The sequence below is a fragment of the Amblyomma maculatum genome, chromosome 4, assembly GCF_055883805.1.
Source record: "Amblyomma maculatum isolate TAMU_Amacu chromosome 4, ASM5588380v1, whole genome shotgun sequence".
NCBI lineage: Eukaryota > Metazoa > Arthropoda > Arachnida > Ixodida > Ixodidae > Amblyomma > Amblyomma maculatum.
In genome coordinates, this window is record NC_139347.1 from 61,058,616 (window position 1) to 61,202,794 (window position 144,179).

The following is a 144,179-nucleotide window of genomic DNA, read 5'->3' on the forward strand; positions in this document are numbered from 1 at the left end:
GCAAAAGCGGCACACACTTTGTCCACGACAGTATGAGCCATTAAAGGCTTTCGCCTTAAAATTAGAGGGCCTCTGAAAGCGTACCCTTTTTCCTATCCTATAATTTGCCTCATATCGTTACTCTTGTCGGCATTCGTTGCAGTGCTACATATAATTATAATTGGTTTAGAGGAAAGGAAAGCGTAGTATCTATCACACTTTCTCCAAGTGCGAGTTCGTACATTATCGCTCCTGTCGGGCGGCGTTCCTTGGCACGCGTTCAAGTGTGGCATTGCAGATGGCAGAGACGCATCCCGCCTCGGCTAACCAAAACGCCGCAAAAGCAGGACACACTTTGTCCACGACAGCATGAGCCATTAAAAGCTTTCGCCTTAAAACAGAGTCGCGACAACAGCACCTGCTGCTGCGACCACATTTTGGAAAATTAAAAAGCGAAACTTCAATATGCACGCAGTACAACGCTCGTATAAGAGGCCCAGGCGCTGAAACTTAATACAAAATTAAGCACTCAACCATGGTGCGCTTTGTATTCCGCATGCAAAGCCCTAAAATATAAATATTAACGCATTATTTTTTTTTTCCTGCACGTAGCGAATGCGGAACACTGCCCACCGCTCAGTGTGTGGGCGGGCGGTAGAGAAATGGCCGAAAGGAGCCCGGCGCAGCGCTCAAAGTTGGAGGTGCGATAAGTGCGACGCTACCGGCAGAAAAGTGCGCCACCCCGGTAACGTCCGCCGTTGGAAGGGCGGAGCAGCGCGGGGCTGGCAGAGCGGCGCGCGAACTCCGAGAGGTTGGGCTGTCGCCGGCGTAGCGCGTCTGCACCGCAGTCGGCACTCGCGTGCGTGAGGCGTGCGCGTCAGGGCGCGTCATGCACCACGGGAGACGACGTCCTTCTCCTCTTCTCTCTGAATGGCACTGCTCCGGTCCTGTTGCTGCTGGCTCTCCCTGCGTAAGGGGAGCTTCGCTAGCGGAGTCTACACACTCGTGAGTAGAACCCCCTATGTTGCTTCGGCGTGAGAACTCCCTGTGCTCTTTCGGCGTGTGCTGCAACAGCTAAGAACTGCCCCGTGATGCAAGAGCCTGAGCATTGTCGACGTTGATGGGATAATAGCATATCCGTCGGTCTCTCTTTCATATTTTTTTTTACTTTCTCACTACATGTGTAGTCTGCGTCTTGTTCTATTTGCAGCATACTGATTATGTTCCTGTAAAACACCTGCAGAACCTTAGTATCATCTTGACACGGCATTATAACCGAGAAACACATCATGATTAAAGCAGCGCCAATTTCCGAGCCATTCTTAGCGCTGGCAGGAGGAAGCCTTATCTGTGCCAAGCATTTTTACAACTTTTGACAGAAAAAAACAAATGGGGGCTGAAAGCTGTCTTCACTTCGAAAAGTTCGGTTTTGCTAGGGTGGGAGGGGTCGCCTGCTGCTCGCCGGCCTCTCACCCTTTAGGTTCTCTTCGCTCTTTATCCTAGTGGCCTCTCTCCAATGATAATTTTATAAGCACCTCGTCTTAATTCAACGTGGCCTGACACACACTCGCCGACGTTAATCATCAAAGAAAATACGGCGGCAGAAAAATCCAGGAAAATATCTGACAGTCGCTAAGATGGAGTCACCAAATTTCTTTAGCTAACGCCAATCAGGTTTCTTTCATGGCAGATGAAGATAGGCAGCTGCTAAAGTGAGTAAATTAACTTATGTGAAGAAGTCGGCGCTCCATTAACTTAAGAAGCTTTTTGCGAGTAAAATGAGGCGAGCAGGCACGATCTTGCGTTGCTGACACTTGCTTTAAGGGAATATACTGAGAGTGCATGGAGTCTTTACCCGGTGGACATTAATCATACTTTCACACCAGAATTGGCTTCACCGAAGCGATACTGACAAGACCTTAATCTAGCCTGTTTAGGTTCAGGTTGTATTGGGCTACAGGGGGAACTAGTCTCGTTAAATCTGCCGGCATTCGCTCAACCATGGCGACCACAATAACGAAAATGAAATAAAGCTTGTGGTGGTTTGTGGGGTTTAACGTTCCAAAGCAACTCAGAATATGAGAGACGCCGTAGTGGAGGACTCCGGTAATTTCGACCACCTGGGGTTCTTTAACGTGCACTGACATCGTGCATCACAAGGGCGCCTTGATTTTCGCCTCCATGGAAAAGCTGCCGCCGAGGCCGGGATTCGATCCCGCGTCCTTGGGAACAGTAGTCGAGCGCCGTGGCACAGTCCTGAACTATACTTGTCACTCGAACAGTTTCACTGTTGTGGATCATCAGTTCGATCACCTACCATTATGTCTTCACTTAAGCTAACAAAGAACAACGTGTGCCCAGAGCTCGTACTGTAATTCGTCGTGCAATATGAACCGAACTGAAGACGAAGTCTTACGCTGCCTGAAATAGACGAATGTTGTAGTTATGACTTCCGCTAAATTGTTTTATCGCAAGCGACTGAAAGTTAACAAGGGATCAGTGTTCGTCCTCGTCTCCTTTCTTTGCTGTGTTTGGATGGCGCGTGTCGCGTCTTATGGGCGGTAGTAATTAAGTAATACTTCGCCTAAAAAAATACAACATTGCAAGGTTGAGTGAGAGAAAATTGTTCCGAGTGAAAGAAACGTGGGGAATATTGAAGCTGAACGTTGCGGAATCGATACCTTCAGCTATATAATTCATCGTCGCCAAAATAATGAAGGGAATTATTTGATTGGTTGGCCTTCTACTGCTACTAGTTGTATACAACTACTAGTCGTATTAACTACAAGTCTAATGAAGAAGTCTAGAACTGAAAATGTGTGATCTTTATGATTTACGGCGTTAACAGGCCACATGAATGAAATCCCCCCGCATTTTTGTGAGCTTCGGAGGCTTTTATCAAAATTGCCGAGTGTGATAATGGTGACTAGAACATAAGCGCGTCTTTCTATAAAGAATATCGTGTAACCTTATTTTTTAAAGCTTTAATAAGCTACGTATCGTAAGAAACAGTTTTAGGTGTTTATGTGAAGGGAATTTACATAGCGAAAAGGACCAGATTTTGCATATACCTCACCAGACACGATGTTTTCATTACGCATAAAAAGTGTCCTTCTTAACTCTACTATCGGCCAGAAAAGCTTACGGGATACGTGTTTTTGAAAGAAAGTCCCTTTATTAGTGCCCCGCGACACCGCCGCAAGTCTGTGAGGTACGCACGTTGCCACATATCTTCGGACATGTCGGGCGACTGAATTGATACGCGCGTGCATATGAGTGTGTGGTAATGTACGTATTTTTTTTTTTTGGAGGGGGGGGGGTGAGGAGGGGGTCGTCGCATGTACGTGGCGGGGGAGGGGGGGGGGGGTCGGGTCGCACGTGCCCATCCCGTAAATTTTCTGTGAAAGGGCGCGCATCATAATTTTTTTGCTTTCACAACCCTTTTGCTAGTCCTTCTAGATATTGCGTGCCTGTGTTAAAGGTGCGCTCGTAATCTATGCACAAATGTGACATCTATTAAATGGAGTAAAGATGAAGTACTTATATAAGTGAGTAAATCAGAGAGGTAATAACTCTAAAGAACGCCTTTAGCGTCAAATTAACTGTCTCATACTGATGTGAATTTGAAAGGAGAAGTTAAAGTTAGCAGGAAATAAACCGACAAAGATAATAGTGGTTGATAAATGGTTACTGCAACTCAGTCGCAATGAGAAACTGCCAAAATACGAAATTGATAAGGTGTCTGCTATACTACGAGTAGTAACTTTCCCAAAAAATGTCCTACGGCAGTAGTCCATTAAATTTACTGTACGTTGTGCGCAGATTAAGATAATAGGAAATGCGCTAATAAGAGTCGCACTAAACTGGTGTCCAGCATACAGCTGTAGTACATTTGTGAAAACGGACCAGGTGTGAGGGGTACTACTTTAAAAGGAACCGAGCTAATTTGCTATCCAAGGTATGGAGCAGTGCTGGAAGTACTTTTTTAAATATTTCAAATATGTTTAATTCTTTTTTTACACACCGATGGTCAAATGCGGATGACAGTGAAACAAATTGCAACTTATATCTTCGTACATAATCATACGCAAACGAAATTCGATCATTACCGCGCTTTCCTCATCCTTCTCGGCTCGATAATAGTTCAGTCTGGCGTTGTTGCTGTGGTTTCTGTATTTGGTGCCATCAACGATCGCTGGTGGCCACAAAAATGGCGGCGATTTGGATGGCCGGAAGATAGAAGGAATTTAGTAAAATAAATTGGTCGGCATTGGTGTTTGCATCTAGGCCCTCTGCGTGCCTGGCGGGAGCGCAACAGTTAGACCACGAAAGAGAACTTGTTTCAAGCGCATTATAAGGACACCTAGCGAATGCATTGTGGTACGTATAACTTAGTAACGAGTATTTGAAATGAGTACTGAGGCTACAGTAATAATAGCCATCGAATGCAACCACGGAGCGCGGTGGATGAGCCTACACAGTGATTGATGATGACAGGTCTCGACTCACTGACACAAACCCAGATGAAGCCTCAAATGCACTTCGGCACCTGGCTGTGCAAACTCGGAAAATTAAAAATTCACGAAGATCCGAATACCGCCAGTGCGCTGGACAACAAACACGTAAGCACATTATAAGAAATAACTTTTGTGAATTTTGAAGCATCTGCAGCGAAACTGCGGGACCACAAAGAGTGATGCTTTGCTATTATCATATTCTCACACGTAAGCTGTCTCAAGTGTCGCTATCAAAATTTTAAAGAGGTTTGCTATCTGGGAGCTTTAATAAATGCTGCCCACGTGTGCGTACGGGTGCTGTTGTTTCCAAGCATGTCGAACCAACTAGGCTGTAGGCACTTATTACCGGTACTCATGTGCGGAGCAGAAATGAGGAGACTAACAAACAGGGCACTTTTTAAGTTGAGAACAACCAACAGAGATATGGAACGGAAAATGGTTGGTGTAAAGTTAAGAGATAGGAAGCTTGCAGAATGGGTAAAAAAAAATAACTCGAGTTACTGACATTCTAGTGGAAACCAAAAAGAAGAATTAGACATGGGAAGGACATGTAGTGCGAAGCGAACGGAGGATAACCGATGGTCGCTAAGGGTAACAAATTGAATTCCAAGAGAAGGAAAGCGTAGCAGGAGACAGCAGGAAATTAGGTGGGAGGATGAGATTAGGATGCTTGCTAAGAATATGGGATGCAGCTAGCACAGTACCAGGTGAATTGGAAGGCTATGGGAGAGAAATTTGCCTGCTCTGTATGGATGGTTAAATGTGATCATGATTGCGTATAAGAATGTTATACAAATACTTCTAGATCATGAAATATATAAAATATGTAGCTGCTTTTTCCCAAGTTTTTACCATTGAAAATTTTGCTGCATTTCGCGTACACATAGCTACAGATATCATCGAGCCGTTACTCATACTTACGCTCACGGCAACGTTCGTGGCGACGTTCGAGGTGATGCCCTTGGCGGCGTTCACGATGTTCTCCCGAGCAACTCTGTGGGCGGCCCTCCTTTGCCACGGCGGCAAGTGATTGAACAACAGTGTACTCACGAGCCGTGGCCCACAAGTTGTGAGCTATGCGCGATGTTGTGATGTCAGACTGAGTCGCTAACCACTGCGAAACCGGCCCATTACAAACTACACACTTCATGCTGTAAAGTTGCAGCTGTTAACATAAACTCAGGCAAAAAGGAATATGGTTAAAATTGTTTAGTCTATGGCCCCCTAATGTATAGAATGTTCAAAATGAATTGGACTTGACTTGTCTTTCGTCTTCACAACAATTACAGTTTTCTTCAGACATCACATTATAGGATGGACCATCCAACATGGGTTATAAAGTCCCACTTTAACCAAACCTTACGAACAGCATTGTGTGTCATAGGAGTAGCACGCAGGGGTCTCGGGATCCAAGGGTCTAGAAGGTTCAATTCTTATCTAAATTTCGCATCTCAAATGAGCTCGCGAGTTAGCACCTCCGGCCAACAAGTTCCCAGCCATGTCACCTGCCAAGTACCACCTGCCCAGTACCAGCTGCAGAAAAGCATACACGTGATTTTTCTCTCACAACGTCGACGACTGCGCTGATGCCGGATTTTATACAGAACAAAGCCCTTAACACTGCCGCATTAAAGATATATTTCTTGCGTTACAGCTCAGAAGTTGATGTGTATAAGCTGTAACAAGTTATGACCCTTTTACGCACATGTTGCACACAACGCTACAATCTCTGTTTCATTTTACGCTCAGCGTCAGGCCATAAAATTTTAAGCCAGGCCATAAGACAGGAAAATGTGGTATTCTTAAAGATGAACACTGTTGCAAAAATTGTCCTTCAAACTGCAGTCATTTGTCCAAGCTATCAACCACTAGACAAGGTGGCACTATTGCACGATGTCATCATCGAGTCGCTTCACAGAATGGCATCTGCCAGTGCAACCTCACAAGCCGGTAAATCCACTTACATGACATTGGGTTCTGTAGTATGCAACATGTTAGATCTATTCTCTGATGAGGAGCATCTTACAGCAATAGAACTAGAGCTCCCTTCATTTCTCTCCTTTCTGCTCGATAGTGACATTCGCTCTTAAAAAAGCAAACTACTTTATGAGACGCATTCATTGATTTCACTTTACAAAGTTTTCTGTCCTAATGGGAATTAGATCCGAATGAGATATCATTTAAATCTGCCTTAGTATAGAGGAATGTGCAATCTGTGGTGTTCGCTGATCCGATTCGCAATGCTAAATAGCAGTCTCGAGTATCATTAGCTGGCTCGTAAATCTTTCTTTTTGGGTTGAGCGCAGCAATTTTTCTGCCAGCGATCGGAGACTATCTTCTCCATGCAGAATAGGAGAAAAGAGGGATGACGTGAAAATAGAATGAAGAAACGATAGAAATATAAACGTACTGTTACGTACTGAGTCATGTCGCTGAAGAGATGTTTTGTTTTACTTGCGTATAGCATCGAAGCTGCAAACGTTTCCTTTTTTTGGTCTTCATTCTATTATTGTTGGCAATACGCGTAAGAAGGAATCGGGGGCAAACGGAGAAATTGATCTGCGTCTCTCGACTGTCGTGTGCCAAGGCGTCGCTGGGTAGGAGACAGAGAATGGCCCAAGTCTTTGTAACGACCGCCAGTTTAGGGTCTCGAATGGCGCTGTTTCGCAACAGGCCAGCGCTATATATAACGATGAGGCCATATATTACGTGAGCTTATCAGCCTTTCTTCTATATTATGCCTGTAATGAAAAAAAAAAAGAAGAAAACGAGAACCAAGTTTTTTCAAGGCCAGTCAGCAATGTCATCACTACTCCATGTGCTGCGAAAATAGCTGCGATCTTTGCACTTGACGCTCTGCGATAATTGGCAGAAAATCCAAACAATAATTGCAGCAGATACATCAGAGGTGACAACGGAATAAAATAACATCAGTTTGAAACGCGATGTACTTTACATTTGTTCCCTTTTTATGTTTTTGTTGCGATTTCGTCACCACCTTGCCTCGTTGGCACATGTGGCTTATGTCACGTTTAATTAAGATTTCTGCTCCGATACTCTTTCGCAAAAAACATTTTGCTTCGATTTTTTTTTTAAAGGAGACTTGTGACATGTTATACTTAATTTAGAAATATTTTTCTATGTAACGTATCAAAGAATGTCTCGTCGGTGGAGGTGTGGAAGCGTTTTTGAAGGTTAGCCCCGCTGTTGGCTAGAGGTGGTTTGCGCTGATTTTTTTTTTTTTTTTTTTTAGTGGTAGCCACAGAATCCCTATAAAGCAATGACAGCCCACAGTAATCTTTGGGTCTGCGTCAGGAAGGGTGCCTTCGACATCAGTGGTGACCACGGTTGCCAGGTCATACCCCCGACTATCCCATTTTATTTTACCGACATTTGACCGTCCTCTTTCTGCAGAATATAAAATATATATACGCGCAAAAATTTCACATAGATCCAATCTAAATCTATATATAATGAAACAAGAACTTTATGTAACTTATGCGCAAAAATTTCAGTTCTTCTGCCGGCTGTGAAGACCTCGCGAAACACTTAAAGACCTCCTTCTTCAGAACCAGTCATTGATGCAGCAAGTAGAACAAATCTGAGTTCATTTCACCAACCACAAATCTTCCTACATCGCAGTCAAGGACTCGGAAGGGATTGTAATTTGAAGAACAAATATTTGTAGGAAATAAAATGCGCTCCAACTTTACATATGTACATGACATATCTACAACTCTGATAGCTCCTTTGTTATGAGAGCTGGTGAGACTGAAATCCATCGTAGGAGCTGTGGATCCAGAGTACGTACTGTTTGGTTAAAGCGGATATTTATAATTCATGTCGGTCGCACTTGCACGCAGTGTGGTTGCTTCGATTGTATGCTTATAAGTATATGTGAGGTAATTAAGCTTTTTCATAAGGGTATGACACGACAACATTGACGGCTTCCATCAGCGGCTTCACTTGCAAATGCTTGTTAGCGTATAGATACGCTTTGCGGCTCGCTTAATCAGTAATCCCTTAATCGGTGGCTCTGTTACTTCGCGCGTTATCATTTACGCACAGATCTAAGCAACCACATTATGTGAACGACCACCCCTAGATGAAATGCCCTGCTTTAATCAAGATGTAAAAACTTGCCTGCGTGACGTAGAGTGGACGTGTCTTACTCAGTATCCAGGGATCGGGTTTGATTCTCTACTTAGAGAGGCGACACAAGTTGACAGCCCCTGCCCCCTCATCAGCGTCACACGGCCTTGTGACGTCTCACAACTCGCTTACCAATTTGTGCCTGGTCAAGTGACCTTCCTATGCACCTAAAGAAGTCATGCTAGTGATTTTTCGAGGAAGCTCGTAGACTGGTGATGATGACATAATTTTATTTCGGTAGAGAGAATTTCGCCCCGCCGTCCAAGTTAGATATGCACAGCATGACTCGATACTCATTGGGCGGGGTGGTGTCTGGGACAGAGGGGACTGCCGAGTTCAGCGGCACCACACCTATAGCTTGTGTTGTATAAGGAGGGGATTTGTTGCATTGGGGGTACAACAGTCTGGAGCCTAATTTGTAAAGGATGCTCAAATGAGTATAGATGTACCAGTTTGTAGCTGTCGCCTGGAAGCGGCCTACTATCACGTGAGTCGTTTGTGTGGGGATGCACAAGGCGTTGATGCTGGAGCAGACTTGCGTACTGGCTTAGTACTGACTATGCGTGGAGGGACCGCCGCCCACGACGATTCTTGGTGCGCGGCTGGTGCTTGCTTGGGTGAGAGCTTGTGCATGCTGGTTCCCGGGAAGAGACTCATGGCCGAGGGTTCATACCACTGTGACATTGTACGAGAAGCTAGTGCAAGGTCTGAGGATTCTTGCCGCGTACGGTTATGTGATGAACTTGTGGTAGTTCAGGCGTGCTGCTTGTGAGTATGTGATCCTATGTGGTGTTAATTGGGAGGGGAGGGGGGTAATATGATGGCCAAGCTCTGTATAATTATATGGCTGCTTCCTCTACTTCCAATTTGGTGGTGACTGCGAGGGATCTCGCTGTGACCGCATCTAACGCTTGAGCGATTACGCCGGTAGTGGCATAGTTCTGGGCCCGGTATATTAGCTGCGTCAGCGTGGTGCACTTGCATGAATTTGCTGTAGATGCGACCACTTCTCTTGGATAGCGCTTTCGTTGCTTCACTGTGGCAGATGAAGGAGGAGGAGAAAAGGCAGGGAGGTTAACCCGTTAAAGAAACCGGTTTGCTACCCTGCACTGGGGGAAAGGGGTGAATGGATATAAAAGTTGTGAGAGGGATAGTTGAAGTTAGTACAGTCACATCACAGACATGTCACATCACGTCTCAGTCATATCACGTAACATAACAGCAAAATCAGTCTTTCGATTAGGCCTGCGCTTTTCATAAAGCGGAGCAGTGCCTGGGATGCCTTCACCGCAGACGATCGCCGTGGCCAGGGACCTAAAATCTTAATTTCAGTCAATGGGCTTCCATCTAGATGCTCCAGCGCACGGCATAGACACTGTCTTTCCTCACTGTATATTGGGCACTCACAAAGAATGTGGACTATGAGTTTCATATTTCTTGTATTAGGTGCAATGTAGGACTTGACGACTGGTAAGTGCTATCAAAGGGTGCGGTGGCCTTTATTCAGTGGATATTCGAGGTCGTACATAAGGTGACGTCCGGAGGGGCTGAGAGTCAGACACTTAATTTGGCTTGCAAGGTGAGCGTCCCCTGGCCATGCATTGTATGCTAGGGTGAGGACATTCTTGATAGATGTGAGTAGAGCAAAGACTGAATGCATGCTTATAGGCTTTGCGAATCAGAATTTAAACATAGACTAGGTCTCCATTTTGAGGTTTTGATGTAGTGTAGAGTATGTGATACGGTTGATGGCGAGCGCCTAAATGACCCAAGCGATGTAAGCCTTATTCATTCTCTTAAGTCTTTTAGGCACCCTTTTAATCAACCGGAGTATCTGTGCTGTACCCTGTCTGAGACGTTAAGAGTGACTAGCCCTGCTATCTTGCTGTATGTGGAGACCAAGCATGCGTAGGTATGACACCTCTGGGATAGCAGGGCTATCCAGGGTTAGAGGCTCTTTCTGTATGCGTACTCCTGTGGCAAAGATCGACCGCCATTTGTAGGACATTTTATATGACACCGTCACAGCCTGACGCGGCCCAGATGGCAACATCACTGGCATAAAGAGCATTCTTGACGCCTGGGTTCGCTTCGAGTTTGGCGTGAAGCTTGCGCATGGCAAAGTTGAATATAGAGTTTACGAGAGGACGGACCGTTGTGGAATCCCTCATTTGAGCATGGATGCGAAATGTTTGGGTGCCATTAAAGCTTTCGTGTCATACCCTTAAAAGCAGAGCTCCATTCTCCCCCAGGTTTCTTCCTTTTTCTTTTTTTTTTTGTAAATTTGAAAAAAGGCGTCGGACATCAGCATTCCCTTTGTGTACATGCATGAAATGTTCATTTTATGTTTCGATCGTTGGCGGTAAAACACCAAGGATTCGTGAAATCAAACTTTGTTCAACACCCCGTAAAATAAAGAATAAAAGAAAAACTTGATAAACAAAGGGGCACTTGCTACCGAATCGAGGAAGAAAGACCTCCAGCGCGTGTGTCTGCCGCGCAGTCAGTCAAACCGAACGACGTATTCCTTATTCCGGGACACATAGGACTTGGAGCGTGTCCATAAACTCTATTTAGGCGCCCGCATCCCCTGGTTTCCCTGCGCCCTAGGGACGGTGGCGGGAGATGCCGCGCCCGAAACTGCCCCCCGGTCTCGAGGCACAAATCGCGTTTCCATCGCTGTCGGACGGCCCAGTTTTTATGCCTCATCTGAGGGCGGTATAAGTGTCGGCGTTCTCCTCGCTTTCGCCTCTGGCTCTAGAAAACCGTTGCCCGGGCAACCAACCCCATGAATCGCCGATCCAGCGTTACTGCATTTAGAAAAGTATGCAATGCACAAAGGGGGGTGGCCACGGCCACGGTGACCGAGGCCGACAGGCTCATATTGGCCATGAGTTGCGAGACATGCTGGCGGTACCCTTTATGCGGTGATCCTTAGAGAGCTTGTGTGTATAAACATCTGGTTGCCTACCGCTTATTCTAACAAGGAGAGGCCTCCCTTAATACTGATGGCTGCCTACGATGGTAAACATTCCGGCCGAGGAATGCTCAGATTAGTCTCAGTTGTCAAATTGGGACAAAAACGAAGCAAAATGACATAGCCGGGAAGTTTCGAGTTCTGAGTTGAAGTAAGCTCCTTCAATGAAAAAATTTGCACCACGCTAATGTATAAACCATAATAATTGTAGTTACTTTATTAGGTCATGTGCTGGAACAAATACTTTTCAGTTATCGTTGTTCGGCAAATTCTGCATAAAAAAAAAATTCAAATCCAACTTGCTTCGGTGTCGCTTTTGTTTATTAGAATGATATTTGATATTTGCCTCATGAATAGAAATGACACCGACTTCTATACATGAGGTAATTATTTCATATTTACCTCGTGTGTAGAATAAAACATTTTGGCAACTGTGAACCTCGCGTATGGCAGTGCCACTTGTCGCCACATCGCATGTCGTGAAATTTTAAGTGACGCCATGTTTAAGGGGGAAATCCTTATTTTACCTTTTTACTAAAAAAAAAAAAAAAAAGACATCTCTATTAAAGCTGCAGGTCTGTTGACTTTTTATAACCATGTGGTTGTTTTTGCACCTAGAGATATATTTTTAGAGTTATGACAGACATTCGTATGTTTCTTTGTGCCACATTTTGTGTAAAAATAAAAATGCCTGCTATTTCTCTCGGTTCGTGTTTTTCTGAGTAAATGTCAACTTGACATCAAAGTTGCCGAGACCGTAAAAAAAAGCTGTATATACGCTCGGATGCCAAGTAAAAAGTAGGCAATTCATTACTTTTTCTTTTATTTTCCCTTACATGTGATATCTGTTATACTTCATCGATCGTCGATCAGTCGTATTTTGAGAGTGTGTGCTGAAATTTTTACGCCTGTCTTCGCGTCGTCCTGTCCACCCCCACCCTCTTCATTATGTAATAGCCTCGCAAGAGAGCCCTTAGGGAGATTCTGAATGTATACTCTAAAACACAAACAAGTAATACAAAGAAACCTGCGCGTCTATTATTAGCCGTGACTGTGGGCCATCTTAATGAAATCTATCTGGGCCGATAAATGATTGTCATTCTCTATAATGTCTAGCCTCCTTTCCATCACACTCTTCATCCCGGCTAGAGGATAAGCAGAGTGACGTCTTTTCTTCTACCAAACGGCAAATTTTCAAACCTTTTATTATTCTCGTCAGTCTCCCCTGGTCTTAATGGGTGAGTATATATACCTCGATGTTTATCTGAGTATGTCTCGGCCTTGTACCAGTGCCAAGAGATGATGACAGGCTCTTTTCGTGTCTTGGAAAACAGAGCACTTAGAGCGAAGCGCGCTTGCTGCCTAAGGATTATCGCCAATCCCGGAGAAGTCCCGGAACACTCGAGAAAGTTTTCTAGGCGTTTCCTCCTTAACGAGCTCCCGGAAGTCAAATATCATGTGCTCCTCCTTCAAAGGAAACGCTCTCATCCGCCACAGTGAGCACCTCGAATCAGGAGGGCTCTGTTGACGCCCACGTTTGTCGCTTTACGATTTTCCATTCACCTTTTTTTTTTTTTTAGTACTTGCGCGCCGACAGAGCCGACAGAGTGAAACTCTTACTTGGTGATGAGGACGCGAGTGTACAGGTCACAGGGAAAACAGTTTCAGTTTCCCGATGCGTTATTTGTAAAGCGCGTAAACAAGTTTCTTTTAATGGTCGTCGACACTCGGTGAGGACACGGAGCAGCTTCAGTTGTTGCACGTGAGAACGGGAGTGTTTGGTACGAGCTCCAACCGGGGTGCTTTTCGGAAAATGGAAGCTCTCAAAATGTACATACATGAAAGTACCTTCCACCGTCCGTCGTTTATGACGACGTTATCAACAATTTAATAGTAGTCCGGAGCACTGTGGAATGTCTCAAGACTTTTCGATGAACTTCGAAAGCTCAAGAGAAAATGAAATTAAAGTAATTGCTAAGAAAGATTAAATAGCTAGGCATTGAGAGAGATAATAATAATTGGTTCACAGGAAAGGAAAGGCGCAGTATCTATCACACTTGTTTCTGTGGACGCCTGAACCGCGATATCTCTCAAGCATCCTCAAGCTAGCTAACCAGCTACGTAAACCACAGACGGCTCGTCACTTTTGTCTCTGCATTACCCTAAACCTTTGAAGGAATATTCGCCGATCATTCCGCAATTAGTCAATTAACTAAGAAAAGGTATGTCGCCACGCGGACCAGCTGTGCTGAGGAAGCTTGCTTTTCAGGCAGTGCCTCTCGAGTCCCACCTTTAAAGGTAAGTGCACTTGGTGTAAGCGGACACTAAGCGGCGACTGGTCGCCGGCTATGTACGCTTATAATTTGAAGTATGCCATAATATATGGTGAAAAGGGCTCGCAAGGTTTCATCAAGAAGCTTCATCAGGAACGCTGCAGAGGTTCTCCGTTTGTATTCAGCCAAACTTCACAAATTTTCTGCGCGTGTTACGAAAGTTAGAACAAAAACGCCCCGATGGCAGCAGACTGATTCAATTGTCTTCGAAATCTGTAAAACTATATCGCTTTTGTCTAATTGTTCTTGAATTTTTTTAAGATGGCATCCGCGATTAGCTTTTAAAACTAACCGTGTTTTAATTAATTTTTAGTCATATTTTACGACCTCAGCGAATGCGACTTGGAACTTACATGTTAAAAAAAAAAAAAAAAAAAGGACTGTTTTTCGGCTTTGGGTGCATTTGAAATTTCGCAATAGACTCGCATACCAGGCTCAAAAACACTGAAAAATGCTGAAAAATAAAACGTAAGCAGCACATTATGCTTCTCGCCTCACCGAAAGGAGCTAAGACCATTCCGAATGCTTGTATCAAGGCTTCGTCTTCACTGGAAAGCAATACGAAGCGATCATGAGAAGCCTAGATGTTTACCTAGATTTGCTTTATGCGCATGATGATACGGGAGCATCGGAGTAGGCTTTAATCAGTATAAAGTAAAACCTTGCCAATTCGAAGGAGGTTCTCGGTCATATTAGCAATTCTAGTCTGTGATCCTGTTCTATGCGGCCCGTAAATAAATGCAAATGTATTACAGGATACCTCACATAGTAATGGTATTTTATTGAGTGCCGCCATTTATTAATGTGTTTCGCTGTTCACATGTCTGTACTTCGTCCTTAGCCCTGTTTGCCGGCAAAAAGCGTAAATTTTCACCCAAAGGACGTATCAGCTTTCTGAATGCAAGTGTTCCTATACTGATTCATTTCGCTTTAAAAACAAACATAAGTGCCTTAGAAAAGGTGCAGTATATTTTCCCCATCCATAGGATGCGTAAAATACTACTTCAATGTCTATAAGGCTTAGCGTCCATAGACAGAAAGCGCGTTGCAGTCATAGCGTAAAACAAGCAAGGCGGCCTCGGTGCACGATTTGCACGTTAACAACGTGAAAGGCTTATGAAGGGAAGACGTGGCTGGCGACGCCTAGCACTTTTGTTTATTTTTCCTTCTTCCTTTTATTTCCTTCTTCCTTTTATTTTCATCTCACCCTCACTCTCCCTCTCTTTTATCGTTAATACATGATGCACACGTCTGGTTCACGCCCCTTCTATTTTTTGCTGTTCGTGTTCAGGCGCTAAAAAGCGAGTTAGGAATAAAAACAGCAGGCATTTCTGTGAACCGTGTTTGTCCGACCGCTCAAGCATCACGACCGCCGCGGTGTTTTGGACTTAATGTAATTCCAAAAAAAAAAAAAAAGAGTTGGCTAACAGGAGGGGAGGTAGCAGAGCCTTCCAGAATGTGTTATTTTTGTTTGTATTTTGAAATGCGGCGCCTTTAATCCGAGCTTCCGCCGTCGTCTTCGCTGCCGTGATCGATAAGTTTTCGACGCAACTTCATGCCTTGCAGATCAGCCCGAGGGCTCGGAACGAGGAAACAACTAGAGAACCTCACAACACCTGTGCAAACGCGCGGTTATTCTTGTATGTATAACACATTTTCAAGCTTCAGGTATACGACCGTCATTTCCAGTACCACGTCTCGTGGTGGGGTTGGAACAGAATACAGGCGAAAAACAGAGCGAGTCTCGATGCACTGGCCTTAAATGCATTGTTCCTACTCAGCTCAGCGAAGTAGCTGGGCTTTGTTGGCTTTGCGTGTTGCAAAAAAATAATCCGCATATCTTTGCCCAGCGACGACGATTCTCTCTTATGCGCGGCGCCCTGTTTACGAACGTTGTTTACGTGTCTGTAGGCACTCTTCACAGTCTCTTGAGAACAGCTCTGTACAAATTTCGCTGTTGAAGCAAAAACAGATGCAAGAATCATGTTGGGTAGCCGATGCCTGTACTGCCACGAAAGAGACATTTCTGATTGGGAAAATTAGGAATGATTGGTGACCTAAACAGGAAACGTATTAAGGTAGGATTGAAAATCAATATGCAGAAGACTAAAGTAATGTTCAACAGCCTCGGCAAGGAACAGCAGTTTACGTTAGGTAGCGAAGCACTGGAAGTAGTAGGCGAATATGTCTACTTAGGACAGGTAGTAACCGCAGATACGGACCATGAAAGGGAAATAACCAGAAGAATAAGATTGGGATGGAGCGCATCTGGCAAGCACTCCCAGATTATGACTAGCAGCTTACCGGTATCGCTCAAGAGGAAAGTATACAACAGTTGCATCTTACCTGTACTTACCCATGGGGCTGAAACGTGGAGGCTAACCAAGAGGGTTCTACTTAAGTTGGGGACAATGCAGAGGGCTATAGAACGAACAACGAAAAATGGTAGGGGTAACGTACATTAAGAGGTAGGAAGCGTGCAGATTGGGTCAGAGAAATAACTCAAGTTACTGACATTCTAGTGGAAATCAAGAAGAAGAAATGGGCATGGGCAGGACATGTAGTGCGAAGAGAGGATAACCGATGGTCACTTAGGGTAACAAACTGGATTCCAAGGGAAGGAAAGCGTAGCAGGGGGCGGCGGAAAGTTAGGTGTGCGGATGAGTTTAAGAAGTGCGCAGGGGTCAAGTGGACACAGCTATCACAGAACCGAGTTAATTGGAGAAATATGAGAGAGGCCTTCGCCCTGCAGTGGGCATAGTCAGGCTGATGATGATGATGGTGGTGGTGACGATGATGATGGTGATGATGAAAGCTAAAGCTTTTAACGCAATAGCGGCAAATGTTCCGTCACTCAGAAAGCTCAGAGTGGACCCGGGCTTTAAATGTCAGGTGGTTGCCTACGCTATTATTGTCATGATATTAAACGCACCGCTTTAGTGTCCCCATAACTTTTTATTGCTGCTCAATTCAAACTAGTGACATGTACATCGAAAATGATTTCTTGATCACTATACAAACCAATGGCGGATCAGCGTAGTCTCTAAAGTGCGCGTGAAAAGAATTTGTGTCGCCACATCGTAACCTGCCTGGGAAATTTACTAATTATGACGACATCCGTACTTCAGTTGCCGTCTTTTGTAGCTTTAAAAGCCTTGCTTTCTGCTACACTTTTTCACCCTTTCTAAACGCAGTTCGGCGCTGTATGAATATAAACTAAAGTTATTTTGTCCTCAATACTCCTGTAAGGTAACCTCTTATTCTTAAATTACCTTTCACGCTCCTTCTCTTCCGCTTAATAGGGATAGTTAGGTCAGACAGGCTTTCCAGTGTTAATGGCAAGAGCAGCGGGAAACACAATGTCGTCTCGAGAACGTGACGTCACCGTCCTGAGTGGTGCAGAGGAGTCTTTTATAACACGTGTGCACCATGACATCGTTAACATTTAACCTCTTTTTCCCGAAGACGAGTTTTAGCTACAGAAGCTGCGTGGTGGTGTTTCTTTCTTTCTCTCTCTCTTTCTCTTTTCTGTGAGCGCACTGTCTCAGGTTCGCCACTTTTCTCGCCGCATTTCATTGGAAGCAAAGTCCAGAATTCATCGGGACCTCGGGAAGTCTGAAGTAACACCGGGTACTCGGTTATTAGCTCCATAATTGCACTGGTGTCCCTTACGGTACAAAGTATGCAAATATGGTTTGATTAGTCTTGTGTTCGCAAAAAAAAAATTATCAAATTCTCTCTACATTCAAACGACCTGTTTCTAAATGTACTTCTAGAAGCAAAATCAATGTTCCAATGTTATACATGCACGAGACGTGCTTCAAGGTTCCTTCGGGTTGACTTTCACACCATTCCGATGTAAGAAAAAAAAAACGAAATTTCAGCAGCTGTTTTCAATACATCGGCTTGTAACGCAACAAAATTGAATTATACTGTTTTCACATTCCTCTATACTTTCTTGCCTGTTCTCCTTCCTCCACGTAGGGCAACAACCTGAGCACCACCCAGTAAACCTCCATGTCCCCCTTTCTTCTATTTCAATTACCTTTTTACTGAATGCCTGGGCATATGCGCCCGCAGCTTTGACGTATTTGACAATTAAGCAACTTTGCTAAATAGCTAAGAGTATGTACGACATAATATCTTAATGGAAATTCTGCCGTGTTCTACCTTTTGTACTGCTGGTGGGAGTAAAGACGAAATTCTGATAATTCCTAACACCTATTGTTCATTTCTATTGGCTGGGAATTACCGGGTTAAGCCTGAGTCTTTCATTGCTGCTTCCATCACAAGTCATAGTACGATTTTGTGCTATAAAAATATTAACACGAAACTAAGCTGATATGAACATAAATAAGAGAAATAAGATTAGTTTGCGACCATCGTTCAGTTTCGACAGCGAAATGAGCATAAGCATTGTCGAAGCATTGGTCGACGGACTGCGAATTTATATTTTTTTTTCTAGTCCAAATTAGTGCTCAAGAATTTCGTCTCCATGCTCTGTTCTAGAATGAACAAACTACTTTAACAACTGCCTTCACTGCGTCATTGAGCTGAACTTTTCAGCTCCGCGGGTGAAAATAAAGTGTCTCATTTGGCGGCCGCCGCTTTCTATGCAGGAAGACAGAACGATACAGTTCCGTGCTCTCCCGTTGTTTTCGCCTTTACTAAACTCGCATGCTGAAAATGAGGATTCTTGGTGCAAATGCGTGCCGACAAGCCCGGCTTCTCAGAATATTGCTACTTCTACGTATGCCCCTGAATGGAGCGTGTATACATGCCCTGAAATGTATCATACTAACTACAACCATACCTGCCGGAAGCCAGTAGTGATCACCACACAGCTTACGGAGATATTTTTGCCTACACTTGTAAGAAAACTGTAGTGCGCGGTGAGCTGTTCTGTGCATATCGACAGTAATGGCTTTCTATTCCTATGCGCTACAAAATATGACTTCTAAAATGGCATCTGTGCTCGCATCGACTAAATATGAAGGCAACAGTTCGATGCGTTGTATACGCAACACTTGAATTTTCACGATAATTTGATATGTTCCCACCTCGCTGCAGCTTGCGGCCGCCTAATAAATTAAATGTGGTTGTCCACGTTTTCTGGAAATCAGGCGTCTTCAAGTCCCACTCCATCGCATGCAGGTTACGGGATGATGGTCGTGCGGGCAGACAGGCGAAAAAATTAGCGCACATACTTGATGCACTGTTGGTCGAGTACTTAGAATTTCTGCGGCCCATATACGCGCAGCTTTGTCCACGTAGCCAGCAGCGCCTGAAATGTTAATGAGCTTCCAGGGACGCGGCGCGCGGCCGTTGTGATGGATGCGGTCGTTACCGTCGCCAGAAGTGGAAAGCCGTGAAGCGCGTCGACGAAGTGACCGAATGCGTGCGCCTGAGGCTGGAGCTAGACTGGCGGCCGGTAGAGCAACACCTGGTGATGCGTTGTATCCTCGCAAAGAGAGTTTCGAAAGCCAGAGCATCAATCACGCCTGCCACTGGTAACTATTTGGGTAACGACAAGAACTTGTTTAGCACCTGAAGCGCATGAAACTTGCTTAACGCGTTCGCTGAGGCCTCGCTTGGCTGCACGTATATTCTTCACTTGTCCTACATCTCGGAATCTAGTTAGGTGAGTGATTAAGGTAGCAAAACGGTTCAAACACTAAGGCTGGTGTGTATCTGAACGTGAAGCAGAATAAATTAAGAGGTTTCCACTTTTTAACACCTTTCCAAAATTTTGAGGGATGCTATATTTCATGATTTCAAGATTAATTTAACTATATCACTAGGGTTTGGCAAGATACAGCAAGATCTTAGCTTACGATGTATAGTAGATGCCTTCATCAAAATTTAGCCATCGCTGCGAAGTCAAGCATACGACATCCAGTTCAGCTCAAGACCACGAAGGGCTTAATACGCAGTGGCTGGCTTGTTGGTTCATCGTACCGAGAACTACAGCGCAGTAGCTACACGGGTAAGAACAAGAGAGATGAACTCAAACACGGGCGCTGACTAACAGCATCGTTTATTGCCTTCAACTGGCTTATTTGCCCTTGTGTCGTCATATAAGCCAGTTCAAGACAATAAATGATACTGTTATTCAATGCCCGTGTTTGTGTCCGTCTCTTTTGTTCTTCTCCGTGTTGTTACTGCGCCTAGTCCTCAGTACCACGAAAGGCTTCACAAATAAAAATCCAAAGATTGGTTCCTTCAGTTAGAAAAAATTGGTACACAAGTTGGTTTAAATCTTACCATGGAGCCAGAACACATCCATGGATTATATACCATGGGGCCAGAACACATCCATGGATTATATACCATGGGGCCAGAACACACTCTAGCGACTAAATGTTTATGTCAGTAGACGAGCCTAGGTCGACTGAGCTGTACGACTTTGAAAAAAACTTATTGTGAAGAATTAGTCGCCTTTTAAACTGCTTTCTCGGTCACTCAGCCTCACTTTGCAGTGTATTTTTTGTCTGCCTAGAAATAGCTGACCTCATAAAACTTCACTCGAATTAATCCCGTATTTCATGTAAGAAGAACCAAATATCACGTTAATATACTACCACACCAAATAGTTGCGTGCTGCTACGCAACAGAATGTCGCATTTTGTCCCAATCTTCCTGATATTATATTATGGTGACCTTGAATGGTTAGTAAAACAGCAGCACCACATAAATCCGGCATTTCCCTGCCATGTATTGTGTCAAAAAAAAAAAAAAAACATCGTCCGCATAGCAACAGATGAGCTCTTTAACGTTACAGCGTCCATTAATCAGCGCGAAAATTACATGCTGAAAAGTATTTAACGCGTTACTCAGGTCTAAGTATTTTCAGTCGTCGTGTTTGTGGGGCTCAAAATAAATGATTTACCCTTGCTGCTTTTTTGTCTTTTTATCACCTCCCCATGGACTGAACATGGCCTCATGAGCAGCACAAACAGATGAGACTTATACTTCAAATAAACCTAGTCAAGTTTATCTCTTTATTGATGTGGACATAGGCAAAGGAGATGTTGGTTCATGACAGTGCGACTAGCTACTACTTTTCGTATAAAAAAAGAAACCAGAATGGAACTCGCAGCATAAAGCTCAACTAACTGCACGCAATACATATGCATTTAATATACACTGCACACATTTATTTCACTGAATCAAAAGCAGTTGTAGACATCATTTGCGCAGTTTCAGTGTGTGTTCGCTTATTCATTTGCGTCATGCTGACGTCGCGAACTCCTTTCTCTTCGAGTATGTGAGCCTGTTTGCTGTGAGCTGTGATATGCTGTCCCTAACTAGAGTAGCAGGCGAGATAAAATGCCTAGCCTGTGCTTCAGTGTTGGAGCATATGTCAGAAGCGACCGGGAGGAGACGGGGAGAAGGGAAGGGGGGGGGGGGGGCTGAACCATTGCTGCGAAGTCTCCGACAGACTGTGGTATCTCTTTGGGATGCGCGAAAAAAAAAAACATTTTCTTTTTTTTTTTTTTAGCTGGCTGTGTGGCCCACAAATCATGACGCTTATGGAAGGCCAAATCTGATAGGCTTGTATGATCGCTTTGTCATTGTGTTCATCGCGCAGAATAGCCGAAAGGTGTCGCGTTTGACGTCAGATACCCGGAACCGAGTGTGGCCTTTTGTTCTCCGCACACAAAAGGGAGTGTGACGTGTTTTCACTCGGGACGTACCTTTAGGGCTTCACTGGCGCAGCTGCCGCGACACATTTATGCACTCACCCGTGTTAACTTACGCACGATTGATTGATTGATTGATTGATTGATTGATTGATTGATTGATTGATTGATTGGTTGATTGATTGATTGATTGATTGGCTGACTGATTGACTGATTTAGTTATTGTTTGTTTGGTTGATTTATTTATTGACTGATTGCTTGCTTGATTGATTAACCATTATTGATGTCGTGGAAATTCAGTGTAATAGACTTTACGAAAATAAAGTAAATGCTCCTTTGGAACATTGTAAAATATAACTTTTTTTTTTTTTGTTTCCCATCTCAGCATAAATTCTAGCAGTACACTTTTGCCTGCGCCAACTAGGGCGAGCTGTTGGTTCAGTTTGCGACTCCCATCAATATATAGAATCATGAAAATTATTGAATATGCAAATGTTTCCAACTGTGCCGGTAATTTAGGTCTCGTAAACGTTTTCTGCTGCTCCGTGTTAGTCTTTACATTTATCTATACGCTGCTATTGATCAGTGCAAGCGACTCTAGCTTGTCATGCGATACGAATGAATACCATACGTTGGTTCTCAACTGATCACGAATATAATCCCTTCACATGTTGCAGATTTTCTATACCATGCTGGTTGCAACAGGCGTATGCCACGTCAACTCAGCGCTCCACTCGCCGGGTAAGTGTGTAGCGCGTCTCTTTCATGTTTGTAACCTCAATGCTGGTCGCGCGAACACTTGAGTCTTTCACGTTGCGCATGTAATACTTGTTAACGCCGAATAATTAGATTTTTTTTTTAATTTTGCACAGTTAAGTCGTGATAGACGACTGACTTAAAGAAGAAAACAGGTCTGTGATTACTTAAGTAAAATATGCAGTTATGTGCAGTATATGCAAGCCAAAAAGAAAATCGGCACAGTTTGCCCTTCAAATACTGTTATTTGACGGTTTTCGTTTTTGAGTTAGTACACTTGCACTAGAGGCTCTATTCATTGGCTTTGTCAATGTCTGTGATTGCACGCAGTCAGAACCCGCATTCTCAGATTTCGCTGATGGCGGAGCAGTCATCGGCCTCTGGAACGTGATAGTTGGTAGGCAGATAGTATTCGGGCTAAAATTAACTAAAATAAAATACTTCATGGCCGCCGGTGGGTTTCTAATATGTGACGGCGCGAACAGATCAGATTCGATGGACACATAATTAGACCACGGCGCCTTCGCCCAATTTTACCAGGATATTTTAACAGGAGGAGAATTCTACCGTCGACGTTGTAAGCGAGAAATCACGGACATGCCTCTATCAGGTGGTAGTTGGCAGGTTAAATAGCCGTCGACCGGATTTTGTGACATATCACGAGATCAATGTCATGGGCGTGTTGCCAGAAGCTGCAAACCAGGGCTTCGCATTTGAGTGTACTCTTGTTTGGTATTTGCGTCGCACTGTGTTTGTGTTTTCTGCAGCATGTAAAAAAAAAGTGTCGCATATAGCCTTAAACTCGTGTTTTTTTTACTCCTTGATCGATCAGTTTTCGTTCCACCTTACTGTCATGAAACGATCCCAGAAATGTACCTTCAACCTGAAGATATCCGCGTAACTCAAAATACGCTTGACCGGATGAACGCTTCAATTCGTGTTCGCTTTTGCGGCAAAAGGTGTCCACTGATTTGTGATTAGCGGTCTCATTCCAGTCTGGAACAAAAAATGTCACAGCTAGCTATTGAGCGTGACTGTGGGATGGAGGCGGCGAGGCATTTGTCGACACGACTGAATTCTGTTTCGTGAGATGTAGGTAGGTTCACGGCTGAAGCGCTAGATGTAAGAACAAGCATTGTAAGTGTCATGAATTTTTTAGGCAAGCCAAGGAGAAGCAATGAGCGTGGACAATGCTGTGTATTTACTCCGGTACAGTCTTGACAGTTGATAAAGAATGAGGGAGAAAACATTTCCTTTATGGTAGCTTTCATAGTAAATGCAGAGGTAAGTGCAGAGGCGCCGTAGAAGTCGATAAACTATGTTGCCTCGTTTTGAGAGAGCGAGTCCCAAAAAAACATTTAATGCATAAATAGAATACCTAACATTTAATACTCTGATGGGACTCTCTTTAGGGAGACTAAAATGAGACAAGAATGTATATTTTTCCTCTCAAGTCTATCACAAAATTCTTTTTACTTTTCTTGCCTGCGATCAGATATTTGCTAGCGTAGTGACAGAGGAGCAAATGGGACCGAATAGACATCTGGAGTGACGGCACTTAGGACATGGTAACGACAGGAGACGTTCTCAAACCGTGCAAAATTCGCAAGTTTCGAATGAACGAGGCATGTACAGCGACGCAGGAAGGAGAGGGCACCGAAAGTGTATGGTTAGATTCATATAACGCCTAAGTGACAGGAGATGAGCTAGAATCAGCAGCGAAAACGAGAAAGTAGATCCGTTGTGCCAGAAAGAAGGGGCGGGTAATAAAAGCTTCGGAAAGCAGTGCAGAATCTGCACTAGAGAAATGCGAAAGCCTGAGCGTTGCTGCTGCATGCGGTAGGTCGCGCGCCCCTTGTACAACTTTTGCTAGCAAAGCCAGGGCTCGTGCCGCACAGTGGAAATTTCGTTTTCTTGGAAGTCTTTCGTTGCAGTGCTCCTGCAAGTGTGCGATTGTACATTACACCGTTGCTCCTGTCACGTGGAGCTCCTTGGCGCGAGTTTGTTTCAATGCTCCTGCAAGTGTGGGACTGGTGGTATGGCGTCGCTCGTCATCGCGCCCCCTACGATTGCCATGGAGACACCACGAACGCTAGACAAGGAGAACACATCTCGCGGAATTTCGCGAACAGATCTCGCGCACGAGAGATTGAGCCAAGAAAGGCTTTCGCCTAAAAATAAAATAGTAAGAACGTAGATGCCAATAGCTCGTCATAATTAAGCGAGGACACTGAGGAAGAGAAAGAGAAGAAGGACATCGTCTAGGTCCTGTGCGAGCATAGCGCACAAAAAATTATTTTATTAATTCAAAAGGATTAAAACCTAGCCAGCATTAGCATTTCTTTTGGTTAGCTCACAACTTGCATCACCTATATACAAACATAAGTTGGCATTATGTGTCTGTATTCCTGGCGAGCGCAGCCTCAATGCAGTCCCTGCTGTCAATGCGAGGTAGCCCTTAATCAGCATCTTTTGCAAAGAAGCTTTTGGTCCGGTTGCTGAATGAGCCCTTGAATTTCGCTTCATTCATCCGGCATCCCGTTTTGAAAGCGATAAGAAACTAGGAGTTACAAAATACCTTTCTTTGAACTAGCCACTTTGAATTTTGCGCATATTATTGAAATGTGCGAATCGACAGGGCATTTGTTAAATTCTGTTGCGACAGTGGTTCTGGCCAAAATGATATTTCGCTCAGCCATTCCCAAGCTAGAATGGTATTTCTATAAGAACGATTTATACGTACAGAGAAAGAAAGAATTTCAGCAAGCACATGACACGACAAGACTCTGCAAGTGAGTTAACCTTGAAATCTTCTTGAACTGCTCCGATGTCGTGGGTTTTGTTAGTGCCGCGGGTGTCCCTGTATTTTCATCTTTATTAAATATTTGCCACATAGCTTACTCTACCGAGTTTAGCGCGAGCTTCATGACTGAACGCAATACTACTGCTTATAAGTTCTTGCCATAGACTAGTTTACTTTAAATATGATGAGACCCCGAAATGAGCGCAGTATTATATATTTCAGTTGGGTTCACTCTGATTCTCCTGCTTCTGTCCTTCTCCGGGCTGTGCGTCATCTTCTCCGTAGTTCTGCTCCTGGGTTTGTTTTTCGTAAGTATCGCCTTTTTGCTAGGGATCCACCTCCCTCTTCTACGTCTCTCCTCACGCAGTTTTAGGCTGTTGGGGTTTGATAATTATTGTACGCAAACCTCTAGTTTTTACCATGGCAGTGATCTCTACTGAGTCATAATAAGCCATATTAATGCTCATAAATATTCTTTGTTTCCATCAGCTATATCTAATTGGAACAAACTACCCGCGGCTGCTGTAAACTGCAACTCAGTTGAATCATTCATAGAACATGTCAATAGCACTGATTCATTAGTAATGCAACCGCGATAAAACTATCATGCTGGCTTTCATTTTGTATTTCTTGTAACTATACTTGTTTCCGTGCTGAACCCGCTATTTTCTTTTTCCTGAATTTCCATCATTACCACCACGATGCAGCAAAGATGATGAATTCTTATTTTGCATTATATATGTACCCAACTTGTTCCCCTGTATTGTCTCATTTGTATCCACTCCTGCATGGGCCCGAGAAGGGCCTGCAATATTTGTGAATAAATAAATAAATAAATAAATAAATAAATAAATAAATAAATAAATAAATAAATAAATAAATAAATAAATAAATAAATAAATAAATAAATAAATAAATAAATAAATAAATAAATAAATAAATAAATAAATAAATAAATAAATAAATAAATAAATAAATAAATAAATAAATAAAAAAATAAATAAATAAAAATACATAATACTGAACTCCCGCTTCTTGCGATCACTAGTACACCCCGTTTGCAGCCAAATATGAACTTGGAGGAGTAGCCTTGTTATCAGCGCAAGCCTTCCGGTGGAAGAAAATCCGAGGACACCGTGTTTAATTAGTTTCATTAGCATAGTTGCGTGCGAAAACCCTGCCGTGTACTTTTCAAACTGATTGATCCCAGTTCGTAGCAGGTAACTGCTTATAGGGTTTATATGCCCCCACAATTGTGGGCACTTTACTCTCACATTCCTATCTGCATTTCCTGGCATTTCGTCGTTCTGTCTCGCTTCTACTATTACAGGGAAGCTAACCTCGCATCATACATCCTTGGCTAGATAGACTCCATGCCTATCTCTTTTTCTTTCTCTCCACAGAACGTCCTCTTCCTCCTCCACAGAACTTTATCGCATTCTAAAAAAAAAAAAAAACAAAACAAAACAAAACAAGACTGGTAGAACCCGCAGACAATGGAAACTTTCCTCTGTAACTTAATAATGTCCGACCCTGGTCAGCACCCGCATATTTTCGTTAGGAACGCGTTGCGTAAGTCTCGAGCGCAGTAGTCATCATTTACACGGCTCTGGGCCGCAGCGAAACGACCCCTCCTGAATCCAGAGAGCCGAGGTTCACCCCCTGTGTACCAACTTCCAGAGAGCGCAAAGGCCCTCATTACCACTTTAGAGAGTGCGCAGCTAAGAGATTTTTTTTTTTTTTTTTTTCACATTTCATTGCACCGACTTCCTAAGCTTCCTTTCTGGCGGACTCGTGTGAGCGTGGCCTGTTCGTAGTTTAATAGCAGGCTTAGATATGAGAGCTCGAGCAATCCAGCCAGTAGCAAGCACTTTGGTAATGATATTTCGCGACAAGTTTCAAAGACCGCTGCTCAAATCACGCCTATAACGAACGCTTTTAATGCCACGATATGGTAGAGTTAGAGCTCTCCCCTCTGCCACATGGGCAAAAGAGAAAAAAAATGCGCTGCGTTGAAGAGCCCCTAACCAATTTTTGAACACTTTGAATGCTTTGAGCACGAGAACAGTCGAGCATGAGAGAGAGAGAGAGAGAGAGAGAGAGAGAGAGAGAGAGAGAGAGAGAGAGGGAAAGAAAGAAAGAAAGAAAGAAAGAAAGAAAGAAAGAAAGAAAGAAAGAAAGAAAGAAAGAAAGAAAGAAAGAAAGAAAGAAAGAAAGAAAGAAAGAAAGAAAGAAAGAAAGAAAGAAAGAAAGAAAGAAAGAAAGAAAGAAAGAAAGAAACTTTACAACTAAAAAAATCATTATAGAGCACGAGGACAATCCAGGTATACCGAGCCACTCCAGCGAGTCGAAATGCGATCGCAACGCATGTGGGCCATGTCGTCAATGGATGAGAGTTGCTAAACAGCGTCTTCTCACATTCCTTTGCCTGTTCTCTTTTGCAGTAAATCATCTTAGCTAGAACTTTCGTTGTTCTTTTTTTTTACTCGTCCTTTATATGTTCCTTTATTTCAGATGTTATTTTCGAAATGTCGAGCACGCTAAACCCGCTCGGCGCATTTGGTTTTCCACATATACGCATAACACATTTTTTTTATTACGTATGTGCGAAATATTCCTTCTCACCCATAAACTAAATTTGACAAGTTTGAGGTAGGCTAGAGCAAGATGAAATTAAACGGAGACCATAATATGTCTCCGAAAAGCAGAAGCCGAGCGCAGCATATGGCAACACGCGTATTCAGTGTAGCAAAAACTAATCCTAGCAAACTCGATGAATCAGGGCTTGCACATGAGCGCAGATTTCACCACCAGTTCTGCATATGCAGGCGCCGTAACGACAAGCAGACAGTAAAGTTTCCCCGAGTGGATAATATTAAACGCAATGCTTCGTTATTAGGTTCGTTGCAAACTAACTCAAAAGAAGGAAACTCTGCTGACTAGCAGTAACCAGAAGCGCTACACGGCGACAGGTAGCTACATGTAAAGTTATTGAGGAGTTTTATTTTTCTTATTTTACTTCTCCTTCTGATTAATAATGTCATTTTCTGTATTTTTATTCCTTTGGGATGGCGCAATTTTGTCTGCGCTTAATAATCGTCGGGAAGTGTTCGCAGTTGTCAAAAGCGGTCTCGTCGGAAACAAAGCCTAGAGCTCGTACACTATTTTTTGTCAGTTTGACCCCCCCCCCCCCCCCTCACACACACACATACACACACACACACACTAAAATAGAACATCGCGCATACAGAGTGCCACAGGCAAAAGAAATTAGCCATGATCGTGAGAGAATGACGACTTGGCGACACCATTATACGCCTGAACTTTGAACGCTTTCTTCTCCGCAGAACAACCGACTCCTGCTCATACCGTGGCTGGCCATGGTATCCATGACAACATTGCTCGACATAGCTCTCTCGTTCTACTTCATCACTGATCTTGTGAGTGACTTGTCCTTCCCCGCTGTCACGTACGTCTGGTAGCATCTCGCTGAAAACTCTTTTGAATTATGTGCCACTTTTTTCTATCCCAAGGCACCGTTACGCCTTGTACTAATCCATTTATGTGCGCCCTTCCGGCGTCTGCGGTTCACAGATGGCTGCTGTTTAGCATTTCGGCTTCTCTTTCAAGGCAAGGCGCCTCTAAAAAGAGGCGCTGAGACGTTTCTTTTCCTATTTTCATTCGAAAGGGATCGAGAACTAAGTTGAACCGCAGAAAAAGAAAAAAAAATCGAGTTTTTGCTCAATACTTTCAGGAGGCTAATAAGAAAATACTTTGATGACATTGCGAGAATGCCTGCTTCAATTTTAGGCAATAACCATAATCTGAATCTTTTAATGTCCCTTTAATATGTTTCAAACATTTACTTTCTTCGCATACGGCTGTTTTTTTATGCGCATTTTTCTTGTCGGCTATACACAGCCGAGTGTAGCCCGACAGCTTAACTTTTAACCTCCACATCTCTTTTCAGAAAGTCGATGGTTTCGTCATCGCCATGTACGTGGTCGACTACACTTTGTGTTCGGTGAACGTAAGTACCCATGGCAACAGCTGCCATTTCCTTGTCATACACTTGCTGCATCTTGTCTGGCGACGTTGGGCGTGCATGTTATGCATACACCATTTCATGAGCGAAGCGTGTGCTAACTTCCACCCTGACTATCTCCTGCAGTTCGAAACTAGTACCGTTGCTTTGGTACGAACACTTGCTTGCTTTTGAAGTCTATGAAAAACTATTTCAAGTTCTGAAAGAGTTTATTAAGGACAAAGCATTACTCGGCTAGCTGTGTCCGCAAAGCTTGTTATCAAAATGTTTTCGGATGTGATGTCATGTCGAGTCAATGGTCATTATTAGTAGTGAATAATGATAATAAAGCTTTAACTACAAAAATGATAATTATACTAATTATAGTAATTAATAATAAAGATTATTTGTGAAATGTAGTTAGGGTAAAATAACTAGTGATAACATATTTGGTAAAGCTAGTTAGTTGGAACATGAATAATATATATTCATTATAATATAATTAGTGATACCTAAATAGTGGTAAGATAATTATATGTAGCTAATAATTAGTCGCTAGTAAAAGCGTTATGGCAGCGCTGATGCTTCCGAATTCTCTCAGTGCAGTTTCTCGTCTGACCTCTAAGTATTAAAACATTGTCTTGCAGCACTGGGCAACAGTGACCTACATTCAAAACTGCAACAGCAACCCTGATTGCTTCATTACAGCTGTAGAGTGTCTGAAGACAGTATTTGCAGCGCAATGCATTCTGAAATATTTTAAAGCGACAATATTAAGGCGTTTTAGTGGGAAAACCCGGGGTCCTGTCGCAGGAATTCCGAGTGAATGAGGGCTCAATGGCGTCACAGACAGGTGACCTCGCGCGGAAATTTCACACCTGACATTGCTTGCGCAAAATGTGGTGTTAGGAGTCGAACAAATAAAATAAAAGCATGGTATTCATGCGAATTGATGGTAATCGTATGGCTGAAGTGCCTTTGGTTTGGCTTAAGAGGTTTTTAACGTCCCAAAGCGACTCGCGCTACGAGGGGCGCCGTAGTGGAGGACTGAAAGTTTCGACGACCCGGGGTTCTTTAATGTGGACTGACATCGAACACTACACTGGCGCCTATTTTTGCACCTCAGTCAAAAAGCGGCCGCGGCCGCCACCGGGAATCAAACCCGCATTCTCGGGTTCAGCCGTAGAGTTCCCTAACCATAGAGCCCCCACTGCAGTTCACATGTCTCAAATGTTAATTTGTTGATGGTTTATACTAAGCAAGAATTTTATTTTTAATGCCGGATTCGATCCCCCGGCCTTTTAGTATGCGAGCCAGACACTATAGGGCTTACTCCACGCAAGTAAGGCTTGCACGCCTTATAAGCAAATAGATATTTGCATGTATGCCGTGTGGTCTCTCCCGTAAAATGGAATCTTACGACTGTATGCTCATGAGTACGTCTTGTAACGCTAAGGCTAGAACCCGGTCTTCACTTTGTAGCAGGTTGAGTTTTCTTATTGAGGAAGGATTGAAGCTTAAAAATTGAGAAAATTAAAAGGATCTAGCTCCGTTTAAGTTTTTGTTTAGATTGTAAAATGCTCGAAGAACAAAACGACCGAAGTTAAGAGTTCATTGGAGCAGCGTCTAGGTGAGCTTTTTTCCATGACTCAGAACATCAGTTCCCAATAAACATCGTCCTTAAAACTCTTGAAACCCAGCCCGTCTCTGATGACGCTAGCCATCTAAGCAGAGGGCACATCCTTCAAGATCGACAGTCAGTCGAACTCATCCCTGCACTGATGGATGCACGGGTCGGCACCGTTTTATTCTATTGGGCGGGGTCACTCGTTGCTTTCTCTCAGACCGGGGCAACGGCACTGGGGCCAAAGAGCTCCGCTTCTTCTGTAAAGCAGCTGCGGCTGTTCAGGCGGGCTTAGAAGCACATGCGCCATGTGCAGCACTGCGAGGGCTGGCTCCCAACAATGACGGGTTTTTCACTGTTTCTTACGGCTCCTATCGGGTGCATGTAATTGCTTTTATCGCCTGGGCCCGTATTCCTAGTTTGCGTCGTTATCGAAGTGTCGCTATCTCACGTGACCTCGAGTCATCTGATTGGTCGAAACGCCGGAACCGGGTGTTGCCACTACAGAACAGGAAGTAGTGGTAACATCATGTTCCGGCGTTTCCATCAATCAGATGACTCGAGGTTGGGGAGATAGCGACACTTTCGATAACGACGCAAACTCAGAATACGGGCCCTGGTCTCTTTACTCCCGAACGCTCTCTGCTCATTTCGACAGACCGCAGCTGTCAATGAGTGCCCCTTTCCAGAAAGGATTACCCGTCGAGCGAAGCATGGGAAGACGACCATTTCTTAACGCAGGACGAAGCTTTTCTCAAAAGCTTAGGCGGTCAGGCGCGCCGCGCACCTGCCAGCTGTGTAATTACAGAGGACCGCAGGCCACTGTCGCTTCCATACTCCTAAGGCGAAGATTAATTGTCCTCCTAACTTTTTCTAATGTTTACCTAATTGCATGACAGCATGCATTTCACACTTCATGTCACGAAGTTGTACCTCATTTGACCTCAAGTTAAAGCACATAGTTAATCGGTGATCGCAGGTTCATGTGTACTTGCTGTCAAGGATTTCTTTTTTAGTCGCAATCAAGACACCCCTGTGGTTATGGTCGGCACTCTGTAGTTCTGACGAACTGCCTTTGTCAATAACGTTGCTAAAACATTAACTGAAAAATTACTTTTTTATTTTGTTGGCAGAACAGCACGAACCCTGAGAAATATGAATGAAAATGACAGTTTCGGATTGTTCGTCTGTCGGTGTTATGTGATGCCCTGTCACTGTGGAACCACGTCCTAAATATTAGATTTGTTATATTTCAGACATATTATCCTGGTCTGATTATTTAAATTTTTATTGAAGTTTACTTTTTTCACCAACTTGCTCCTTGCTTGCTTACGACTCATAATTTAGTAAATTTCTTACCTCCGCTGTCTTCAGTGTTACCCATGTAAGTAACTGAGCTTAAATTACTTCCACACTCGAGCTATGCTTGCCGAATGCGACATAAAATTAGAAAGACAGACCCCAAAGAGAATTCCCAAAACTATTTTTTTGACAACGCTATTGTCAAAATCTCAATGAAACATTCGTCGTTAATAATGAGGAAGGAAGAGCTGCGTTCAAAAAGTAAAAGTGGTAGAGGTTTGCTTGCAAAAGCACCTTATACTTTCTTCTGCTAGGCGAAGTGTGTGGCGATTTTCGTAATTCTTTACAACCTTCGCAATTTCAAAAACAAGCGCTTCAGGTTTCCACGCTCCGGTACGCACTTCGCTTCCGTGCTGTACCAATTTGAAGACTTGGAAAACGTCGACTGCGCTTGCAAAAAATTCCTACATTGCTTCATTGTAAAAAGAGCAAAATGAAAAGGTTTTTACGCTCTTTATACATTCAGATCCTTCTTTCGGATTCTGTGTCCCTCTGAATCCGATATCGCGAAAACGAATCGCGCGAGAGCGAAGTAAATGTCAAGTAGACGAAAGCTGTGCGTCGGTCACCGTAGATGGCGATCCTCTTTCAACACAGGAAAAATTCTGATCAAATCTTTCTTCCGTATACTCCGCAGCGTTCCGGGTTCAATATTCCTCTGAGCCCGGCATCGCAAATAGGAATCGCAGCCCGAAGGCAGCAAAAGCTGCGTTTAGTAGGTGGCGCTCTTTTTTGTTAGTTATTTTTTATGCACAGCTCCACGGCTGTAAGAGTCAAGTGTCAGTATTTTTGTTAGAAATGCCATTTGTGCCACCGGACACGAGTGCATTAAATGAAAACCTTGGACTCGTTGCCTAATCTGGCCTGGCCACATTTCTCCCCCTCCCCCCCTTTTTTTTTTGTTTTTACGAGGGCAATCAAACGGAGCCAGCCTAATCTGGTCGAAAGAGCAAGAAGCTTCTGGCTAGGTACTGATAATGTAGATATCGGTGGATTCCGAGTAACCAACCATGAAAAGCCTTCTCGAAAGTAGGTTCTCGTTATCCGCATAATATTTTGTTTGCATTTCTTCCGAGCTTAATGAGAACACGTTTTCGCTAGCACTTACGTCTCGTTGACGCAGATCGCAGTCGACGCACAACAAAGCCGGATGCCTCAATTTATTGATGGGAGATTCGCAATTGTCAGCACCGAACCAAGCTCCTAATATACTGGCCTATATGAAGCAAATATGTTTCCTTCGTTTGCTCTCTTCCTGCCTAGATGCCGTTTCCTTTCATTTAGGCAGTCATCCATTGCTTTATACAGGAAGCAAAGAAGCGATGAAAACTTTATAAGTTTAAACCAACAAGATATTTTGAAAGTATAGGAAAAATAAAACAAAGTATAAATAAATAGTAAATTTAAGTAATGCGAGAACGTTTGTCGATAAATATTTATACGATCGAACATTTCTCCAGCCTGTCCTGCTCTCAGTGAAGGTTATTAGATTGTGTGGTCAGCCTTAAACCCAGTGTATTTAGCTTGCTGTGATACACTGAGGAGCATCAATGAATGGCTGTTTACAGATACAAACGAGGAGCGCAGTTAATAGGTTCAGAATAATTAAAACAACATGACACAAGTGAACGCACACAGCACTGATTTTTAGCGCTGTCTCTCAAAAGTCTTATCTAGGAGAACAGTTTGGTAACATTGTTTGCAGATGTCCTGCCTCCATTTATAAGACCAAAGCTCACGTTATGTTAATGTAGCGTCACATAAAAAACTTGATGGTGCAGCTATTTTCTGGGATCGGTTGCAGTGTTAAACGTTCCGGCTTACAAAATTTTGCACTGTAAGTGCAGTTAAAGCCTTATCTATAATATAAACCAACTCAATCGCCAATTTCGTCATGTAGAACTTTTTCAGGGAGCTAAGTTTCTAACAAGCATATTTACCGTCTAAGAAGTCAGCTTATTAAAAAAAATTATTTGTGATTTAATGATTAAACCTAGTTGAATTGCGATAGCAATGGCGGAAGCTTCTTTTTCCTGCTACATTATTCCCCTATCGCGCCCTATCAGTGTAAGGTACTACATTACTGGGGACACCTAAGATAATCCTGTTTCCATTAAAATATCTCTCTCTCTAAACTAATCGTTTAAGAGTATGACGCGAGAGCGTAAGCTACCAGCCCACATATAAATGAGAAGGGTTCAATGCCGCTGAACCGAATGTGGAGCGAAAATATTAGCTGCTTTAATACCCTCATCCCTGTTCTCCAGTGTAGGCTAGCCAACCGGAAGCCTTTCTGGTTAACATCCATGCCTTCCCTACTCCGCCTTCTACCTGCTGGCGAAACGAAACGTAAAACGAAAATACCAAGAGATATGGATTGCCAACGTCACCGTAGCATCCAAAACATAAACACAGCCCCGTTAAGAGCTCAGGGAATGTGTACATCGCTAGAATGGTCTGCAAGAGAGTAATTCATGCGTCCACCAACACGTAATTAAGTTTCATCTGTTTGCTTGAGTGACTACGACAGTGTCGCCCTTGATCTTTCCTCCCTTGTTTACTGTCCGACTACGGACATGGCATGAATGCCAGAACCCCTCTCTTATTGAAAGCGAAGTACAGCACTCCGAAGATTGCCTCTCTGACACGACTCGAAAGGGACAAGCAAACAAAAATGGCGTAAAAGGGAACAAAAGAAGTGTGTGGTCAATTGAGGGCAGTGTCTTTCGTCGCGAACACTGAACACACTGGAATTAAAGCGACTGCGCGGAAACATACCTTCATTTTTTCTTTGCGTATGCTTGCCGAACAAAAGCAACCGGAATATCTCGAGAGCTCGGGTACCAGCGAATAGAGCCGATGCACACAGCATTGTGTTTGCCGTTTTCAAGCAGCTAGGCGCCGGCTGCTGTTACATCCTTCTGGTGCCAAAAAGAAATATCGGATAGAGGTGACGATATCCGAACGCAGAATGCTTTGCTGTTGCGTCAAGCAGTGCTGCATGTTTGCATAGATTGCGTAGGAGTTAGGAAATCCAAGATTTCATCGATTTTAAATTTGTTTTATTTCCGCGGGCACTGTTCCCGCCCAGAACGTTCCGAGGGCCGTTCAGCCTGTAAAGCTGGCTTTTTTGCAAGATTACTATAAGTAAGAAAAAGCACCCTTCACAAGATGCGCGCTGTGTCGCTCCCGATAAGCGCCATGGCGAGTTATTTTAGGCCAGTGAAAAAAAAAAAAAAAAAAAGAGAAGAAGAAGAGAGAAAGCCAATAACGCACTTGTTCTGATACCTAATTTTTTTCTTGATCTGTTGTAACTATTTCTCTGCGAAACAGCTCACCCGCTACCGGCAGTAATCCATGCCTTTCCGTTAAGTACGTAGTTAGTCGTTTTGTTTTGTTTGTTTGTTTGTTTGTTCTGTGGTCCTCTGGCCAGGAAAGAGAACATAGCCACTTCATTTAAAACATTCGTCAACTAGTTCGTATCATACCATTGCTTGACACAGAAACGTGTGATCGCCGTTGCTTTAATTGCCACTAGAAATGCATCGAGTTTTTGTTCAAGTTATTTTTCTAATTCGCTTATTCTCTCGCGTTCAATAATTTCTATTTTAAACGTTATAATACTTTTGTTTTTGTCCCTCTTGCTTTTTTCAGCTTTAAGCCCATGTCGGTTGTATTTCACCTTCTGCCCCACATTTAACTTTAGCTCTGGGTTGCTGCCGACTGAGTCATCTGCAAGAACAACCTTGCTTCAAAGAGCTTAAACGACGAAGATGCTCGTCTTATTCTTTCTGGTTTATCGTTGTTCTTAACAAAATTGAGAGGGAAGCTTAAAAAAGAGCAGGTGATTACCATCGCTTGGTACTCTAACACTCTGTTTTCCAGCCTTTTCTTTCTTGTTGCTCTCCTTGGTTTTTGCTGCTTTCTGTGCCGACCCGTTGTTCAGTACGGCTGCCACTTTAAAAGTAACTCACCCAAGCACAAGAGAAGCGCGTTTATAATAGCTCCTTTATAACCACTTTTGTTTTTCACTCTTCTTGTTTGCGCACCGGTTACATTTCCCTCGTCTCTCCCAGAATTTTGACAAAACAATTGCAGAATAGAATAATCTGCCGATGTGTGTAGTGAACAGCCCGAATGTAGAAATGTTTATTGATAACTTGAGAGCCTCACTCATGTGAATCCTTGTTTGTTTTTTAAATCATCTGTTTTCCCTTCCATGAAGCTCGTGTAACTTTGTTGTACCTTTTTGGATTGTATCTTTGCTCACCCCTGCTTGTAGTCAAACGACTCCGCAGTATTACTAAATAAATAAATAAATAAATAAATAAATAAATAAATAAATAAATAAATAAATAAATAAATAAATAAATAAATAAATAAATAAATAAATAAATAAATAAATAAATAAATAAATAAATAAATAAATAAATAAATAAATAAATAAATAAATAAATAAATAAATAAACAAATAAATAAATAAATAAATAAAGCCATTGGCTTCGTTCACAACTACTCAGGTTGTAAGTGGTTCCTCTCCGTCAATGTCTTTCGATTAGGAACTTCATACAGAATGTTTTACTACATCGAAGAGCATCAACCTTGCGTGGGTGATCTTTGCTAGGCGAAACGTGGGTTAGTTTCGTGATCAATGCATCTTTGAGAGGAGAATGTTTTGTTGCAAATTTTATCTTAAAAAGGTACAGACATGTGATACATTTGAACGCAGAGCAAGATGGGTTAAAAACAAATTGTGTTCGATGTTTCTGACACTGGACAAATCATCATAAATTACATATACTAAAACGTGTTTCTTCCTTTTCCTGATTCGAGGGCATCGGTGAGAGTGTTAGTTCCATACTGAGTTAGTATATTCTAAATACGATTTATACAGAAGAAGTTTGCCACGCGACAGTTATCGATAAAAATTTTCTTTTAGAAATCCATTCATGTGATTAGTGAATGTTATGATGGTATGATCTGCATTTTAGGTTCGATTTTAAAACGATGGCGAGACATTTGTAGGACCCCATTGGCGTAAGCAGAGTATAAATAGCGTAGGCGACGCGACATGAGTTGCTGTGACGCGAAAAGTTTATTAACTTACATTTACTCGTTGTTAGCGTAATTTGATTTTGCAAACACCTGTTTAAGACAGTGGTTATGTCCGCTTGGAGTAATGAAACGCAATTAGTAGTTTTTAGTTTCCGGTAAACCAATCACCCACAGAGTCCTACTGAAGATGTTACGTTGTTAGGCGAGATTTTAATAACCCAGGGACGCGGGATCGAATTCAGGCCGCGACGGTCGCTTTACGATGGAGGCTAAAAGCGAGCCGCCCATGTGGTGCGCATATGTCAGTACACATTAAAGAACCACAGGTGTTCGCAATTAGCGGAACCCTGCACTACGGTGTCTCTCATAGCCTGATCCACTCTGGGTGCATAAATCAATCAACCAGCAAGTGTTTGATCGAGAGGCACCTCCACCACGTGTAAAGACAGGCTTTGCTGACACGGTTTATTCAGACCTAAACCAAAGTCGTGCTGTGAAACGAACAACCCTAAGTGATGACGATGGGTATCAACAAGAGACAAAGATGATGATGAAGCTGCATGTGTACCAGTACAAAAGATGAAGAGCCATACAGCGCTCACAATATGCAAGGCATAGCAAAGGACAGATGACAGTACCTTGTGGGACGCCCGAGTTCACAAGAACCGGCAGCTAGTAAACGCCATTAGCCAGAACACACTACAGCTAATTAGATAAAAATGGTAGGCTTTTAACGTAGTCAAACGAAATAGGACGTGCGAACGTGCGAAAGGTTTTTCGCACAGATGGATATTGGTGGAGACGGCAACACTCATTGCAAAGCGCAAAAGTGTTTTTGCAGTTTGCACGCGAGGCGATCAATAGACGTTTGTTGACTCGGTGTGTACCGTTTCGCATCGACTTTATTTGGCGCTTTTTTTCGAATAGTTTGTACATACCTAACGCATGTAGAACATTGAGTGCAATAAATACCATGTTGAAAAAGAGTAGCGATAGATAGCACATCATTCCGTACTCTATTCCCACGAAAAATTGGTGGGGTCGAGCAGCAACGCTAAACCGTTTGTTTTTTGTTTGTTTTTTTTTCTCCGTGATAACAAGAGTGAGCATAAAAGAGTTAGATGATAATGTTTCTAAGCAGCTCTGGGTTAGTGTTCGCGCACTGAAATGTATCCAATCCGTTTAAGTAAACTTGGTCGAACGTTATTTTTACTTAATTTGCAAAAGAATAGCCTGTGCAACACGAAATGAAATGTTTTACAAAAGTCAAAATAAATTCTGTCAACTTCACTAACACGATCAAGTATAAAGTTATTATTCTTGGAATTTTCTAGCAGTATTTCACAAGAGAGCTATTTTCTAAAACCGTGCTGTGCAAAGATGAAAAAAAGAATACGACTTAAGAAATGATGGGATGTACGAGCATGTCACGATAGCCTACATATTGTCGCGGCGAAAGAGCAATTACTGTCGTGACGACAGCAGGAGTGTAATAATGCAGTAGGTACTTTAAGTGCAACAAGGTCTTTTTTATCGTATTTTGAGATGCAATGTGCCATCAGTTTCGACCGGTACCTATAATTACAAAGCAGGAGACGTGTAATGAAAAATTACGTATGTCATTTTCTTTTTTTATCTCTGTACAAGCGCAATTATTTCTGCAATATATGCCGGATAACATTATAGCGTGCACACACACACACACACACACACACACACACACACACACACACACACACACACACACACACACACACACACACACACACACACACACACACACACACACACACACACACACACACACACACACACACACACACACACACACACACACACACACACACACACACACACACACACACACACACACACACACACACACACACACACACACACACACACACACACACACACACACACACACACACACACACACGCACACACACACACGCACGCACGCACACACGCACACGCACACGCACACGCACGCACGCACGCACACAATACGGTGGCACGTAAACCCGTGCCAGCCTAAGGCCAGTCACCCCGGCCTCTCTTTGGCTTTGTTTTTAACTGTCCCTTTCCTTTGTCGCATTGGGTTCACATTTATCATGGACCACCAACTCGTCCTAGCCTCCAACCTAGCAAACACCATTGTTCTTTGGAGTCCTTGGCTGCGGAAGCCAAATATTTTTTTTACTCGTTTTCTTTCTGTTCTAACAATACTCCTACTTTTCGGAAACTCGATACCTTTCGCGACATTCCCTGACACTCAGCGTAACGCATACGCATAATAATAGACAGGATATTGCGTAGTCAGAAGATGCGTCCGCTGTCTCGGGAGATGCAAAAGTATACTCCACACATGCGGTAGCAATGTGCTTACTCAAAGCTCTTTTCACTGCGCCCAAAAAGGCTCCCCATAGAGTCCGGTCACACCAGATACCTCTCGCTTCTACGCTTACAACTATTCAATTTTCTGTTCTGCCGAACATCAGCAATGCCTCGATGCGGGAATATAAGCGGACCTTTGTTCTGCATAGCAATTTTCCGCGGCGGCTATAAATAAACTAGACGGCTGGCTGAAATATCAGAGGCAGTAGAAGAAAACACTATTCTTTTTTTACTCAGTAATCAATAAGTGTAAGCAGAACCTTTTCATTCACGCTGGGTGCCTTTATCGTATGGTTCCTTAGTGACGGCAGTGGATATAGCATAAAACGCTCTATTCGAGGCTGCATACACTTTGGTCTTTACTTTGTTTTTCATACTAACGGTGGTTCAAGTTCCCTGCGTGCAAAGCCTCGTGCGTTCGGCCTTCTCGTTTTTCTTCGGCGCTTGCCACGCCTCCGGCCCGTGCACGGGCTCTGCCCACATTGTGAGCGAACACCACGCGGGCGCTCCGTCGCGAAAAGCGAGATTGCCAAGTTTCGCGCGCTATATAACCTACGGGCGCCCGCCGTAAAGCAAGGCGATTTTTAGACGCCCAAAAACACGCGCAACCTCAAAGCCCCCCCCCCCCCTCCCCCCTTTGTTTGTTTCTTTTTGGTCCAGCAATGTACTCGAGCAGGGTTTTAGTCCCCTCGAGTGTAACTGAGGTGCCCCAGTGGCTTTTCTCAACGCCGACTTAGCACTGCCTCATGAATCACGAGCGCACCGTGTTTTCTCGTTGTTGGTCGTAACTTAACGTTTATCGTTCGTGCCGCTGCACGAACCGTTTCCCGTTCTTGCGCAAAATAGAAAAGGTGGTTTTGCGCGTATAGTTGAAAAGAGGTGCGGACGTCTTTTTTTAGAAAGTATAGAGGCGGTAGAGCGGTAGCACCCGCGACCGAGGATGGCGCTCGCAGCACTGCAGTGGCAACAGTGCTCTAACAGGTACTGCGGATATTTGCACTGCAGATGTTTAGAACGCCAGAGAGGAATATTTTAAACGCGCAGCGTGGACAAGCAAGGAATCAAGGTGACGCTAACACTAAGCACTTAGCTTTTGACAAAGGCTTCGTACGATGTAAAGTAGTAAAACAATGTTTTTAGGCGTCCTAAATTGTGTTTGCAAGATGAATGTTCTTGAACTGTTCCTGTGAAACGGCCTGGTTATGTGTCTCAGAATGTAGTGTGAAAAATCTAAAGTATGGGTGGGTGCCTTTGAAGTGCCACAGAGCGAAAACGAAATTTGTTAGAGTGCACTACGCGGAGGTATTAAAAATTCGCCTTCAAAAGTAGCGCGCTTAGGGGTCGAGTCTTGGTTTTGTTTACTGCAAACAACATGAGGAGCATTAAAGCGGTGTCGTATTTCGACAATAAGCAGTGCGGCAGTCTGGACTTCATCTCACTGTTGTTGTTGTTTTTTTTTTCTTTTTTTTTTTTCAGATCTACTGTATAATGTGCGTGTTGTCCCAGTACCAAGAGTACGCTGTCGGACGAAGAGGAATGGGTCAGACAAGTCGGGCACCGGTGAGTGCCATGGAAATATCAAACTGCTTCTAAACTTCGCTCGTGAAGCGCGAACTAGAATAGTGAACAGAATTCTTGCAGTTCAGTTTCTCCCCACTGTTCATTTTTTTCTTTTCAATAGGAACAGAAGTAAATGCGTGATCTGTATTACGTACACAATAAACCGGGCTTCCTGCGTTGGCGCGAAGGAAGCGTGCTGGATGCATCACGGACACGTTCCTGTATCTCTGACCTGCCTTATTTTTCGCTACCTCGGTTCAATGTCGAATGCTTATTTAACTACAAAAATAAAAAACGAAAAAAAAAAACAACAGTTTCTCGCTGCTTAGATGAGTCCTAAAAAGGCACACCTGCTTCTGTCCTTCCTCGACTGTGAGAAAGATCCTCATCTTTAGTTAAAACTTCACGTTATGACGTGGAATTACGTTTCCTGCCTTTTTTTCCCGCTAGTCGCATTATTGGTGCGGGTGCATACTGCTACCAACTGGTGTTTGAGGTCGTTTCCTGCATGGTAGAATTTATTCAGTATTTCGCTGACCAGTCAATTTACCGGGGTCTGATCTGAGAGTAAAAACTTCCTTAAGGAAACTACAGAAAGATATGGCGGAAATGTACTATTCGAGCACACTGAATACGCAATAACATGTGTTACCTTCCTCTTCAACGCAGACTGCGCCAACGACCGGGCTTGGGGTAATAATTATTTATTCTATTTAGTCTATAAATTGTAAACAACCACCTGGAAGAGTGATGTTAAGTTGCTAATTTGAATACAGACTTATTTTAGCCAAGAAATTACTGCGTTTCGGCGAGTTAATTTATCATGTTGATAGTGAAAGCTCTTTCGCGATCCCCATTTAGCCAGGCCTCTATATATTGTCACGCATCTCAATTTTTTTGCCCGTGCTTCTAGCTTTCTGCTTTAGTGGCCACCCCTTGAGTACTTTCCAACGTTTTACAACATTTGCAACTTACATTTAAAGTGCATCATAGACGTTTTTACAACTATAAATAGCCAGGGCTCCCTTGGAACCTTGGAGGGACATTTTCTTATTTGTCTCTCTGACCGCTTTAGTTTGGAACTAGTGCTGCACAAAAATCTGAGGAGTTTTGATAATTAGAAACTGCGTTGTAGGTGAGGCAGTAAGAACCACCTTGTTTATACGGTCATTGGCGGCTTTAAGAGTTCTGCTAGTTTATATCTTGGTGACAGTCGATCCACACCTCAGTACAAATGCGGCTGCAAATGCTGAGGAAGACTGCCACCATCTCGGACCGCGGCACTGCTTCTCAGTGATGGTTTAAGCTAAATGCAGGCATGAAAGAAAAAGAGCAATTAGACAACATGGTAATAATAGTCCCCCACTTCAGTCTGTCGTTTGTTATGAGTAAGGAATAAAATAGGTAGATAATGTATTACCAATTACTGCATTTGTTAACATAATAGGTGCGCCAAGATACTTTATTGAGCGAGTTGTTAAACATCCATTGTTAATAAAAACAGCTCAAACAGGAAGAGATAAGACAAGATAAAAGGAAGCTACAGGACAAGCGCTGTCCTGTAGCTTCTTTTTTACTTGTCTTATGTTTTTCTGTTCGCTCTGTTTTTATTAATAATAGGCGCGATTCTTTTTTTATAGAAATCTCATGAAAACGGAAATGGGCCCCAGTTAAGCGGTGTGAAATACGCAGAAATCTACACTATGTTAACAGCCAAAGTAGCGACTGTGTTCATTATATGACTGCGGTCGTTATAAGAATAAATAAAGTATTCTCCCCAGGTTGCCCGAAACCAGACGCGTAACACAATAAAATAAACATGAACCACGCGATGCAATTAGGGAGGATTGTCAGAGAGTGAGCAGAATATCAGTTATCATTATGTTTGGAGTACAACTTGCAAGTGCACGGTACATCAGGACACTTCCTATCTCCACACCTTTGTTGCCTGCATTTCGACAGGCGTCTGGTTTTTTTCTTGTTCTTTTCCACAGTTTTTACTTTCCTAACAGCTGCTTCCGAGATGAGAGCAAAAGCGCTAGGATGGATAATTTATTTTTGTTACATTCAACCTTTTTCATGATCTTGGTCTATCCAGTTTATTTATTCAAATCCTTCTCATTATTATGCTTAGTGTCGTGTCTTCGGATGCAGCGTCTCGGAAAATATTGACAGCACAAACGAGTCGAAGAAAAACGAGGTTTCCAAATATAGGCTACATCCAGATTCTATGAAGACGAAAGGTGTCGTGGTAGTTTCCATTTTAATATGCTTTACATTTACAACTTTCTTAAAGTATATTAATGAACAGCGATTATTTTTTATGCATGTCTTAATGTGAGCGGTATACGCGTAGCATTTATGTTTACTGTATTGTTCTATGCGTAAATGAGAATTCCGCGCATCCTATTCAGAATACCTTCTTTACCCACATAAATAACACAATTATGTAAGAAACGCATGGTCTACTTAGGCTGCAATAAAAGATTGACTGAACTTTTTTCGAAAAAAAAAAAAAGAAGGAAGAGGGGGGGGGGGGTATAGGCAGGGGCGGAGGTGGTTCATCATAAATGATATACAATAGTTCGGAATATTTATCATAATAGATGATTGAATCAAGTAAATTTTTATTATTACTACACTCCTGCTTCGTTCGAATACGTTTGCACTTCTCTTAACAGGTTACTTTGGAATACAATGTCGTGGGTATGTCCGGCGGCAGCCGTTAGCGACATTTCCACCTGATAGTAAACACAAGCTTGCTTTATCTCTCGCAGCTGCCGGTTATCACCGCGTACGACAGCAACCGAAACAACTGTAATAGTCGCCGCGGAGGAGGAGGTGACCGCTCTACTCTCAGCCGCATCGCTTCCTGGCCCAGCCGGCGCATCTCTCGGAAGACAGTTTTGCCGCAAGGCGGTCGGGTACCCACCTGCAACGTCGCTTTGGCCGCAGACGCGTCTGCCTCGGCCGACGCCGCGTCATCGACGACGGTGTCTGCTGCCCCAGGTGACTGCTGTCTCCCGAAAGCGCGCTTTCATTTATCACGACTGCCGTCCGCGATCCGACGGGCGGGTCTTCACAGGTCCTCGGCGGCTCTAGCGGAGCTGGCCGGATTATTTGTCACTCGGAATCAACACTGTTGTTGTTGTTATTGCGCGCTTAAATAAATATTGCAGGACCAATGCACGCACGAAACAATTCAAAATATCAGACAAATAAAATTAGATAAAATAATAAGCATATAAGATAAATTATAAAGCAAAATACTGTTTAAAAACAGGTTGCGCTTCCCAAAGGCGAACTTTGAATGAGCTCCTCAAAAGCTGTGCAGTTATAAACTTAAGTATTAGAACGACGCTTAAGATTCGCCTTAAAAGTTTCTTATATGTTTTTGTCCAAGTATTTACGTCAACATTTTCTTTACTAAAACTTAAAGTCCAATTGTGTTTCACCTGGGCTGGAGGAAGTAGTTTCATACTAGAACTTCGCAAAGAACCTCTTGCTGTTGTTCGATATTTAAGACATATGGTTCGTGAGGAGCGCGTTGCCACTTAAAGGGAAAAAAAGGCCGAAGCCGGTTCGGAGGAGGTCTAGAATAAGGCAAGCGCAGTGATGAAAGAGTACAGGTTTTAGGGGTCGACGCCGGAGGCAGTGGTACGCTGGAAGACGTCACGCGGGCAATGAGGACTCCGATGTGCTCGTGGAAAGACCACGCAGAAGCGAACACCCGCTGCGAGCCCGCAGGGCGCAGCCAAATAACCTCGCCTTGCGAGTGCTTTAAAAACAGACTCCTGGTTTCATGTGAAGCGGGTACGGATACCTAAATACAAGTGCGAAAGGGAATAGCAAGTTGAAAAACAAAAACATAGCGATACAACACGAATAAACACTCGACCGGCCGAAAGATCGACCTGAAGCCGTGAACAGCGCAAGTTCCTTGATACTTCAGGATAGGCTCCCTTTCCTGATCGAAATAGCCCGAATAGGGCACTGGTTCAACATTGTAATCACCTGTCCGCCTCCGGCAGTTAGGTAGAGAATAGTTGTGGTTAGGAACAAGTATTTGCCATTGAGCACGTCACACACGCAAGGGTTATCAATTTCTTTCAAGCTTTTGTCTGTTTTGTAGCAAAACGTTTGTAGAAAAACGTTCGTGCTCTGAAATATTTTCTGTGTTCATTTTCAGCATGTAGATTAAATTGGTAGGCATTCATATTAAAGCAGCACGCGCTTGTGTTAACGGCGTTGACACTAGGATTAAATTGGCTCTCACAGCTGATATTTGAATTGGTGTTTTAATTAAAAACACTGGCGCTTAAATTATGTGTTTTTTGGAAGAGTAAATTACATAGCATGGAGATGAGATTGGTTGTCTCCTACGGTATTTTTTGTTGTCACATGGAATAAATTCAGTAGAAAAGCTTGTTGTCAGGAGTGCGCAGTGGAAATTCCCAGGCTGCATCGGCTAAAGGTACAAGTGTACCTGTTTAGACTCATCGCCACGGCGCGAAGAAATGAGGGCAGTATAAAGAAAAATAGGAGAGGGGAGAGGGGGGGGGGGTTATGATAAAAAGAAATTCCCATGACACGAAATTCCCATGCCAATGCCGATGCATCGGACCACCGAAACAGTGGTCCCACCCAACATGCCTCGGGGGCTTGAAACGGTGGAAACAGTTCCGGGAATCGAGGATTTTAGGTTGTTTTCAGCCCAATGCAAATTACAGGTACACCCCCCACGTTTCTGTTTACGCTATTTTACTGCCATCGTCAGATCTTTTTAACGGCGCATGCGGTAGAAATTGAGAGGGAAGGAATTGTTTTCTGGGACGGAATTGCACAGAAAGACGAATGTGCTCACCGTGTCGGTAGAGAGGTTGTTGTCATTTTGCTCTCCTTACTTCCGTTTTATATACGTAAAAACGAAAAAGAAGAATGGCCGATAATTACGACACTTGACAATGCGAACTTTAAGCACAGCTGTTAAGGTATTTTATTTTTACATTTATGTCGACGCAAAGAACCAGATATGTTTTTAATATGCACAGTTTGAGCCTGCTTTTATATTGACCCCCGTAACCATCCTTCAATTGGCACTAAATTCTTTCCCATTTATCGGGTTGCTATAAAGAGGGCGCTTTCGTGACACCTGCGGATGCCTCCGCTGTGTTTTGACGACCTCACTTCGAGCCACACGTAGCGACTTGGGTGGGCGTTTCTCTTCTGGCCATATTTCGCCGCCTTAAAGGGCATGATGCGAGCGCATTAATGGCTCCCAGCTTCCCTTTCCTAATTGCGTTCTCGTTCGCCCACTTCTCTATTCGCTAATAAACTACTCACTTAATGGGTGCCCTTCTTATACGTCATCTCAAACGTGCGCGACATATAGTCGTAAGCTGCCACATTACGTGAAAGACCCCTCGACAATAGTTATAAAAGTCCCATTTTAACCAAGCCGTCCGAAAGTCCCGACGTGGCCTAAGGGTTGCACGTCTGAATCAGGAACCAAGAGTCTGGATTTCGATCTCTATCACACCTACCCAGCTGAGATCAGTAGACTTGGATATCAGTGCTTACCACCTCCATGTCTGTAATGTCAGCTCCCAGATGCTGGAAGTACGCTTTTCTTTCTTTTTTTTCTTTTTCAGTTTTTCGCTCACAGCGACCGCTGCCAACTCCCACGTTCCTCTTCAGCTTTCCACCTTACACTTCTGTCTTTCCCTCTTCCGCCGCGAACCTCGCTAGTTGGGGGCCGCAGAAGTACCGATCAGAATGCTTGCAATAGCCGGCAGTGTTGCAATAATTTGGTCACTCGGTGCATTTGAGCTTCGTCTTTAATACGAGATGAGATAACGTCGACGGGTCTCTCTGCGTACCGACGCAGACATTCACCAGTCTGTCCGAGACGTCTGTTTTCCGGGTGACCATACGGCTTGCGGGAGGCCGTGATGAACCTTGCGCCCCAGGTTGGCCAATACCAGCTACGATAGGGTGGCCCCCTGGGCCTCTCGATAGCTTCCCACAGATTATGCCAACACCACGTAGCCGTAACTCGAAGAACTGCAGGGAAAATGAGGAGAGATACATAAGAAGGTAGCCAACATCCATTGACGACAAGAAAGCATAAAAGAATGTTTTGTTTTTCTTTCTTTTAAAGCAAAATAAATCATGTAATCGTGGAGATAGAGACAGTGTAGGTAGGCAAGCGGACATACAAGCGTTACACGATTCTGCTATGCTCGATACATCAGGATTGGTTCTTACCCACCAATAGTGCACACCTTGCTACAAAGGAAAAAAAGAAAAAAGTCATGCACAGCGGATAGATTGTTGTCTTAGACTTCGTTTTTGCCTTTCCTCCGAAATAATTAACGTATACCACTGTAGCTAGTGACAGATTTAACGTCCCTACTTTCCACGTTTCAAAACGTAACAGTTCCACTCAACGCGTAGTGCTCGTTTAGACTAACCGTCATTCAAAAAAGAAATAATAAAAATCTGAAACGCCGGGAACTTTTTGTTATGAGCAGATGGCAATTTTCTGGTTGCGTTAAGAGGAGCAAAAGAGGCGCGAGACGGCTGAAGTTTTACTCTAATCTTTTATAGTGCTCGAACTAAAGACGGTGCTAAACAAGACCGCCATTTTGGCCCATTTTGTATCTTGTTTTCTCTTTTTACCACGTTTGTAAATTTTGTCGCATTCCCAAAATTTTTTTTGTCCTCGGAAGCAAAGACATTGAGCCATTCCAAGACGTTCCGAGACATTTGAGACGATTAAATTCAAACAGTGTGGCAGAGTGACTCGCCTGTGGTTAGAAATGTTGCATCACAGCCCTCGTAATAACACATACTGTCATTCACTAACATTGGTGCAGAAAATAGAACTTTGAAAAATATATCTGTTCTGTTTCCTTCCGGCTAGTCTCATTTTCCCACCTCATCACTTGTTCCCGTATCTGAGGCTGTACGACGACCACCAGAAGAAAAGAAAATGAAGCGCGACTTGGCTCAATATCGCTATTGCAACATGGAGAAACTTCTTCGAAAGATCACAAATATCACGTATGTCATTACCGAAGCCTCAAAATCGCGCTCTTTAGGAGCGCAAATCGTTCGATTCGAGCAATGCTCCCGTGCGCAAGAAACGGTTCAGAGGAAACTAAGCCACACCGATCAGAAAATTGAGGAAGACAAAAACGGCGCGAAGGAATTTTCTTCTAATAAGCTTCTTATCTGCGGGCTGTCAAACACCTTGATAGCCTTCATTGTGCGTTTACGAATCAGCAATGTAAAGAGACCGACCAGATAGGCGAATAAAAATTGATACGTGGTTGCAGTCACGACGAATTTATAAAAACAGGTGCACACAAATGTTTCGAAAGCCAGAAAGGCGACTGGCGCTGCGTTACGGAACATTAGCTTCGGTTTCAAAACGAATTCGAGACAGACAGCTGGCGCGTTGGCCGAGAGTATGGCTGCGCTGTCGGATATGGAACATTCGGAGCTCTTGCGTTACTTTGCAGACAGCATTCAGCGCAAATGGTTCTTATGTTTCTGTATACGTGCATTTTTTTTCCATCGAGGAAAAGAAAACGCTTCCATATGACTGAGTGCTTGAAACCAAGCGATGATTCCGTCTAATGTGTGAGCTGTTTTCTTTTCGGATGTTGGCAAGTCTCATCGTTCCGGGCTTTTCGAGCTTCCTTCCGCCTTATGCTCAATACCGCGAGGAATCATTCGTCATCGGCAACTTCGACGGCAGCCATTTTCTTCCAATATACTCCATCTTTGTCGCTTTGCTTTTCTTTTGTACTAGACATCAGTAAAAGACCACCTCCGAGATGCAGTATTCACAACGACCGCGCATTACCACCGTTCGAGAAACGGTAAATAGGTCACGCTTCTGCGTTTTGACTTTGTGTTAGCGCTGGTTTCTCCTTCGAGCATTCCGAACAAATCGTTCCAGTCATGAAAAACGAAGCGAACATCAGAAGATCGTTAGGGAAAATTAAGCTGCAATGGTTATACATTGAGCGTTCCGTTCTTGCTTCTTTGCATCTTGTCGAGCCATTGGGGTTCTTATTTTTTTTATTGCGGCAGCAATACTACGGCAGCCAAAGCGAGACCTCGGGTGGCCGCAGAACGCCGTGAAGAGGGGTAGCTACGGTCCCTCATTAAAAATCAGCCTGCCATGACATTTGAATTCCCGTTACCCATATGCCACGGGCAGGAGCTGCCAACTCGGGTCGCTCTCTTCATATGGGAGGGTGATAACAGAATAAGCCTGCCAGAACCGTTTGCATTCTCGTTACTCTTACGACAGGCAGGCACGTCCATGCGGCTTGGTTGAAGAGTGACTTTATATGTGGGCTGGTAGCTTACGCTCTCGCGTCATACCCTTAAAGGATGAGCTTAAGTGTCCCCAATAATGTAGCTACTTACACTGATAGAGCGTGACAGGGGAATAATGTAGCAGGCAAAAGAAGCTTCCGCACTTGCTTTAACAATTCAACTAGTGTTAAACTAGGGTTGACCAAGCTAAACCACAACTATCTTTTCTTTTTTTTTTCGCTGTAGGTAGCGTGAAAAATAACACCCGTTGTGGCGTTCTCGGCTAGCCATTAAAGATATGACGCATTTAGATTTGTTTTGGTTGCTTCACAAGCCTTGAACAACTCTGAGCTTGATACACTCTTAATCTGGTTCCACATACGTTCCGCTTATCAGTGAAACTTTTAAAAATGTTCCACTTATTAAGCGGGACTTCTTTAGAAGTTCCGCCTATAACTGGAACCTACGTGGAACGATATTAAGAGTGTACATAGCAAATTCGTATTGGATTTGCGGAAAATATGTAGCGAAAATTCCTGAAGTGGAGAACCCCGCCTCTGTGTGCTGCGGTGCACAGCAAGTGTCTGCGCGGCCTCAAAACTTTCTCACGATAAAGCCAAATTCAATGCTCGCTTCTTCACGCGTTTTATTCCTGTTCTTTTGACGTGACTGAGGTTATTATCGAGTATAGATATTGTACGTTTGTGTTTGTTTCTTTTCTTAGGTGCTGGACGAATCACTGAGGGCCACCGAATATGGATGTTTTAATATTCCTTCGTAGTACAAATCGATTTTATGCCCTTACTGGCTGCCTCGAAGTTTCTCCGACAGCGAAATGCGATTCTGTTGCTGTGAAAATTATATTTCGGAATGGAGCATTTATTCTTTCCAATCTTCGTTCGATTCAAGCTCGTGGCATCGAAACCGAAACGCCATTGTAACCAACTATAGCGGGACACAAACCAAGGACGATGTAGCAGACGCCCGTCAAAAAAGGCCGTTCAGCCAGTGTCATTAACCACTTTTAGAAGACGCCATGGTTAACCCCAATAGGACGAGGTGAGCCTGCTATCGTTTGCCATACCCGGCAATGTTCGTGTCTAAGGTATACATGACGTCACCTGAATCATTCAACGGCACTGACTGGAGAGCCTCCTTATTCATCTAATTTGCACTACATTCTTGAGTTGTATACCTAGGTATATACGTGAATATTGGTATAGACCGGCCGCTGAGATGCCCGCCAAGAAAGAAAGCACTTTGGCATCGCCGTAGTTTTTTTTTTTTTTTTTTGCGATAACCGGCAATTATGACGATGCGTGTATATATATTTGAGGTCTTTTCTGGCCCCTTCAGCATTGCTTGAGGGGGCATGTGTGTTTTTCATTAGAATGCAGTTACATATACAAGCAGGTCAACTTCAGTTTGTCAATACTGTCCTTGTGAGTGTCTATGTACTTTACAATACCCATAATTCCAAGTTAGCCCTCCTTTCTTGAGTATTTTTGCGCCCTTGATATCAGGAAACTTGGCAGTCTATATTGCTTCAAGTGCCGTACTATGCACAGTACTACATTTGAAGCTACAAGATGGCTGCCAAATATCTGAACTTGCACGAAACCTTACTGCTTTTTTCTCATTTCCTCAGGTAAAACCGCAAACGGCATGACTCATATCGCCAGGGAGAACCTTCTCATGCCCGAAGCCCCACACGTGTTCGGCTACAGCCCGGATGACATCTCCAGCGGTATGCACCCATCTACGGCAGAGACGTCCCTGCAGCCATCCGCAGAGGAAACGGAGCTGCCAGGAAACCTCAGCGAAATGGTAAGACATGCTGGAGCCAATGGAGTGTGTTGCTGGAAAAAATATGCATGATTATTTGGTAACTCCGGTCAGCAAGTGCTAGGCGGAAGCATGAATGTCTCATCGTCAGTTTCATGTTTTTCTTTATTGTTATTTATTTGATTTTTATTTGCTATTTATCGTGGACGTTTGTCGCGAAGTTCGTTGGTTGCGCAATATCACCGGAACGAGAGACTACTTAAGTAAATTATTTCGGTTGCACAATGATAACTCCTATGGTTGACTGCTAGAATAATTATAAAAGCACACAGGTGAGTGATGAATGGGTAAGCGAGTGGACAATTGATTAAGCACGTGAGCGATCGAGCGAATGAGCGCGCCACTGGTTTTCTACGCAAGTGATACGCAAACTTACGAACAAGATTTCATGCGTTAGAGGTCGCGTTAAGCGTAAAGCATGGCATTGTCCGTGACATCGGAAGCAAGAAATTTCGGCGGAAAGAAAAATTTGTGTGACAAGTAGTGCAACCGAACATCTGTCATTTGGGTCAGGAGCCGGCCACGCCAGAAACTTTTGTTCTTGTGCAGATAAGGGGAGCTGTTGTACGCATACTTTGCGTCACACAATGTCGCAGCAAGAGCACAGTAAGCGGGGTACTTGAACTGGAGGGACGCTGTAGGGCTATCGCGTAACACGCTTAGGGCAACCTAAGTATCCCCCAAATTTTTGTGGTGCGCAGAGTATGTGACAGCATATCGACACTTCTTAAAGACTAAAGTTTGTTCAGTTCAGTTCAGGCGTTCAGTCGTGTCCGACTCTTCGTGACCCTATGGACCATGTCACGCCACGCTTTCCGGTCTCTCACTATCTTCTTAACATCACATAGCTTCATCTGCAATGCCTCGAGAATGCCATCTAACCATCGCGTTCGCTGCCTACCCCTTCTCCGGCGACCCTCAACCTTTCCCAACATCAAATCTTTCTTTAGCGACTCCTCTCTTCTCATCAGATGACCAAAGTAGCTGAGCTTTAACTTTAGAATTTGACCCTCCAATGAGCAGTCAGGGTTTATGGTCGACAATATCGACTGATTTGATCTTCTGGCAGTTCAAGGAACTCTCAAAAGTCTCCGCCAGCACCACAATTCAAACGCGTCAATTCTTCGGCGGTCAGCCTATTTCACAGTCCAACTCTCGCATCCACACATCACAACTGGAAAGACCATAGCACGGGTTATACGGATCTTGGTTGGCAGACTAATGTCTCTGCTCTTTACTAGGCGGTCAAGGCTAACCATTGCTCTCTTTAAAGTTTGTTACGCGGCTGCATATTCAACACGCTGAAAAATGAGAAAAGAGACAACTGAGCTTTTGTGTTGTTATCAACACACATGAGCTGATGAAGTGAAAATATATAGATGATATTCAAACTGATATGCTGCGTTATTTCAACGTTTCTCTACTAATTCGTTTCTACGTCGCCTTCAAACGTGCACGAGTAAAATTAGAGAGCGCTAATCAAATGTACGACCACAAAGGTGGAACGCCGAAGACACAATAGGCAACAAGCAGCTTGTCACATTACAAGACATGCCTAAAGTAGATGGGTGCACGTCTACCCGGTTACATATGTGAATCAACCGCAGCATGCTGCAGAGTGCTGTTGTAATCTTCCTTTTATCTTGTTGCACTGTTTTACGGGATTTCGTTGACAATATGTATCAATAGTTTTATATCTGCTCCACTTGGTTTACTAATGAGTAGGGCCACGTTGTGCTTAATTTTTGTTTCTCTTCTTCTTTAGTGCTCTGCCGCATTAAATTTTTTTTTCTATTGAAAAAAAAAAAAGAAGGTTGCGTGGACTCAGTTATAGAACGAAGTACTGATCATTGTGAAAGGCACGAGGCAACTAATAAAAAAGCAAGTTACTAGAAACACCTCATACTTTTTCAAACACCCCATTAGATCATTATTTTTTCTGCTTTTTCTCATCTATCCCAGGTTCTTGACAGCAGCTCGGACACCGCAAATCTGGAAGAGCTGGATAGCAAGCTGCGCATCCAGTGCGAAGCGATGACAACCACAGAGAAAAGCGAACAGGACCACAACATCAATCCAGAAACCACCAGCTATATTCTGGACAGCCGGCCGTTGCTCCATGTGACTAGTAGCACAGGCGGCCGCTATGAACAGAGCAAAACTAAAGATGGCTTTTAAGCGCTTAATTATACGATTAATGAATTTTTGTTCGCCAATCAGCCATGGGCGATCAGCCATACCGTAGTGGAGTACACCGGGTTATCTTCGCCGCCCGATGTTTTTTCACCTTCCACAAAAAAAAAAAAAAAAAAGAAAAAAGAAAAAAGAAAAAAAATTGCCGACGATTACGTTACTTCCTAATGCGAAATTTGAGCGCAGCTCTGTTCCACCTTTTTCGATAGATTGAGGCAAAGATTTCGAGCAAGACGTGTATGTACAATTACAGACTATTTTATTTTTTGCACATATTCCCTCAAGTAACATTCCACTAAGAGTTCTTGACTATCATGAAGGAAGCTTTGTGGTCGCAGAAATGAAGAGAGCAATTAAGCTATCGGGAGGTTGCGGGAGGCAGTGCGTGGGCCTATAAAAACTTTGCGCGGTGAAGAGACTAATGCCACAAGCTGCAGACGAGAAGAAAAAAACCTTTGAAAATATCTTAAACTGAATTGAAAACGCTGTAGCCAAAGTTAGCAATCGTCTCATCTAATTTATAGCCGTATGTTTTAAAGGAAAATGAGGGCGGGCTAAATCCGGGCCAGGCCTCCCTCGAAAGCCAAGGAACGATCGGCTAGAGATACGGACTATCAAACTAGCAGCACATACGCAAGCTACATCAAAGTATGATGCTTTTCTCTACGAGTGCATGAATTCTCGGTTACTGCACGTGTTACCGTGCAGTTCGGTTTGGGCTCTTGCATTATTCATGAATTACTGAAGCGAAAAGCTTCACTACGAGGGTCGGAGCTGAGCTTTGCGTATGCTCCGTGGGCTGGAAAGGCCACTTCTGCGCATGCGCGAAACCGAGTGACGTCATGTGCGGCGCAGGTGCCTGCCGTCGCCGCTGCCGACTCCCGCTTGGCTTTTGGTGCAGCCGGGCGCTACTGCGCATGTGCGCCGCCGCTACTACTGCGCGCTCGCCTCCTCGCCACCGTTTGACCTTTCATTGGAGCCGCGTGTTACCGTAGGCTATATTGAAGCGAAGAGCTTCACTACGAGGATCGGACACGAGGTTCGTGTAAGCAGTATGCCGTGACGTCTCAGTCAAGGCCAGCTGCGCAGCCCCCTCGCCAAGCTGTGACGGCGTCGCCTAGCAACGCTTAAGAGGTGTGCGACGGGTGGCCGTTCCTGGCCTACGGGGCTGGGACGGTAGGTCAACGCCGCTTGCGGTGGGGGCTAGTCAGCCACCGAATTTGTATATGTTGTAGGCCGTCATTGCCCCCGCCACCGCTTCGGTGGTGGACGAAGGCTGTTGTTGCGGCGCGCATCTTTCTCTCCCTCTTCTTTTTCTTTCTTCTCTATTTTCTCTTCTGTCCGCACGAGGCAGCGGAGGTGGTTCAGCTACAGAGTCAGTAGCAGACCCGTGCAATTTCTTTTTCTTCTTCCTACAGACACAACAACCTCCCCGTTAAAAAAAATAGTCGTCTAAATCCGGGAATCGAACCTCGATCCCTGGGATCCCTATGTTGAGCGCTTTACCGCTGTGTCACGCCCCGCGTCGAGAAACGCTCTTCATAATTCAAATTGTCTACCGTGAGGATGATAGCGGGATTCCACCAGTGACAGATACTGTGATTGGCGCGTAATTTGAAAGTACCAAAGTCGACCAATTCTAAGAATCAAACCATTCTGATCGCCACGGCATCGGAGGAAAGGGCAAGAAGGTACCAAGGCATCGTGGCCCTCCGGCATAAAGAAGGCACATCCCCGGTCACAGCCTACTTTGTGACGCCGGATACATTCGGAAAGGGGGTTATCTATGGAATCCCACCGGGCCTCTCGGACCAAGAAATCTTGAATATCCTGAATAGATCAGGAAATCCGGCCATTGCGTCAGCTAGACAGCTGGGAGAGAACACAGGCACTTTGTTGATGTGTGTTCGTAGAGGACACGGTACCCTGGACGGTCAACTTCAATGCAACGCCACTCAAGTGCAAACTATTCAGAAAGAAATACCAGGTGCGCCCCATGTGGTCAATTCGGGCATAGGGCTGACGTCTGTCCAAATCCCGATACGCGCAAATGCCGAGGATGCGGGGTTAAAAATCCCCTACCGGATCATACGTGCACCCCCAAATGTGCACTTTGTCAGAGGCAGCACCCCCTTGGGGACAAAAGCTGCATCAAGATCTACAGGACCCCATACATAGTCAAAAGGAAACTCTGGGAAAAGAAACTGAGAAAGCAAGATACCGCCCCTAAACAGGGGCATATTCCTCTAAAGAACAAGTTCGAGACCCTCAGAAATAAGGAGGCATGCTCCATCTCCTGCTTCCGCAGCCGCTCCAAGTCTGCGACCAGGCCAGAGCCAGCAGTCAAGATCGCCATACCGGGGAAGGAGGACGCTACACCCGGGCCGGAACTTAGCGCTGGAGCAGGGGACCGACCATGCGAAACACCACAGCAAGCCAAGGCGAACCTCGGATCACTCATACGTGACCCGGCGGACCCATGGGGCCTCAAGCAGAAAAGTATCTTGGCAGGAGGAAAGGGCACGCAGGTAACTGATCAAGGGAGTCTTGAAAGTAAAATAGAAAGAATAATCAAGGAGAATCAAGCACTCGTGCAGGAATTAGAGAAAATTGAGCAAGGAAATGCAGAGTTGAGGAAAAGATTAAGCTCGAAAATCGTGAGATGAAGGAACTTCCCCCATTCGAGAGTGAAAACGAACCAGAACGCGAAAGTGGGCCCCTTAGTAGAAAGAAGGCCAAGCCTGAGGACACTCATCTCGACAAACTTGCCGTATAGACATAAGGTCTTTTAAAGAGCTAATGGAGAGGTCCAACTATAGGCAGGAAAATCTACAAGTTAGAATGCTACACATGGAGGGCAGCCTAGGTAGAATGGAGCAAACCCTTCTCGCCGCAGGCATAATTGCTACCAACAACTGCTGGCAAAAGGGGAATGGGGACACAATATTTCGAGGAGGAAAGATGATGTAATCTGGCAGTGGAACTGCGGGGGATTCGTAGGAAAAAGGGGGGCCCTTCAGCAGATAATATAGTCGAGCGAGGAACCACCCTTGGTAATTGCATTACAAGAGACCAACGCCAGGCATGTTGGCCTCAAAGGATACAAATGTCTCCGCAGCTCGCGGGGGGACTCGGCTCGGGTGGCTACTCTCGTTGCGCACAATAGGGCAGTTACTCAACACGAGGTTGATGGGGACATTGAAGCAGTTTTGACTGATGTCCATTCTGGAAATAATAAGAAAGAGAATCTCTTTGTGCTCAATGTATACAGCCCACCGAGACAAATCAATGCGAAATTCTCGCTCTTATTCAAAAAATCACTAAAGGTTGCTGGCTGCGAACCACTTATAATCTGCGGAGATTTCAATGCTAAACACCAGGAATGGGGATATGATACACAATGCCGGAAGGGGAAGGGCCTGCTTGAATCCGTATTATCCAATGGGCTGTCTCTAATAACGGATTCGGTGACACCGACGCGCATGGGTAACAGTGTCTGTAAAGACACCACGCCCCATCTTACACTAACTCACAGGTGCGGCCCAGTTGAATGGTGCAACGCGGGAAAGAACTACGGCAGCGATCATATGGTCATAGAAATTCGGCTCAGATTTAATCTTCGGGGTACCGTGTTACTAGACAAAATAATAGATTGGGATAAATTTCGGTCCAACAGAGGGGCTGCAGGTAATAAGTCTTGGTGTTCTCTGACTGAGTGGCAACAAGAATTTAATCGGCATATAAAGGAGGCCACGGAAGAACAGGCGACGAATCTCCATGTCCCAAAATTAGACAAAAACCTCCTACATCTCCTTAAATCCAAGACAGAATAGAGGGAAGGTGGAAAACTAAAAAATGGAACATAAATCTCAGAAGAGGGGTTGCTAACCTCAATAAGGAAATTGAGCGGTATGCAGCCAAGCTGTCCGAAATGAGCTGGACCGAGGTTTGTGATGAGATGAACTTCAACATGAGCTTTCCCAAGACCTGGGCTATCCTCCGCTACCTCATCGATCCCAATAACACTAAGAGACGGACCAAACTAGACCAGATTAAGATCAAGCATAAGTTACAAGGGGGAAACGAGGAGCTGCTAGATGCAAGCAGGACAACATATACATGTCAGAATCCCGGCCCCCATCTACCCTGCTATACCGGGCTCGAGAATAAGGCCATAGATGCTCCAATTGAATTGGCAGAAATTAGGGCGGTCCTGCAGGATCTCAAAAAGAGATCTGCTCCATGGCCATACAATATCACAAACTCTATGCTTAAAAATCTGGACGAAGACTCTTTACGCTTTATTTGCGAAGTAATGAATAAAATTTCGGAAGGGGCCGAAATCCTAGAGGAATGGAAAATCTCCAGATTAGTCCTTATTCCTAAATCGGGCAAGAAACTTGAACTATTCAACATGAGCCTCATACCTCTCACCTCTTGTCTGGGAAAGCTCATGGAAAAAGTTGTCCAAATCAGAATTTCAGGCATATGGAAACCAAGGAACTTGTCCAGTGGAGATGGTAGGGTACAGGCCGGGATTAAGCGCACAGGATGTCATGCTCAGATTAAAGCACGACATCATTGACGCTCCCGAGGACGATGCATCATATAGAGCCATCCTGGGACTTGATCTCATTAAGACATTTGATAATGTTGAGCACAGAGCGGTTATCGAAGGCCTCAACTCTGCTGGGGTGGGAAGCAAGTGCTTCAACTATGTCAAAGATCTCCTCACCTGCAAGAAAACTGAAGTTAGCTTCGTGGGACTTAGGTCTGAGCCCATCAGTACCGGGGGCAGAGGAACGCCCCAGGGATCTGTTCTCTCTCCGGTACTCTTCAATTTTGCAATGAAAGATCTCTCGTCCCATTTTAATAAGATAGAATGCATCAAACGTAGCATCTATGCAGACGATATAACAATCTGGACCGATCGAGGCTCCAGCTCCGATATATCGCATAGGCTGCAGGAAGCGGCGTATATAGTTGAAAACTACGCCCTAGATAAAAAACTATCTTTCTCACCTCACAAATCTGAACTTTTCTCAATGTGCAGCAAATCACAACTAACCAGAGAATCCCACCTACCGCACCTACACAAACCAGTGGAGGTATACTTGGAAGGGAGCAAGGTACCGAGAGTCAGCACCATTAGGATCCTGGGGTATTTCCTACAGCAGAATAGGAAAAACACCACCATCCTGAAAAAGCTTCAGACGTATATCGACCAGGTAACGGGGATATACAGGCGAATCTCTCTCAGAGAATTACGCTGCCTAATAAAACTGCTTCGTGCCTTTCTAATCAGCAGGATAGCTTATGTCACCCCCTTTCTCAATCTCAATCCTGGTGAAGTAGAAAAGTTAGAGAAAATGATCAGAACGTCATTCAAAAGAGCTTTAGGCATCCCCCCCCCCCCAACTCGTCTACAGAGAAGCTTCTAGCTATGGGAATGCATAATACCTGCGAAGATATTGCTAAAGCGGTCAGGGAGGCCCAGATTTGGTGACTCAAGTGCACTGTAGTGGGCCGAAAAATACTGCAAAAACTACAGCTTCAATCAGGTGAGCCACCTTATGTCGCTGAACTCCTGGAACTTGAGACCCAGAAACTATTCAAAATTGCACAGATCCCAAAGAATATGCACCCAATTCATGGCAAGGAGCGAAGACAGCATAGAGCAAAATTTATTCAAAGCAAACTAATAAACGACCCTCCTGAGGAATCAGCCTATTGCGATGCTGCCGGCGGGCTAGAAGAGGCCGCGGTCAAAGCAGTGGAAGATGGGAACCACTCTCAGAAAGTAAGTGGATTCATTAACACGCGTAGCGCTTTAATAGCTGAAGAGGCTCCGATAGCGCTAGCATGTACAGGCACTAAAGCCAGAACTATCCTTTCAGATAATAAAGCGGCTGTTAGGAACTTGGGCAAATGCCTAATTTCCAAGCAGGCGGCCAGTCTACTGCGAAAGCACCCGCTAAACCGGGAGGTTTCAGTCACCTGGGTTCCAGCTCACGAGGGTCTACCAGGCAATGAGGCTGCCCATCGCCTCGCTCGAGGTGTATACACCCGAGCGGCCATAGAGACCCCGCTACCCGGAGACAAAGACCCCCTCATCACCTACAAGGAACTCTCTGAGACTCTCAGACTAAACAGAAGGATCTATCCACCACCAGATAGGTCTCTAATACCCTCAGAATGCAGGGCCTGGCGAAAAATTCAGGCCAATCGTTTCTTTTCTCATGTTACTCTGCATAATGAGTTGGCAGGAGAGCCAGAGGCTTGCAATTTCTGCAACGTACCTCTGAGTCAAAATCACCTAATCTGGCATTGCCCCGATTCTCCGGGAGCTAAAGAAACTGATCCCCTTGATCAAATTACCTGTGAGTCCTACATCCGCAGCCCAAATGTGGATGAACAAAAGATCGCCCTACGCCTGGCGGAGAAGGCTTACTCCAAGACCTCTGCGGCCACGGCGCAGGAGAGCCGGCAAGGAGACCCTCCCCCTGGCTGAGCCCCTGCCCAGAGGTCCATGTAGGTGTAAATAAAGTGTTCTCACTCATTCACTAAATGAATGAATGAAAACTTTATCTCCATCGAACAGGCGCCCTTCATCTCCCGCCCCCGGCACGCAGGCCGGGAAGTAACTAAATTAGGGTGACGAACCTCTCCGCATCCTTTTCGAACGTAAATGACACAGAGATTTCAAAAACAAAAAAGGCATGGATTGCGCTGGAACACCTTTGGGTATTTTGCCCTCTGCTTGGGTTCGACCCTTGGCACAGAGAGCGCCTCTGACCCTGCCTTTTGTGCCCCGTACGTTTGCATGCAGGAAGCTACAAGAGGGTCGCGCAATCCACCGGCAGTACGTCAAAGATGTGAAGTCCCCCATCTGCCGTCAGCTATGAGGACCAAGGGGAAACGAGTGCGCTCCAACGCCGCCGGGCGGCGCTTCTTGCCTTCCGCGAGTAAATCCGCGAGTACCGATGCTGCGCCTTCCCTTTCCTGTAAACGATTTATAGAACGCCGGTGAACTTAGACGTGCTCGACATGGAAGCCAAGGAGAGTTTAGCTGCTGGCGAACGGTGCAGAAGACTGGAGAAATTAACTTCTTCTGATCCCGAGGTAGTTACTGCTTTTCGCTACGTATATCCAGGCATAGCACAACTAAGCCATTTCTCATGTTTTTATCTCTGCAGTTTGTACCATGTGTGGTCACGTCTTCCACTTGAGCTCTGATGAGTGCCTTTCCTAATTGGTTCACAGGAATGGAAAGGCGCAGTATATGTCACTCTTCCCACACGGCCAATAATGTCCGTCGGAAGCCCGGTTAAAGTCCACACGTCCGAAGCCGGAGCGGGACGACCGCCGGAAGAACGAAACACATCCGAAAACGCATCATCCGAATTGGGACATAAACCGGTAGGAACGAAACACAGCCTAAAACGGATATCCGTATTGGGGTGTCCGTAGGATTAACGAGGGACCATCTTTCTCGGATCAACATTCAATTATTTCAGAAAAATAGTTTCGATACAGCAACAGAACCCGTGCTCATCAGTTCATGTGTGGACACTGGTGGGCACTCATTAGGGGAATGGGCTACCATGGGAATTCCGACCTGAGCGCACTCATTATAACATCAATGTACCAGTAACAAAAGCAATAGCTCCAGCCAGTCATTGCAATTTATATCAAGTTATCAATAGTCGCGTTTTCTCGCGAAAAGCTATCCATTTAAGAAGGTGTCAGGGCAGTTCTGCGTTGTTCAGCAGTGCACTGGCCTTTTCGCACCGCTCGATCCTTGGACACGCTCACAGCGCTCTGATCCTAATTACTACATTTATGATGTCACTAACCGCAAAGAAACGTCCTTAGTTTATAAACTTCAATCGCACATGCATTGAGCCAGCGCTTCGAACGCACTATAACTATGGTATATTGAATATATGATCAACGTTTTATCCACCATGTTTGTTTACATATCATAGATGGCTTCGGCTTGTCTTGACTCAAAGTGTAAAAATAATATTAATAAACTGCTGTTAAAAAATTATTTTAATACAAAATACTCCATATTTTTTATTGTGACACATTAAAATTTTAACTGGAAGTTTTGTTTTGGCATAATGGGGTAACATGCCACATATACGTTACTGCCGGCTCAGCCAAAACCTCGGCTAAGCCAGCCTTAGCCTACGCTTCTGTGGACACCTGAATCGCGCCGTAAGGGAAGGAAGAAACGTTGGAGTGAAAGTGGAGCTGGTTACGAGGGACAATGCCGACGGCGACGACGACGCGAAACCCTGGAACGGGCGCCAAAGAGCTGCGGTCCAAAATTCAGCACATGGGCACAATTGATTTCAGCCTGTGCGAATTTATGCTCGCAAACTCACAAAGCCATTGACCTCCAGCAAAAGGCGGACGCTTGGTTTGCTCATAACATCCACGCAGTCACTGCACGTAAAGAGAATTTATTGGAGACTACATACATACATACATACATACATACATACATACATACATACATACATACATACATACATACATACATACATACATACATACATACATACATACATACATACATACATACATACATACATACATGCATGCATGCATGCATGCATGCATGCATACATACATACATACATACATACATACATACATACATACATATATACATACATACATACATACATACATGTATACATACATACATACATACATACATACATACACACATACATACATACATACATACATACATACATACATACATACATACATACATACATACATACATACATACATACATACATACATACATACATACATACATACATACATACATACATACATACAAAACGCACATTACTCACACTCTATGATACATATACATAACAAACTGAAAAACGTGATTCCCCAGAGAGGGGAAAATAAAAGGCGGGGGGGGGGGGGTCTAATAAAGGACGACAGGCATCTCAAGTCTGCTCCACCGTACAACATAGAAGCGCGTGTGCCAGCGCCGCAAAAACCGCGTCTCGCTGTCAGAACTGTCGAGACAGATACTTCCAGACGATGAGGCGCAGCCTCTGCAAGGCTGGGTACATTGCGCGGAAGTGCGACGCGCCCCAGCGAGGCACCTGCGATGACACAACACAAACAGAACCACGGCGAACCCAGATGTTCAAAAGGGTTGCGCGGAAAGCAAACGTTCAAGCCTGACGGTAAAGGAGAATACATAATGGCTTTGGTAAAAACGGAAGTCGCATTTTCAAACGCTTCTGCGCAACTGCAGGAAGAAGAACACGCTGCAGCGATTGTGGCTACGATTCTGAGGCTTCAGGAAAAGACAAAAACTATGAACTAGCGTTTATTAGCGCGGGTAAATTCATAAATATTACACTACCGTTGCGTCGACGACCAGTCGAAAGAGTCATAATCAGACTTCAAATTCATCTTGCATCGTGATTACGACACCGCAAACGCTCGTATGCGAAAATTAGGCCGAATAAGCAGCACCGGCATGCAAGCAAAAGACATGGAAAGGCAGATACACCTCAAGAGCGAATGGCGTAATTGTCGTGAACTTCTAACGATTGCAGCGTTACAAAGACATACGCATTAGCAAAGCGAGAAACTTCGGGCGCCGGAGAAGGTGGTGAAGGGTGGCTGATCCTGGCCCTGATGGGGCTGAGACAGGTAGGTCACCGCTGCTTGCGTAGCATGCCACCGTATTTTATCTGTTGTAGGCCGTCATTGCACCCGCCACCGCTTCGGTGGTCGCTGCCGAGAAAGACCCAGGTGTTCGTCCACGCTGCATCCACGACGTTTTTGCAGATGGAAAGGTCCGGATTAATGTTTCGTTGGACGCTGGAGCCGATGCGGGTTGGGTCAGAAAAATCATTAAGGACGGATAACTGTTCGTTCAGGACGGATAACTGTTCGTTCTGGATGAATGTCCACAGCGCGAGACCTTTCCTACTGTTCCCGGGATAACCCCAGCAGACGTGATGTGCATTGAAATCCCCAAGAATGAGGAGCGCGTTGTGATGTGCGCGAGAAAGGGCTTTGCGTAGAAGGAAGAGGAGAGGAGCTGAAGATGTGCGAGGAGGGCTGTAGACATTAAGAACAAAGAGACTGGCATCCTGTCGCCGCCGGGGGAGCAGTTCTAGGAAAAGGTGCGTGCACTCTGGAACGTCGAGAGGATGCTCTATCGCCGTGTAGTTGCGGTGAACCAGAGTGGCAATGTTCGGGGGGGATGCGGAAGAAGGATGGAAAGCAGCGAAGTCGCGCAGCTTAACTGGGGATAAAGTTTCTTGGAGGGCGATTAAAGCGGGGAGCTCGGAGGGAGGGATGTTCTGGAGGTGGAGCTGCAGCGCGTTCCGCTTTCCGCGGAAACCACGGCAGTTCCACTGCCAGAAATTAAGGCGTGAGGGGCGTCTGGCCATCACGAGGCCTGGGGGCCCCTGCTGGTGCAGGGGGATTGGAAGATGAGGAGAAGGGGAGGAGGGATGACACCATTAGGGTCGTCTGGGCAAGTTCGGCTTCGTGGGCACTCTGGCGGGCCTCAATTCTGTCTACGCGTTCGTTAATTTGTTTCATCCATTCGGTACGCAGCGTAGAAATTGCGGCCATGAGGCGTTGCTCATGGGCATCAAGAAACGAGGCTGTGTGATGGATGACGGCCTCCACCTCCGGGGTGGATGTAGGCTGGTTGGTGGATCGCCTCTTTTGTGGAGGGGTGCGGGAAGGGGAGGTGGCGCGGGAGGAAGCATTGGAGGAGATGGACATAGGGGCGGGTAGGGGCGGCTGGGGCTTTTGAGTGACAGGTGGTGGGGGGCATTGTGGAGAAGGGCTGGGGAGTTGGGGGTGCCCCAACAACGCCTGCAGCTGTTGTTTTAGCAGGGTAATCTCCCTGTTTTGGGCAGCGACTTGAGCTTTGAGCTCTTCTTTTTCGGGGTCGGGGGTGGGAGGCTGCAAAGGCCGGCTCACCTGGGAAGAAGTCGATGAGGTGTCTTGACTCGGCAGTGGCGGAAAAGAGACGGAGCGGCGGCGGGGGCTGCGTTCTTGGCGGGTCCGGGAGTTGGACCACTGGCTGGGTCTAGATGGGCGGGGGTCTTCGGTGGAGGGTTTTGATTGCGGTGGGGTGGACGACATTGACTTAAGGCTGGAGTTGGTTGGAGAGGGACCGGTCCGCGCGTAGCGAAGTCCCCACGGGCGGGATCCCGTGACATGTGTGCCTTGGCACAAGATGCATTTAGGTGTGCAGTCGGGGGGCTCCCGAATCTCGTGCACGGCTCCGCAGCGAGTGCAGCGTCCGGATCTAGGCTGGGTGCATACGTCGGAGCGATGGCCGTAGCTCCAACAATTGGTGCAGGCTTCGGCCTTGCGGCGGAAAGGGTGGCAGATAAAAAGGCCACAGTTGAATATCACGGTGCGGGGTAGTTCTTTTGTGCCGACGAAGGTGATCAGGATGAACCGCGTACGCCCAATCTGTCTTGCATCGGCAACGGCGTAGGTGTTGCTGGGGTTCATAGCTTGAAGCTCTGCTATGATCTCCTCTTGGCTTTGTTGGTCCACGGCATTGTAGATTACACCGCGGAGAGCGTTGTCAGGAGCGGCAACGTAAGCGCGCAGGGGGTACTCTTCCTAGCCTATCCTCCCGCCAGCGTCTGAGCCAGGTAGTCGATTGGGATCGGTTCCGCCACTCACGGCAACATGCCCCCACCTCCATCTCAGACCTTTCTCAATGGACTGCCACCTTGCTCAGAGATGTTTCATCCGCCACCTTCACCGTCCCTACCCCTCCTCACTCCTCCACGGCTGACAGCCGCCTCCTCCACCTATGGGAGGCGCATCATTCCCTGCACCGCCGCTGGCTTTCACGAAAACACAATCGCTCACTACGCCTCCGCCTTGCCCGCCTGGGTATGGAAATTGAGGAGCACTGCTCATACCTCACCAGGTAGCAGTGGGGCCAGACATGCGACCGCATGGCCGGTAACCTCGGGCTGAGGGATACGTGGGCTCATGTCCTCTTTTGACCCGTCGCATGCCAAGGCCACGCAACGCAGGGATGTGACGCGCCTCCTACAATCCTCACCGCTATCCGATTCCTATTTCCTTCTTGCACTCCGAGATCGCTATCTCTGTACTTCCCCTCCATCCCCCCTCCCTTCTTACATCGGCACCATTAATTCTGCGCTTGACGCAGATATCACTTTGGGGAAGGTTTTTGCGGCGCTACATTAGCTCCGCACCACTTCCGCACCAGGAGCAGACCAAATTTCTAACAAGGCCCTCCGTAACCTGGACACATCATCCCTAGAGGCCATTACGGACCTCTTTAACAAACATTGGCACGAAGGCACCCTGCCTTCTGAGTGGACCCACGCTAAGGTGACCTTCATCCCCAAGCCCGGCAAACCCATAGACATTCAAAATCTCCGTCCTATTTCCCTCACCTCTTGTCTCGGTAAGCTCTTTGAGCACGTCGTTCTAGACCGCTTACAGAGCTTCCTCGAGGACAACCATCTTTTCCCCGATTCGATGTTCGGCTTTCGCCCATCCCTCTCTACACAGGATGGCATGCTCCAGCTCTCCGAAGAGGTCCTTCACCCTCTTCACGCCAAGCGCACTCGCGCGATCATTGGCACTGGACTTGACAAAAGCATTTGATAATGTCTTCCACACCGCCATCCTAGACGCCCTTTCTACCCTTCGTGGGTTCCCGAATCCATAGTTACATCAAGGCTTTTCTTGCCCATCGCACGGCTGAAATCTCATTCGGCACCCTCTCCTCTCCTGCTTTCCCTCTTGGAAATCGAGGTACCCCCCCAGGGTTCTGTTCTCTCTCCCCTTCTCTTCAACATCACCCTTTTCCCTATGGCACGTGCTCTAGCTAGCATTCCTAACCTCTCCCATGCTTTCTACGCTGATGATATCACCCTCTGGGTGACTACCGGCAATCTTGGTGAGATGGAAGCCGCTCTCCAGGCGGGCGCTAAAACGGTCGCCGATTATGCTCGCACGGTCGGGCTAGCTTGTTCCCCGTCCAAGTCGGAGCTCCTGCTCCCCCTGGCTCGAGGCATAGCTCCAACCTCATCTCCTAACCTTAACGTCACTATCGACGGGCATCCCATTCCTTCTGTCTCTTGCATCCGTATTCTCGGTCTCTTTCTCCAATTCAATGGCAAACACACTACTGTCCTTTCCCGCCTTACTACCACCGCCCAGCAGACGGTACTGCTGATCCGACGGGTCGCTAACCGACACTACGGCATGCGCGAGCACGACCTCCGTCGTCTTGTTCAGGCCTTTGTGCTAAGCCGCCTTGTGTACTCCCTCCCCTACCTCTTTCTGTCTCGTACCGAGGAAGACAAGGTCAACTGTCTCATCCGCCAAACCTATAAGTCGGTTCTCGGGCTTCCCACTTCCACCCCCCCTTCTCGTCTACTGGCGATGGGCGTCCACAATACTCTTTCAGAACTTGTGGAGGCCCATCGCGTGGCACAACTCGATCGTTTATCTCGCACCACCCCTGGCAGAGCCCTTCTTACTTCCCTTCGCTTGACCCCTGTCTCCCCTATCTGTGTCACCCGTCCCTTGCCCAGCTCCCTCTTCTCCATGCTCACTGTCAAGCCCCTTCCCTAGAACATGCACCCTGAGCATCATGCCTCTTGCCGATCTGCCCGCGCCTCCACCCTCTGGTGCCAGTGCGGTACACAGTCTGACGCCGTGTATGTTGATGCGGCACCCTACCTCTCGCATCCCGCCTATGCCCTGGCCATTGTCTCTAATACACGAGCCCCCCTCTCCGTCCTCATGCTCTCACTTCCACTGCCGCAGAGGAAGCAGCCATCGCCCTCGCCATTGCCAGCACACCGGCCCTTTTCATATTTAGTGACTCTAAGACCGCAGTCCACAACTTTGCAAAGGGTAGAATCTCTTCCTCTGCGCTCAAAACCCTTAAGCACTCCTCCCCCACTTCCCGATCTATCCAACTATTTTGGGTTCCGGCTCACGCGGGGTACCCTGGAAATGAGGCGGCGAATTCTATCGCTCGCGAAATGACCGACCGAGCTGGCCCCCTCCACCCCGGAATGAACACGCGTGACTCCCTCCTCACCTTCCATGACATGTCACCCTCCACTAGCGCAACTCCCGATTATCCCTCCCTCCTCCTCACAAGCCCCTATCTAAAATCGAATAGAATACGTGGCGTCATTTGCAGGCCCACACTTTCCTCTCCCCTGCACGCCTTGCCCTTATTCACCCCGGTGCCTTCTCGCCCCAATGCACGCTTTGCAGCTCTCCCCGAGCAGACTATGCTCACATTCTTTACTCTTGTCCGGCGCACTTTCCCCCCGTCTCCTGGCAAATAAACAACCCGCAGCTGTGGGAGGCTGCTTTGGCCAGCTCGGAGCCGCATATTCAACAGCGGCTTACGACCTGGGCAGCGGAAGTCGCCGCCAGGCGTGACCTGGAGGCCACGACCAGCAGCCGGAAGGCCACCTACGGAACGGCGGCAACATAATTTTACTTTTTTAATTTTTTTGGCCTTCAATGAATAAAGTTTGTACCACCACCACCGAAGGTGGTGGGTGGTGGTGGTACAGGTTGTTCAGGTCCGCCGGGCAATCTAGAAGGATATAGGTGTGTTCCGTGCGATTTAAGGGCACGTTAAAGAACCCTAGAGAGTCTAATTAATCCGAAGTCCTCCACTACTGCGCCAATGTCTCTAACTTCCATCTTCCTCCCTTCCCTTACAACGCTGTTGAGGTGTCCACGGAGAAGTGTGACAGAGCGGCTTTCCTTTCCTATCGACGGGGCTGGGACGGTGGGTCAACGCCGTTTGCGGCGGGGGCTAGCCAGCCACGAATTTTATCTATTGTAGGCCGTCATTGTACCCGCCACTGCTATGGTGGTGGACGACGGCTGTTGTTGCGGCGTGCGTCTTTCTTTCCATCTTTCTTCACTATTTTCTCCTGTCCGCACGAGGCAGCGGAGGTGGCTCAGCTACAGAGCCAGTAGGAGGCCCGTGCATTTTCTTTTCCTTCTTCCTACCGCCACATCAACAAACTTCGGCAGCTTAACGAGAGGTGAAAAGATGTAACGAATAGCAAAAAAAAAAAAAAAGATTAACGTGAATAATTTATAAACAATGGGGTTTAACGTCTCTAAACGATGCACTTGCTTTAAATGACGCCGCAGAGGAATGCTCCATCAGTTTAGTCCACCTGATGTTTCCTATATAACGTGCGCTGGCACTTAGCAGTATGTTTTTATTTCGCCTCGATTGAAACGTCGCCGCTGCATACGGGATTGAACCTGCGACCTTGGAGTTGTTGGTGTTGTGGTGGTGGTTGAAAATAGAGAAGAAAGAAAAGGAAGAGAAGAAAGAAATAAAGACACGCGCTGCAACAACAGCCGTCGTTCACCACCGAAGCGGTGGCGGGTGCAATGACGGCGAACAACAGATAAAAATTCAGTGGCAGGCTAGCCCCCCGCCGCAAGCGGCGGTGACCTACCTGTCCCAGCCCCATCAGGGGAGTCACCTGCGACCTTGGAGTCGAGGTGAACGGCAATGCAAAAGCTCGACCATGGTTGGCCATGCAGAATGTGAAACTTGGGACCTCGTCAGTGAGGTCTACCTTTCCTGTCTCGTTCATGTATACGTATGCCGGAAGCAACACGTCAATTAGTTCTCGAAAAGCAAACTATCAAATCTTTTCGCCATCTTTTTATGTATAGTTGGACTAAGGCTTCACAGAAACCTATAAGCCCGCATACGACGCACGCGCAAATTCTAGATAAAAACGAAGGTAAGGTTAGCCAGAATGGGTTTTCATGTCAGTCAGCTTCTTACTCTTCATAAATAATCAAGGCAAAACACAATGTTTTTAAGGCATTTATGCTTCGTTTGTTAAAGTAACCATGGCCATCATCGGCATCAGCAACAACCATAAATAGGTTAAACTAATGTAAAAAGAGACAAACTCTTTCTAACTATGTTAGCCGTGTCATGAGCCATATGCGTCCGAACTTTGGAAGCATATTTCTTGACTCCATCGTCGCTCGTGTCAGATAAACTGCATGTACAGTGATTATGTGTGTGGAAGACAATACATTCCCTCTTCTTCTGTGGCTATTGATGCACACGAAATGACTATTTAATATGTGATTGTTGCTAGTTAGGGAATTTATCGCACCTTTCAGTGTCCTCCCATGTATGTACTACAGTGCGTGTGTGTGTATATACAAGTACCTGTGTGTGTGGAAGGCAATAAATTCCCTCTACTGCTTCTGTCAAGTCCGCAACATTAAAGCAGCTGCGATTCGGCGCTTTGAAGATTAATTTTTATTTCGGTTAATTTTCCTCGAGAGGTTTATTCAAGTGAGTAGACGGAATCACCAACGGTCCACCGGCCTGGGGTCCCCTGACAGTACGTTCGTGAGTTCCTCTGAACGTCCAGTGCTCACACGAATGCCGCGGAGCACGGCGCTCGATCCGCGGGTCTTCATCTTTGTTGGTTCTCAGCGCGCTACGACACACTAACAATGAAATAATTTCGCGCTCTGTTCGTCCTGCAAAGCCTGTTATACCTAGTGGCACGGGCAGAGGCATATTATTTTATTCTCTATTATGGTTGCCTCACCATATTACATATCTGTTTTACGTTTATTTAATTTTCAGTGTGTCGTAGCGTGCTAGGAACCAATATGCAGAAACAGCTGGCTCACATATCCTAGCACTGTCTGGGTTTTCATCATCTAGCTAAGCATGTGCTGTTCGCGCGAAAGCTCTGCTGCGGAGATTCTCAGATGAACGCCGTAGTGTAAATGTCTTCTCGTACTTAGCTGTAAAAGCTCTTCTTACAAGCTGTAATAAGAGGCATCGCAAAACCGACCCTTCGAAACATAAGTACTGCGATAGAAACCTCGTACCGAGCGCTAAAATTGTGACAATGCTCTTGCCTAGCAATGTTTTTGTTCGAAAGTATTCCCGCTGGGAAAAAAAAAATGAAACAAGCAGTGGAGCTATATGCAAGAACTGAACAAGGAATACTTGGAGCGTGTGAACGCACAAAGAACGCAGCGGAAGAAATGATGCTGGACACGCGCCACAATACCGATAAGAGTAAATGCACGCCGAAACGAAAGTCGCGTACGCAAAGGAAAGCCGGATTCACTGTGCGTAGCTGGACAGCGAGCGAGCAGCTTTAATACAGAAGGGGTGGAAAATCGCTCTGCAAAATCGCTCACAAGCGAATAGACTGCAACCAAGTCGACTGAAATAGAAGCCGGTGTTTTTAATCCGGTGTTTTCAACCCAGCAGCGGCGGACTCGGCACCGGCCGCTCAAGGTCCCTCCGAGGAGTGATACTTGCGTCCCGTGGTAGCTGCCTACGTGGGTCGTTCTTGATTAGCTCCGCAATTATGAATACACATTAAAGATCCATGAGGCCATGAACCGCGTCAGCCTAAGGCGGTTGAAAATAATGTGTTTCTCTAGGTCATTTGTAGGGGTTTTCCCGATTATTCAAATTAGGGAGGTGTCTAAATTTGTACGGGGGAGAATGGGAAAGAGTTGGCATTAGAGAATAAGCTGTAGTTATAGTTGGTGGTTGTCAGTCAGTATAAAACGTCCGCACAAAATAAAGGGGACGTATTCAAAAAAGAGCAGGAGGGGGCGGAAGGGCGTGGTCACACCTTAGTAGGTGTTCTGAAAGTCACTGAACGTTTTACATATATATTTCACTTTTGACCACAAAAATATTACTGGATGTGAGTGTTATGTGTGTATGTGATGTGAGCGTTATGTGGGGGGTTGTAAGGTACCGATATCCGTAAACCAAATTTCATCAGCGTGAGCCGTCGGCCGCAGCTGCAGTCGATGCTGCCGTTTCCATCTTGGCACGCTTACGCTTGGTAAGCCTCTCAGCAATCTGCTATTCTGGCTTCTCGTTTTTCGATAGCCTCGGCAGTGTGTCTGGCATGACTGCGTTCTCTGTATTCAGGAAGAGTGGCTTGCTGCCGAGCTACATTCGTTGAATGATAAAATTGTTAATTACCAATTGCTAATTGGTAATTAGCATGGTAATTGTCATGGATCACTGCCTTGTCGTGGCGGAGGGGCTTGCGAAACTCGATGAAGTCGTGAGCTCTGCTGTGTAGGGCCACCCAAGATAGACAGGTCACGGCAGAGAGTTCTGACAAGATGTGATTCACTGGAGAAGGTAATGGCAACCCACTCCAGTATTTCCTGCCAAGAAAACCCTATGGCCAGTCACAATACCATTAATGATATGGCGCCGGAAGATGAGTCCCCCAGGATGGAAGGCGTCCACATGTTACTGGGGATGAACAAAGGTCGATTCCTAGTAGCTCCTGGACGAATGAAGCGGCTGGGCTAAAGCCAAAAGGACGCTCAGTTGTGGATGTGTCGGGAAGCGACCGCAAAGTCCGATGTTGCAAGGAGATATATCACATAGCAACATGGAATGTAAGATCTATGACGCAAGGTAAACTGGATGTCGTCAAGCGAGAAATGGACAGATTGAACATTGATATCTTGGGTATCATCGAGCTCAAGTGGACCGGAATGGGAGAATTTAACTCCGGCGACCATTATGTCTTTTATTGTGGGCACGAATCCAAGAGAAGGTATGGGGTCGCTCTCATAGTAAACAGAAGAATGGGCAAAGCAGAGCTAGGGTACAACCCCCAAAACGACCGAATGATTTCACTTCGAATCCAAGGTCACCCTTTCAACATAACAGCTATTCAAGCACCGACCACTACTGCTGAAGAAGCTGACTTTGAGAGATTTTATGCGGACCTACAATGCCTTTTAGACCGCACCCCATCATCATACGTCATTTTTCTCATAGGAGACTGGAATGCTAAGGTCGGGAGTGAAGAAATATCCGGAATTATAGGCAAGTTCGGTTTTGGCGAGCCAAATGAAGCTGGGCAGAGGCTAGTAGAGTTTTGTCAAGAAAACAACCTGACCATAGCGAATACTCATTTTCAACAGCACAAGAGGCGCCTGTACACATGTACTTCACCGGACTGTCTGTACAGGAATCAGATCGATTATATTCTTTGCCGGCAGAGATGGAGAAGCGCTATACAAGCAGTAAAAACAAGGCATGGGGCCGATTGTGGCACTGATCATCAGCTTCTTGTTGCCAAAATTAAGCTTCGATTGAGGAAAACGCAGAAAACTAGAAGGCCTTTCAGGTATGATCTGGATCAAATTTCATTAGAATATGCTGTGGAAATGAGGAATCGATTTCAAGAATTAGATATAGAAGACAGAGAGCCCGAAGAGATGTGGACTGATGTTCGTGATATAATACAAGAAGTTGCTACTGAGGTAGTTCCAAAGCAAAAGAAATGCAAGAAAGCAAACTGGTTATCTGAAGAGGCTTTGCAAATAGCTGAGGAAAGGAGGATGGCAATAGTTATGGGGGAAAGAGAAAGATACAAGGTTTTCAATGCGGATTTTCAGAAAATAGCAAGGAGAGATAAGAATGCCTTCCTGAACATACAGTGCCAAGCAGTTAAGGACAACAGCCAATTAAGGAACACAAGAGCTCTCTATAAGACAATCAAAGATATCAAAGGAAGCTTCTGTGCTAAGCTGGGCGTGATAAAGGACAAACGAGGCAAATACATCACTGAAGCCTCAGAGATAAAGAAGAGGTGGAAGGAATACACAGAAGAACTGTGCAAGAAGGACCCGAATGTGCAAACCCAACATAAGACCGTTGTGATTACTGATCTCGAGCCGGGCACCCTGAAGAGTGAAGTTGATTGGGCCTTAGCCAGCCTTGCTAAGAACAAAGCTAGCGGAATTGATGGCATTCCAGCGGAGTTGCTTCAAAACCTCAACCATGACGCTGTTAACATTCTGCGTACATTATGTCAGAAGATTTGGACAACTCTGCAGTGAGCACAGGATTGGAGGAGGTCAGTTTACATCCCCATTCCAAAGAAAGGCAGTGCCAAAGATTGTTCCAACTACCGCACGATCGCGCTTATTTCGCATGCTAGCAAGGTGATGTTGAAAATCCTCCAAGGTAGGCTGCAGCAGTATGTGGATCGGGAGCTTCCGGGCGTGCAAGCTGGGTTTCGCAAGGGCAGAGGAACTAGAGACCAAATTGCCAACATTCGCTGGATCATGGCAAAAGCAACAGAGTTCCAGAAACCCATCTACTTCTGCTTTATTGATTATGCGAAAGCGTTTGACTGCGTAGATCACAGCAGATTGTGGCAAGCTCTCCAAGAGATGGGAGTTCCAATTCACCTCATCTGTCTCCTCAGGAACCTGTATGAAGGGCAAGAGGCCACAGTCAGAACTGGGCATGGTATCACTCATTGGTTTCCGATTGATAAAGGAGTGAGGCAAGGCTGCATACTGTCGCCCTGCCTATTTAACCTATATGCAGAGTGCATCATGAGGAAGGCCGGTCTGGACGAGTCTTCAGCTGGAGTGAAGATTGCTGGAAAACGTATCAACAACCTTAGATATGCGGATGATACCACTTTAATGGCAGAAAGTGAAGTGGAGCTCAAGAGACTTCTGATGCGCGTACAAGAAGAGAGTGAGAAGTTTGGGCTTAAACTGAACATTAAAAAGACAAAGATCATGGCGTCTTGCCCTATCAAGTCCTGGAGCATCAATGGACAAGAAGTGGAAGCTGTGACAGATTTTCTCTTCTCGGGCTCCATGATTACCTCTGAAGGAGACTGCAGCCATGAAATTAGGAGACGCCTGCTTCTGGGAAAGAAAGCAATGGTTAGCCTTGACCGCCTAGTAAAGAGCAGAGACATTAGTCTGCCAACCAAGATCCGTATAACTCGTGCTATGGTCTTTCCAGTTGTGATGTATGGATGCGAGAGTTGGACTGTGGAAAAGGCTGACCGCCGAAGAATTGACGCGTTTGAATTGTGGTGCTGGCGAAGACTCTTGAGAGTTCCTTGGACTGCCAGAAGATCAAATCAGTCGATATTGTCGACCATAAACCCTGACTGCTCTTTGGAGGGTCAAATTCTAAAGTTAAAGCTCAGCTACTTTGGTCATCTGATGAGAAGAGAGGAGTCGCTGGGGAAAGATTTGATGTTGGGAAAGGTTGAGGGTCGCCGGAGAAGCGCTAGGCAGCGAACGCGATGTTTAGATGGCATCCTCGAGGCACTGCAGATGAAGTTATGTGATGTTAGGAAGATAGTGAGAGACCGGAAAGCGTGGCGTGACATGGTCCATAGGGCCACGAAGAGTCGAACACGACTGAACGACTGAACTGAACTGAATTACCAGCCGGATGATATACTCGGTAGCGCCTCAACATTAGATTAGAATGCAGAAGCTTGACACGCTCCTCAGGAAGGCGTACAAGCAGCCAATGTATCCCGCGCACGGCCTCCACAGAACGCTTGCTTAAACCGGTGCGCTCGACACGACGTCTGAGCAAATATATGCCTACCGCGCAGCATAACAGCAGCGCCTCCTATTACCATATATGGAAGATGTTGTCTATAAATATGCTTGAATGCGTTAGGATACGCTTGGTGCACCCAGCCCCGAACACAACGTTACCACCTGAAATTGCTGGGTCCGTCGCGGTAAGCCCCATACGCAAGAAAATGTCCCACGAGTACCATCAAGTGAGGCCCAAGGCGCAATGTGAAATGCTGACGAAATGCATGGGAGCAATGCGCTTAACTCAAACATGCTCCGAGCGCTTCTTCATTTATAATTTCGCTTGTCTTCCGTCTGTCCGTCTTCTAGATATCCATCGCCATTTGTTTGCAATTTAATTATTAAAGGATTGTAGCTGTTCCAAGAAAGCACTTTTTGTAGCGTTAGCTACACTGGCCGAGGTTGAGCAGTTTCGCACTGGAGTTTCGCGTGGCTCCTGGAGAGCCGTGCTGCGCAGGCATGAGGAGCAGTGGCGTCACATAGCACGCAGCTGGCGCGCCGGAGCCGCGCGCTCCGCCATCGCCGCGCGCGCGCCTCGCTGGTCTGCGCTAGGAAGCGAAACATGTAGGCTCCCTAGTCTGCGCGCCTGAGCATTCCAGAGAAGCCAGCCGCCCCCTGCCAGCGCCATGCTCAAGATTTTTCGCTCATAACGCTAACACCGGATTTTCTGGTGCTATATCGCGTTGTTAGCATGTAAACGCAATGATCTGTGTGCTTTTCTTTTAAGTACGCGTCTGACAAATACGGACGTTTTATTTCAATTGCGGACGATTACTAAACGATAATATGAAAGGTAATAAGAATAACACGTGATCATCTAGCTGCCAATGCCACCGGCGCCAGGTCTAAAAATATATTTGAGGCCTCAAAACCTGGGGTGTATGTACTGTCTAGCTCTCAATACGATTCCCGGAAACGAGCGCACATAAAGAACCCCAGGTTGTCGAAATTACTCCGTGGTCCTCCCTACGGCTCCTCTTTCCTTCCACTTTCACTCCCACCTTCATCCCTTCCACTGCCGCCCCGATTTGGCCTCCGATCGCATCAACGTAGGCTACCTCACTGTCATCTATGTTTAATAAATAATAATAATACGAACCTAAGCTTTAAGGCCTCAGCTCGCTTCTCCCTTCGTTCTTTATTAACTTCCGGGTGCATATATTTAGGAAGTTTGCAACAACGGCTGCTTGAGAGTGTTGATTATCCATTAGTGAAAAAACAGCGCAACAACGACACACGAGAGACAAGCACTTGTCTCTCGTGTGTCTCGTTGTTGTTGCGCTGTTTTTTCACTAATATTTAGGAAGTGGGGGCTAACAACGCATCTCTTATATCTCTCTGTATGTCCACTTTCTTAGCTGAGTGATGATGACTGTGACGTCGGTCAAGTTTAGGTGACGTGAAGGATGAAAAATTGTTGAGGTTTAAGGGCTTGAACCTCGTGATAGAGCGAGTGCTGCAGCGATAGCCTCTGTAACGACGCCTTTTCAATCCACGTTTTTTTTTCCATATTTTTTCTTTAAATAATGATAATTGGTTCACCGGAAAAGAGAGGCGCCGTAACTGTCTTCTGGGGACACCTGGACCACGCCGTAAATTACTCCCCTGATGGAGCTGGGGCAAGTAGGTCACCGCCGCTTGTGGCGGGGGCTAGCCTGCCACCGAATTTTTATCTGTCGTGGGCCGTCATTGCGCCCGCCACCGCTTCGGTGGTGGACGACGGCTGTTGTTGCGGCGCGCCTCTTTCTCTCCCTCTTCCTTTTCTTTCTTGTCTATTTTCTATTCTGTCTGCACGAGGCAGCGGAGGTGGCTCAGCTACAGAGCCAGTAGCAGGCCCGTGCATTTTCTTTTCCTTCTTCCTACAACCACAACAACAAGCAACAACAAGGGAGCGCGGTGGGAGTGAACGCGGAAAGGAAGAAAGAGCCGTAGTGGAGGGCTCCGAAGAAATTTCGACCACCAGGGAATCTTCAACGTGCACTGACATCGCACAGCGCACTGACGCCTCTCCGTTTCGCCTCCATAGCACTACTGGCACTTTTCTCCTCCACTACCGCAACTCTCGCTTATCCCTCCCTCCCCCTCACAAGTCCCTATCTAAAATCGAACAGAATACGTGGCGCCATTTAGAGGCCCACACTTCGCTTTCCCCTGCACGCTTTTCCTTTATTCACCAAAGTCTAGATGGGTTTGTATTCATCCCAGTGCCTTCTCGCCCAAATGCACGCTCTGCAGCTCTCCCCGAGCAGACTATGCTCACAACCAATACTCATGTCCGGCGCACTCTCCCCCCATCTCCTGGCAATTGACAGCCAGCAGCTGTGGGAGGCTGCTTTGGCCAGCTCGGAGCCGCATATTCAACAGCAGCTCACGACCTGGGCAGCGGAAATCGCCGTCAGGCGTGACCTGGAGGTCATTACCAGCAGCCGAAGGCCACCCACGGAACGGCGGCAACATAATTTTATTTAGGCCTTCACTAAATAAAGTTTTTACTAGCCACCTCAGCTGCCTCGTGCGAACAGATGAGAAATTAAAGAGAGAAAGAGAAAGAAGAGGAACAGAAAAAGACGCGCGTCGCAACAGCCGTTTTCCGCCACCAAAATGGCGGAGGGTGTAATGACGGCTTACAACAGGTACAACCACCGGTGGCAGGCGAGCCCCCGCCACATACGGCGGTGTCCTACCATTCCCAGCACCGTAGGACCTAGAGCAGCCACCACCTCTCTTCAGCTTCTCGGCGGTCAGGATAGAACCCGGGAAGTCCAGCGCAGTAGTTGGGCTTTTTATTGCGAAAGCAATACTGCTCGCAGTTCGAGCCTTCAGCGTGAAACGGCGGTGACCACCATTGACCTTTGACCTTTAGATGGCCCCCGTAGACGACCTAAAACTGGCAGGAGCTGCCAACTTGGGTCTCTCGTTTCACATAGGACGGTTATGTCAGAATCAGCCTGCCAGGACCCTGGCATTCACTTTACTCCTAGAGCCCAATAAGGCACGTTCATACGGCTTGGTTAAAGAGGGGCTTTATATGTGGCTGGCAGGAGCTGCCGACTTGGGTCTCTCGTTTCACATAGGACGGTTATGTCAGAATCAGCCTGCCAGGACCCTGGCATTCACTTTACTCCTAGAGCCCAATAAGGCACGTTCATACGGCTTGGTTAAAGAGGGGCTTTATATGTGGCTGGCAGGAGCTGCCAACTTGGGCCTCTCGTTTCACATGGGGCGCTTATGTTAGAATCAGCCTGCTAGGACCTTGGCATTTAGTTACACCTCTAGGCCACTAAGGCACGTCATACGGCTTGGTTAAAGCGGGGCTTTATATGTGGGCTGAGGAACAAGAAAAAGGGAAGAACGCTCGGTCACCCGGAGCTAATGTTATCGCTTAATATTTGGTTCAGCAGTGTTGAACCCTTGTGATTTTTTTCTTTAAGTTAGGTTTTAGCTAAAGGCACCTAAATTTATACTTTTGGGTGGGCACCACGGAATGGTGGGCACCTAACCAGGTCAAGGTCATGTTTTCATATTTTTTTCTTGTACATATGTTTATAAGAAAGAAAATGAGCAGTACGTCTAAGACTTGAGGGAAGAAGGTAAAAACGGAAAGAGTGAAAAAAGTCTCGCAGCGCAGGGCTGCGGAGTAATTCGGCCACATGGGGGCATTTAACGTGCGTTGACATATCGCACTACACAGGGGTGATTCTCCGTTTCATTTAAGTGACTAGTGCCACGCGAATATCGGCTGTACCTAGCGTAATGAAGCTTTCGCATCACTTGTCAGTTTATAGAAAGGTAACGCGCAGTATCTATCAATGTCACTTGAAGGTCAAATTATCAGTCACGAGGCGCGCGGCTCTGCATGCGTAGTGAAGGTTTCGCTTGAAAAGCATCGATCGTTTCTCAGCCGTTTCAATTCACTAAAATAATAAAGCCAGCGGAGGCTGGCTGTGGGAAGGGAGAGATGGTGAAGGGTGGCTGTTCCTGGCCCTAGGGGGCTGGGACTGGTAGGTCAATGCCGCTTGCGGCGGGAGCTAGCCTGCCACCGAATTTTTACCTGTTGTAGGCCGTCATTGCCTACAACAGGTAAACATTCGGTGGCAGGCTAACGAACAGGCGGGCTTGATGACCCGCCTATTTCACCTCGCCAGATAGTGAGTATTGTGACCGAACGCTCCGCGTGTGCTATTTCGGACAATAACGGCCGATCGCCCCACGACGGCCGTCTGTTTTGTACAGTGTGCGCGTGCGTGCGTAGTGAACAGTTGCCTGGACGCCCGCCCGATGTGCCGAGTGCTCAGTGACTTAAGACATTTGCGGGAGGGCCTCAAGCAAACTACTGTATACTGCACCATAATGTATACATTTCCTTTATTTTTACCTACCCTTTTCTTTCTCCCTATCGCTCACCTCTTTGATTTCCTCTACCTCTTCCTCGCTATCCCTTTATTTCCACCGCCTCAGTTCAGGTGCTCAGATATCAGATACCGGGGCTGGCAAACATCTTTTCCTTCCTTTTGTATATACAATAAATAACCACTACCACCACCACCACCACCACCAGGCCGTCATTGCACCTGCCACCGCTCAGAAGGTGGAGGACGGCTGTTGATGCGGCGCGCGTCTAGCTTTCTCTCCCTCTTCTTTTTTTTTTTCTTCTCTACTTTCTCTCTTCTGTCCGCACGAGGCAGAGGAGGTTAGCTGAGCTACAGAGCCAGTAGTAGGCCAGTGCATTTTCTTTTCCTTCTTCCTACAGCCACAACAACAACGGCTGGCTGAAGGTGGTTGATTCTGGCCCTACGGGGCTGGGACTGGTAGGTCACTGCCGCTGGCGGCGGCGGCGGCTAGCCTGCCACTATATTTTTATTTGTTGTAGGCCGTCATTGCACCCGCTACCGTCTCGGTGGTGGACGATGGCTGTTGCGACGCGCGTCTTTCTCCCCCTTTTCTTTCTTCTCTATTTTCTCCTCTGTACGCACGAGGCAGCGGAGGTGGCTCAGCTACAGAGCCAGTAGCAGACACGTGCACTTTCTTTTCCTTCTTCCTTCAGTCGCAACAACAGGGTGGCTGCTCCTGGCCCTACGGGGCTTGAACTGGTAGGTCGCTGTCGCTTGCGGCGGGGGCTAGCCTGGCACCGGATTTGTATCTGTTGTAAGCCGTCATTGCACCCGCTACCGTTGCGGTGGTGGACGACGGCTGTTGCGATGCGCGTCTTTTTCTCCCTCTTCTTTTTTCTTACTCCTCTGTCCGCACGTGGCGGTAGTGGTGAAAACATTTATTGTTATATATACAGAGAGGTATAGACACTAGGTGGGATGCCTAGACAGGCACTCCATTGGCGTTTGCCGCAGCCCTGGCGCGCTGCGTTAAGGCCTTTTGGGCCTCTAGGGTGCAGCAGCCGGACAGGGTCGCCTCCCAGTTCTCTCGGGTGGGGTTGGGGATAGGGACAAAGATGTTTTTTTTTGGCAGGCCCATACCATGTGATAGGTGTCAGACACCTCCCCCCAGTGCGAGCACAACCTGTCAAATTGTGGATCAAAATGAGAGTAGGCGGGCACAACATTGTATTGGTGAGCAGGCGCAGGAGCACCTAAAATATTTTTACCACCACCTTTGTTTATAAGAAAGGAAACAGCATTATTTGTCAGGGTCACTTGAAGGTGAAAACATCCGTGACGCTTACGGCTCAGAAAGCTAGCACTGTTAAGATTTCGCTTCAAAATGCTTAAGCACTAAGGGAGAAACAAGCTCCGTCTTTAGGGGAATGGCGTCATTGCTCGTTAGCCTTCCCCAGCCCTTTGCACGGGGTGGGAAGAGTTTGGTGTGTGGATCTGTAATATTCACATATATCTTTAAATTTGTAAGCTGGGCTGAAAACACAATCCTGGTCTGCGTCGGGTCCCGTGGGAAATGCCCGGAAAGCGCGCGGGGCGGCCCAGCTAGAAAACCAGCAACAGGCCCGTACATTTTCATTTCCTTCTTCCTTCAGTCGCGACAACAACAACTGTCTCAATAACAGAAATGACAAAAAAGAAGAGTCAACGATTATATCAGGTTTTGTTTTCATGCCGCACGTGACTAGATTTGACTGTGGCATCACAGCGTGGCTGGGCAAGACATATAAAAAGATGTATCTTCGATACCGATACCCTGACAAATTGAATTTGCAATGACGGTACAAGGTACAGAACCGAATCGATTTTCGATACAGATACTCGATACTTCGATAGAACGCTGAACATAATGATAGCAATATTATTAGAGAGGTTTACATAACTAGAATTCTCCATAATGAAGCTATATATGATTACCGATGTTAGGAAAGCTTACCGCGCTTTCTGGAACCTAAAGTGCTCTCCCATAGCGCAGTTTTCTGCAACGGCTTAAACGAATATGAATGCATCGATTTATTGAATTTCTACTTTCTGAGAAGCAGACATTGTTTTTGGATTGAAGCCATGGTTATAATCTTAAAGCCTAGCGAAAATTTTTTTAACACAATGTTCTTCATACTAACAAACCTGTGAGCACTTGGCTGCATACAAATAAATCTGAAACGTTTTCTGCTGCTTTTCATTTTATACTCTGCGTTACCCGGAGGCTCCAGCGTTTTCTCTATGCTGAGATGTACAACTTGCATGCGCTTGGGGAACCGAACAGCGAGTTATTTGCTATTAATGGAATAACGGACTTTTGAAGCTGTCACTTTTAGAAGGAAAACAGCAAGAAGTGGCAGAACGTTTTTATTAGTTTTGAAAGAGCGCTGCCTTGATGTAGATAAGCGAGGGAGGCAAATGAGAAAAACCTCTACATAAGAAGACGAGCACACATGAAGGTGCCTTTTATCAGCGGATAAGGCTGAAGCATAGCCGCGTCGACTCGAGGATCTTAAAGGTAGTTAAGAATGGTTAAGAAGTCAAGTTTCACTGGCGTCACTTGACAACTACGGCTGGATGTATACATACAAAGATAAATCTGTTCCATTTATTTTTTCACAAAGTGGCATGATGCATATCAATTCATATATATATATATAAAAATTTAAAAATTCTTTCTTTTAAGATACTAAGTTTAATTAAAGTTATGCTAAAATGTTTTTGCAAAAACAATGTTTGACAATGCATAACTTGTTATAAACTTATGCGCTGGAAAAGTGCATTTAAATAGCGCTTCTATGCCGTGCATTTAATAAAAGCTTAGAGGCAATTGTTTTTATGCACACACACACACACACACACACGCACGGACGCGCACGCACGCACGCACGCACACACACACACGCACGCGCACACACACGCACGCACGCACACACACACACACACACACACACACACACACACACACACACACACACACACACACACACACACACACACACACACACACACACACACACACACACACACACACACACACACACACACACACACACACACACACACACACACACACACACACACACACACACACACACACACACACACACACACACACACACACACACACACACACACACACACACACACACACACACACACACACACACACACACACACACACACACACACACACACACACACACACACACACACACACACACACACACACACACACACACACACACACACACACACACACACACACACAGTCTAGAAGCCCAGGCCTTTCCGGCACAGTTACAAAACCTGGGTTTGTTTCGAATAAAATGCTGTAAACTACAAGCAAGTGTGGCAGTTAGCCGACTGCATCGTGGCTAAGTAAGGCCTTAGAAGGTCGTCTTCTTGCTGCCAAGCAGAGCTGGCACGCGGAGCCGAGGAGTTTGTAGAATCGTGCATAAGCTACTGCATTTGATAGCACAGAGAGCAGGCTGCTTGATGAGAATGATATGCCTCAGAGACGAACAGGCGGGCAGATGGTAAAGTGTGGGAGAGCACCTAGGGCTACAGGAGTGCGCGCGTGGTCCCTACTGCGTCTTCGCTTTTCGATGGAGGCGAAAAGCAAGGTGCCCATGTGCTGTGCAATGTAAGTGCACGTGAAGAACCCCATGCAATCGAATTTTCGTAACCTTACATTATGGCACCTCTCATAGCCTGAGTCGCTTTGGGATGTTAAACCGCACAGACCAAACAGCATGAAACCAAGCCAGTCTTCCTTGGGTTTTTGTTTCTTTGTTTATGCATCTTAACAGCTCAACGGCTTCATGGTACGCATTTGGTGTTCACAAGTAAACAACCTTGTGAGCACCTACTTGCCATTGGTGCCTTCAGTTTTAAAGTAAGGGAATCTGGATAGATCGGTGAGGCTAACGAGAAGGGGCATTTGTAGAAAACTCCGAGCGGGAGGGAACTCGGGCAGTAGTACAAGCTGAGCAGCCATTAGCCCATAGTCTGAATCAATGCAACTTCCATGTTTTTTTGTTTTTTGCACAGAGTATCGTTAAATTACACGATACAAAAAATGTGCATTTTTGATGCTGATACCCCAACACTAATTTTTGCTGGCAATACCTAATACCAACATACAAAATGTATCAAAACATAGTATCGAAGATACATGCATCCTCGATACTGCCTATGACTGAGTCACAGCCATCTTTCTGCTGCTGAAACCAAAATCGGTGTGGAAGACTACTAAATTATAAAATTAACGGTTGCGAGCGAAAAGATTGTGGTTATCCAAATACAGGAATGTGTTACGTATCATTAACAAGAAAAATGGCACTGAAATTGGTGTTTACACTCCTTTAAGTGTGGTTCTTCAGGTGCATTTAATAATCTGCGGGTCACAAAAAGCTGAAAGCAAATAATAAACCTGGGAATTGAGAGCCTTCTTCCCGAACATAATGTGTTGGAAAAGGACTGGTAACAGAAGACCCACACTTTGTGCCACAGAAGCCCTTTAAGATAGAAATGATGCTATTCCAGTTTCATTGCCAGTGCTAGAACCTGCACCAAAGAGCCCATTTTCCTTTTATTGCCCTGGAGCTGCACATAGCCAGCTGACTGTTCTCACAAGGGTGTTCGTGGCTGCACCTCTGGCACACTTCCATACCATATCTACATGGGAGGTTTGGGCTTCCTTCCCGAACAAAACAACCTCTTCTCTGGGCACTCTTTTTTTCCGCATGCTCACTGTAGCAGGAGAGGGTTTCTAACTACTTCACCCTAAAGAATGCAGACGCATTACCATGATACATGCTTTTCTTAATCTCCAAATGTGAATGAGCACTAAGAAAATGTGAAAGTGCACATAATTTATTTTCAACATTTAATGTCAATAACGAATCTAAGCAAGTAACAGATCATGTGCCTAAAACTGATACAAAGACTTGTTCACATCCACTGTACATACAGGCAGCTGATTAACTTATAATCTCATGTGTGCCCAAGAGCAGTGCATTATATCTTTGCATAAGAACTTCAACCCTGTTCAAAATAATCTAAGGATATGCTTCTATGCGACATACAATATGCAGGTCACTGCAATTTCCCTAGCGAGTTTTCTAACGCTAACAGCCACAGAGAAATAGATATCATTAGCAAAATGAGATTTTGTAAACAGCAATGCATTTCACATAATACACAAGGCCACAAAGAAGAGGTTTATACCTTGACTTCCTTCTCAGTGCAATCCAACCACTCCGTAAAATCAGGTAAGTACTTACAGTAAAACTTAGCGAAAGCAATTAGCTTGAAAAATCTACCACTAGCCACTTTTCTGGTGTCCTATGCATGTGTGAATGCAACGAAACTCTAAATGGCATTATTACAAGACACAAGAAAAACAAACAACAGTGGCATCTGACTTCCACATTACACCTAGTCCTCAAGCTATACACACATTTCTGGGAGACCACTAAATAAGTCTCCCAAAGATAAAGTGCGTCACTTGCTTTAAGAAGAAGAAACTTTATTGTTAACCACATCATTTAAAGGTCTTACTTGAAAAGCCACCAAAGGAATCAATTTGTCGATTGCTGCCGCCAGTTAAAATTTAATTTGCAATGCGATGTACAGCACCAATGCCACAATTATATTAAATTAGGTCTAGTGCTCGAGAATGATGTCACAAATTTGGGCAAACTTTTGATAAGAGGATTTAACAAATTCAAGTCTGTAAGGTAATGAAGCTACGCTTAAGGCACAAACCCTTGGGCTATTTGGCAACAAAAGCAGCAAGTTTAGCACAGAGCCATATGGAAGAGGAAAATACCAGGGTATACTTTTGAGCATAATGCATTCTAAATATTGCACAGAGATGAACAACAAAGCAAAACCCATATAATGCTTTTTGTCTGTCTGTATCCTTTCTTCACTCTTTCACACCTTTCAACAAGCTGTCATCACTCACTCTAGCACAGTAACAATCAGCGATTTTTTCGCCTACGCTGCTTCTGTGTTGGTGTGCTTGATGGTCCAGGATTTCCAACAACGATAGAGCCCTCCTGTAATTGGAGCTGCATCTCAGCTGAGCTGGATGAGATCTTGTCTTTTGCATCGAGATAGAACATCAAATCCCTGATTTGCTCCTGCAGTTCCTGAATTTCCTTGTCCTTTGTTTCTTGAAGTTCCCGCAGTCTAGTTTCAACATCCTTGAGCTTTGACTGCCATACAACTTGGTTTTCACGCAAGCATTTGTTGATCTCTTTCTCTTCTTGAAGCTCAGCTTTCGTCTTGGTCAACTGCTGAGACAGCTGCTCAGATTTCCGACGCATAGATTCTCGGTCTTTAGTCACCTAAAAAGAAAAATGCTATCTTTAAGAACAATAGTAAACGCATATAATAATCATTCAATGACATGCAGTTCTTCGTGGAGGTCACAAACCTGTGTCATAAGTTGGTGCCATGAGCTCACTCTATAGTTGCTCCTAATTTACACTCGAACATAATCAAATTTTAAAGAGCAACTAGAGTGCTAATTTAAACCTGTTTTTAAGCCTAGGGTAAGCATTAAGCACTGCCGAGAGTTCGATCCCTTATAATGCAAGATGTAAACCTAATTAAAAAGATCTGCCTTTAAATGAAGACACATGAAAGCCAAGCTAATGGAAAATATGAGCAGTGTTTTTAATGTAGGGAAATGTTAACACATTTAAATTTTGTGAAGGATAACCATGGCAGTGCACCAAGCAGGCATACGAAATTCTATCACTTGAATGGCACCCACCTGCCTAAGTTTTTGCTCCAACTCTTTGCGTTCTTCTACTGCAATTTGAGTCTTCTCTTTAAGCTCATTTATCTGCCGGTTGTTGTCTTTTTGGTACATTTCCATGCAGTCTTCAAAATATCGGCGCTGCTTTTCAAGCTGACTTGTTAGCAGGTAGGTATATTCTAGCTGCACAGAGTCAAGTTTTTCGTCACTGTCCGTGCGTGAAGTTTCAAGTTCCACTAGTTTTCCGTCAGTCTTGTTCTGGACAAGACGGTGAACATAGTTGTCACCTGCATAGTCCCAGACGCTGTTGTTGCCCAGCTGCATTGCAAATGTGTGGTCAGTACGTGCATAATGGTTGTAAGCGTGAGCCTCAACATAGCGTCCACAGCCTATGTGGCCACAGATGAGGCAGATCCAGAGATTTTCTTGTGATCCACAGCTGAAGCAACGATTGTCCGGTACTGGTTCAGGTGTCTGGCAGTATCGGCAAACGGGACAGCTAGTATCGCCCCACTTGGCCAAGCAACCATCATGGAAGGTGTGGTTGCACAGTATAGTCAAGATTCCTTCTACAGATTCGTCCATACGTTCCAGGCATACAGGGCAAGTTGGGAGCTCAGTGTGACCAGGCACTGCGTCCCCCTCGCCTTCTTTGACCATCTGCACCTGGGACACGTACGCCATGTGACAGACTTCTGGTTCGATGGAGTTGAAGCGTTCTCCATTGAAATTCTGGTAGAATTCGTCGGCCCACTTTTGGTCCCGGAACTTAAGCAGCACCATGTAGAGGTTGGGCTTCGAATCGCGAATTACGCGAATGCTCTCGACGTGCGCGCTGACAGGCGCGATAAACTGTAACAAGTCATGTAGAGTCATGTGCGCTGGCACAGCTAACATGCATAGCATTTCACTCCGCTCTGTCTCACCCAATGAAGTTTGCTGATTTTCTTTGAAAAGATGCAGTATGCCTTTCGTCACTTCCACGTTATGATTGCCGCTGAAGAAAGGAATCTGGCTCAACGCCGGTGGTTTAGACCTTTCTGCAGCGCATCCACTTCCCATATCTGCATTTGCTTCAGAATCTGCACACTGCTTCTGATCGCCCTCCTTTGGAGCAGATGACTCGGAACTTGCACGGTCACCTAGGGGGTCCGCCTTTCGTTGACACCGCGCGGCTTGTTTTGAGGCCATGTCTTCCGTTTCTATTGTGACTGTTTCGATCACAATGTCGTGCGGTTTCCGGCATCCACGGCTTTCCTTCCTTATCTCCTCGAGCTTGCTTGAATGCCACTCACCTCTTGGAAATGGTGCGATCGCGCAATACTCCAGTCTTCGAGCTCGCGCCGAGACGTAGTTGATGTGAGGCAAAATTGGGAAGTCACTGGCAACTTCCAGCTTGAGGGCCACAAGAGACACAGACATAGTATGCTCTGCTATAACGTGCTTGCTTCAGCATTTCATGCGTTGATACACTGAGATTTAGAACGAGAGAAACTCGTTTATCAACGGGTAGTAACCTCGATGACAAGGCTATACAAGGAGCAGCAGCTTTCTCACTGACACAGGCAGCAACAACTACCACCACTACAACGCGAGGAGACCGATTGGTTTCTGAGAATTTAGAAACCTGACAGATTAGAGATTTTCTACGCCGCGACCTGTGTCCCTCATTTCGCCGTTAGAGGGCCTCTGTTCATCATCACCATTATTTTTTTCCGACAATTTCTGGCTGTGTTTGGTGGCTTTTAAGCATGTTTCTAATGCTCGCTTTTATTTTCTTGTTTTTACGTTAACTTATAAGTGTTTGACGAACGTAAAATGCATGATCAGATCCACTTAGTACTGCAAAAAAATTTTTCGCCCTTTCTGACTGTTTTGTAGGCGTGTATAGAAACTTCTCTCCATCCAGAGTAACGTTTGGGCGTGATAATTATATTGAAATTGAGTTGTAAGCAAATGCAAGTACACAGATATTTTGGGTGCGTTGAAAAGTAGCCAGTGTCTTCCCTACCGACGAAAGAGTGAACTACAAGAGACGCTCTAGTACTGGGGTATAAGTGCAGGTCGTGAAGGTTTTTTTAGGTCTTCGCCTAAACGAATGCGAGCGACCCCTAGCAATAAACGTATCCTGTACGTCACTACCGCTTCGATATCAACAACAACCTCGGTAGCTCCTCGTCCTCGGTGTGGTAGACGTTTGTCGTTTGAAATACCTGTGTTGGAATTTCGGCATAATGCCGTCAGTACTGGACAGGTCCCGGCAGAAATGGTATCATCGGCGTCCGCTGCTAAGAACAGCGTACTTTACTGACCTGCAATATGGGAGTTATATCTCTGGAATATATTCCATCGTAAGTCGATCGTCAGTCAGCTAGTGCGCTTTGGGTGTGTTCGGTTCGAAATCAGTGGTCGCTCATGCGTTCAGAGCTGCTGTGCAGCCGTCGATCCCTCTCAACAGTGGGGAAGTCTACACCTATGTCATATGGGTGGCTTTTTCGCGATGAGTAGGTTAGATGTAGTTATGATGCTGTTGGCTTCTGTAAACTGGGTCATCTGTTTGAAGGACCCATATTTATTTGTTCACTATATGACATACTTTCTGAATTACATCAGCGGCGCATCCTGTTGGCACCCCATTTCGAATTGCATGACTTCTGCGAATGTGTCTAAAACTCAAGTGAAGGGCTCTAAAAATAACTATAGTGTGCGCGCGATACTTCAGATTGTTAATTCAGTTTTCTTTTCTTTAGGTCGAGAGCATCTTCATGATCACACTGGCAATCTTTGATGTATATTGCCTCGCAGAGGCGTCACCTGGATCGACACATTACCGCTACTTTGGGTTCAGCTTCTTGTTTGTGTACAGTGGCAACCAGCATGGTAAGTGATCTCACGATGATTACCACAATGAATCAATGTCATGCAGAAGATGTACAGAAGATGTTTCACGCATTGGAGCGTCAATATTCTTTGTGTCAATCGGGCTAGTTTTTAGTTTTTCACTATGTTCCAGCCGTCATCGCACAAGGCACCCAGCAGGACCAAAAAGACCCGGCACCCTGTGTATTTTTTGCCTTCCTTTGCTTTTAGGCTTTTAGGGGGCTTTACATGCAACTGCAACTTTTGGTAATGTTCACCTATTTGCAATACCTTGCTGCATTTAATGGAGCTCATTCTCATCCGTCAGTATTAAAGCTTGTTTATTAAGGCGAAAGCCTTTTTTTGGCTCATGGAACGAAATCCCGTGCGCGAGATCTGTCATATTCCGCGAGATTCCGCGAGTTGCTAGCGTTTTTGCCATCTGCAATCTCACACTTGAACCCGCGCTAAGGAGCGCTACTCCGACAGGAGCGATGGTGTACCATCCAAACTCACACTTGCCGAAAAAAGTGCGTCAGGTGCTGCGCCTTTCTTTTTTCTCGTGTAAACCAAATTATATGTAGCACTGGAACACTGATAAGAGGCAAATGATAGGATAGGAAGGGTAGACTTTCATCATTTTCCTCTTAAGAGACATACGTGTAAACCAAATTATATGTAGCACTGGAACACTGATGAGAGGCAAATGATAGGATAGGAAGGGTAGACTTTCATCATTTTCCTCTTAAGAGACATATAAGAGACCCTTTAATTTTTTTCATATGCTTATGCTCAGGCTGGTACAAGTATTTAGCACTGACATACAGAAGATGTACTTTGAAGCAGCATGTGCAAATTTATACCACATTTATTTATTTATTTATTTATTTATTGATACTGCAATCTTTTTTTACAATACCTTCGCAGGGTGGGCACACAATATGGAAGTACATCAGTGCTGGAAACAACACAACGATCTTAAATATGAACAACACAATTGCAAAAGTACAAACGAAACACAGGAATGTAGCGGTACAACAATATAAAAAAGTTAAAGGTGGTTTTCAAACCTTTTTAGTGAAGTTTGCGTTACTGCATCATTAGTTAGACTATTCCAGTCTGTAATGGTTCTGGGGAAAAAGGAATACTTAAAGGTGTTAACTCGTGCGTGTAATGGTGTGACTGTAAAATCATGCCGTTGTCTAGTGTTGTACCCCGAGGAGAACGATATAATGTTGGATGTTTCAATATTGTACTGGCCTTTGATTAACTGAAAAAAGAACTTTAGGCGACAGATGCGGTTTCTGTGAGAGACTGGAAGCAAACCACTTTGATTAAGAAGAGCAGTGATAGATGTGCGGTTATATGAATTGTAATTGTTATATGACATAACTTACCTTGTATGCCATTCACAGTGAGTAGCACACACAGCTTGATAATGAAACAATAGCTGTGCAGAGGAAGTAATAGTCAAAATAACTGCCATGAAAAAAAAAAAAAAAAAGTCAAATTTCCTTATAAATGTATTTGTTTTACATTGTTCATGGCAATGCTTTTGTGATTCACATGTTGCTTGGAGAAGTTAGGGCAATGATCCTGGTAGATCATTCATGCCAGTGTTGTTGATAGTATTTAAATTTTGACAAACTGTGTGTGGTGTACCTCAGTGGGAGTGCGTATGCAAATTGTGTCTCTGATCCCTACAGGCGTTTTTTACCCGGCCTATAACTGCGTTGATTTTACCCGGCATGTATTATGTAAAAGGGAAAATACTTTTCTGTTACAGTCACTTCTTACATGAAGGCTGTTATCCATCTTTTGATACATTGCTGTCTAATAGCTATGCAGACATAACTACAACTAACCTCAGACTACTGCTGCCTCAGCATCAAAAATTGCATCCACATTCTTGCAAGTTGCCGATAGCAAGTACAAGTTTTACATTTTGCACGGTAGAATCAGGTGCACTTTCCTAAAATCACAACCTCGGCATTTTCTGCAGCTCTCTTTTATTACTGTATGGAGCGTTTTCCTAGATGCCCTGAAATTAAAGTACTCCAAAGGAAACAGTTTGTAATATTGACACACAATCTCTTGCTTCATGAGGCAAGCTTCCCTGCCTTTGCGTAGACCTGGGACTCTTAGCACTGTTGTGACAACAGCTGCCGCTCTTGCTTGAGAGGACTTTTCAATAGCCTCATGTTATGCCTCATAATACAGGACAGGTTTAAGTTCAGATTATTTCTACAGGCAGCACTGCATTGTGCGATATCACAACAATTTATGGCACTGTTATACCCACTCCTCGCTTCATTAGCAAAACTTTGAGGCTTGCGTTAGGTTGTCTCAAGCATTTTGTGAAGGAACTCGTTTTCAGTTGTTACTTAAGCCAATAAAACGTGTGCACAAGTATTTTTGTGGAAGCGTTTTTGACATCATTGCTATGTCACACAAAGAAGCATTCGCAATGACAGGCTGAGTTTTAGTTTGCTGTATTGTTGTTTTGAAGTAGTTTTGCTAATTATATTGAAAAACAGTTTTAAAGCGAATTTCTTATATGTCCCATTACGACAAAGCCTGCAGTTGTGGTCGGCATTGCAGGACAAATATTCCTCTCCACTTTTGCCATCTTGATGGCTCTCCGAATTGGAGACGGAGGCGACCACAGTAGCTTCAGAGCAAAGAAACACAGCTCGAGAGAGCTTCAGAGTGGAGGGGGTGGGAAAGAAAAAAGAGACGCGGAGGTGCCCCAGCAGATGGCTGTGGAATAATTTTGACCACCTGGAGACCTTCGACGTAGCACAGTGCGCAGCCTTTTGCATTTTGCTTCCATCAAAATGTGGCCACAACGGTCGCATTCGAACTTTATTACTTTGCGTCAGTAGCAAAGTATCCTAACCACTTAGTTACTGCAGCGGGCAGGGCATAGAGAAGTACAAAAAAATTGGGCTGCAGACGGCGTTGGCAAAGAAAGAGAGTTGGTGGACAGCGTGCATAAAGTGGGAAGCATCGGAAGAGGGCGGTGCATGGGAGGCAGCAGGTGCCTGCGTCAGACCATCTGCTGCATGAATTAAGTGGCGCTAGCACTCGCGTGATAGCTGTTTTAAGTATCTCTTTGAAAGGTTGTGCAACTGCGTGTCATCACATGCACATTGAATGCAATACATGCAAAAAGAACTTTACTGCATGCCAAAGTGCATTGATACACATAAGCAGTCTTAAATGCCTCTACCAAATTTTGTTGTGGCTGAAAGAGGGAATGCTAAGAAATAATGTAGCTATCACCTTAAAATGTAAAAAAAAAAAAAAGAAAAAAATCCCCGCAGTTGTTTTAATGTCAACACTTACTTTTCCTGGTTAATACTACATGGTGATTGATCGACACTCTATTGTGTCCTTTTTTTGTTATTTCCAGTTCGAAACCTGCTGATTACCGTTTCTGTGATATCATTTGCAATAAGCATTGCACTTCTGGTAACCTCTGTCATGATGGTCATGGCCTTGAGAAAGGTAAGAAATTTCATTTGTTCCTTCAATACTACTGGCAACCTTGTGGCTGCCAAGGCAGGAATGATTAATGTGAGTTGCTCTAATTAGGAGTTTCATCGACTGCTATATTGACAGTTTGGCGATCAAGGTCAGATGGTTGCAATTTAACCATATCTCTGATTAGACATTTCGTTTTAAACCAAAAAGTGCTGATAAAGTTATACTGAATTTTTTCCCTGATATTGGGTTTTAACCGACATAGGTCAGCATTTCTGGCAGGTATCTTCCTTTTAACTGGCTGTGCAGTACTACCAATTGCAGTAGGTCACAGGAGAAAACTATGAAAGTGCTGGAACGGAATGCAGTGAGTCTCCTCAGAAATGAGCACAGTGGTAGTGAGTTATGAGACATTGTAGTTCAGAAGACTTTTCCTCATAGCTAAGCGCTGTCAGCTAGCTAGTGCCGTCTGTTCAGACTTATCGCCGGCCTAGTGCTGTCACCTCATTAAGTATATGCCATAAAATTTTGAGCAAACGCCCCTACCCTTACTAGGACCTCCTTTATCTTTATTGCTAATTTCGTATTTTCATGCCATTACGAGAAAGCATCCCCTCAATACTCATCTCTCCCCACTGTTGTCACGCACTACACCCAAGCAATACCGACCAGCCCCATCTAGTCCAAGAATACAATTGAATCTTAACTATTAAAGTCAGTGTAAACAAAAACTGCACCCTGATGATGCCGACTTACGTGGATGTGCACATGCCCAAAGCCCCAAGGCTGTAACGGAGGGCGTCGGTTCACCATCACGAGCAAGACATGTGATGAACGCGCTCCAAAGAGAAGGTGGCCGTTGTCTAGGCTGGAGCTAACACCAGAATAAAATATAGGATGATCGCTAACATGTTTATATGGCGTTCCAAGAGAAAATAGCTGTAGTGGTGACAGCAGCCTAGTGAGAACACTCTGCGTATATTGCCTCTCCCCCCCCCCCCCCGCACACACACACACACACACACTTTGCCAGTAATTTTGGCTTGCACAAAGAGGGGAGGGGGCTTGCTCAGAACTTCACGGTAGTTTTAACACAAGATAGCACCCCTACACCGAAAAAAATTTGGCCGGCTTTACCGTTTGAAGCCTCACAACTTCAAATCATGAGCGTGCATTTGGCAGGCTTTCAGCGTAAGAGCACCCTGCCGTGGTGGTGCAGTGGTTAGGATGCTCGACTGCTGTTCCCAAGTATTTGGGAGCAAGGCGCCCGTGTGCTGTGCGATGCTAGTGCACGTTAAGAACCCCAGGCGGTCGAAATTTCCGGAACTCTTCATTACAGCGTGTCAAGATCCACTAAACTTCATTGTAAGAGCGTTAATTAATATCACCATGTCATCAAAAATTGAGCAGCATCATCGGCATTGCGCAGTTCAATGCTCGCAGCTTCGAAAAACCACGAGCATGCCTCTGGCAGGTGACATTGCCGGCCACTGATAGGTCCAAGGTGCAGTGGCATGCTGGCACTTATTTCCATGCCTGCCAACCCTCCTGATTTGCTCAGGAGACTCCCGATTTTCAAGCAAAAGCTTCACTACGACATGCATCAGCCAAGGTTAACCTGGCAGGCCACTTGACCTTCAGCAGTGCAGAGGTCACGGTGTGGCTGTCTTAACCATGGTACCACATATGGTGTACCACCACTTGACCTTTGGCGACAGATACAGTATTACATGTTTCCTCTTATAGTTGACAGCGTCCTCGACACCACATTCTCAGCAACTTAATCACTGAAAAACCATGTCTTCTCATGTCTAAACCTAAGCCTAACAAAAACAAAACCAAGCAAAATGACACGTTTGCTTTGCCTAACTAGGTTAAAGCTGGATTAAATCTCAGCCTTCTTTTTACTGAGTTTCCCAATTATACGACCAATGCCCTGATTCTCCTGATAAGTGGCTTCTGCCATTGCATTGTAATCGTCAACATCACCATCAGAGGCTGCAACAGAGGTGTGCGCAGCGGCGTGGTGGTCGTTTCTAGTCGTTTCAAGAAACTTCGGATGTCCCCCCCTCCCCCCCATGCAAGCACAAATAAAAATCTCTTGATTTTTGATCTCACCAGGTTGGCAGACGTTCGTTAGATGTGGGATTGGTTGTCAGGCATTGTGATGTCATGAGACCAGATGGCATGGTCCAATTGGAAGCAGCTACTAACTAGGGCAGTGGCTTTCATAAGGATGGGTTAGGTGGGAATTGAAGGCACAAAATTCTTGCACCTCTTGTTTGAAGCCACACCACCTCAAAAAATCGCGAGCATGCCTCTGAGAGCTTGCATGGGAGTGTTCACTTCTTTGACTACAAGGCTATGATGATCTCATTGAGCTTGAAGTTTGTCACTTGCAATGCTGGGACATTATACGTACCGGTTTTGATGCATACATTGGGGAGCTTCAGCCAGAGTAGCGGCTAAATTTATCTATTTGCGACTCTCAGCCTGATCTCAGCTCTCCACATCGTCGCTTTATTGACATCCTTCCACATGTGTATGCAAAGGGCAATGTAGTAACAGATGTGTCTAAACTGTCTGCTGCATAAGGAAAGATGAGGTATAAAATACTAACTCAAGTTCTTGATTTCTCCAGAAGGGGAAGGCATATGGTTTGCTTGCTGGTATGTGCATGATTGCAGCACGAATAAATAGTTTGAAATTTTTATCATATTTGACATTTCCAAGCTTATCTTAGGTTATGCGTTTCCTTTTCGTTGAAGTTTGCTTTCATCAATCACCAGCACAAATCTGCTCTGCCGCTGTAGTCATCTGCTTGTGGTGTCTGCTGATGTATGCCGGGTAGTGGCGCTGTATTGCGCTCTGTGACCAGTCACCACAGCAGTGCAGTGTTGTGCATTCGCGTTATGCTCATCTCAGTCAGATGTACTATACTCTTCCATGGGCGGTGACCAGCTAAAAGTGTGGCACTGCACAATTGCGCAGAAAGCCTCATGCTCCGTCAGCCGAAGACGCCATTAGTGTTGCCCTTGTTTTCTTCCTTTGAAATGCCTTGACCGTGTAAAGAGTGCTTTCTTTTATGTATGGTCAAGCATGTGAAGTGCAGTGTATCACAGAGTTCATTCATAGAAGCTGACTGAGTATTCCAACTTTTTGCAGGAGAAAGAGGCGAAGTTCCGCCCCTGGTTGTTCCTAATGTTCGCGTTCACAGCGTGGAGATTCTTCGCAATTATTTTCCGCTCTATTTGCAATGTAAGTATCTCTAATCATATTTAGCATTTACCCAAGAAAAGACAGTGCAATATGTTCGTGGTAACCAAAGGAATGAAAACATAGCCAGATGCAGCTGAGAGTCTGGTGTGATATTAAGTTTGGAAATGCCTGAATGGGATGGCTGTGGGCAATATAGGACAAGGTTGATCTAAGACCATCGTGGAAGCCTTTACCTTGCAACAGACTATCTAACAGGCAGCTATGGTGAAGTTTACAATAAAAAAATAGTTAAATATGCGTAATTTCTTGCTACATTGTGTGTTTTTTTTTTATTTAACGATTTGGCTAAGTGAGCAGCGACAGCTGACAGGTTTACATTATGTAGTGTTGAGCAACATGGGTGTAGAGGATACAGCTGCTGTCCAGGAATGGTATTGGTGTGTATATTTTAATGCAGGTTTTCTGAATCAAGAGTGTACTGGGGACCCATTGTGGGCCAATTAAATGTATGAGGCATCTTATGCTTTGTAAAGGTGTCGAGGGCAGGGTCATGGTAACATGTAATAAATATATGAATGGGGTGGTTGATTGTGGCCAGGAAACAAGAGTGCTCATTTAAAGAACCTAAAAAAGAGGCAGATTTCAATCTTTTTTACAGTGAGAGGGAAATAAAGAGATTTTCTTTAAGATTAACAATACAGCGTACCATGGTTCTGTACACATACTGTGGTCCCGGTATGTAATAAAGGTACCCGCGTAGGCCAAATCATTCTTTGGCTATTCACTACTAGTATGCCTTATACGCTAGGACGTGTAAAAATCCAATTTCAACCTCCCCCGTCTCCTACTCTGTCAGCATAGCTGCAAAAATTATGATCTCAACATTAGCAGCGATAAGAGTACAAACTGGAAAGGAACAAGTGTCTAAGCTAGTAGCATCAGAAACAGGGTGCACTATGGATCCGCTCTATGCCAAGGTGAGGTGCAGCTTGCAACATAATGCACAGCCATTTTGTGGCATCATTACTGCTAATAAGCAAAGGCTTTCGAATGCTGAAGGTGCTTGTGCCAACCACCACTTGAAAACCACTTCCTAAGAGAGGGCTCATCATGTGTAATATGTCAGCTAGGATGGCGTAATTACAGGCTTCCTCTAAAGTTTGATATTGATATCACAAGTTTTTGAACAGTTGGAGACAACGGTACAGAGTTGGAACCTGGATGCACAAGCATTGCGATGTCTTTACTTTGGCCACTTACTGTTTTCCTGTTGTGATATGCAGTGATCCCCAGATGCAGTTGCTGTATTCTCAGTGTGAGAAACAATGAGAAAGCGATTAGAGTCCTTTAATCAGGGGAATGTATTAAGAGCAATTGGCAGTAGGTGCAGTGTGGATGCTAGTAAAACCTAGCCAATGAAAATAAAATATGCTGTCACTATTTGTTAAAGAACCCCAAGTAGTCGTAATTTCCGGAGCCCTCCGCAGCAGCGTCCTTCATGGCCTTAGTCGCTGTGGAACTTTAAACCCTACAAACAAACCAAGTAAAAGCTTAAGACAATTTGGATCTATGCGAGTTCCTTGATTTCACTCATTCCCAAACTGGTTTTACTAGCACCCACACTCTCGGGACAGTTCAAGTGCGTTCATCGATGTTCAGCAGTGGACTGCATTGCAGATCATTGTGTGTGACTCTTATTGAACTTTTTTCCCCTCAGGACCTCTATTACTCATACCATCAGGCAGTGCTCATTATCTGGATTCTCCTTATTGCAGCCAATGTAAGTTCCTAACTTATTCTTCTTTCTCTGTCTTTAATTCTAATTCAGTTATATTAGTTTCAATTAATTCTGTTATCTAAAAGGAGTTGAATGTACCTGATCGCACCAAAGGAGTCTGTCAGCAAGCCAGGGCAGGGAAAATGACTGACTTTGCTGTGAGATTCATAAGAAAAGAGCTGATGACCACTGACACAAAGGAAAGCATAGGGAATTTTTCTTTGACGTTGATCAATCTGAATTAATAATGTAATCTTGCAGATAATTGGTTAGAAAGTAGACGATAAAAGAACCACTTGCTGTCAATGGGATCCGAAGTCACGACCTCTGAATTTCATGTCCAGTACTGAGCTACTGCAATGGCTGTTCAGTCTTGTTTTTTTTTTCGGGTATTGATGTTACATGTAACCTATCCAAGATAGTTTTCGCTAGTGCCACCATCCTTCATGCTGAACCCGAGCTGAAACTTGCTCCACGACGCTAGCACTCGTTCTTTGACGGATCGGAGAGAAGTGGTACAGTAGAACTTCGTTACACTCACTCTCAAGGGATCCGAAAAATATGTCTCTTGTAAGCTAGGTCTCTTGTAACCAAAAATTATAAAAGCACTGTGTTGATCAGTTTACTGCACATCAGCATATAAATGCATTCACACGCATTAACAGGAAATTGTTCAGGAAAGCTTAAAGAAGTTATTCATACTAGTATATATTTTTGTGAGTGCAGAGTGTATTCCTTCCCAAATTCTGAGAGTAAAGCACTTCACTTTGTAAGCCTTCCTGTTGTTCTAATACCTTTGAAGCACTCCTACATGCTCGGCACCCTCAGATGCTGACACTTTTCTTCTGAAATGTCCTCGTAGTCATCCTCTATGGCACATGTGCCATTTACTTGTGCGAGAATTGCACTCTCTCTAAGCTCTTCGGGAGCACACAAGATCCACATCTGCAGATACGAATTCCTCAAAACAATATGGTACCTCAGCAGTCTCTTGGATGCTCGCCCAAGCTTCATCTTCAAGGAAGCTTTCCACAGTATCCATATTTGGACCTTCTTACATCATGTCACCACGTTTAAAGCCTGCATGTCTAAAACGGTTTTACACAGCGTCATTTCTCAGGCCATTCCAGACACCTGATATCATTTGAACAGCAAACTTCACATCAATACTATTGTACAGTCTTGCTGCCTATAGAGCAAGAGGCGTTCTACCAACCTTGTTTTGTACAGCAACTTGACAGAGCGCATAATGCCTTTGTCTATTGGTTGAAGGTAGGGTATGAAGTTTGGAGGGAAAAAAGGTGCTGCAAGAAGCATTGTCCACAAAGAAAAAGACGTCAGGATTTCGAGCTTTCATCTTGTGATCAAATTTTAACAGCGAGGAGTTAAAAATGCTGGATGCCATTCATGCATTTTGATTAGCTTCCTAGGTGACAGTAATGCGATGCCAGTGGCTGAAACAACGGGGTCGTTTTGATTTTCCAATCATGGGGAGGCACTCCTTAGTTCCTTACATATAGCAACAAAAAAGATGCCGATATGGGACAGAATTAAGGTAAAATAAGTGCTAAGGGAATCTGAAGTGCAGCATGTACGAGTTGGTACGCTTCAGCTGCATTGCATGAGCACACCTGGGTTGTGTCTCTTCTAAATAGTGAAGATTTTACTCCAGGGACCTGGAAAAGGTGTCCTTAGTAACCGAGTGTCTTTTGTAACCATGTCTCTTGTATGCAATGTTGTTAACATGGCAGACATAGGAAAACCAACCAAACCATTTTCAAATGGCTCTTATAAACGAGTGTTTCTTGTAACGAGATTTAACTATATTACATGCTTACGGGCTGCTGACAGAGCCCGTGTGCGCGGGTGCGCAAAGGCACTTGCGAGCCGGTGCAGCACGTGCACACGGAGGAGGAATGAAGAGGAACAGTTGCTGAGAGATGCATGCAAAACCGGCTCCTTTCGCGAAAAAAGGGGGCTTCTAATTTTTGTATTTTTCAGTTCCTTCGATTACAAAGAAGCTAGTTGGAAACATTCTTTTTTTCTGTAATCTCAGAAGTGAGAAATTACAATGAACTGGTAGACTGCGACTACTATGCGCTGCTTTACAGGTCCTGAAAAAAGAGCCGCAGACATTTTCAAAGCTTGCACGTTGACAGACCTTGCATTATTTAAAAAAAAAAAGATCTAATGTGAGATGCAAAAGGTAGAAGGTTTGAAGGGCTCGAGGTGGCACCTCTTGTGTTATAAGGCGTAAGAAAGTCAAGAACAATGCGGAAGCCGCGACATCTCTGTCCCTGCTGTTCAGGGAAAGGAAGGGTGCAGTCTCCTGGTGGAGATCCATCATGCTTTGTGTACGCAGCGATGAGGGCTCCGGGTGGTGGTTAGTAGAGCAAATAAATGACAAGACTGCGGCTTCCCTGTGTGGCCATTAGCTTGGAAGGGACCCACTCAACTCTTTTAGGCAACAATGCCCCCCACAAGGTCAATGGAACTAAACATTGCCACCCAATATTAACCACTCACTTTAGCGAGGTGACAGCTACACAGGATGTTATCGGTGCCATACAGTGCCTCTCTTCGACATAGTTTAGGACATGTTCCTGTCGGTGGAACGAAACTTGCCACCTTCCCCTTCGATTCATGCCAACAATGCCTGGAGAAGTTAGTTTGATGCTGCTGTCCGAAATCGATGACCTATCTGCCTGTAATGGTGAGTGGTTCCTAATGACCTGGGTCATTGACTAGGAAGCTGAAGGATGCCATACTTGCTCCGGTTTTCTGACTCCATGAGACGAACAGCAAGGACATGCCTGACGACTTTTGATGCAGGCGGGGACACTTCTCGCAGGAAATCTCAATCTGACAAGTTCTGCAACTAACCTGTGCAATTCCCTAGCTCAGTTATCCACTTGAGTGAGAGGGCAATTTTTGACCTTGGAAGCAGGATTGGCTAGGAGGATAGAATGATTGGCACGTCTGTTGTTTGAGGCTGACTCAGTTCCACGATGGCCGCTGCTCCGTCCTGGGCAAACAGTAGTACGAGATATTGTTGTGTGTTTACAGGTCATAACAGCCACTTTAACAAAAGGGGCCAGCAGCTGACAGTCAAATTCTACCATTTCTCTGACAAGTAGTACTAAAAAGCGCACTACAATTATTCGTTGTAATTTTTCTTTTCTTGGAATGCGACGGTGGCCAGACCTTGACAAAAAAAGGAGACCAACAACCACGGGCACCGAAACAAGCACTCGAATGTTGTGTGGTGCAGACGGCATGACCGCATGCTGCACGGAGACCTTTAACAGCTTATTTGTGAATGCAGTGTCAAACTTTCCTTAAAGCACTGGCAGAGTCGCGGGGTAGTAAGGTTAGTAACAAACTGGGCATGTGGCACCCTTTATTAACATACATATACTGATGAAACTTCAAAAATTAAAAAAGGAATTAATAAAAATGTTTACTTATTTTTTATAGTAAACGTTTATTTCACTTCAGATTTTGGAATCACCCTTTTATTGGTGGATATGTAAAGGACCATGGAAAAGCGAGGAACCGGTTCCCTCTCTTATTTGAGAGCACGAACATACTGCAGAAAGTGTAGCGGGAGCCATGCAGGCCACTATAATTTTGCAAACTGCAGTTATGCACTGCAGATTGAAAATTTTCTTTTCGGTGGGCTGAGTCTGGGTTGTCTATGTCTATTTTGTGTCATTGTGCAAGTCGTTCAAGCTGTTTTGCAAGCACTAACCAGCTAGCCCACACTTGTGTTGTTAAGAGTATTATGCGTTGCGTTCATAAGCCAGAAGGCCTCTGCCATAATCAGCTGCAGTACCTAGCTAGACACTTAAGACACCACAATGAAAATAAACGCTATTTCGATAGCCTTGTTTCTATTACAGAAGCACAGCCTACTTGCACTCATCGGGGTTTTGCATTGGGCAGAGAAGGGATTGCAGTACACATTTTAATCCAGCTAACAGAACATTCATGCGGTTGTCTTGCCAAAAGCTCGTCAGTTAATGAGGGCTGTTCCAGAGTCCTCTGTGCAGTGGGACATATATTATCTGAATCGCAGGGGGTCTCAAGAAATACAGTCGTGCCCCGTTAATATGACCCCCGTTAATATGGACGACCCGAATTATGGACAGTTTTTCTGGGGACGATACCTTTTCAATGTATTTATGCCTCGTTAATATGGACACTCGCTGTCCGGACAATGGACAGGGGAAGAATGCACGCGCCCCACTTGGGCCCATGTATTTTTGTCTCGTTAATATGGACAGAGCTTGAAAAAAAAGCAGAGTAGGCCGAACGCAAGTTAAAGAAGGGCGCGCCGCCCGCGAACCTACGCGACAGCCGATACGGCGGGATGCCTGAACGAGTCCTGTGGGGTTGGAAAGAACCAAAGCCGGCGTGTCGCAGTTTTAAGGAAGGGGGGAGGTGGGGGGGGGGGGGGGGGAGGAGCGTACACAGCAAACCGAGGGCCAGCGTAAGAAAGACCCCAAAAGGGGGAACCAGGAGGCTTCTGGGTGCAGCGGAAGTGCCGCCGTAGTCTGGAAAACAGCAACATGTGGTTGCAATAAATTCTGCTGAACGTAAACGGTAAAAGCGTAAAAAAGAAATGAGAGGAAGAAAGACAAGTGCCTACAGTGGCGGTGGGAACTGAAGTTTTCTTTCCCAAAGCACAATGTGTGTTCCATGAAGCCGTTAACGCTTTTCGGTGAGACACGCTCACAAAGTACAGCGACAAAAGAGGCGACGTACGAACACGCAACCCGGACCGGGCGTCCCGCCCTGGACGCGCTTCCCTCTCATGCTCCTGGTTTTCGTCCTTGTAGCGCTGTCGAACGGCCAAACTTTGCACACTAGGCGGTCCGTATGTCGGCTCCGCTTTGAGTCAACGATGCGGCCTTGACAAGGTCTGAGCTCTTCGTAGTCGGCTAGCCGTCGCTCTGAACTGTACTTCAGCTTGCAGTGTTTGTTTTATGGGAACACATAAAAATGGCGCCAAGAAGATGGGATGTTCGATAGCCCTCTGCATAGCAGCTTGCCAGCTTGACTCCTTCGCTTTCTTACAGAAACAGTACAAGGCAAAAAAAGAAAGAATCAGAAGAACGGAAAGGCAGAAAGGTTAACTAGGCAAAAAAGTGCACAGCATCAGGAGCCTGTAGCCCTGAACTTGAGTCTGGCTTTTGGCATGGCGGGAGTTAAACGCAAAAGAACAAAGCTGAACGTAGGCGCGAAGAAATTTGTGAATACAAGCGGCAAAAGCCATCTCAGTCAATCCAAGCTGCGAGGGACTAGTATCGACAGCTCAGCTGTTTCCTCGCCTCAGGAGAATCTCAAGCAGCTGCTTAGCGGCTACTTAGCTCAGTGAAGAGCACATTTTGGAAGTGGTGGTGAGTAGAGAATCAGACGCTGATTCATCGCCCAGTGAGGAGTTTGTGAGCGAAAGTTCGACCAACACAAAGCCCAACATCACGGGTGTCATGGTAAGCGAGTCGCTTCAGGCTGCACTACAATTTTTCGAAGACAACAATGACAAGGATAATGCACTCAAATGTGCCGGTGTTCTGTGAAATTTTGAGTCCAGTGCACACCGTTATGTACAAAAGCAGTCGTTAATTACAATTCTCTTTTCTCAATAAAATCCTTTTTGTTTTTATTCATGACTCGTTATTATGGATGACTCGCTTTATGGACAGTTTTGGTCGGGAACCAAAGTGTCCATATTAACGAGGCACGACTGTATGTATATCTGAAATACACCTACGCATATTTTCCTCACTTGCACCCATGTGCTTTTTTCAGCATGTCGCTATTCTAGGGGTGTCTGAATGTCCGAAATTGCTTTCGGTAGCGATTGCTATCTAATTCGCACGGCACATATTGTATGTACTATGTCCCATCGGTGCGAATGTTTGGAAATTACGATAATTTTTGTGCACCCAAGCTTGCAGCAGCTATCGCAGACTCCTAATGGCATTCACTGGTTGCTACATTTCACAAAGCTCACATCAGTTGCTTAATCTTTGGTGCTGTGTTCATGTGTGGTAATGCTAGTTAGGCAAGAAAGTGATGCTTTGATGGCATCGAGAGCAGGCGTGTGGCACTAGCGGGTGAGATACGTGGTGCAGAGCAGCACCTCATACCGTCAGGCCACGGTGCAATCAAAGAGTGGCGATGAATGCGAAGGAGGAGAACTGGTGCCATGACTGTGATAAATTTTTCGATCACTCTACCATAAGAGATGCGGCACCCGCAAAAAACTTATTGGAAACATTGCGGAATGGAAAAAGCACACGAGCACTGCTATGGTTCCTTCGTAGCGACCGCTTAAATTTTGATCATGGTTTTAAAATCTTGTTATTTCAACCCTCGTTAATTCAAACTCAGAGCCAGGCCTATATAAGCCTATGGCATCGGTCGTTTGTTATGTCTGACATGGGTGGCCTCGCACCGGTTAATTAGGACGTGGGAGCACATTGAAGTACGACTTGCGCAGCCATCCATCACTGAAATAGTCCTTCCGATTCTGAATTTATTGAGGCAGGGGTGCCCACACACTTCGTTCATGCTATGGCAGGCCAGTGCCTCCTGTTGACAGGGCTTTCAGCATGAGGGGTTCGAGTATCCTCCTGCTCCTCTCCTAATCCATCCCCCGAAATTTGGTAAATGCATAGTGTCCACGACGCCGAACTACCTTCTAACGCGTAAGCACTTCTTGCTTGAATATTCGCATTTCTTGCAAAAAGAAATAGTATATGTTTCAACTGCAAAATGCTATCTGCAGTATTGATCATAAACAACAATGTCAAAAAAAAAATAGAAAGGAAACGTACATAGTTATGTAATAGGCTAGCGCTACCACACAGTCCTTGAGCGGGAAGGGAGTGGTGCTTCAGGCACTCTATTAAAGGAGGCACTGGGCAGGCATGACAATGGTCAGAGTCCCCCACTTATGAATACAGCTCAGCTGCATAATTTTGGTTTCCTTTACTTTATGCTATCCCACGACTGTGACCAGGTGCACGCATCGGCAAGTTGTGTCGTTTTAAACGCTGATTGGTGCGTCATCTGTCTTTTATGTTTATTTAGTGGTGGCATCACATATTCTAACACCTACGTATATTCCCTTCACTTGAATCTGTGCGTTCCTTTCAGTGCGCTGGACCTGCACGGTGTTCACGCGTTGTTCAGAAACTGTACAGTGAAGCACCCTCAAAATGTGACGGGGCCATTTGTAAACAGGCACCACTTCTACTGCGTTGCACTGCGAAGAGGGTAGCGGCAGCCTTTACAATTTCAGTGAAGATTTATATTGACTGCATGCTCACAAGTACTTCAAAATGCTAATATTGCTTCTACAAAATGATTATGTTTCTGCTCCATAGTTGCTCCAAAACCTTTTTTGGCCATACCCATTCCTGAATGCTTCCAGAGCACAGAAAAAAGAAAAGTTTTGCCGAAGAGGGGGCTTTGCAGTTGATTCTGCTGATGCCAGCACTTCATAGTTGCCCGAGGAGAACCTCTTCATTTTGTATAAATGTCGAGGTAGCATTTGGTATTGGGCTGGAAAGAGCCTTTCCTTAATGTGGGGAGTGAATCTGTCACTTCGTGCAGGCCTAGCCATTAAGTATTGTCCCCTTCAATTTCTATTCCGTACAGGTATTTGCATGGCTCATCGTATACTCTAATTACCAGGAGTTGACTGACATCACCAGGCTTGAGGACATGGCAAAACTCAAGGTAAGAAAATGCACAAAAAGAAAAACCATTTTTGCTAGATTGGCTGAGCTTGGCTTGCTGCATCAAGCAAGCACTGCACGGTGCATTATTTTTTTTTATCTTGTCTTAGAACAGCCTCACAAGCTTCCCTGCAAAGAATTGCCACAGCATGCTCGCAAAGTGCCATGAGGCGACAAATTCTTTTTCTTCATGAAGAGTGTTTGCGTTATGATCTTCAGTTGACTTATTTTGAGCCCCTTTAGAAGTAGAGTTTACTTGCGCCCAGGCTGGAGAAACCCAATGCTGTGGATTGCTCCAGGTTATTTTGAATCGCAGACGTGTTGCAGACATGCGTGTGTAACAGTGCCATCTGGTGCACTGCTGAGCATGGTAAATATTTGGCCAGGTGTTCAATGCACCTTGCTTTTAGATGTTCATGAAACCCATTTAATGTAAAGTCAAGACAGGGAGAGAGAAGTAGAACAGAAAGGCAGGGAGGTTAACTAGGTGATGCCCAGTAGGCTACATTGCACATGGGAGGGGGGGGGGGGGGGAGCAAAGGGAGGAAAAAAAAAAGTGTGGCAATGGAATAAGATTTTTCCGGGCCCTTAATCCACTAAGTTAAAGGTACAAACGGCGCACACTTAAAGTTTATAATCCTGTAATCAACCTCAAGAATATATAAAGCACGGTGCCTTGATGCCGCTGACATGGCGCTGCTAGCTTTCGCGTCGTTCGCACCGCAGGGTTGCTAGGTTGGGCTATAAATAGCCCAACTCACTGTTTTTGATTGAATAAATACAGTGCAGTCCACTTATAACGATACTGAGGAAACCTGAAAATCCAGTCGTTATAACCGATTATCGTTATATCTGGACCGGCGAAAAAAACGAAAAGCCCAACCACGTATTTTCCCATGTATGTAGACTTGCCTGCTGACTAGCAATGAGTCAATCGGGTTGAACAACGTTAATCATCATAAAGAGCACTAAACACTTTATTACAGTATACATCAGTAGCCATAAAATAATGTATACTTAAAGAAGTCGGAAATTGGCGCTCGCTTGAGCAGCAGCTGAAGCTTGACAATGGCTGTGAGCATCGCTTCCAGTAGCGTGTACGCTGGCGGCAGTCCTTTTTGCGTGCACGAAACCGATTAGCGACTGGATGAACTGCACGGCATTCCCCACCCTTGATGATCATAAAAATCATAGAGTGCGAATGTCCGTATTTTTTCACGAGGCTTCCAACCTTGAATCCTTGCCAAAAATCCCGATGAATCTGCCGTTTCATCTCGTGAGCTATCGCGCCGTCTGTCAATGTGGTCACCGCCATCTTCCACGGACGCAGAATTCGCGATGGCGATGACGATACGGCCGCAGCAGCACCCTTTGCGCGACTGCAACTGTGCTGATGATAGGGTTCATTTACTTCTGTTTTCGCCGCATATGTCGAGTTTTTATGTCATTGGCTTCTTAATATTTTATCTTTTATTGGATATTCAGTCAAATTTTTTGTGGTAAACACCTATCAGGCGGCAATAAAGCTATCGTTGTATCAGATGTACCACCGATAATTGATCGTTATAGTATCTGATTTATTTTTACATGGGGCAATGGAAAAAATGAAAAATCTCAAGAATTTGTTCGTTATAAGCGATATATCGCTATATGTTGTATCGTTATGAATGGACTGCACTGTACTTCAGATAATCACTGGTATAGATAATGCATGTAATACTTGCTTTCTTGTTGTTACACTTCCTTGCTGCAAAACACCTTCAAATAATGGACAGGGAAGGCAACAGCAAGATAGTAGTGGCAAATTGATTTGTTCACATAGCTGTGCTGATATATTGGCTTCTTGCTGAGCCACAGATCTTTTAGAATTGGCACACAGGGGCTCCAAAGTGCTCCAAATCGCATGTCAAGCTGCTCCAATGTTCTCCAAAGTTCATTTTTTACTGCTCCAAAAGTAGCTCCAAATCGCAGTTTGGCAGTAGCAACACTGAATTGGGAAAAACTGGAACAGTTTTGTTTAATTTTGAGTCATTTTGAATTGAGCTGCTTGAAATTGATTGGTTGAGAATTATTTGTGATGTCTAGCTTGGAATTTTTTTACTGCCTTTTAGAAATTTGGCAGGTATCTCGTTGCACCCTAGGGTGCTAGGTGACTTCAAGTTGTCAATAAGTTTACCTATGTCTTTGGTAGAAATGGAAATTTAAGGCATCTGGCTAAAATTAACACTGGAATGGTTGGGTACATTAAGGACTGGTTGTTGAGTAAAACAAGAGCGGCATGCATTCATAACATCTACACAACAAAAACTAGGAACGTGCGAGCCATGTTAGTCAGGCAGAATAATATTCCGTGTCGAGTTATGATTTCGTAGCAGGATCTTCCAGAATTTCTGGGGGTTAGTTCTGATGATATACAAGTCACTACTGATCTTTATTTATTTATTTTTTTTTTCCTCAAAAGGTTTGTATAGCTCCGGAGCCATTTGAAGTACTTGCCCCATTTTAAATCAGACGCTGAACTTTAGACTGCCTGAAAATTGCCTTTTTTTTGTTTGCTTGCTTGTTTGTTTGTTTACCAGTCGTTGAAGAGCATTGAAAAACCGATGCTTAACCAGCATCTCCGTGAATACAGACAAGAGGCACATGTGATTCCGTTAGCAATACTGTTTGTTGCTCATATAAACTGTTCGGGAATGAGCAGATTTGCTGAAGCGGCAAAAAAAAGAATCCAGTTTCTGATTAAACTCGAAAAAAATCCAACGCTTTGCGGCTTGCTTTATCTTCAATCGGCATAGACGCCACTGCTTGTAGAAAGAAGAAAAAAAGCACGTCTCAGATTCTTGCAGTCACTATATTTTTCTCGACTAGGTAGCCAACCCGAAAACCATATCGCCAAAGATTCCACGCGACCCTCACGCCATAAGCACAGCTTCTGTCTCGCACCCATTTCTGTGCACCGACATATGTAAATACTCTTCTTTACCACAAACAGTTTTTGAGTGGAATGCCCTACCCCCCAGTTCCCAATTCTTTCAACCTCCTTGGTTGATGTACTGCAGCTGTTTGGTGCTGTGCATTGTGTTGTTTTGTCTCATTGTGTCATGTATTTGGTGTGTTTTTCGACATTATTGCATAGATTGTATAACTGGTTGCTCTTGCTGGCCTTTTCGAGCTTGTTGGTGTCTGGTATACTCTCACCTATGTACTCTTTCTCTCCTGCTTGGACATAAGGCATATCCGCAGTATTTCATAAATAAATAAAATAAATTTGTGTATACAAGCAGCTTTCATGTAACTGATTCTGGGGGCACTGTCTGGTGCATATCCGCGAAACAATTAGATAAGGTTATTGAGGCAGGCATGAACCATACGTTTTTAACTTTGAGGACAGTTTGTGCAAATGTTTTCTGTGATCACTATCGTTAAGGCTGTCAAGAAACATCTCAATAGTCTGCTCACTCCACCCCTGATCATCGCACCTTCAAAAGTAAAGCAGTTAATTGTTCTGCAGATAGACTTCATCAGGTGCCACCAGTACCTCGTGTACAAAAGCTGCTTGTTTTAGGTTGTTGAAGTTGCAGGCAATGAGGATTTCTTTGTAATTTTGATAGAATTGTGCGCATACGTATTAAAAAGATTGGCGTTCTCTTGCTAAGTGGGCAGCAAATTTCTGTGCAAATAAGTAAGCGGCTTAACCGAGAGAACCATTTTATGGTTTGCATTTAGCACTACATCAGTCAGTAGTGAGGGCAACATGGTCTGACTTGCTTGAATGTCAACTAGCATGTATATTTTAATAACTAGTGTCTCAAGAGGTGCCGAGTTAAGTCTGGGTAAAAAAAAAACAGTTTGTCAAATACACGCAATTATCATCAGGTTGCTCAGAGCAGGCGACAAGGCAAGTAAAGCTAACGTGCCTCAAGAGGGTAGGTTAACTCTCCTGGCCAGCTCTGCGAGGTACATGTAAACACGGCAAAGTAAAGAGCATTGGATTAGCGGAAGAAAAGAAAAATTAGAGCTTGCTTGTTAGTGGCACGGTTGCACCTCCAAAGGCAATGGCGGTGTGCTGCGATCTTGGATGCCGTCTTTTCATGCTTTCACTGCACTGCTCAAGGCTTGGCATTGCTGCCGTTGCACAAGTCTTGGTTCGCCAAGATCGAGTTCGTGCAGACAAGCAGCTGAGCTTGCTGTGCCTGACGCCTTAGTCGACCCGCATCTGTCATGTTTATGTGAATAATGCAGGAGGTGCGATTTATCTCTAGCACTGGGGAGCATGTTTACCACGTTTTCTATAAAAGTGCTTCCTACTTTCCTACCTTTATTAGTCTGCAGCTTTTAGTCATCAGTTTTATTTGTCATGGTGACTTTTTGTTTCTTCATTCATTCATTTGGGACTCTCTGCTTTCTTTCCAGCTTGGAACTCTGAGCAGCCTGAATGCATCACGATCAGTTTCTCATCACTCCATCGACTCCATGAAGAACTCCCACAGCATGACACCTCACAACATCAGTTTCCAGTCGACGACGAGTGCCAAGGGTTCACTCTCGACTGCCTCAGCCTGAGAGCAGCCTCCAAGCCTTTTTCATGTCATCAGTAGCACTAGGTGCGTTTTTGTTTTTTTTCGCCAGCATTTGGTGCCTCATCCACTTATGTCATCTCATGCTTTAATAGTGGTGTTGCCTTTGATGAACAAGCAGGCATAGAGACACTCTGCTTTTATTTGAACTTGAACAACTTGCCTTCATTATTACAAGAACTCTGCCACAGTAGCTCGGGGTTAGGTCGCTCTACTGCTGATCCTGAGGACGTGAGTTCGATCGCAGTCACGGTGGCTTTACTTCGATAGAGCTGAAACAAAGGGCGCTTATGTGCTGTGCGATGCCAGTGCATGTTACGCCAAGTGGTTGAAATTTCTGGAGACCTCCACTACATCGTCCCTCACAGCCAATGTTACTGTGGGACACTAAACCTCATTAACCAACCCAAACCATCACTACTCTGAGAGAGAAGCAAAGAAAACTTTGGTGTCCTGGCTGGCAGTAAAGAATTGGCCAGTGATGTTATTACCATGATATGCACACGTGTTGTTGACGGAAAGCTATTTTGCAGACGCTCAGATTCTTTTTTTGTTGTTGTTGTTGCTTTTGTAGACTCCTCTGATACTTGTGCAAAGCACTTCACCTAATCATGACTACCTTGCATTTGAATAAGCACATTACGTGGCATTGCAGCCTTTTAATCCACCAAGCCATGGGTTCAAGAAACGCAAGACTTAGCTTTGTGAGACTGCCAGTTCTGATATGCCCAAAGTTTATACAAGGGCAGCATTCTCTATTTCGAAGCTGTATTAATGCATATTGAGATAGTATTATTGTCCTCCTTTAGTAATGTAGGTTACACAGATGCAGCTTGAGCCCACTCACCTTGCTGTTTGCACTGTAAAAGCTTGCATTTGTTATACGCAGCTGGTGCTTCCCTCAAATTCGATGTTTACATGATTGAATGTTTTTCCCTGTTGTGAACCTCACGCATTCTAAACAGGGCCCAACACAGTACAGACAGACTACTTTGTCCATGGGTAGCTCAAAATTGCTTTACATGTTAGATCACAAGCCAGCCTGTATCAGCAGAGTTCAAACAGCCGGAACTTTTATACAGTGAAGCTGTACCTTTTAAGGAAAGCTACATTGGTAAATCGTGTGTATAATTGAGTAGTTGAGATTGAAGGTTGCCAAAGACCTTGTGAACAAAATTTTGAGCAGTAATTATGCACTATGGAGCACTAGTTATCATCTTACCTATAATGAGCATAATGCTAGCTGGTGCACAGGGATGTCCGCTGGAAATAAAGGGTGTTGAGCTTATGTGTTGACAGCCATTTCCTTTCCAGACTGTAGCATATGTATTACTTTTATATTTTTGTTCCTTTGGCACTAGGCTGAAGCTTAGTTCATAAAACAGCGGTGGGTAATGGAGTTGAACAGAGTTCTGCTGCCTCTAACTTTTTGTGTAAAGCTTTTTTTTTTTCTTTTTTGGTACCATAATTTAAAGTTGTTACGTCTAGAGTTGTCAGCAAGTTGGAGAATATTTCACTTTTCTTGAGAAACAAAGAGATAACACTGGTTAAAATTGATCTGAATATTGCTGTACAGTTGTAAGAACACTGCGTTTACCTTCAATTTATGATTTTAGATTAAGAGAGCTTTTTTTCTTCAAGCCCTGAGCCTGGGATCATCACTTCTGCCAGGCCACTTCACCAATCAAACTAATCCAGACAGCTAACATTTCTTAAGGTGAGGCCAAATATGTCAAAAATTTAAAAAGGCAGAAGCATTTGTCACTTGCTTTTTGCTGAAAGAAATCAAGCCTGAGTATATTTCAGACAAGGATATAATTAGTTAACATCTAATTGCGCAAAACTATGTTGTTACTGAGGCTATTATTTAAGTTCTTACTAGATAAAACCTGGTTTGGCCATTGGTCCTCTGTATAACTTGGCTGTGGCGCAGTATACAGTGAAACTTGTATAATAGTACCATTTAATAACAGTATATTGCATAAAACACTAACCGGGCCATTGTTGCGTTTCCTATGGCAGAGTAAATTTCTTATAAAAGACTGCGACTTTCCAAGTCTTCTTTAGTGGAGTGGTTCATTATTAATGTTTCCAAGGGCGTGCTTCTCCTAAAAAACACCTCTTGGAGCTGGTGCTGCTCCATTGCTGCATAGGTTATGTGCATCATATGCAACTCTGGGTGTTACTGAGCTTCGCGTGTTTTGCGAGCACGATTTTCTTATTTCTTTCCACCGTCACTGTTTCATCAGTCTTTCAGACTAATGAGATTTGCTTCTGGAAAGTGGGATTCGTTTGGAATGCGACACGAAAGTATGTGAAGCTCCCACCGATGTAATGATGATCGTGGCATGTCGGGATTTGGAGAATTCGTGCATGTCCATGACACAGTAAAAAAATTTCACCAATGAGTCGATTGTTTCAACTGTCACCTATGCTGATAGTGACGATCAGCAGGAAACTTGTGGCCTTAGTAATGATAGACTTCATTTTTGCTGCCCAGTTTATGGGCACCCCGCAGAGATATGTGAAAGAAATATCGTGTGAATCGGTAGAAGCTGGCTGGTACAGATTTTTTTCTGCACAGGAATCAACATTTTAAAATATTTTCCTGTCATTAGATGCTTTGAAATCTGTAATTTCTTCTTCATTATAACAGGGTTATGAAAAAAAAGATCTGCAGCTATAACAATAGTGTTTCCTTGGCACTTCGATATTGCTATAAGTGGGTTTTACTGCTCCATGACATGCAACTTTGCTGAAGTGTGCCTATAGTGGCACAGTCTACTTGCTGCTTCCATATAAAACCAGGCATCCCCCCCCCCCCCCCCACTCTCCCATAAACCTCATTTTGATATGTTTATTTGAAAACCCCTAGACAATCTCATAACATGCTGATATGGCACAGGTTGAACTTTGAGGCTCTTGTGTGTCGCCCTTTCTAATTACAGCTGTCGTGGAATAACTGCCGTTGAGTATCGCAGACACGCAGTGTAGAAAATATATTACCATTCCTGTTTCATGGTTATGGGGCTGTTATAACTATATAGTTATTATCAGAATAGTGTCATTATGATTGCACTGCAGGAGCCATAACTCTGCAGTACCTTTTTTTTTTATATATAGAAAGTTTTTGTATCTGTCGCTACTAATTAAATAAACACATTGATGAAACAGTGTTAAAAGAAATGATGGAATGCTGCCTTTGTGAAATCTAAGGGCACAAAATGCTCTTAGGAAGTTTAGGAAAGCTAATTTTTGAGCATTTTTTTAAAGTGATAGTATGAGGTAATATCTCATTGTTATTTCATGATTATGTGTAAGGCCTGGTGACGTACAGCTGCAGTGGTAAGTTCTTTTGACATTCAGCAGCTTGCTTTTAGCTTTGTCTCACACAGTTTGTGTATATAAAGTGCAGTGGCAAGACAGTGATGATGAAATCTGGAGCAGTAATCTCTCATGCTTTCTTATCCTGAAAATACCAAGGTTGTTTTTATATCCTTTTTCTTTTTGCACAAGTGTACCTTGTTACTAGCAGGTGTCAGTTCTGGTACCTGGATACATGACTGGTGGAATTTTACCGCAAGTAGGTTTGCCATGTGTTCAACGCTTAGGAAGTTTTTTTAGATCTTGAGACTTTTATAAGGTTAATGAAACTCCTAGAAACCTGAGCGTTCAAAAGCAAGATCCAATGTATTGTCTAATATTGAAAGACAGCTACTTGTACATCCCTTGATTTACATTTTTTGTGCTCTGTATAGTACTGCAATTTGGAACAGATTTATTTTGTCATTGATGTCGGCATGTTCTTGCTGTCGGTACTAGAGAAAGCTCCATATGTAGGATGCATGTAGGTTGGTTTTCTTGCTCTACAAGCTTACAGAGCTGTGCGGTGTGTATGTACGATTTCACAGCTGGGAAAGCAATTTGCACAGCATCAGCTTGCAGATTAAGGCTGTTGATTCTATACTCTTTCTCGGCATTCTTCGCAACCTTGGCGTGCCTGATGCTGTCACTGTGGAAGCATTTTTAGGAATCTCAGTCTCTGTTTATCGTGGTATACTGATGGGCTATTGTCCAGTTTTTTTATGGCAATACCAGCTTCCTTGTGCCATGAGGGGATGACATTGCATGTCTGCTTTTAGCACGCTTCATTACTGAGCTCTCTCGCAGCTTCATCACATGATGCTAATTTGTAGCTGCGCAGCTCTTATGTACACACGACCCACCAGTGGCCCACAATGCATTATACTTGTTACATAAGGGTTGTAAACCATTTATGACCTATCTACATTTGTTAGGTCGTGTAGAGACAGTCTCACAAAAACTTGTGCTGTCTGGGCTGTTCGGAAGAACATTGATCTGAGCATAAAACAAGTCTATTTTTGTACATGCTCTTTAGAAGCAGTTGTAGTTAGGGGCAGCTCAACAAAGAATTGCAACTGCCCTTTAAACAAAGCCCTCCAGCCAACTCTGTTGACAGATTTCCATGATGCTATCATTATATAGGCCTCAATTAATTAGAATGCTAGCCTGACAGAAGATTAAAACCATGGAATAATTTAACATGATAAGCAATTAAACAACAATTATCCGTGATGTCTGAAAAACTGCTTAATGCTGTTGGTTGGAAGGTCTCCTTTGATAGGCGTCTCCTGCTTTGTTCTCAAGCTGTATCTAACTGCAGACATGTAATTGCTAACAATGTTATTGACATTGTAGCAGGTGTGCTCGTTTTCAGTTCTGAAATATTTTCCAGAACTGTTTTCATTCTATATTTTTTCTTTTGATGTGATTTTGTTTTATACTTTATCACATTCCTAATTATTACTACATATTACAATTTAAATCTTGCTTTTTATTTAATGCATTATCTTCAGCCTTTCGCTTATCTTGGTAAATAATCAGTGGTTATTTTTACAAATTGTTGCTTTTCACATCGAACTCTTCAGACAGTTTTACCAGTTTATATGTGTATCATGGTTTAAACCAAGTTATCTTTACTTTTAGGCTTAATAACTTGAAGTAGTTCAAACCTGTCACATTCTTTTCTTACCGTCATATTGATGTCAGTCCTAAGTGGACTATTGAAAAAACAATGATCTCAGGTTACTTTTTAGCTATTGCACCAGCATTTTTCATTGAACATATTCTGGTGTAATAACTCTATTTCTAATGAGGATGCTTTACTTGAACCATTTGATGAGAAACGGAAACATCTCTCAGTGATACTAACAAGCTTTTAATTTCAATTCCTCCAAGCACAGCTTTGTAATTTTAAGATGTTTACTTGAAGCTACACATTCCGTCCATATTTGCTGTTTATACAAGAGTGCTGAAGCCTTCTATGATGAGCACTGTTGCTAGTGTTGTGTGTACTTCAGAGAAAGAAATGTATTTTTAACATGTTTACCTTGTTTGCAAATAAATATGCAATTTCATCACTGTGTATATATGCTTCATTTTCTCTCTTCATTGAGCAAGTTTTCTGCTTTTCAGCAGTTGCTGACAAACAGGAACTCCAAGTGTGTACCGCAGAGAAAGAAATGTATTTTTAACATGTTTACCTTGCTTGCAAATAAATATGCAATTTCATCACTGTGTATATATGCTTCATTTTCTCTCTCCATTGAGCAAGTTTTCTGCTTTTCAGCAGTTGCTGACAAACAGGAACTCCAAGTGTGAAGAAGCTAGAGATCCTTCTAATTGAGTGTTGAAAGCTATGCTTCTTTAGAAAGATACCTAATAAAATGTTTTCAGTTAATTGTATGGATTATCGCAGGATCCTGGGAATCGACTTCCATGCAGTGCTCTCAGCTAATTGTGAGGCCTTGTTTAACTGCTACAATGGCAGTCACTTCCAGCTGCAGGTAAATACCAATCTGTGATGTAAGCAAGGTACAGTAGTGCTGCTGTCAGTGGCCAGGCCTGTGGTGGCAGCAGCTAGAATTTTGCCCCACAGGAATACATGTCAACAAAAGTTCTAAAACCCATTTGCTGATTTCACAGTGCACTTGTAAGGTCTTCCCTTAGCTGGTAAAAACCTTTGCCAATCCTACGGGAAAATAAAATATGAAATGCCAGCTTGAACCTGATGTATTGTAATGCGTATGCGCTTGGAAATGTTAGGCCTGAGTGGAGATAATAGGCAGCATTGTGACCAGTGCAGTCCATAGACATGTCTGTGCACAAAACTGTCGAAAGTAATTTTCTCATTTGGCAGTGACTCTATGAATGAAGGTGGCCATTTGTTAACTGATGGTACTTTTAAAGAGGCAAAAGTGTGTCGAATATCATTTTGAAAGAGATACAGTTTTAAAGCATTGCAATGAATGTATGCTGCATTGTCAGTTATTTCCCCTAATAAGCGTTGTAATTGTTCAACTAGCTAGAAGTTCCTCCGAGTCCGACAAGTTTCTTGTTTAGTTCAACATGCTTTGGTATGTGCAACATATGGTAAATAAAATCGTTTCAACTAGGTACTGCCTTATCATCAAACCATGCACTATAGCAGCTGACAGAGCGAACTGGCATACCTGTATAGGCTTCTACTAGGAGAATGTACAAATACACTAGCCTCTGGTAAAGTCATTTTAACCTCCGGCATTTGTGAGTGCATCGCTATGTTCTCAGAGGTGGTATTGTTAAATTCTGCTTATCTGAAAGAGCGCTCAAGAAGGCCGAAGGAAAAAGTGATGAAGTGATTCGTGATGCACAACTTCATTATGGAAAGGAAAGGTGGTCAGCACATGCCTCCGAGACTATGAAGATCCCAGCCGACAAGCCCACGCCACGGCTCGGAATTGGATGTCTGTGATCGGGATTGGATATCCGGTCTATGTGATCCAGTCGTCGCTGGACGTAACTTCATAACTTCATTCCACGTGTCAAGGGAAGGATCAGGTATGAGTACTTACCTACGCTCGTGCGCAGATTTATTCGCTGAATCTTTATCGCTTATCCGCTCGTCATGACGTTCGCAATTGGGAGAGAAGGTGATGCGCCGGCCTTGTAAGAATCTCGTTGTTGACGGTTGGATGTGGTTCCCGTAACAGACTGGCAGTGAATGCTGTATACCGGGCTGTTCGCTCGGTGCATGCGTGTATATTCTCGCTGATTTCAGCGCTGCGCACCGTCATACGGCGCTTATCGACTCGGCGGTCGATGCCTGTGCTGGGAAAGTACTTGTGCGTTCAGATAATAAAAAAATGCCGACAATTACGTTACTTCCTAACGCAAAATTTGAGCGCAGCTCATCAGCTGTTTCACCTTTTCGATAGATCGAGACAAATATTTCGAGCAAGACATGTATGTATGATTGGTTGGTTCACAGGGAGGGAAAGGCGCAGTATCTGTCACACTTGTTTCTGTGGACACCTGAACTGCGCCGTAAGGGAAGGGAGAAAGGTGGGAGTGAAAGTGAATGGAGAGAAAGAGGAGCCGTAGTGGAGGGCTACGGAGTAATTTCGACCACCTGGGGATCTTTAACATGCAATTACAGACAGTACTTTTTTCAATTTTTCACTCAATTTCCTCCAAGAAACACTCCACTAACAGTTTTGACTCTCATGAAGGAAGCTTTGTGGTCGGAGAAATGAAGAAAGCAAGTTATCTGAAGGTTGCGGGAGGCAGCGCGTGGGCCCATAGGAACGGTGTGCGGTGAAGAGATAGCAACAGACTGATGCCGCTGACGCTGCTAGCGAGTCAAGGCAACGTGGCTCTGCGTATCGGCTTGGGATGCACGTATCGTGATCCGCTGATAGCGAGCCGGCGCTTCGGAAACCGGAGAACACCGCCACGCATGAAGAGAGGGAGGGGGGCACACGCAGCGAACGGTGGTGGCAAGAGTGCGCGCCGCAGCAATCTGAGAACACGCGCGGCCGTCGCCACGGAGGAAGAGGGGGGGGGGGGGGGGCTGAGGTTACGAGGCACAACGGCGACAACGATGCGAAACGCAGGAATAGGCGCCATAGATCTGTGCTCTAAAAAAAAAAAGGATGCGTACAATAAGTCTGGCTAGAGCCAACGGCGGGAGTGAAGAGGCGGTTCGTTGCATTCCGTTTCGACCAGAGACATTGAGGCGGAATCGGAAGTGAGTCTTAGTTACGCACCAGTGGTTCAATGGGTAGGGGACCTTTTGTATAGTAAGTAGTCACATTATGTGTAAGACCAGGAGGAGGAGGAGGAAAAACTTTATTTAAAAAAAATGTGAACACTCCCAGGAGGACCTCTTAGTCCAGGAGCCCTCTGGCTGTTCCTTCTAGCTTAGTCCGCTCGATCAGCCGTAACTGATCTGCAGGTTGCGTGGCTAGAAGGGCAGCCTCCCAGGAGGAGGGGGCGGGATGTTTGACGGGAGGAACGCGGATGGGATGTGGGCATTCCCATAAATAATGGTAGAGGGTGGGTGGGGTGAAATATGTGGGCAAATTGAGGAGATGGAAACGAATGTGTTTGGAGTTGTCGCCAGTACGTGCTGTCGATGTGAGAAAGCGTGAGATGTGGTGGCGGGTACGTGGCACGGCAGCGAAGATAGTAGTGAACAATTGTATTGTAGTCAAGAGGTTGGATGGTGGTGTATAATGAAGGTTTGGGGATGACATCCACCGGCGTCCGGAAGTTAATTAGTTCTCGGGCAAACGCATGAGCGCGCTCATTTCCGAGGATGTCCTCATGCCCAGGAACCCTTGTGATGGTGATGGTATCGGGAGGGGTAGGTAGAGTAGATAATATTTTAGCAGATGAGTGTGGGAGGGTTCCTCGCAGTAGATATCTGTATGCTGCTTGGGAGTCTGTGCATATTGTGGTGTGCTGAGTCTGCAACTGACTGATGTGTGCAATTGCGAGTGTAATGGCCAAGCATTCGGCCTCGGCGATGCTAGTGCAGTGGATGGAGGCGGCATTGAATGTTGAGCGGCGAATGTCCGTGAATATAGCAGTGCAGATGTGAGGAATGTCCGGATTGTGTGAAGCATCCGTGTAGATGATGTCTTGGCGTGTAGAGTACTGTTTGGAAAAATATGAGGCACGGGCTGCGCGACGACCTTTGTGGTGTTCGGGATCCATATTTTGTGGGAGGGGTTTGAGCTCGAGGAGGCTGCGCAGATGCGGAGGGATGGGTGTATGAGGTGAGGGATCAGGGGTATTGTAGCCCATTGAGCGCAAGAGATGAGTGCCTGTAGATGTGCGGAGTCGACGTTGTTTGCTGGAGAGGTGCGCCTCTATGATCTCCTCAACATTGTTATGGATGCCTAATTGAAGGAGCCGAATCGTACTGGTATGACGAGGTAAATGGAGGGCAGCTTTAACGGCTGAGCGGTGTAGGACGTTAAGTTTATTGAGTCGGGTTTTGGTGATGTGATGGCAGGGGAGGTGGTAAGCTAGTCGACTAACGATAAGGGCGTCTACGAGTCTTAAAGTGTCTTTTTCCTTGAGGCCATGATTGCGGCTTGAAATGCGACGACTGAGATGTGTTATCTGGTTGATTTGGCGCTGCAGAAGGTGTATGGTGTAGGTGGTTCTAGTGTCCTGTTGAATATGGAGACCCAGCAGTCGGAGCCGTGGTACTTTGGGAATCGGAGCGTTGTCAAGGAGTACGGTGATGGTTGGGGCACGTGGGGAAGGCTTGATGACTAGGAGCTCAGATATCTGCAGTGCACACGCAAGACCTATAGCCTGTGTATATGTGTGGATGGCATCTGTAGCGAATTGCAAAGTTTGTTCAACTTGGCCAGGGCAACCCTTAGTAGTCCATAGTGTGATGTCGTCTGCGTATATTGCGTGCTGAAGGTCAGGTATAGTTTCGAGTATCCGCGCTAAGGGAGTTAGGGCGATGTTAAAGAGGATGGGTGAGAGGACTGAGCCCTGCGGTGTGTAAGACCACTCGACACAGATATAAAGCGTCGCTTAAACGAGTCTTATGAACGTGCCTTCGTGGCCTATGTGCAGCGTGCCTGACTCGGGTTTCAAAGGTCCTGAATGCTGGACTTCGATCAACCCTGCCATCTCAAAGGGGAAGCCCGAGTTGACAGTGCCTGGAAACAGCCACGTCAGGCGATCTCGTGACGTCACCCAACCCGAGGACCAGTCATCGTACGTCATCATCATCATCATCACCAGCCTGACTATTGGCCTCGAGATCGAGCAGAGTCGCCACCTTGCGGCTCAGCGGCGAAACCTACTCAGTGTGGATGCGTTTTCGCGTCGCGTGCCAGCCCGCAGTGATTTACGTGCGCTCATGCGGCGTGTGTAGGAGTGTATTTGTTTGTTTCGCGGTTCCTGTGAACTTTTGCTTACCTATATGCCTCTTGCAAAATAAATATGAACGGTCTATAACCCCACGCTTCATTAAAAAAATATATATACTTTTCCGTATCGAGTATGTCATGCTTGGAAAGGACATCATCCATCGCGGTCTTCGGCGCTTGAGATCCTTTGACACTCAATGTCTCATACAAAGTGGTACTGTCGTTCGCCGTGTCAAAGCAAAACAGGTCGCTGCCGTCAATAAAAATTAATGCAAACGCTCAGAAATTGCATATTGCCGTTTCTGTTTGGAATACCGCAGCTATTAAAACATGTGCCACCGCAGACTGCTTCATATAGCAGAATGCAGTTTGAACAGACCACTCTATGCCTGCTATGCCTTCTGTATGCACGATAGAGTTGTGTCAGTACTTTTTTTTTTTTTTTTTTTTTTTTTGCTTTTAAACCTCTGTCGCGGTGTCTCAATGGTAAGGGCGCTCGACTGCTGATTTCGAGAACGGTGGAGTCAATCACAACCGTTTCAAAAGACGCTCCTCTGCTGTGGGATTTGACTGCACAATAAACAATCCCAAGTGGCAAATGCGGTGTTAATAATGAAAAAAAAAACGACACCAAAACCAGCCACTGTAATCACCCGTCATAGCCGATGCCGCTTTCGAGCGTTAAACCGGGCCAATATGCATTTCTTTTCTTTTCTTTTTGCTGTTGAAGGCTTCTGTGCATCCGTAAAAGTGGTAGTGAGCACATTTTGCTTTAGAGAAATGCTCGAATTTTTGGGAAACATCTTCCCTGCACCTAATTGTTACCCTGAATATTACATAATACACCTAGCTTAATGTACGTTACTGGTAGCCAATTATAATCATTATAATCCCTTTTCGTCCAAGTGCTGTCTTCCGAGCAAACTCGTCGTTTCTGACAATGGGAGTAACACAGCTTCATGCGGGCTTAAATATCAGTGTTTATTTCTGGAATAAATACATTTTTATAGTCGCATGATAAGATGCCCTCCATTTCTTTCGGAATAGTTTTATATCCAGCACCTGTTTTGGAAGCAACCTTAATTTTTACTTCGCAGAAGATTTAGTCACAGCTAAATAATTAGTGATAAAGAAGTTTTCAGCCTGTAAAATTGCTTCCCAGAACATAACAGTGCCCATGCGCAGTTTTTAACGATGGCTTCGCAGCGAGTAATTCGTAGCTTGCTCTTTAACGTTACAGAAAATTAATCGCTGAATATTATAAGTTCTATCAAGTGTGTAAAAGTTCTCCCACACGGTGAAATTTATTGGCATTGCAAAACAAAATAACTATATTTACCATTATATATTAACATCACACACATCAGAAATCCCTTATTTTTTCCTCGGTTTCAGGAAATCGTTTACGCAGTTAGTGGCGCATGCAATAATACACTATCACATTCTATGACAGTGGCCGCAAAAAGCATCTCGGCAAATTTAATCCACTCAGCGCTGTATACGTGAACAATCAGCTTTCCTGTGCGGCGAGGTTTTCTGTATAGTGTCGGCGTGATCTCATTTTTGGGGAATACTTGTGCGTGGTTGTCTGGGCCAGAGTTGACGTGCACTCAGTCTAAAGCAACTCGCCATGCAGTAAGCTGCCAGTGCTATACATTTAATTTGCTTAATATCGAGTCAAGTACGATATTATGAAACAGGCTCTCTCGATTCAATCTAAAGTACTGCAGGTCAGAGCACGAACCTTGTATCTGCGTGAGCTTGACACTAAAATCGCCTGTCTCGCTCGCATGTGACACGCGCAAACTGTTTAAAAGTCGATAAGAAAAATAAAGCTGTCATTAGGCAGGCTTAAGTATTAGGCGCGTGAGCGCGGTACAGCGCAAGAAAAGTGCAAAGTAAATCTAGAAGACTGGTGGTTGCGTGCTTTATTTTCCTAAAATCCGCGCTTCTTCTGCTGCATTGGCGAAATCATTGGATTTTTTTTCTGCAACATTGCAGGAATACTGCAGAAGACACGTTTTCGTCGCCAACAAACCCTCCGTAAACTCGGAAGCAGACCTACGCAGCGTGCGTTTCTGCGAGCGCCGCCGGCTGCCGATCCACACTACTCTAGGCACTATAACACTACCGGAGGGACGGTGGCGCCGCCTCTAGGTCGATCTCGCGGCGAATACCCACTGCAAGGCGAAGGCATCTCCCATATTTCTCCAATTGCCCCTGTCCTGGGCTAGCCGCATCCACTTGACCCCTGCGAACTTCTTAACCTCATCTGCCCACCTAACTTTCTGCCACGTCCTGCTACGCTTTCCTTACGCCATGCCACTCATCAACTATAAAATACTGCCCGTGAAAATAAGCTCGTGATTTGTCGCTCACGATAAGGACCGTATTTTTGTTGCGAAAGCAACACTACCCTATAGTCCAAGCCATTTCGCGGAGCTCTGGAAAGGCCAAGCTGCGCATGCGCGAGGAGCCGGTGACCTTACACGGCGCACAGCTGGAACTCCGGGGCAACACCACCTAGACTAAGAAAAGACCAGCGCAAGTCCCCCTTTCCACTAACCCTACGTCACGACAGTGAGATCTGAGGATAGATCGGCGGCGCCGAGCGCAAGCGTACGCAAGCAAGGTGATCTGGAACGACTCGGCCAGAGTGTGCGTGTTTTCAGCCTGTTTGCTGTGTTCCTAATCTGTGTTGCATAGGCGCTTGCGAGCAAGGTATCTACAATGTCTGGCTATTGTGCGCTAAACTGTCGCTCTAACTATGCCAATGGATCCAAAGCGCAAGTGTACAAGTTTCCGTCGGACTCGGCTCTTATACTCGTGCTGCTATTCAGCACTATTTGATTTAGCACAGTGTATTAAAAGACGTGCCCATATCGAGCACACAATTTGGACAGCACAGCTACAAATAATCGAGTAGCATTCGCCCTGTTTTGAGTGCGGAACAAAATTCTTTTGCAACCTAAATTATTTTCTTATCGAAACAATTTTATTTCGCTAGTGGCCACGTGATCGTAGTTGCTGTAGTAAATGACTGGTTTAAAGCCGAGTTAGCTGCTCGCTGCGTAGTATACTCGTGGTAATCGCTGCTCCCAGCTTAAGCAGCTTTTTTTATATTTACGTTACAGCTTTGTGACCAGCACTTCCGTGAAAGCGACCTCGTATTCAAGACAAGCTACACCAAATGTTGTCAAGGTCACCGTTCTGAGTAATATCTCTGCGTTCCATTCTTATCTTTATCTATCCATGTAACAGTAAATGTGCTCTGAGATGAAATTTGTGCCTGTCAATGTTTATTCAAGTAACCCTGAATGAAGGTGAAAATTTCCTCGCAACTTCATTTCTGCCATTGAAATAAATGGCAGGTGGATTGTGTCAAACTTCTCATATACTTCAAAAGACTGGCAATATTAGATAACACAGATAACACAAGTATAACCCTCTTCATCGCTAGTACTAAAAATTCCAAGAGGTAGCTCCAGAGCAGCGTTGAATAAAAAAACTTTGCAGTGGCTTACAGCCTTACAAGCCTGGTAATTGCGAAAGCAATAGCTATGGCTACGCCTAAGTTCAGCTGGTGGTGTAGCTAGTTGTGGTGCTTGTGGTTATGCTTATGGTTATGCAGTGATTCACTCTGGCCACGGCATATGGTTCAACTATTGTTTATTGCGGGGTGCTACCTGGTTATTTTATGTATAACAGTAGCGAGGTAAGGAGTGCCGTGGCCGCAACGATATACTTGGTTGTGGGGGAGGTTAAGGCAGAATGTACAACTGCCGCTCCGGCACCGGCTGCAACGGCATTCTTCACGCCAGCAGAAATGAAAGCATCCCTGGAGACTGCGTTGGTTCCACCTGCCGCTCGGCGGTAGCTGCGGTAGGAGCGGGAGTTAGGCCGCGGTTGGTAGCTACCGCCTCGCGAGTTGACGGCGCGAGTTGGGGGCCCTGTTTTTGCGGCAGATGGGATGACGTCACTTCGGCTGTAGCGCTCCCTCACGGAGGGGGCGGGAGTTAGGCCGCGGTTGGTAGCTATCGCCTCGCAAGTTGACGGCGCGAGTTGGGGCCCCTGTTTTTGCAGCAGATGGGATGACGTCACTCCGGCTGTAGCGCTGCCTCAGGGAGGGAGCGGGAGTTAGGCCACGTTTGGTAGCTACCACCTCGCGAGTTGACGGCGCGAGTTGGGGCCCCTGTTTTTGCGCAGCTGTGCTTGGCGGTGCGTCAAAGGTTACGCTAAAGGTCAATGGTAGCTACCGCCTCACTACGCGAAGGGCTGAAAAGTGAAAGTAATATTGCTTTCGCAATAAAAAAAAACGCAACCGCGTAGGATGAAGCCGACTTTCAGTATGATCTCACTACGATATCACAGCTTGCACAGGCCTTGTAGTAGTCTAGGTGGTGTAGTCCGGGGCCGCCGCGCGCTTTCCATCGCCTCGCCGACAGTCTCCCTCTCTCTGATGCGCAGGAGCCATTGCGCATCGCCATCTGCGTCGTTTGTGGTTTATATATATGGCTAGAGGCGCGCAGCAGCCATTAAGCAGTCAGCCATGGAGAATAGTAAAGCGGCTGCTGAACGGCGTAGGAGAACCAAAAAGCTTCTCTTCAGATCCGAGGTGGTTTCTTGGCAGAAGGCGAGTTGGATCGTAGCCCTCCACTATGGCACCTCTATCTCCCTCTCTTCTTTCACTCCCACTTTCCTCCATTCCTTTACGGCGTGGTGCATATGTGACCGCGAAGAATTCTGACAGATACTGCGCCTTTTCTACCCTGTGAATCAATTTCAAACGCCGCTGATGCCTGCTGTGCTAACGCCTCCTAGACATCTGTGTCCGCTTCTGTTTGCTCTGTGGTGCGGCGTTCGAGGAAGCGGCAAATGAAAGGCGCCGCACGGACGCCTGGGCCGCACGCCCGGCGGGGTCAGCTTCGTATATGTATGTGTGTGAACAACTTATATTACAACTAGAATGGAGGCCCCCTACTCCCCGCCCCCGGCACGCTGGCCTAAGGGACGGGGGCCGCGACCTCAGCGATTAGAGGCAGGCAAAGTGGTCTTCGTTCCTTGCGGCCTCTTCCGCCAGGCGGATGGCTTGCTTCTGAAGAGTCGGGCCCTCGCTCCGCAGAAGGGTTTCCCAGGCTTCTCTACTAAGTATTTTTGTCTTAGCCCCTGGGGAGCTAGCGCGTTTCCGAATTACGGGGTTACAATTATAAGGCGCCGTGTATTATGCGACGTCAGTACACATTGAACAACCCCGGAAGGTCGAAATTTCCGGAGTCCCCCACTACGGAACCCCTTAGCCTGAGTCGCTTCAGACCTTGATGCTGTAGTGTAAAGCAGTGTGGAGTATATCACAATAAATAAATTAGCTATAATTAATACTCAGAATTAGTCATGTGTTATGAAATTATACTTGACATGGACTATCCAACGACATATGACGATGCAGCGTAAAGTACAATTTTTAATCGCTGTGAACGGTACATAAGATCCACAATTATAGTCCAGTGCAGTTATATCCAACGCATGCTATTCAATGATATAACACTTGTGTCTATTGCACTTGGCCTGGGCTACGCGACGATATAACATTTGCGTAGTTAATTGGAAGGTTTGGCATAGAAGCTATAAACCTTTGAATTTTGGGCTCCCTGGGCGTTGCCATATTGTTCACTGGACAGTCGTGTTAACCGCGGGCATTCCAGCCACCCTACCGCGGGCAAGCACCGTGGAAGCTGTAGCGAAATTGGTTTCCGACTGTCCAGAGAGGAGGAATTTCGACAACTCCCTCACCCGATGCAAAGGGCTGAAGGTCATTTGTTTGGGCAGAACGGTGAGCGGCTTTGCACCGAGTAGAGCTGATGCCCTAAGAAGCAAAAGAAGCGACCTAGAAGGTCCCTCGATCCCCGTCCTGCATGCGACTTGATAGAGCTGTCAGAGCCAAGGTAGGTTTATTCGCTCTACATGGCGAGTCCAGACCCTCCAGGTTCGCTGCCCTTCCTGTCTGCTCTGCAAGCTTCGTAGATGTCAGGGCACGAAACAGTCGCAACCCACACAACATAATCAACAGACCATCTTTCAGGCAGCAGCAGCTCAGGAATCAATACTTTTGATTAAACAAACAGTTATGGTGTTGATTCCTCCGCTAATCGTCCCGGTATGAACCCGAGTTCGGCAACTTTCAGGCGGTCAATTGTCATTCCGTACTAGGGCCGTCACAACCTCGTACTCTGATTCGAAGCACTTCAAACTTTCGAACGACCGATGAAATTGCAGTTCAATATACAACACGACTTTCCTACACTGCTGCACAAGAGTTTCAATGGGACACTCGGTGTACGGGTTCGATAAACCCGGGCTCGTTCATGGCCTTTTATCTTACGAGGGTAGGAACAGCGAAATCGATTAGCAGATTAAGCTGGTAATGCTTCTTTAAGGGCTACTATCACGTGCTTTTCGCCAGTCTTCAATCTTGCGATTTGTTCGAATGGTGACATATACCGCGCTCTGCGGCTTTAGTAAAAAGCTGTAGAGATGGATCTTTTCAAGCGGAAATTAAAGTAAAAACGATGATGTAGGGCCACCACATATCTTGGGTGCCGTGCTCATGTTGTTTCAACGCGAGATGTTTTGCTCATAATATAGCAGCATCGTATCAGTCGAGGCCATGATAAGAAGGACTAAAAGGGTCATCTTACTGTTACTGTCACTAACACGAGACACATTCTTTCGCCTTAACGTTGCAGCGTCGTGTACTTAAATGTATATTCTGCGACTGTGGTTTGGTATCTTTAGTACAATAAATGACCGAAATAAACAATGTTGTTCTCTCACAAGACGTGCGAATAAATGCCTGAAGAAAGATTCACGCTTTCGGTATCGATCGGCGGTTCGTACGAGCTACGAAAGAATGGATAGGCCATGCGCCAGTGGGCGAGGCGAAAGCTGCATGCCAAGTGGAGCAGGAGCGCGAATGGAGCAGAAACCTGCCATATTGAAGCTGAATGATGTTATGTAGGCTCGTCGATCATATGTCACTTCTGGAAGCTTGGGCAGAGCATCACTGTTCTTGTATGATGTTTGGTTAGTATGGCGGACATGCTGCGCTACTAGAAATGTCGACGGGTGGCGGTACTTTCCGGGGCACTGTGTTATCATCGGATAAACGTCGGGCTACATTGGCCTGTTAGGCCTCTGCGGTGAAAATTCAACGTGCCTCTGTGGGTAATTTTTCAGTTGACTTGATGATCGCATTATATCGCTTCAAGCTCTCTCTCTCCTTTCTGCAGCGAGTAGTTTTTAGATCGTGACAAATCACAAAAGCCAATAAAAAGAAACCGAAACTATGTTGTGCGAAACAAGGCAGTACTGTGACCTATATGTGACGTCACAAGTATTTTCAAAACGAGCTTGCTGAATGGCTCTAGTGGTTTCAAACTCTTATCCATTGCGGACCGCATTCAGAAAAATTTCTTCCCTTGCGAGCCACAAGCAATATAATGAGAAAGTAATGGATATTACCAATAACAAAATTAAACCGTTTTTAAACAATAAAATGAAAATGAACAAAATGCCTCGTTCCAAGAACACATTCTCTCATTTTTTCGTAGAATTTAAAAGCAGCGCTTGCTGCATTCTATACCCAAACGGCGGACAGTCTTCAAAGTGGCTCAGATCCGAGCTGCTGAAATGGTACATAAGTTAATACAACAGTCTTTTAGTTAATTTGGGTCGGAAAACGAGTCTGATGATAAAGATGCCTCGTGAAGTGGCACGTGCTTCGGAACAAAGGATGGAGATTTCGGAGCCGGTGGAACGCATCACACAATTTTGGGATCCAACCGCGTGTCTGGAACCCCGGGGTTAAACTGTCTATTGTAGGCAACGCTGTAATCTTAGAAAAAAAAAAAAAAATGACTGAAATGATCGAAGAGGAAGTTGATAGTTTCTCTCTCTCTCTTTTTTTTTCTTTAGCGCAAGCGTAGTGTGGGTTCCGCGCGTGTGTAATTTGTGCTGAATATCGCAATCAAACACAATTATTATACTGCAAATAACCTCAATTTTTTTGTCCGCACCGGTACATGTTTGGCAAAGTTGAAGGAAAAACTATCTTGTCCTCTCTTTTAGCCAGTTTCTTCTCGGAAGGCAGCTATATTTCGTATATCTAGCAGCTGGTTGCAATAATCGATCGCTGTTTTTTTTTTTTTTTTTGTATACATCGAGGCGTTTTGTTTCCCATTCTGTAGACCTCATACAGATAGCAAGGCACAATTGTTTCGCGTTTCAGCGCCCGGTTCAGTTAGAGAGACTTATGCTAACTTTTGTTAATGCTGGCGTTACTGCAAATGCGCAGAACGCTTGTTAGCCCCACAAACGCTTTGAGTGCCAGACCACGCCTGCTATAAACCGCTACAAGACGCCCGTGTGAACAAGAGCTCTCTTTTTGACCGCTTGCAAATGGAGCCTTGTTCAGTGAGTGTGCCAGCAGTCTTGCAAAAAAAAAAAAAAAAAAAAAAAAAAAGAAAAAAGACCGCCGCCTTTTAGTATTTTGTTTGAAATGCATTTTTTCAATATTCCTGTGCACTCGACTGCCTGAGGGCAAGGAAGTTATGTGTCACTGATCACATACAGTCAGAACATGATAATCGAAACCCGATTTAACGAAAGTCCCGATTTAACGAAGATATCGTAATTCCTCCTCAGACACCCATAGGATCCATGGCTTTGACTAACTCGAAATAATGACATAAATTCCATGATCTGTCCCGATTTAACGAATCTTTTTTTTTTTTTTTTTTTTTTTGAAAAATGAAGGTGGAAAGGGGCTATTTTGGTATATTTTGTAGCGAGTATGCCAGAATTTATTGATTGCGAGCCCACGATAGCAGGGGCGGGGCACCTTCGTTCCGCTTTTTTTTTCAAACTGCGCGGCGCAAAACAAAAGTTTGTGCTCAGTTGAATTCAGCAGATGGTACCAGCGGTAAAAAAAATGGTCTCATGTCGTATTCCATGAGCCGGTGTTGCACTTCGGTACTTACTTTTTTTTTTTGGCGTGCTTCGTGTGGTTCGCTTGCCATTGTGCTTCTGCGGATATTTTCCCGTGCCTTTGAGTGCATGCTTCTAACAAGCTCATCTTGTTAGGCCTACAGTGCTGCGTAGCTCTTCAGACTTGCGAGAAATCGGTGCGGTCATTGCTCACAAAGCGCACTCAGGCAAAGATCACAGACTTCTTTGGTGGAAAATAAATTGGTAGACCTCTCGCGCTCTTCCTAATGAGTAACAATTTTTGTTTCTTGTGTGCTACCAGCGCCGGCCATTTTTGCTGGCCGCATTTCATTTTAGGATCATTAAGGATTCGCAAGTATGATGACGCGGTAGCTTTTTGGATACCGCCGCACTGTGTAATCGAATACACCATATTATAGGACCGAGAAATGCCTCACTCGTTTTAACGAAATTCCTAATTTAACGAAATAATTCACGGCTTCCTTCAACTTCGTTCAATCGAGTTTTAACTTTAATATGGTGATTGCGGCGGGCGCATCTCACGCGCAGGAAAGTGAGTTAGTGAAGTGTCTTCATTCAAGGAAAGGAAGGACTTCTTCCTTTTTTAACACAGATACATCAAACCCATTCAAAGGAAATAATCGCAAAGATGATTCTTAAATTTTCCGCTAGGGGATGGGCCCTTACGCAGTGCCCGTCATGCTCAAATGGAGACCTAGAAAGACACGCACATACTTTATCCCTGACCCACTATGCTTTCTGTACCTCCGAACAAATCTTGCGAGAGGAGTACGCACCTTTTGTGCTTGACTCGATATCAGCGCTGCCGCTTGGAAGGTGAAAACATCGCCTACATATTTTTTTCTTCTGGCGCGTTGCTGTGCCACTCCGCTATTGCAATGATAACGCACATATCTGGCAAAAAAAAAAAATGCTTCCATTTAGTTAGGTTGGTCAAATGTGTAGTATGTGCTCTATACACGTTGTGTTTCATCTCGTTTTGAGCCCAGTCTGGCCGGTCGCTTCGTATGTATCTAGAATTCCCCACCAACATATCAGCCTATGAGAAGGTCACCTTGCGTTCTGTCTCTTTTGCTAGAAAAAAATCAGTCCTGATACTTTTTGTGTGGCTTGACAAGTACATGTGACTGCGTTCTCGAGGGAGCTGATGAACAGTGGAGAGAATTTGTCTTGTGTGGCATGAATCGTCCTCAAACGATGGCGAGAAATGCTGCGCACTCTGTTTTGCAGCCTGCATGGCATACGTTGAAGCGCCGAATGTTGACAAGCATAACGGCCAGCCAGCAGCACGGTGCGCGAAAGTTACTGCTCTTTTGTATTGTTGGTTGTATATGAAGATGGGCAAAGTTAATTTTTGTTAAACTAATGAAGTATGACAGCGTCAACGATGAAATTACAATAAAATCTGGGGGCGGCAATTTTTTTATATTGAACAAAAGCCAGTTTACATGGTCATTCACCAGGCACTTGCATCTGCTTGTTAATACCTGTGTCAGAATTATTAATTAGCGCTTGAAGACAATTTGTTGCCGAAAAACGCTGAAGCCTACATAAATGTTTTCTTTTGTATAATCTCGCACGGTTTATGTTGTCAGGTTAAAGTGGACATCACTGTGTGAGGGACATCGAAAAAATATATATACTGTAAGAAAGCCGCTTGTCATTAGCAGCGAGAAATCTCTTCAGAGCGTTCATTAGTGTTGGCTTCGTTAGCTGCTTCGTTTAGCACAGCCATAATTAGGTCATAAGGATTATAACGTGCTTGAAAAAAAGATGAAACAAAAGCTGCTGTCACAAAGAAAGAAAAACGCGACAGCAGTCTGGACATCTCATTTGGAGACGGGTTTGATCAGCCAGCATGTAAAAACAGTCGTTAATTAATTTCATACTTTGCTCTGACTACATTGAATATATCGTGAGTTATGAAATATGGTTTAGATGCACGGCTAAATTTACCTTTCGCTCAAAGGACCGTGGCATTCTTTTTCAGAGTACTCGCGACGTTCACTTCACTATTGAAACAGTCTGTCCATCGTAAAACAAAATTTTTTTCAGTTGAGTTGAAATCGGGGTGGAAAACCCACAACACAGGGGCCACACGCAACACGAGATTCAGCAATGGCTGTTGAGGTATTGTCATTTCACAGTTATTGAGGTATATAATTTGAGAACAACATTAGTATATTTGATTAATGAAACGCCCTTTCTTTTCCACACACGCTCGTTCGTGGACTAGCTGTCTTTTCCAAAGCCTTAATTTATCTGGTAGCACATTCCTCGGTTCTGTTATCTTTTTGTCATACCAAGGAAATGCATAAATATTGTGCATCTCCCTGCCTGCCAGACGCGGTTATAAAAGTCCAGTGGACCTGTTTTTTGTCAAACGTTTTTCAATAAAGCTTTTTTCTTGCAGCATGAGCCATTATATGAAGCGCTCTTTGCTTTCGCGTGGATGAAGTCCGTTCATGGTCACCGTTAAAAGCAACCGGAAATGAAATATAAGAGAGAAGAGATGAGCGGCAATAAGAATAGAAGGAGTGGAAAGAGTGGATGCTGGGACGCTGCCATGAACAGAGAGGTAAAACAAAACAAAAACGGGCGTAATGGTTACTGATGATGATAGTAACAATAGTGATGACGATGATGGTATAGTACAGGTGACAATGACGACGAAGTTAGTGAAAACAGACCTGTAAATCGCAGTCTTGTAATTTCTCCGATTGTGCAGTCTAATCTGGCAGTACTTTGGGCATATTTATGCGCCCCGTCAGCTTTTTTGTAGCGAGGTTGAACTGTTTAGGTGGCAGAGGCTTGTTACATAGTACCATACTATGTTTCGAGTCGGTAAGCATGGAATACGAGAGTTCAGAAATCATTCTCGGGTAGGGAGGTGAAGCAGAGTTTTACTTTCCCGCAAGGTAAGACGAACGTTAATGGCGCAGACCAAAAGGAGAAATACCGTAAACGTCGTTTCTCCATGCGAGCCTCGTTTACTCTGAACAAGGCTACCGTGGGTAGCCAGAATGTCTCCACCTTTGTTCTTTTGGTCAGCGCCATTTATTTTTGCCATATGTCATCCCAATCAGACAGTCGACTTTAAGTTCAGCGCTATGGATGCAAACCAGCAAGACACCATCGGCTCATAGGCACTGTTTTATTGTCGCCTAATCAATTTCACCCGTTCAAGAAACACTGTAGCTATTCAGAAAACTAGTTCACACAAGTGCATTTTTGGTGAACATCTAAGCGTGTGTATCGGAAGCAAAAGAAAATGAAAAAAATTCCGATATAGCGTTACGAAAATAATTTTTATTTCGCTCCGGTGGAGTGCAGGTCGCCTATAACCAGCGTCCTCAATTTCAGCATTATCCTCGGGCTCTATGAGGGCGCACTACATATGCCGCATAATTGCAGTGCCAGACATGGTTATACTGGCGCTGGCGGCTGGCGGTACTGCTGCAGAGCCAGCGTCATGGATTACGGTGACCGTGAGCGAGCTGCCTGTAGGGTCCTGGGAAGTAGGAATGTTGACGACTAAGTTCACTTGCCCAGCGCCTCCTTGTGCCGCGCTGCCCTGAGTGAGCGAAGACAGGGAGGTGGGCGAAGGGCTGGCGCTGCCTGGACTTAAGCTCCGCCGGTTGCCTCGCCTGCCTGTCCTCATCGTCTGCTGCTGCATCCCCGCGTCAAGAAACTACTGGAAGAGGTCGGGGCCTGTCAGTTGCATACCGACAGTGGCGCTTTGACCCAATGATTCACTGCTCGCGACGCCGATCGCTTGGAGCACGTTCTGACTGCCACTTTGCGGCCGCTGTCCTGAAGAAGTGGACCACATTTGGGAACCTGGGAGTGATAGATTAATGATAAACAAAAAGAATAAAGTCATGCTCGTCAACCCTGGCTCACCATGTGTGGTAGTGTTTCACGCAATGCAGGGTGAAAACAAAACAAAAAAAAAGCGGTGCATTACAGTGTTTCGCTATGCCCGAGCACGAAAAATATTTACCCGAAGGAATGAGCGGCTTAAAAATTACCACCGCTGACGTTTTCTTTGAAGCTGTACCTTATAAGCGGGAGTAGAAGAGTCTTTTTCGTTTTTATTGTTTTAGTAGGAACGGCACTCAGTGACATTTCTTACCATATGCCCTAGTGCGCAACAAATGCATCGTATTCTGAAGAGGCGAAGCTGGAACAATGATGTAAAACTAGAGCGACATAATCCTCGATGGGAAAGTTTAGGGTCAGGAGCACATATCCAAGCCTTTTGATGAAACCCGCTTTTGAGCATAAATGCGAACATTCCATAGAAAAACCAACATTTCTTTGCTTTATGACGACATGATTACTTGGGAGGCTTTCGCAGCTCATACTATGCGCTACCGATTATCACTTGTGCGTCATATGGCCTCTCATCTCTCATAATGCCAGCCGTTGAACACTGCAGTGGTTGTAAAATATATAATGGCGCTCTCTGCTCTCAGACAATATTCATAACGGCTGCGGGTATTGTTCAGACAGACAACAATTGCCCACCCAGTTTTACCGCTGATTGATTGGTCTACCAACCTCTGGAGGCTGCCAACGATTGGCGGCGACGGCTTAGCACCGACGCAGGCGTATCGTGTAGGAGCGTGGTACCAGAGGGCGTCACCTTGATGTTAGCAGTCATGATCAAACTTCCCGAGGACGTTTGTCGCACAGGCGTGCATCCTAGCGCCTGTCCTGCCATAGAAGCCATCATCGACGAGGAGTGCGGTGCCTGCATGGGGCTTGCCGGCGGCGTCATCATCTCAGCGCTTATATCCAATGGGTTGTCCGGGTCGATGTTGCTTGTCACAATAGTTGGGTGCGGGGAAGCGATCGCGATAATTGGACCTCTGTTTTGGCCACGGCTTGATGACCGCGCACGCCCGGCCCGCATGCCCTGGTCCGAGCCGCTGGCTTCGATTACGGTACCAGAGGGGGTCATCTTGACGTTCGCCGTCATGACCAAACTTCCCGAAGACGTTTGTCGCACAGGCGTGCATCCTTGCGCCTGTCCTGCCATAGAAGCCATCATCGACGCGGAGTACGGAACCTGCATGGGGCTTGCCGACGGCGCCATCATCTCAGCGCTTATATCTAGTGAATTGTCCGGGTCAATGTTGCTTGTCACAATAGTTGGGTGCGGGGAGGCGATCGCGATAATTGGACCTCTATTTTGGCCACGGCTGGATGACCGCGCACGCCCGGTCCGCATGCCCTGGTCCGAGCCGCTGGCCTCGATTACGGTACCAGAGGGGGTCATCTTGACGTTGGCCGTCATGACCAAGTTTCCCGAGGACGTTTGTCGCACAGGCGTGCATCCTTGCGCCTGTCCTGCCATAGAAGCCATCATCGACGCGGAGTGCGGCACCTGCATGGGACTTGGCGGCGGCGTCATCATTTCAGCACTCATCTCCAGTGGGTTGTCCGGCTCGATGTTGCTGGTCACAATGGTGGGGTGCGGCGAGGAGATCATGATAATTGGTCCTTTGTTTTGGCCACGGCTCAATGACCGCGCACGACCGGACCGCATATTCGGGTCCGAGCCGCTGGCCTCAATGGTCGCGGATACTTGAGTCCAGGACATTTTTAAGACTAGATGCAGAGATGATAGGCTAAAGTAGTGTCAGTGGAGGCAGCCTGCGAAGTGCAAGACCAGACATACCAATTAGGTGCAATTTTCTTGACGCCTGGCACCGCAGAACGTGATATTACGAAACGGTCAAGTTCGGACCTCTCATTTTTTGGTGCAGGTGCCGTGAGAACGCACCTGTTAACTAATCCAATTGAACTTCTGGTGTAAACGTTCCCAAATTTGTAAACGAAGCTTTGGTTTCTCTGCTCTGTGGTAATATGGAATATAACTCAGAACTGTAAGCAGCGCTTGAAAAATCAGGATTGTTAATGCCGTGCTGCACTATTTTGAGGTGCTTCCACATAATTCAGGTATCAGGTCGGTTTAATTTCTACGATTGCATGCGCACTACGCAACGAGAGGCGGCTTTCGATACCTGTTATTTCCGTCCAAATGGCTTTCTAACCGTGACCTTAGTTTTACGTTCGGATGTATCTTATTTCGCCCCTGAATCACATAGGCCGCGGCATTTCGCGAAAATATGGTCTGCAACGCCGTGCTAAAACAGAAATGTGTCGAATCTGAGGAAATAGTTATGACATTGAAAGACAAATAGCGCCGTTGAGAGTAGCCGGTATTCGCTTTCTTACGGGCCATATTCTTTGGCTGTTGTAGCTGTCCGACCGCATTCGCCTGGTTTATAGTTGCTTGAACAGTTTGACGTTCCGCTGCCGTCATCCGCTACCCGTACCTGAACGTGTGTTGGGTGCACCTCTCCGCTTCCGGAATTTTACGTGCTTCCGCATTCAGTCGTTTGTTACATGAGCGGCCCGACAGGAGCGGATTGAGTTGAGTTATCGGGTCGAAAGCCGGTTACCGCGGGTTCATGTAAACCTCGTCGGGTCGGGACGAGGAGACGACAGTTCGAGTCCAGTCAACTCCCGCGCAGGGGGTGGGTTGACTGGACTCGTCCCCGCTGTAGGAAGCATGTAAACACTGTCGGGTTGAGTCGGGGCACAGTAGGAGAGGAGAACAATACGGAAAACGCTAGAGATGCGCGGGGAAAAACCGGAATCGGGTGCCGTTTGCCAGTTCTTCGCCTCGACTGTAGATGCCGACGTAATCGCCGCTCATCCAGAGCCGGTTCTGCACTCGTCGGGTCGGGTTCATGTAAACCCGGTACGGTCGAGTTCGCTCAACTCAATTTCCCAACTCGACCCTCCCTTGTCGGCTCCATGTGAATGGGGCTATGGAGCTAGTTCAGCGTACATACTGGCTCCGCATGGCAACGCACATACCGGTTTCTCATAGCAACAAAGCGAAGCCTTCATATTTGTCGCACCTGGCACCCTTACACGGCCCAGGCAATAGCACCACGACCATATGCGAAGCTCTGAAGTAACAGAGAAAAAAATAACTAAACTGACTGTTCAGCAGGCAGCTAGTTTTATACTGTGACTGAAACTAGCAACACAAATGCTGGTGATAACCGAATTTATGGAAATCTGGAAAAAAGAAAAAAAAAAAAGCTGCTGCGTTTGTAATGAAGCTGTTTTTTTTTTTTTCTTGCTCGGGATCACAATATAGGAGCCATTTACGCAGCCGATATCGGCTGTTAATGCAGGGTCTACCAAACGTGGCGGAACGAAATGCGTAGCCTAGACTTGAAGGTCACGTGTAACAGCGTTATGAACCCCCCTGCGCAAACGGACCACATCATGGCGATGAAGCTTCATTCTCGTAACCGCCTACCGTCGTAGCATGCCGTATGGTGACAGAGAGCGCAATGAACTCATAAATCGACGCTTCTCGCTAGATGAAGTGCGTGCCATAGCGCTTTCGAATATTTTCACGCTACTTCATATAAGCTCAGCCCTTCCTCTTGTTAAGACACCATCGCATGCATTAGCAGATGGACACCGTTGGCGGCTCGCGCAAACAAGTTGACAGACAGAAAGGTTAACGAGCAAGCTCCGGTGCTACTTGATCAATTATGAAGCCTTTTGCGTGTCGCTTGCCTGCTACTGGAATGAGTTTCGAGAGCGCATCGTTCTGGCTCAGTTGCGGATTTATTGCTCAGCGCCAGAGACAAGGCCGTGGAATGAAATCCAGGCCGAGGCGGCCGTACGCCCGTGCGCTGAACGATGTTTGGTTTGGTTTGTGGGTTATAACGTCCCAAAGTGACTCAGGCTATGAGAGACGCCGTAGTGGAGGGCTCCGGAAATTTCGACCACCTGGGGATCTTTAACGTGTACTGACATCGCATAGCACACGGGCGCCTAGCTTTTCGCCTCCGTCGGAACGCAACCGCAGCGGCGGGGATTCGATCGCGCATCGAGAATCGATCCCGCGGTCAAGCGCCCTATACCACTGCACGGTGGGGCTGAACGACGATGTGAATGCCTGTTTAAAGTCCACGTTTCGTGGTAATTCATAGGGGGCCCGCATAATCCTGGATCTCGTTATCCAAGAGCAGCTTCACGACGACAAGTCTCACATACCCATAGCCTGTTTGCACAATTCAAAGACTGCCGAGACCGTATGGGTAGCAGTGAAAGGCCAGTGCACTGCGTTGCGCTGCGTCGCCAACAAGGTTCAAGAAAAACGAGGCGGAATGGGCTAGGCACGAATAATATACTGCTCCTGCTCCCTCTAATTTACACCTTATCTCACTAACAGATTTTACCAACTGTAAAAAGGCGGCAGTCACTGAGGTTCGCTCTATGTCCTTACGCCGGCCAACGCTTTCCGCCCGTTGAAGGCATAACTCAGGCTTCGAAAGCTTCCTGTGATGAGCGACAGAAACGAGCTTCGGTTCGCTAAAGGGCAGGCACTCCCGTCAGCTGCGCTACGCTTACCTTTAAGTCAATAGCGATGACCTCAACAGACAGCCGAGAACAGCGAACCGCAAGAGGGAATTTTGAAGCGTGGCGACTACGGCTTCTCCGCTGGCTCACCGCCGCCGCCGCCGCCCGGGTCACGCGCAACAAGCTGCGCGCGACAGCAGTTTCGGCTCCGAAGAAGATGGGGGTCACGATGAATAAAATTATTTATATTGCCGGTTTTCATGCGTTTATTCCATCTCGGCTAGCAGGCTTCCTAACTTTCGATAAAAAGGCGACTTAGTGCCCAAGTAGGATGATGAGATAGTGCAGTCTCACAGAGCGGCAATTGATTTTGTGAAACAGTTCGGTCTGAGTAACTATTTTCATCCTTCTCTTGCTCGAACGTAAGAGCAAAGCGCGCTGAATGCATTTGTAACCGCCGTAGGGCCCGCTATAGTGAGGTTATAGTCATGACCACTTCATTCGCGCTTATGAGGTAGTGCTAACGCAGCAAATAAACTGAACCTGTATGTTTTTTCATCCCTGTGCTTAACTCGAATTAAGCTTAGAACGTGGGAATGGTATTAACCATAATTATTGAAAACAGTATACGTATAGGGTGCCACGTAACGAAACAAAAAGAAACCTCAAGCTTCTCGACGAAGTTGGAGCCCTCGAGAAGAGCAGGCAGCATAATAGCTTTTGGCACGCAGATTTATTCTTCTGTTCTGCCCTCCTATTCTTCCACGGCGTTCATAAAATGTCCCATTCAGCCTACTTTTCAATTCTTATTGTAACGGATCAGCTCGAAGGTGATTAATGCCGTCGTAGTTACCTGACAGACAGCCAGAGAAATGCTGGCAGCGCATGCAGTTCTGCCTTTAAGTATCAGAGAAATGAACCAGGTTCCTGCCCGCTTGTGCATGCCTGCAGAACCTAGTTATGTGCTAGCCTAGCGGAAATGCTCGAATAGCACGTAACGCTCCAAAATTCGAGACACGTAAGACCGCCTACGCGCATGAAGGTGAAAGGTCGCCGCAAGGACACTTAAGCACGTCCTTTAAGGGTATGACACGACAGCGCAATAATGGCTGTTGCCTAACAACTCTCCTTGTGGATCCTCGATCGGGTATATGGACTTTTTAATTCACTATTTATTCGTCCCTTAATTTATTCCTTTAATATCTCATACACAATATTAAGCGCCAGACTTATACGGACGTCCACTAGACATAGATATAAAGACCCTCTTAACCAATCCGTACAAACATGCCTGCATACTTGGCCTAGGGGTAGCGTGCCTGCCTCAGATTCTAAGAGCCTTAAAAGAGGGATTCTGATCAGAAAGGAGAGGCCCAAGTTGGAAGCGCCAACCAAATTGATCTGTCTTATGGTCGCATGACTTCAGGCAGACCTGCGAGCAGTCAGCACCCACTCATGGCAGCGTTGCGCCTAGTACCACATGCCAAAGCCATGCTCATAATTTTTCGCTCACAACGGCGGTGCCGCATTTTTTTCGGAGACCAGCGCATTGAACGTCAACGCTTTGATAGCACTTTATCCAAAGAGGCAACGGTTAACTCTCCAATTTCTGTTTTCTTTAACCGGTGTGCACCACTCGATCGCACAATATAAGGTTCTCAAATATCTCAGTGGAGCAGGGCAAAATGAATAAATGCATTCTAATTTTAATTCAACGAGGGTTCGAATTTGATGCAATTCAGTCAGTAAGAAGGTTATAACACTGCTCTTACCGTCCCCGTTAGATCAAGTTCTAAGTGGAATTTGTGGTATGACGAGAACTTCCACGTGCGCCGCTATGGAGGATGGGGGCGCTTGCGAGCACTTCAATGATAGGTTACACGCCAGATGAATGTCTAAGTAGAAGACTGAATAGCCGTCGCCTTAACTCAGCCGGTAAAGCACTGGCCACGAAATAAGGAGGTTGTGGGTTCGGATTCTAACAGCGCCATGTGCTTGTCTTCTTTTATTGTCTAGCCAATTGTTTCCACAAGTACATTATTTTGCTGTGATCACACACACGTAAAAAAACAAAAACAAATCCGCCATGCTTTCTTTTCTGTGAGTGGCTGTTGGCTCGTTTTGTATTCAGCTACATAGAACACATCCGAAAGAAAACCGGTTTGGCGGGCAAAAAGCGTCCTTTCCACCCGTTACTCCCTTCTAAGAACGTCCGGGAGCTGCCTGTTGTGCAGTTTTCGCCTCAAATTTTGCGTTAGACTTATTTAACTCAGGCACAAGTACGTAGCACTCCTTAGCACAGGTACACATTAGCAATTCTCACCTTGCAAAATAATCACATGGTCTCGGTAAGCGTGCATTTAATTTTCTGTTCCAAGCGCGCATGGTCCGTTGCAGAGGATCTCAAATCTTATGCAAAACGCTTGAAATACATCACTTAGGCATGCAGGAAAGGGGGTCCATGCAAGCCTATTATAGACATCGAGTATTTTTTTGTTTTTTTTAAAGCCTTCACAAAACCGACATTCTGCGAAACGTGGGGCAGTCGGGAGTGAAAGCAGCCGCGTACGCACGAACTCCGTGCTTGGTGGGTGATTTTCCTCTCAAGCACAGGTAATTTTAGTTTGTGCTATGTTCGGCCAGACAAACTTGGCGACTCATCCAATTGTGTTCCTAAGCTGCTACGACCTCACATCAAAGCGCCGTTCAAAAGTGCACTTAAATGATTCCATTTAAAACACTTTTCGATTGCAGCGCGACAGCCTTTGAACACTCTATATTGCGATTCCCGTTAGGGATGCGGCATTAATTGAGCGATCATGCCGCTCACATCCACTTGGGAGCCATCTCTTGACAGAGGGTAGCTCTTTGAACATGGTCTGCTGAAATGGAATAAATTCAATGTCAAACAAGAAGCTCTGAAAGTGCTGCCAGTGATCTATCCCCGCCTTTGAGAGCACAACTGGTCAGCATTCAAGCACACAAATCAAACTAAGTGTATGTGAAGTGTATGTGTGTACACAGCAAACTTCTGCTTACGGTCAAGTGCAACATCGGGTCCTGCCAGCGCACGACGTCTGTTGTTATCTTTGCACGGCTCAAAGACACATTTCGCGCTGCTTCCGGAATAGAAAAAAACACACGCCATCGACCATCTTCGATAGATTATCGCATTCCACCATGTGAAAGCTTGATGGAATAGAGAAAAACGCAGCAAATTGTCACCGCACGAGACCGAATCCTTTGCACTACGCCAAACCAAACCAAACAAAGCTATGTGGCAGGCTGGCGCGGTAACTGTCGCACTTGTTTTCTATAGACACCTCAACCGTGCCGTAAGGGAAGGGAGGAAGGTGGGAGTGAAAGTGGAAAGAGAGAAAGAGGAGCCGTAGTGGAGGGCTACGGAGTATTTTCGACCACCTGGGAATCTTTAACGTGCGCTGACATCGCACAGCACACGAACGCCTCTTCGTTTCGCCTCCATCGAAACGCAGCCGCCAAGGTCGGGGGTTCGAACCCAGGTACTCCGGCACAGTGGTCGGGTGTCTTACCACTGCACGTGCTGTGGTGGTGATGAAAACTTTATTAGAGACAAGGTGTTTAAAGGCTCTAGGTTCCCGCAAGGCCCCACCCGCGATAAAAGGTTTGTGATGGCTGTACATGACGTTGATGACCCTGCCGGTGGCGGTCTTCTGCCGAGCAGGGCCCTCAGATCGGATCGGAGTGTGGACTTCCGGTTCTCCCAGGTCTTGAGTGCTGCGGACCCTGTGGAGGAAGGATCCGCCGGGCAATTTAGAAGGATATAGGTGTGTTCCGTGCGATTTAAGGGCACGTTAAAGAACCCTAGAGAGTCTAATTAATCCGAAGTCCTCCACTACTGCTCCAATGTCTCCAACTTCCATCTTCCTCCTTTCCCTTACAACGCGGTTGAAGTGTCCACGGAGAAGTGTGACAGAGCGGCTTTCCTTTCCTATCAACGGGGCTGGGACGGTAGGTCAACGCCGTTTGCGGCGGGGGCTAGCCAGCCACCGAATTTTATCTGAATTGTAGGCCGTCATTGCACCCGGCACCGCTTTGGTGGTGGACGGCGGCTCTTGTTGCGGCGCGCGTCTTTCTCTCCCTCTTCTTTTACCTTTCTTCTCTATTTTCTCTCCTGTCCGCACGAGGCAGCGGAGGTGGCTTAGCTACAGAGCCAGTAGCAGGCCCGTTCATTTTCTTTTCCTTCTTCCTACAGCCACAACAACAACCAGTTTACGGTAAGTTTATGAAATCGACGAAAAAACTCACCTAATTCTGTATTTAAACTGTGACGCAACCATATTTTGTGCAGCGTTCATACGTGCAGTGGTAATATCATTTGAGCTTCCCAATTAGCATCACTCTTTAGTCAAGCTAAAGGTTAATTTGAGCCAGGGATTCGAACCGATGGAATATGCCACTCTAACAAGTATAGGAAACCGGTGGTAGTTTCCTCCAAAATCAACGTAAGCAAAAATAAAGTATTCGCAGAATGAAAAGTCTGTGTTAAAGACGCTTCGCGTCTACTTTAAGCCCGAGCTTGAGCGTCCCCTGATTTTTTTGTTAATTGTTGTGGGGCTGAGAAATTCTCTAAGGAGATCACAGGAGAGGTAGTTGCCTCAGCGCAGGTGGGACGGCCGTACTTTCGAACAGCTGGGTGAGCTTACGTTCTTTAGACTCGAGCAGTGCGACTACGATTGCTTTCTTTAACTGATCCTCTGTATCGCTGCTTAATATGCCAATGCATGCTTTGATGCTAATTACGTTCGAAAGGAGCGAGCGTTTGTTATAAACATAGCCTTTGTTATAAATGGGTTAACAGTATTCGAAAAATGAGAGATTTGAGAAAAAGAACGCTCAGCCATATGCATAGCAAATGCAACTGTCAACCAATATTAGAGACATTAAGGTGGCAGAGATCTGTTGTGTGCCATACAATGTTTCGAATCGGTATGAAATATCCTCAGAAAATTTCAGAAACTCTTCTCGGGAAGGGCCGAATCCTATATCGCCGCTCCTGTGCTTGGCATTTGGAGTATAGTTTCACTGAAGTTCCCTCCTCTGCAAGGCATGACGAAACGCATCGACCAAATGTCGAAAAGAGGAAAGACATTTCGGTTCCCCATATGTCTCGTTGACTCTTCGAATAAGGGTCCTGTGGGGGCAGCCGAAACGTCTTTACACCTTCCTTCTTTTGATCAGCGGCACGCATTTTCGCTATGGTACCCTGATTCAGAACACTATTTCGGCAAGGCACAGGATATTATAATGCTCATTACTAAGCACAAAGCAAGACATCATTTGAAGGCAGAATGGTGGTCTATTGGCGTGTAATAATTTCATCTGTTCAAGCAACACAGAAGCTGTTCATAGCTTACACACGTGGTTTTTCGTGGACATCTTCAAAGAAGTGTGTGTCCACTGCATTCGAAAACAACGCAAACTTTTTTGAAAGATAGAGTTAAGAAAACAGTTTTTCTTTCCATCCGGCAAAGTTCTGCATAAATATAAACGGTATCCTCAATTTTGGAATTATCTTGCTCGATGTCGGCGCACTACATCTGCCGCATGACTGCAGTGCCAGACATGGTCATGCTGGCGCTGGGGGCAGGTGGTTCCGCGGCGGAATCAGCGTCCCGCACTATGGTGACCGTAAGCGAGTTGCCTGTGGGATCCTGGGGAGTAGGGATGTTGACCACCAAGTTCATCTGACCGGCACTTCCTTGTGTTGCGCTGCAATGACTGAGCACACCAAAAGATGTGGGCGAAGGGCTGGCGCTGCCTCGACTAAAGCTCTGCCGACTGCCTCTCCGGGAGCCTCTTCTGCCCTTCCTCATGGCCTGCTGCTGCATCCCCGCGTCCTGAATTTGCTGAAAGAGGTCGGGGCCTGCCATTTGCATGCCGACCATGGTACTTTGGCCCAAGGATTCACCGCTTTCAACGGCGACCACTTGCAGCACGTCCGAACCGCAGCGTCGTGGTGGCGGTCCTGAAGTTGAGCGCGCCTGCGGGGCTGGGAGTGACAGATGAGGGAACAGTGTAAAGGAAATCAAGTCCTGTTAATGCTCACCAACGCTGCTTTACAGTGGGTCGTAGATAGTGACGTCATATAGGTCGCAAAAAAATGTGGCGCATTGCGGCGTTTGTCAGTACAAGAGCTCGAAGAAAGTTGGCCCGAAGGAATAAGCCCAATAAATTTATTACAATCGCTGACCACGTTTTTGAAGATATATTGTATAAGTTGAAATAAATGGGCAATTTTTCGTTTTGTTCGGCTATTAGGAATGTCACACAGTCACATTTCTTACGATGCCCCTGTGTGCAATCAATTCTTCCTATTGTGAAGAGGCGGAGCAGTAGCAACTATGTACAATCAAGAAAAGCGAAATATTATTTTCAAAGTTCGTGGTCAAGGGACGTATCAAAGGCTTTCGAAGAAATGATTATTAGAAAAACGAAGTTTTCTTTGCTTTATTACGACTTGACTACTCGAGAGACTTTCGTAGTCAATACTATGCGCTGCCAATGAATACTTCTGCGTCCAACGACCTGTCATCTCTGATAATGCCAGTAGTTGATTACCACAGTGTTTTTATAAATCTAACACTCTGCTATCTCGGGTGATTATTCCTAACA

General features: G+C 45.3%; 4 protein-coding genes across 4 annotated transcripts in view; 2 read left to right on the forward strand and 2 right to left on the reverse strand.

Annotated features, from left to right (window-relative positions):
• Nucleotides 1-22,281: 22,281 nt before the first annotated feature.
• LOC146191204 (uncharacterized) lies at nt 22,282-53,648 on the forward strand. The gene is made up of 8 exons (XM_084601689.1): nt 22,282-22,342; nt 25,383-25,468; nt 28,508-28,600; nt 29,131-29,190; nt 41,099-41,182; nt 43,960-44,191; nt 51,165-51,343; nt 53,324-53,648. Exons 1-8 carry the CDS (start codon nt 22,291-22,293, stop codon nt 53,537-53,539), a joined length of 1,002 nt encoding a protein of 333 aa, XP_084457815.1. The 5' UTR covers nt 22,282-22,290; the 3' UTR covers nt 53,540-53,648.
• A 30,625-nt stretch (nt 53,649-84,273) lies between these two features.
• LOC146191205 (BRCA1-associated protein) lies at nt 84,274-87,859 on the reverse strand. Its single transcript, XM_084601691.1, has 2 exons — nt 86,204-87,859; nt 84,274-85,772 (listed from the first exon to the last, which is right to left on the reverse strand). Exons 1-2 carry the CDS (start codon nt 87,608-87,610, stop codon nt 85,404-85,406), a joined length of 1,776 nt encoding a protein of 591 aa, XP_084457817.1. The 5' UTR covers nt 87,611-87,859; the 3' UTR covers nt 84,274-85,403.
• Nucleotides 87,860-88,332: 473 nt separating this feature from the next.
• pasi2 (Protein) lies at nt 88,333-114,789 on the forward strand. Its single transcript, XM_084601692.1, has 7 exons — nt 88,333-88,539; nt 88,939-89,068; nt 92,463-92,557; nt 95,699-95,791; nt 97,470-97,532; nt 105,201-105,281; nt 109,694-114,789. The coding sequence occupies exons 1-7, from the start codon at nt 88,423-88,425 to the stop codon at nt 109,841-109,843; spliced, it is 729 nt and encodes a 242-aa protein (XP_084457818.1). The 5' UTR covers nt 88,333-88,422; the 3' UTR covers nt 109,844-114,789.
• A 28,309-nt stretch (nt 114,790-143,098) lies between these two features.
• Nucleotides 143,099-144,179, reverse strand: part of LOC146191207 (uncharacterized) — a 1,557-nt gene continuing 476 nt past the window's right edge. Inside the window, exon 2 of the mRNA XM_084600286.1 lies at nt 143,099-143,556. Coding sequence (XP_084456412.1) covers nt 143,099-143,556 — 458 coding nt within the window. The remainder of the gene's footprint in view (nt 143,557-144,179) is intronic.

Bases quoted from the DNA above. Each gene is read 5' to 3' on its own strand.
- LOC146191205 (XM_084601691.1), bottom strand. From the start codon at position 87,610: ATGTCTGTGTCTCTTGTGGCCCTCAAGCTGGAAGTTGCCAGTGACTTC. The intron at 85,773-86,203 runs GTGGGTGCCATT...TTTTCTTTTTAG, and splicing joins TGGAGCAAAAACTTAGGCAG to GTGACTAAAGACCGAGAATC.
- pasi2 (XM_084601692.1), top strand. From the start codon at position 88,423: ATGCCGTCAGTACTGGACAGGTCCCGGCAGAAATGGTATCATCGGCGT. The intron at 92,558-95,698 runs GTAAGAAATTTC...AACTTTTTGCAG, and splicing joins TGGTCATGGCCTTGAGAAAG to GAGAAAGAGGCGAAGTTCCG. The intron at 95,792-97,469 runs GTAAGTATCTCT...TTTTCCCCTCAG, and splicing joins TTTTCCGCTCTATTTGCAAT to GACCTCTATTACTCATACCA.
- LOC146191204 (XM_084601689.1), top strand. From the start codon at position 22,291: ATGCTGGTTGCAACAGGCGTATGCCACGTCAACTCAGCGCTCCACTCG. The intron at 25,469-28,507 runs GTAAGTATCGCC...TCTTCTCCGCAG, and splicing joins TGCTCCTGGGTTTGTTTTTC to AACAACCGACTCCTGCTCAT. The intron at 28,601-29,130 runs GTGAGTGACTTG...ATCTCTTTTCAG, and splicing joins TCTACTTCATCACTGATCTT to AAAGTCGATGGTTTCGTCAT.